Source organism: Megascapheus bottae, chromosome 10, assembly GCF_031878675.1.
Source record: "Megascapheus bottae isolate mThoBot1 chromosome 10, mThoBot2.hap1, whole genome shotgun sequence".
Taxonomy (NCBI): Eukaryota; Metazoa; Chordata; class Mammalia; order Rodentia; family Geomyidae; genus Megascapheus; species Megascapheus bottae.
The window spans coordinates 56905174-57046470 of NC_143518.1; the positions used below are offsets into that span (position 1 = coordinate 56905174).

Consider the following 141297-nt stretch of genomic DNA (forward strand, 5'->3'; position numbering starts at 1 on the left):
TGAAGGTCTAGGACCTTTCTTTGGGCTTTATCATGATCATAAGAGTTTCTCCTGACTTGGATGGTGTTTTCCTAGTGGAGATTGAACTTGTGACGTGTATTCAGCATGTGAGCTGCCATTTGTCTCACTGCTGGGTTCAGATCTCAGCCTGGACCAGTTACCGTCTATGCTCTGTGCCTCCTTCCTTGTCCATCAACTGGAAATGACAGTGTTAGCTACCAAAGAGGATTGCTTCTACATACCGAGGCCATAAGCAAAGCTCTAAGGACTCATTACTGTTATTAAAACAAAGGGCGTGGAGCAGGGTACCAACAGCTCACATCTGTCATCCTAGCTACCCAGGAGGCTAAGATCCAGGAGATCATGGGTTGACGCCAGTTGGAGCAGAAAAGTCCTTGAGACTCCATCTTCAGTTAATCAGCAGAATGATGGACTGGAGGTATGACTCAACGGGTGGTGGAGCATCAGTTGAACATATATGAGATCTTCTAGTCTATTTCTCCTCCAATTCCGGCAGTTTTGAATCAGGTCCAGTGAATATGTATATATAATATATTCCTTATTGTATTCACATATTCAGTGTATATGTGTATATACACAAAATATATAATGTGTGCCATGCAAACTACATTGCGTGTGTAGATTCCTTCTGGCTTCTAGACTCCAGTTCCATAAAGCAAATGCTCCATTTCTTTCTATGGATAATAAAGATGAGTAAGCATCTCCCCATTAGAGCCATTCTGGGAGTCTTGGAACCTTGTCTTCATTTTTTAAAATAAAATACTTGTTTATTTATTTTTCTAAGAAAAGGAAATGTCAATGTCAAAAACTGTTGCCTAAAATATTCCTGGCTCACTTTGCTCTGTCCCCCAGCATCATACAGATGGTAATTATCATTCAGCTTCTTGTGTTATCCGATCTCCACAATGATCTCACAGAATAAGCCCCCAGAGAAGTGAGGGGACCTGACCTCCCTCCTCCAGGCTTCTCTGCCCCAGAAAGCCACCCAGGGGCAGGAGGGGCCAGTCCACTTTCATCCCCAGGCTGATCCACTGAGGATGCAGCAGGTGGTTTCAAGGGGAAGAGCTTATAGCAGGTGAGTTGTACAGGGGGAGTCGGTGGTTTATTTGGGTCGTCACTGGGCAGGGAAAGGGCTGGTGAAGTCGCTTGGCTCATCCCCATTGGTTTGCAAACACTCCTTCTTAATCCTTGACCACTGAGAGTCAAGGAAGTGCATGATACCATTGTTAGAACAGACATTGGTTGAATCTGGTCATGTCCAGCTTGCAAACAAGAAAGTCTAGGTGCTTCTGGGTGGTGTGCTATGGCTTGGCAGTCCCAAGGGCAGTCTGAGACTGGCTGGGGGCGGGGTGTGGAGGTAAGTCACAACTCATCCAGCTACCTCCAGCTACCTGCCATGGAGGAGAAGAGGACAGAGGCAGACAGGCCCAGCTCTGGGACTCTTGGGGCTAAATAGGAAGAAGATTCCACTAGCAAGTGTGTCTGTCTAAGAAAACCGTGTCTGGAAAGCAGCTTACTCCCTTTGAGGAGGAGTGGAAATGAGGGGAGGAAGTAACCTTTAAGGAACTTTTTTTTTCTTTTCTTTTGGCCATCCTGGGATATGAATTCAGGGCTTTGTACTTTGCTAAACTAGCACTTTACACTTGAACCACATCCTTAGCTCTCTTTGCTTTCGTTTGTCTGTGTGTTTGCTTTTGGCCTGGCTGGCTTGGACAGAGATCCTCCTGTTTATACCTTCGCCAAGTAGCTAGGAAGGCAGTCAGTTCATGCCACCATCCCCAGCTTGTTGTTGGTTGAGGTAGGGATCTCTTTAACATTTTTTTTTTGGGGGGGGGCGCCTGATCTGACCTCAGATCTCAATTCTCTTCCCACCTAACCTCCCAAGAAGCTCTAAATACAGGCATGAGCCACTGCACCCAGCTTTGAAGCAAGTCTTTCTAACAGGCCACAGCCTGTGCTAGACAACTCAAATCTACTACTTCATTTCGTTTTTAGATCAACTTGTGGAATAGTTGGCTCTGTTTACAGACAACAGCCCTAAAGTTCTATGATAAGGCTAGGCTGAGACCCACACCCAACCCAGGACCTGTGGTCTTTCCACCCAACAGAGCATGGTGAGGGACACAAATAGCCAACTCTTTGATACCAGTAAGATCTGGACCCTGCTGGCGTTTCCCAAATCCTCCAGGCCCAACCTGGCCACCAGAAGAACCAATGCTTTGTGAGCAAGGCCCTCTCTGAGGAGTTGGTTTCCATTCGTTTGTAATGGCCCGGCAGCTGTGGACTTCCCCATCTCCCTGTGGATTGGTTCTGGAGTTTCTCCGCAAGGAAGCCTGGGCCCGTCAATGTTTAATAGCATCAAGGGTCTTATCTCAGTTGCCAAAGTAGTTTAGATTACTCCTGCGCCAGCCTGGGACCTGGGACCTGGGGATGGCAACGGCAGATGGCCGACCATCAGGATGGAAATGGAAAAGAAGAGAGGGTGGTGGGAGAGATGGGAAGTGGGCTTCATGCAACATGCTCCTCAGTCACCGCCAGCACGCAGCGTAGCACACGCTCCCTGAGCACACAGTGATGGTGGACTCCGAGGCCTCCTGGGAATTCAAACACCCAGGGCAGTTGAGTGCAAGACGTTCTGGAGGATGGAACACAGAAGAACTTTTGAAGAACCCATTCTGCTAGGCCTGGGTGCCGCCAAATCTGCTTATATTCCATAGAGGCACGCTGCTGTCTCTGCTTCATATGGACCATTGACAGAGGTTCCAGAAACTCAGGCCTGCTGCCCAGGCCACCCTTGCCATACTCAGATCTGAGCACTGGCTTCCTCCTCACTCACACACTGCATCCTGGCTCTACAGTAGCCCCAGGAGTTGGGCCATAATCTTGTTGTCCCCCGGGGCTGGGGAATGCCTGAAACCCACAGTCAAGTTCTATTTAGGGAAGAGATCATCATGGATCTAACTTGGCTGCAGGGCCCCTGGTATGTTATTTACAGGACGGATCTAATGACCAGCCTCCGTCCTGTGACGGGAGCAGCACATCAGCAGCCTTCTCCAATTTCTCTCTCCGATTTCTCTCGCTGTCTGACTTCCTCTTGCCCTGTCCCGGGCCTCTTCTTCCCTGTGCCAGCACTGCGCCGCCTCCTTGGGTTTGACGTCACTCACAGCTGGGACACTGAAGATTGTTTTTACGACGGAGGGAGGGATAGGAGCAAGACTGAGACCTACTGCCAGTACCAGGCCACCAGAGCTTCCCAGCAGGGGCCTGAAGGACTGAGAACAGGAGAGGGGCAGAAAGGCCAGAGCACTCTTTGGGATTGCCTTGAGGTCTCCCCACCCAGTGGGGCTCGCCAACTGGTGGGTAGTGAATGAGGAGCTGGGTGCCAGTGTCTCACACCTGCAATCATAGCTACTCAGGAAGCTGAGACTTGAGGATCATGGTTTGAAGTCAGTCTGGGCAGGAAAGTCCTTAAGACTCCTGTCTTCAATTAACCATCCAAAAGCAGGAAGTAGAGCTGTGTCTCAAATGGCAGAGTGCCAGCCTTGAGCATAAATGCTAAGGGACAGTGTGTGGGCCCTGAGCTCAAGCCCTAGTAGCAACATGAAACACACACACACACACACACACACACACACACACACACACACACACACACAATTAAAAATTAAAAGTAAAAGAGAGCCAATGGTTCCTGGGAAGGCTTTTGCAGGGATCTGGTCAGGTTGATGTCATTATTTCATTCCTGGCTCAAATGGGAAGAAGTTTGGATGGCTGGACCCCAAGCAGCTAGCACAGACAAATGTTCACAGCGCTGGGACGCTCCCTCTTCTGCTGCTAGCTTGGGGGGTTTTGAAGACTACATTTCTAGAGACTGCAATCCTAAAGGCTGTTTCTGAGACCTGGATTGCTGAATGCCAGAGGCATAGGGACAACAGACAGGCATGACCCAGTCTCTCTGCTCTGAGAAGAGCGCCATGGCCCCTGTGTCTCCAGGTTGTCATGACAACAAGTCCCTTTCCAGATCTCCCCTATAGCTCTCAATATTGATGCTTGGCGCTCACCACCTGCTTTATAACCTTCACCCCAATTGTAGCTACCTCAAAGAGCTGTGAGAATGGAGTGAGCTAACCCAGTGGAATGCTCCCATCAGTGCCGCAAACACTCAGCAAACCCTCCAAGCTCATAGCTATAATTAGAGCTGGCCATCTGAGGGAGGGGGGCTGCCCCCCTCCAACATCAAGGCTGGTCATTCAATGGCTCCTCCATCTCCCGGGGTGAAGGACTGAGATGGGCAGGACTGAGACCCTCATGGAAGTCAGTCAGGTAGGGGCTACACTGTTAGCAAATACTCAGGCTACCTGTGAGGAGCCCACGGCAAGCTCACTGGCCAGCACGTGGTCCAATCATGGCACTGACTGCAATGCCCTGGAGCCCAGAGACAGGGGGAACTCCTTGAGGGAAGCTCAGGATAGCCTCCAGGAACACATGGCTGGCTTCCAGCCCAGTCACAATGCATCCTTGCTCGGTTCAGTGTGATCTGACCCTGGAACCCCTTGGCAGAAGACATGGGGGAGATTCCAGCCTTCTCTGTGAAAAATGTCAGAGGGCACTTCACCATTCAGGTGGGATTCTTGGGTCTCACTCTGTCTGGAGGTCCCCGAGTGTCCCCAAGAAGCAGGGAGCAATATCATTGTAGGGGACTACTCCCCCTCTCCCCAAATAACATAATAAATAACATTATTATGAGCTCTTCTCCAGGAAGGCTCTGGGGCAGGGATGCACTCACTGTGTGCCAGGCATTTCTCTAGCCTCTGGGGATCCCCTGGTAAATGAAGGAAAGAAAAGCTTGGAGAAAGCCGGGCACACTGGCTCACACCTGTAATCCTAACTGCTCAAGAGGCTGAGATCTGAGGATCACGGTTCAAAGTCAGCCCGGGCACTAAATCTATGAGACTCTTTTTTTTTTTTTTGCCAGTCCTGGGCTTGAGCTCAGGGCCTGAGCACTGTCCTTGGACTCTTTCTCAAGGCTAGAGCTCTACCACTTGAGCCTCAGCACCACTTCTGGCTTTTTTCTATGTATGTGGTACCGAGGAATCGAACCCGGGTCTTCATGCATGCTAGGCAAGCACTTTAACCACTAGGCCAAACTCCCGGCCCCATCTATGAGACTCTTATCTCCAATTAACCACCGGAAGTGGCGCTGTGGCTCAAGGGGTAGGCAGTAGCCTTGAGCTGAAGAGCTCAGGGACAGTGCCCAGGCCCAGAGTTCTAGCCCCATGACTGTCAAAAAAAGAAAAGGAAAGAAACGCATGGAGGGTTTGAGTACAGAGAAAGATGCTCAGCCTGTGGTCCAGAGTGTCAGGGCTGCAGAGGAGACCTAAGCGAAGACACACCTCGGGAGGATGCTCTCTCCCTCTCCTTCCCTCCCTTCCTCCCTCCTTCCCTTCCTCCCTCCCTCCCTCCCTTCCTCTCTCCCCACTCTCCTGCTTCCTGGCTACCATGAGGTGAGCAACCTTCTCCACCACACTCTCCTTCCACCCAAACTTTTTGCCTCACTTCTGGTCCAGAGCAATGGAGCCTGGACCTCGGGCTGAAATCCCTCAAACCCTGAGCCCAAATCAACCTTTCCTCCTTTCATTTGATTTCTTTGGGTGTTTTGTTACAGTGACAGAAACCTGACTAACACACACGTCCTCTTCCTGGGTGGAGGCCCCAGGACACATGCTCCCAGAGCAATGGTCTCATCTGAGCTCCAGCCAAGCCTGCACTGGAAGAGGCATGGCTGGCTGGGACGTGGGAAGTCCAGACTGAGGCAGGAGCCAACAACCACCGTGGAAACACTGCCTTCTGAGTCAGTTCTAACTGCCCAGGGCCCATGAACCAAGGCCCAGCCCAGCCCAGCCCAGGGTTTTGGGTAGCTGCTGTGCCAGGATTTATGGGAATTTAAAATCTTTTCTTCATGGCAGAACCAAATGCTTCTGTAGAGGCCAAAATGGTAGCTAGCCAAACTGCCAGCACTGATCTGTTCATTCAACAAGGTGTTCACAAAACTCCTGCCCCCGCCCCCAGATGCTCCACAGAGGCTCGTGTGCAGCTTGGGTCACAGCTGAAAATCTCCACTCTCTCTGGGGTGTTGCGTGGTAAGAAAGAGAAATCCCCAAGACAGATAGTTCTCTTGGTAATAAAGAGTAAGGTGAGCCAGGCGCAGTGGCTCACGCCTGTAATCCCAGCTACTCAGGAGGCTGAGATCTGAGGATCAAGGTTCAAAGCCAGCTCGGGCACAAAAGGGCCTGGGACTCTTATTTCCAATTAACCTCTAGAAAATGTGAAGTGGGGATTGGCTCAAGGGTAGGGTGGTAGCCTTGAGCTGAAGAGCTCAGGGACAATACCCAGGCTGAGTTCAAGGCCCATGACCCACCCCCCCACACAAAAATAATATAATAATAATAAATAAAGGGTAAGGTGGAAGAATCACGCGAGGAAGAGGGACAGAGACAGAAGCAGCCAGCACATTGAGCAGGATTGGCCAGGAAGGGCCTCATGGAGGAAGAAGCAACTTATGTAGACTTAGAGAGAGAGGAAGGTATGAGGATTCTCCATGAGTAGAATTCCAGGTTGGAGAACAGTAGGTCACACTGGAGCAGGCCAGTGTGTAGCCGCAGCTAGGAAATCTACTGAGAAAGGTGAAGGCCGAGGAAGCAAGGGAGCCTTAATGAGGACGGGCACTTTTGCCAAGGAGCATGCTGCAGAAGGAGTCACACAGTAAGGGGCAATGTTTTGAAGGATCGCCTCTGGGAGCTGTGTGGAAAATGAATGAAGTGGGACAAGGATGGAGGCAGGCAGAGCTGGCAGGAGGCTGTTGAAATGCATCCGGGGCATACGTCAGTGTCAAGGCAGCTGGACAGTGCAAAGCAATGGGAAAAACGTTCAAGAAGGAACTTAACAGGATTTGCTGATGGACAAAATGTGGGTTGTGAGAAAAGGCAATACATGTATGTATGCTGGGGTCTACAAATCTCATAAGCATCACAGGAGTGCAGTTCAGTGGTTATCTCCTGTCTTACAGACTAGGCAAGAAACACCTGGAGAGACTGAGAGACTCGGAAAATCACAGAGCTGGCCAACCACAGATTTACAGAATTTGCAGTAAACCAAGCCCTTCACCAAAGCAGACCCTGAGCCCTTAGCTCCACTGTGGAGATCCGGCTGTGGGGCACACCACCTCTGCTTCCCCGCTGGACCACAAGTCAGGGATGCAAAGATGTACCGGGCATGGTTCTAGGCCTTGCAGAGAGCTGATGTTCCAGAGGAGATCGATATGGCTAGAAGTATTAGCAGAGAGATGAAGGGGCCCTCAGCCCACGGAGACTGTGGGTCACATACCCAGGGTGGAAAAGACATACAAGTAACCCTGGGGACACTCAGACACTGAGGTTTTCCCAGGAGAACAAGGGCAGGAGAAGAGCTGGACACAGGGGGGAGTGGAGGACAGAGGAGAGTGGGCTGAGAGTTCTGGAGGGAGACAGGCAGGGAAGGAACTATAAAGGTCCCCAAACATCTCCCCTTCTGGGGAAGGCGGATGCTCAGGCTTTCCCCGTCTCAGGACGACACTCCAGGGAAATCTGGTAGGACAGGGGAAACCCACAGCACTTCTGTGTGTCTATAAATACACCAGACACAACCCTGCCCCGAGGGTGTCTTGCTCTCACTCTCCAAACTGCCTCTGCTCTCCTCTCCCCAAGTTTCATCATCCAGAGGCAGCCCGAAGTAGGGACCAGGACTCTATAGCCTTTTCTTGTTCCTTGAGAATGTCCAAGAAGTGTTAGGCCAAAGCAACAAACACAGCACTGGTTAAAACAAAAAAACAAACAGCATGACCTGGAGGAGTGGCCAGGGGATGGGCTGAGGAAGTGGCCTGCAGAGTGGCTAGAAGGGTGGCCGAAGGGGTGGGAGGGACTCTGACTCTCTTCCTTCCCTGGAGGAAGTCGGCAGTTGAGGTGGAACCCAGGGCCTTGTACAGGCCCAATGAGCACTTTACCACTGAGCTCTGCCCCAGCCTGAGATGCGACACCTACTCTTCCAACTCTGATTTTGGGAGTCAGTCTTGGCAGAAAAACCAGAGAAATACCAGATTGAAAAATACTCATGCCCATTGCCAGTGGCTCCTGCCTAATAATGCTAGCTACTCAGGAAGCTGAGTTCTGAGAATGGAAGTTCCATGAAGCCTGCCTGGGCAGACAAATCCTCCAGGCTCTTATCTCCAATTAATCCCTCAGAGCTCCCTCGGTCATCTGACTGGACCTCTCTGGTTCCTGATAACCCGGGGTAGGCATCTTGTAGGCTCATTGCAGCCAGATCTTCCTGCAACTACCTCCAGTCAGAGACTTTCTTTAGAGCTTGTCTGTCACTCAGTGGTCTAGAATCCTCTGCTCTGTAAGTCATTTCTCTGTACCTCAAGTTGGAAAGGAAGCTCATTAAATGGGGAAGGAGAAGGGGGGGACATGGGGAACAAGAAGAATGGCTTCAGGAAGGGTCTTGCTCCCCTACATACACACACACACACACACACACACACACACACACACTCAAGTCTGAGTTCAGTTTCTCCACCCTGTGTGGCCACAGCCGAGGTGGGGACTCCCCTCTCCCACAGCCTCACCTTGCTGGTGGAGGAGCTCTGGACTAAGCCATCCTGCCGCCCTTCCCCCAGGACACTGACTCCACACACAGCTGGCCCAACAACTGACAGCCTTGGACGACTTGAGCAAGCACAGCATGCTGAGACAAGAGGTGACCTGCGCTCCCGCCCCCCTTTGCTTTTGTTGGTTTTGTTTCCTAAGGGTTGTTTTACAACCTCCTCCTCCTACCAGAGAGTGGGAGCTCTGGGGAGGGGACCACAGCCCTCTCACCAGGTCACTGGGTCCTTCCCAAGGCAGAGCACAGAGTCAGTTGTGTCTCTTGATCTTCAAGCTCAGAGACCAGCGTCCCCATCTTGCCCGGAGCCCAGGATTGGGCTGAACGCCCACCTATAGCCAGGAGGCAGAGAGCGCCATTCAGGCACTCCCAGCACGCTGAAGCCACACAGGGAACCGTGTACCCCTCCCACTCTACCAACCACTCCTCCCCTCCCCCCACCCCCACCTCCAGGAAGCCAGATGTGTGAGAAACTCTGACTAGCTTTTAAATAAACACTCTCAGCTCTTTCACACCTCTGGGGACTGGGAACTTTTATGGTCTGAGCCACACCTAGCCTGCAGCCTAATACCTGTTGCAACCAAGCGCAACCCAGCAGCTCCCAGCCAGGCCAGCTGAAGCTCCAAAACAGAGATCTGGCTCCTCCTGCTGGTCATTTTAGGAATAGCCACCGGGAGTTAGGAGGCTTCTCTGCCAAGGGCTGGATCCAGTCCGCCAGGATGTTGGGCCCAAATTTACCAGGGCCTAGTGACCTTGGGCTGAGCCTTCTGAGCCCAAATAAAATTTTCTTTCTTAAAGAAAGGCAGAAAGCTGGAGGAAAGACTTCCATCCAGGATTCAGTTCCCTGTCTGGTAGAATAAATGATGAGACTTAGAAATTTCAAGCAAATCTGAGATCACACAGCAGTTGAGGGCAGCCTGGGGACTGACCCCCTTCAGGGAAGAATCGGTGAGAAAGTACTCATTGATGTCCCTGGGCCTGCCTGGTCCCCACAGGGAGACCACCCGGGGACATCACCATCAGCCAGCACCTCCCTTCTCATGTTTTCCTTGGCTGATGGCTACTCTGGACCAATTCTCTCTTCTGAACCCTCCCATTGAGTGGCCTAAGAATTCGCCGTGCAGGGCCCAGAGGACAAGACTGATCTGGAGGGATATATCCATGTGCCTAGCTGGCCAGGGAACTTGTGGTCAGAATTTAAGTCTGGAAATGGGCTGCTGGAGATTACCAAGTCATCTCCTCCCACCTTCAAACAAAAAATCCTGGACTTCTAGATGGAGGGTGGGTGCCTCGGGGCCAAAGGCTTGAGGGGGAGAGTGGTAACCCAGGCAGAACCCGGGGTCTTTGTTCCTTATCAAGAGGTCTCTGGGCCTCGTCCCTCCAGGCTTAAAACTTCCAGGGTTAGGTGGGCCACTGGCTTTCCTTGCCAGGGGGCAGGTCTGCTTTCTCTTCTACAGAGGAAGAGGGGCTGTGTCTGAGGTGGGCTCAGCCCCTCAGTCTCCATTCTCTTGGACACTGTTGGTAAAGAGTACTTTTTTTCTTTTGCCAGTCCTAGGGCTTGAACTCTGGGCCTGTAGGTACTGTTCTTGAGGCTAGCGCTCTACCACTTGAGCCACTGCACCACTTCTGGCGCTCTCTCTCTCTCCCTTCCTCCGTGCCCCCCCCCCCATGTTAACAAGGAATCAAACCCAGGGCTTCTACCCACTCCAGGCTTGTAAAGAGTGCTTTGACATTTTCGGTGAACCCTGGAGACTTACTTCAGGTTTTACAAGAGCCTTGGCTTCTCAGAGCTGCAGGCCAGGGCCCGCAGGTGTCCCCACTCCTCCTCCCATCCTGGGTCTGTGCCATGAGGCTGGGGTGATACAAAGAGCATCCAGACCAGTCCTATGTTCTGAGTTGCATCACCTCTCCAGTGCCTGGCAGCTTCTCACACTGGTGTGTGGTAGGTGCTGGAGGCAGTGCCATGCGCCTCCTTGCCAGCTTTGTTCACAGCATCTTCTCTCTCACTCTCTGGTGGGGCGGAGAGCTCTTAGCCAAGTGCCATCACTAGGTAGTAGGTCAACAAGAAAACCCTTCTTCCTAGAACACTGGCTTCTAGGGCCAGGATTCATGGTCATAGATCAGGATCTGACTCCCAGTTCAATCAGTTTCTGTGTTACGTGGGGCAATTTGCTAAACTTCTGCATTTCTAAATCTGTCAGGATAACCATTCCATGTGACTCAAGATTGTCCCCAAATGCAGTGTGATCACACAGTGAATCCCAGGACCGTGAGGGCTGTACCAAGAATAAATGAAATTAAGGGACAAACATGGTGTAGTTTGCTTGGGGTATTAATTTTACTAGGAAAAAAATAGGGAAGTGTCTTTTGAGGTAATCTAGCAAAATGTTGAGATGGCAGTCTCATAAACATTTATTTGAAGAATCCTTCCAGTGTCAGCCTCCCGAGTAGCTGGGATTACAGATGTGACATCTGGTTATTGAGATGAAGTGTTAAAAAAATGTCGTGCCCAGGCTGGCCTTGACCCATGATCCTCCCAATCTCTGCCTCCCAAGTAACTAGAATTATAACCATGAGCCAGGGGACCAGATCCAAACATTCCTTCGAGTCATTTCTTCTTAAAAAATGCATGCTTTAAACTTGGAGACAGCGATTGTTTAACAAAGGGGTACACCTTCTGTGCCTCTGGGAGTCTTTTTTTTTTTTTTTTGGCCAGTGCTAGGCTTGAGCTCTGGGCCTGAGCACTGGCCTTGGGTTTTCTCTACCACTTGAGCCTCTCAGCACCACATCTGGCTTTTTCTAGGTAAATGGTACCGAGGAATAGAATCTGGGTCTTCATGCATGCTAGGCAAGCAGCCTATCACTAGGCTGAACTCCCGGCCTCTCTGGAGTCTTTTGGTTGAGGAGTCTGGAAGCCTGGAGCCCAGTGTGCAGCCCTCAGCTTTCTCCCAGGTGGGGCCCTGGCTGGGTTCCTTCTCATAATAAGTCCTTGTGCTCCCGTTCAGCCACCATCAGCAGGACCAGCCTCAGGTCTGGCTGCAGGGAGGACTGGGGCAGGGGTTATCTCCTGCAAACCTGCTTGCATGCTCAGGAAGATAAGGACGGGTAGTGTGTTCTCAAAGCTCCGAGGATGGGGTGGGAGCTTTCTTATTTTTCTACTCTAAGGCCATGCTCAGAAGCTCTAGCCAGTTACCAGCTGACTCTGGGAGTCTGGTGGATTCAGCCTTAGACTCTGGCTGCAGGAGCTGTAGCCTCATTTGAGATCATAAGAATTGCTGCCACCCATCTCAGAATATCTGGACGAGGACAAGTAGGTGGGCATGGCCTTGCTGGGCCGGGGAGTCTGTGTCTGTAAACACACGCTGTCTGCTAAAGCAGAATACTGTCTTATGTCCAGGCGCAGAGAGGCCAGGAGACTTGTCCAAGGTCACATATTCAAGTGTGGTAAAACTGGAAAACATGGCTGCCCAGACTGAAGACTACATTTCCCAGTAACATCAGCAGGTGATGGTGGTTATGTGTTATAGTTCTGCCAATGGGCAGTCAATAGACGTATCCCACGGCTGTTTCTGGGGAACTGCCTTAAGTCACACAGCATTGTCTGTCCTTAGCTGCTCATTTTTATTTTATTTGGTTGTTTGTTTTTGTCCTGTTTTGTTTTTGTAACTGGTCCTGGGGCTTAAACTCTGAACTTGCTCAGCTTTCCTTCTGGTATCTTCTCTCTCCGTCCACGCTCACATGGACTGAGATGATGGTGGGTTTTCATCTATCATCCAGAGTGTTTCCATCCACCTGTTTTATCTGATAGTTTGGATCCTCAACATCCTAAGAGATTCTGTGCCAAAGGCTTGATTGTAATCTGCTACTACTGGGAGGTGGTGGAACCTTGATGCGGCGGGATCTATAGCTGGAGGTAGTGGGGAAAAGGGCAGGAAAGGGACCTATTTCCCTTTCCTCTCTTGCTCTCTCTGCTTCCTGGCCACCATGAAGCAAGCAACTTTGCAAGGTCTTGACCTCCTCTTCACACTGCTCTGCATGGAAGCAAGGAGCCAAGCAAACATGAGCTGAAACAGGGAGCCAAAATCAACCTTTCTTTTTAACATTTTTTCCAAGTAGATTTTCTCAGGTGTTTTTGTTCACAGTAACAGAAAGCTGATGAACACATGTTGGCAATTTACTTTGCCTTCCAGATTTGCAAAGATGTCACAAGATAGTTATAATGAGGGCAACCGTAGAAAAGCTTTTCTTGTTTGTTTTTTTTTTTTACTTTGGTGTTGTGGGGAGAATGGGCAAAGAAGTAAAGGATTGTTACTCCAGTTAAAGTATGCAGGCAGGGCAAGAAATGGTATAGCCACCATAAAGATTAAGTTGCGTTTTGTTTTGTTGAGGTTCTGGTGTCTGAACTCAGAGTCACACACTAGCTAGGTACATGCTTTACTATTTGAGGTGTAGTAAAGCTTTTTTGCTTTAGTTATTTTAGAATTAGACTTCTTGTTTTGCCCAGAACTAGTCTCGGATCACAGCTCTCTTGCCTGTGTCTCCTGTGAAGCTGGGTTTACAGGCATGCCACCACAGGTCATTGGCTAAGATGGTGAGTGGGGGTGTGTGTCTCATTAACTTGACCCAGGCTGCCCTGTAAGTCTTGTTCTTCTCAATCTCTGCTTTTCTACTAGCTGGGATTATAGGCAGGAGTCAGCACGCCAAGCTGAGTTTAGTTTTTCAGTTTAAATATTATGGGGGATAAGTCCCGTGCCTGACAGGAAATTCATGCACAATGAATGATGTGGTGGGCTGGACAAGCAGGGTGCCGCCTGGCTTCCTTGGAGATCTCTGCCTCTGTGTGCTTTGGTTCTTTCCTACTTTAGATACCTTTCCTGAGCCAGCAGAGGGCAGAGTGTGTACACAATTGAGGGCTTCCTCCCTGCTGATCATGACCACACGGGCAGGAAGCTCAGGCACCCGCGTCGCATAGAGGAAGGCACCCTGGATGGGATAGGCAGAGCCTGGGGAAATCCTTGGAAGAGTTGGGGAGGTTTTGCTGGTCACTCAGGCAAGGTGAGGAGTGGTGAAGGGAGGTCATTTTCCCAAGGAAAACTGTTTTATTGAACCTCGACTCAATATCTAGGTGTATGTGAGGGGGAGGGGGGGTCCTCTAGGTCCTAAACTCAGGGACTGGGCACTCTGTCCCTTTTTCACTCAACTCTAGCACTCTACCACTTGAGCCACATTCTATTTTTTTTTTTTTGACCAGTCCTGGGCCTTGAACTCAGGGCTTGAGCACTGTCATTGGGCTTTTTTCCTCAAGGCTAGTGCTCTGCCACTTGAGCCACAGTACCACTTCCAGCTTATTATTATTATTATTTTTTAATGCATGTGGTAATGAGGAATCCAACCCGAGTCTTTGTGCATGCTAGGAAAGCACTCTACCATGAGGGCAAACTCCTGGCCCACTTTCAGCTTCTTCTTCCTCCTCCTCTTCTACTACTACTACTTCTTATTCCTCCTCCTCCTCCTCCTCCTCCTCCTCCTCCTCCTCCTCCTCCTCCTCCTCCTCCTCCTCTTCTTCTTCTTCTTCTTCTTCTTCTTCTTCTTCTTCTTCTTCTTCTTCTTCTTCTTCTTCTTCTTCTTCTTCTTCTTCTTCCTACAATGAAGTGGAGATGAGACTGAAGGACTTTTCTGCTTGGTTAACTTTGAGCCACAGTTCTAATATCTCAGTCTCCTGAGTAGCTAGGACAACAGGTGCGAATTACTAGTGACCAGCTTCAATGTCTACTTTTATCTCTTATTCATGTGTTCCAGTAATTTACATATTTTATCCTGTGAGTTGAAGAGATCTTACAAGTCCCCTTGGTATTTTCTTTCTTTTTGTTTCCCATTTCTCTGACTGTTTGGTCTAATTCCTTTCCTTTATCTTTGATCTTTGCTGTCCTTTTTAAAATTTCTTCTTTGCTATTATAATCCTTTTTTTTTTTAGACTTGGGAGTTTGGCCTAGTGGTAGAGTGCTTGCCTACCATGCAAGAAGACCTGGGTTCGATTCCTTGGTGTCACATACATAGAAAAAGGCTGGAAATGGTGCTGAGGCTCAAGTGGTAGAGCTCTAGCATGTGGAACTTGGCCCTTACAAATGAAGGACAGAAGCGTAGAAGAGTTCTGTTGTGGATGGTATCGGTGGGAGGGGATACGGATGTGTGTGAATGTGGTCCAAGTGTTGTATACGTATGCATGGAAATGGAGCCATGAAAGCTGCCGAGATCGTCCCAAGTGGTGAGGAGTGAGTGGTATTGATAGGAAGAATTTTCGTGGGGTAACTAGTGGACATGCATGGAAACATCCATGTGGAGATCTTTATGTGTAACTAATGTGTGTTAGCAGAAGTGGGGAGAAAGAATGCCTGTTGAGGGGGGGATGTCAGCTGAAGAAAATCTCTGAGGCTCTCTGGGCCTCCCTGAGGAATAGGCAGAAGCTGCCTGTCAGCATCAGGACAGGGGATGAGAGAGGCTGCCTCTAGGGCGGATGTACAGAGTCTGGAAGCAGGAGGAGAGACTAGTCAACTGCTCAGAGCATACCAGTCATCCCTGCGTATGTGTCTTCCACTGCTTGGGGCAGGGAATGGGGTGGGGAAAGAGGGAGGGAGGCAGGGAGGGAGGGAGGGAGGGAGGGAGGGAGGGAGGGAGGGAGGGAGGGAGAACTCCTGGACGCTGCAGGTTTGGATTGCAGAGCCAAGTTCTCTCCAGAGATCTGAAAGCTAGCAGCCATTTTTTAAAGCCAAGTAATATCCTCCCACGACTCTAGAAGTGAGCAGGAGCAGCTCAGGAGATTCTTGCAGTCTCTGGAAAGGGGGGGTTCTCATCCTGCCTTCAAATTAGTTGAAATCAGTGGAGCTAAATCAAACGAAAATAGCAATAATCCCAATCTCAGCTCAACAAGATCTGGAAAGAGGTGTGCTCTTTTCAAAGTATGTATTTCATTCACTGGGTCTCTACTCTTTCTTTACACATCACTGTGGATCAGATCTGGAGTGTTCTCTAAAAGCCTGTCTTCTCTAGGGAGGTGCCATGGGGAAGTGATAGAACCTTTGAGAGGCTGTGTCTTGGAGGAGGCCAGTAGGTCATTATGGAACCTCAGCTCCTTCCCCCTCCTTTTTTGTGTCTTGGTCATGAACTAGGCAGTTTGTTCTGTCCTATGCTCCCCATTATTGCTCCTCAGTGCTTCCACCAAAGCCCTAAAATTAATGGGTCGATGCAACCACAGACTGCACCCTCCAAACTGAGGCAAAGTGAGCCTGTTTCTCTCTCTCTCTCTCTCTCTCTCTCTCTCTCTCTCTCCCTCCCTCCCTCCCTCCCTCTGTCTCTCTCTCTCTGTCTGTCTCTGTCTGTCTGTCTGTCTCTCTCTCTGTCTCTGTCTGTCTGTCTGTCTGTCTGTCTGTCTGTCTGTCTCTCTCTCTCTCTCTCTCTCTCTCTCTCTCTCTCTCTCTCTCTCTCTCTCTCTCTCTCTGCCAGTCATGCGGCTTGAACTCAGGGCCTGGGCACTGTCCCTGAGCTCTTCAGCTCAAGGCTACTGCCCTATCCCTTGAGCTATAGCCCACTTCCCCTTTTCTAATGATTAATTGGAGATAAGCATCTCATGGTCTTTAATGCCTGGGCTGTCTCTGAACCTTGATCCTCAGATCTCAGGCTCCTAAGTAGCTAGGATTTACAGGTGTGAGCCACTGCGCCCAGCATCACTTCTGGCTTTTTCTTTGTATGTGGTACTGAGGAATTGAACTCAGGTCTTTGTTCATGCTAGGCAAACACTCTACCACTAGGCCATGCTCCCAGCCCTGAGCTTGTTCTCTTTATAAATTGATTCTCTCAGCATGCCTCATTAGTGATGGTCTGAAACTTGAAACCAATAGCAAGATAACTTAAAAAATTTAAAATATTAAAAAAGAGATAAAAATTAGATATTTTTAAAGGGAATAATAAAAACTAGAGAATATAATTACATCAGTTGTTAGAGGGCCTACTATTTAGACACACGATTTATACACATATATCTATATCTGTCGGTCTATCTATCTAGCTTGTTAGAGGTTAAGATACATGTGTATATACAGATTGTCACACTTAAAGGTGGAAGATTGGATGCTTCCTTCCCAGGACTATGAAGACATCAAGCACAGTCATGGTGACTCCTATTCAACACTGTATGCAATTTGCCAATGACACATACCCTATGATAAACTTGGGGGGCCCACGGAGAGGAAGTAGGGTCCTCAGAGTCAGTCAGCAGACAAGATGTGGGTGGTCGCCCCAGAAACAGAAGCTGACACACAGTCCCTGTGTGGGAGCTGAGGAAGTAGGAGATGAGGAGTGCCGGGCAAGAGAGGCCTTCACATGGCCTTCCTTAGGGCTCCTCATGTTATAGGGGAATTGATTTTTTTTTTTTGCTGGTCCTGGGCTTGAGCTCAGGGCCTGAGCACTGTCCTTGGACTTTCTCAAGGCTAGAGCTCTACCACTTGAGCCTCAGCACCACTTCCGGCTTTTTTCTATGTATGTGGTACCGAGGAATCGAACCCATGTCTTCGTGCATGCTCGGCAAGCACTCTACCACTAGGCCAAACTCCTGGGCCTGAGGGGAATTGATTTTTAAGATACAGAGAAGGCACTTTTTTTGGCGGGGGGGGGGGGGGTGGTGGTCAGCTGTGGCGCTTGAACTCTGGCTTGGGTGCTGTCCCTGAGCTTTTCAGCTCAAAGCTACTGCCCTACCCCTGGAGCCACAGTGCCACTTCCCATTTTCTAGGGATTAACTGGAGTGTCCAGGCTGGCTTTAAAGTACAATCCTCAGAGTACTAGGATTATAGGCGTAGCCACTGCCCAGCTTAGAAGGCACATTTTAAGAGATCAAATTGGGAGTCTTTATTTGAAAGCCATCAACTGCAGGCAGACACATGTCCCCCCCAAAAACCTGCAGCCTCAAAAACATTCAACACTGTTAGGAAACTGAGCCATGAGGGTAATAGAGTAAAGAACAGGAAAACAGTCTCAACAAACCAGACAACTGTAATGGAGAGTTGAAATGCAACGCCATAGTGACCCAAGGAGAGTCCGGGGACACAAGGCCTGGTGCAAAATGGTGACTGAACTGGTCAAGGACCTAAAAGGACTATGGTCAGGGACAGAGGCACAGAGAGCTCGCGAGTTCAGAGTCTCGCGAGTTCATGGTACTAGTCTGGCAGGTCCAATAACCTATTATCCAAGGCGTTCTTGCCTCTAGGAATTCCGGCACACCCATCACCTGGGGGCGGGACTTCACCTCCAAGAGTTTGGGGAATTTCCCTGTCATCTACCACATTGCCAAGATGGCACCAGTCACAACCCACTATCCTAATTTCACCCAGAGGCCACCCAGAACCCATCCCAGGGTCCTAGCAGGTCTTGACTCTAGGCCTTGAGCTCAAGTTGCTGCCCTCACATGTTTGAAGCCTGGAGCAAGCAGGAGCCTTAGCTTCCACAGGTCAGGGGAGGATGTGGAGAGCAGACTTGGGGGCCTGTGTTGGCCACTAGCACTTTTCCTCATCGCCTTCCTATCCATTCCACGCAGCTTTTATTCCAAAGGATTTCAAGAAAGTTATTTTAGAATATTTTTCTATTTAAATACATTTTCTATATAAAATATAGCGTGTGTGTCATTAACTGTTTTCCTTTCTCTTCCCGGAAAGAATGGACACGTAAAATGGTATTTTTATTCCATGTTCAAGTTTATTGCAGACATACATCTTGCAATATGTTTTTGTATTTTTCTATTGAAGTTACTAAATTTTCCTAAATGTTGTTGTTGTTTTTAAGTCTTGTTATAGCCAGGACCAGTACACCCAACATACTGCAATCACACTTTTTTTTTTTTTTTGTCAGTCATGGAGCTCGAACTCTGGGCCTGGACACTGTCTCTGAGCTTTCTGCTCAAGGCTACCGCCCTACTCTTTGAGCCACAGTGCCACTTCCAGTTTTCTGTTGGTTAATTGGAGATAGACTGACAGACTTTTTAGTGCAGGGACTGACTTTGGACTGTGACCTTCAGATCTCAGCCTCCTGAGTAGCTGGGATTGTAAGCGTGAGCCACTGCACCCAGCTATGTCACACATTTTCCTTATTTCTACTTGTAATTGGTTGTTGGTAACAGAGAAAAGGTATTCATTTTTGCACGCTTACCTTAAATCCAGCTGTCTTATCAAATACCAATATTATTTCTGGTCTGTTTTGCTAGAGTTTAGAAAACAGAAGGTTTTGTGTCATTCACAGGCGTGTGTGTGTGTGTGTGTGTGTGTGTGTATGTGTATGTGTGTATATGTGTGTGTGTGTGTGTGTGTGTGGTATGCATCTGTCTACGGATTTTATTTGGGTAACAGCTCAACAGTTCAATTATGAGCAATAATCGTATAGCTTCTAACTTGATTTTATTCTGTAGCATTTCAAAGTTTATAAGCCTTAATGTGAACTTTTTTTTTTGCCAGTCCTGGGCCTTGAGCTCAGGGCCTGGGCACTGTCCTTGGGCTTTCTCAAGGCTAGAGCTCCACCACTTGAGCCACAGCACCATTTCTGGCTTTTTTCTTTTCTTTTCTTTTTTGCCAGTCCTGGGCTTGAACTCAGGGCCTAAGGACTGTCCTTGGATTTTTCTCAAGGCTAGAACTCTACAACTTGAACCTCAGCACCACTTCTGGCTTTTTTCTATGTATGTGGTACTGAGGAATCGAACCCCAGCCTTCGTGCACCAGGCTAAACTCCCGGCCCCACATGTGAACTTTTAGAGAACAGCATGCCCGGGATTCTTACCTGGAGCCCAACACCTCACCTGGTGAAGACTCTGTGGGGCCGTTTGTGCATAGCTCATCCTATAGGCAGATTTTATTTACCTTTGCATCTCAGCTGCTCAATAAACATTGCAGTGAACCAAAAATGAAGAAAGAAATAATTTTTGCAACCTCATAACCTTCCAGATGGAGAAACTGAGTTCAAGAGTGGGCAGAGGGGAAGCAGGAGACCTGGAGTAGAACCCCACTTCCCTGGCTCATGAGTTAGTCATCTCTCCTCACTGAAGTTCCATGTGGTTTGAAACTGTTCACCCCAAGAAGACCAAAGTCAAGAGCCGTGTGAGGCTCACACTCAGCCAGCTGGAAGTTTATGAACACTTCCCACTTTTCTGTCTTGCCTCTTAGCAACATGAAGACTATTTTGCATCTTTGGGTTTTTTCCAGAGAAGCACGAATTGCTAAAGACCACGGTGTCAGGTTTGCTCAATTCTCGATAGCTTGCACCTTCCCTCTGTGCATGCCACTTCCAGCTCTCCTCTCCCTCCTTCCTCAGCCCCTGGATTTCAACATGACTGGCAGGGGTGGGACAGGGAAGACAAATAAAAACAGAGCAGGTTCTGGGTTGCACAGGGCTGACGTCTGCCACTGAGAGAGCATCATGGTTCGGTCAGTGGCCTGGGCAGGTAATGTGGGCTCTGATGGGAGAGTGGGCTGGGCTGTAGGACCATGGGCAGAAGAGGATGGACATTAGCCTGGGGCTTCTAGGAAGATGTGGGACAACTTCAGAAGGTTGTATCCTTGCCTCCTGGCTTGCTTTCCCATGATTACCTTGGCATAGGTCTCTTTCACTTCAAGAACCTCTGGGCAGTAAGTGAAGGCTTTCTCTCTCAGGCTGTCAGTCCTTCTGTCCTGGAACTCAAGTCATTGAGCCCTGCGGTGGGGGCTTTGCTGTTCCATGTTGAGTCCTCACTGTTGGCTCTAGCCAAGAAGTGCCTACTCTCACATGATTCCCCCCAGTCCTGTGTGGACTGTCCTGGAAGAGGGCAGCCTGGGCCTTTGAAATTCTCATAAAGGTTTCATTAAGTTAACAGGAAAAGCCCAGTCATCAGCAAGAGGGGAGAAACCTTTTTTTTTTTTTGCCAGTCGTGGGCTTGAGCTCAGGGCCTGAGCACTGTCCTTGGACTTTCTCAAGGTTAGAGCTCTACCACCTGAGCCTCGGCACCACTTCCAGCGTTCTTTTCCTATGCATGTGGTTCCAAGGAATTGAACCCCGGGTCTTCGTGCATGCTAGGCAAGCACTCTACGACTAGGCCAAACTCCCGCCCCACCTTTTTTTTTTTTTTTTTTTTCACTTGAATTCTGGGCCTGGACATTGTCCCTGAGCTCCTCAGCTCAAGGCTACTGCCCTATCCCTTGAGCCACAGTGCCATTTCTGGTTTTCTGATGATTAATTGGAGATGAGTCTCATGGACATTTTAGTGCCCCAGTAGACTTTGAACTGTGATCCTCAGATCTCAGCCTCCTGAGTATCTATCTATCTATCTATCTATCTATCTATCTATCTATCTATCTATCTGTACTAATGCTTGAATTCAGGGCCTGGATGCTGCCCCTTTGGTTGTCCATTCAAGGCTGATGCTCTCCTGCTTAACCCAGCTCCTCTTAGGCCATTTTGTTGGTAACTTGGAGACAAGAGTCTCAGGGACTTTCTTGCTTAGGCTGGTGTCAAAGCTCAGGTCTCAGCTTCTTCAGCAGCCAAGAGCACCATGTGTGTTGTTCAACATTCATGCAAGATTCTTGTTGTTGTTGTTGATTAAAGGTCACCAGGGAAAGGGGAGAAACCTCTTTGAAGTCTCCGAGGGTGCCAGGCCGTGGGAAGGAACGGGAAGTCGTGAGCTTCGGGGCGGGCAGAGGGTAGAGGTGATGCCTTCCTCCCTACCCAGCCCTGTGGGCTCTTTTCAGCAGTTCCCCCAGCCTTTTTTTGTTTTTGTTGTCAGTCTTAGGGCTTGAACTCGGCCTGGGCACTGTCCCTGAGCTCTTTAGCTCAAGGCTAGTGCCCTACCCCTTGAGCCACACACAGCACTACTTCCACTTTTTTGGTTATTTGGAGATAAGAGTCTCATGGACTTCAGTGTCCAGGCTGGCTTTGAACCGTGATCCTCAGATCTCAGTCTCCAGAGTAGCTAGGATTATAGGTGTGAGTTACCGCGCTCGGCTTCCCCAAATCTTTACAAATCCACACCATCTTACACTGAGACCTTTGAGCAAGGACATCCTCAGCCCATGGAACCTTCTATTAGCTTCCAGACAGAAAGGGCTGCTCTGTCACCAGGCTCAAGTGACAAGATAGACACTGGATCCATTCTAGGAAACCAGCCCTCACTGGCCACCTCCACTCCTGTGCTCCCATCAGCTCCTGGGGCCTGGGGTGGTAAGGATGACATCATGACCTTAACCTTGACCTGTGACCTTTGCTTTCTCTCTGGTGTTGCTTTAGGTGTGATGGCTCTACTGCTGGTCCGGTGGGGTAAGTGTCTGGATCTTCAGGCAAGCCCTTGCTTGGTCCCTTCACCCTGCCCTAGCTTTGCAATGCAACCCTCCTTTCACACATGCGCACATGAATGCATGCAGGTATGCGCACATGAATGCATGCAGGTATGCACACACATGTGTATACACACACTAAGAGCTTTTGTTAGCTTTCAAGGTGAGGAGCTACACACTACAGAGCTGGGATTTATACCCAGTGCTGACATTCTAGTGTCTCTGTTCACACTTCACCATTTCCACACTACACAATCCATCCGCATCCCTGGCTCTGGGTGGCAGAAGGAGACAGAACAAGAGCTCCTGGTCTCCTGCCTCTAGGTACATTCTCTCGGTTGAGCTCCTCCTAACTCCTTTTGTTGTGAGGTACTCCCTATCCTCCTGTAGCTCACTGCAGGCCACAGCCTCACCCTGCCAACCAATGCCACTCTGGGTGACCTCTGCCAGGGTCAGTAACCACACCAATTCTCTCTTCCTCCTCCTCTAGAGCCATCTGGATAGCCCAGGTTGGCCCTTAGCACTCCTGAGCTTCCTCTCCTGCACCTTCTCAATGACCACAGAGGGATTGGGAGTTCTAGAGGGACCCGACTGGGGAACAGGGAAGCACAGATACCCTCTAGTCCAAACTTACCACCCCACTCCACCCCTGCCATAAATTGTTGGCTCCTCCAAATCACCCCATCATAGAGCTTGGAGTGGGAAGAGACTGCAGGAAGCTCAATCATTTTAGGTCCATCAGGACCAAATAAGAGATGGAGCCAAGTTTGTTTTGTCAAATACACAAGTAAAGACAAGTGTTTTTTGCTTTCTGGTGTCCAGGTCCCTCCAGTATGGGGCTGACCTGCAAGGGGTCAGTCATCACTGCTAGCCCCCACCGGGAGCAGAAGCTTTCCTTCCACGTCTTCCCACATGTTCCAGGGGAAGTCAGAGGCAAGCTGCCTCTGCATAGATGAGAGAGGCTCTTCATTAGGATCTTAGTGGGTGAGGCTGATGAATGTAGATTGTACACAAGGGTGAACAAACAAGTGTAAACCACTTTAATGCAAGATTAAAGAAACATAATGCCAGGCCTGTCACTGGAACTTCCTCTCTGCTACGCCTTACATTTGCATTTTGATTAACACTGAAGTATTCCCAGTTGCAACTAGAGAAAATTCTGCCTGCCTTCCTTTGGCAGATGCATCAGCCATGTTTAAATTCCCCCCTGCTGCTGGGTGCAGCAGCTCACACCTGTAATCCTAGCTACTCCGGGGGCTGAGATCTGAAAATCAAGGTTCAAGCCAGCCCTGGCTCAAAAGGACATGAGACTTTTTATCTCTAATTCACCTCCAGAAAATGGGAAGTGTGGCCTGGCTCAAGGGTAGTGTGGCAGCCTTGAGCTGAAGAGCTCAGGGACAGTGCCAAGTTCAGGCACCATGACCTCCCCATCCCCACCCTCCCCCCCCAAAAAAAAAAAAAGAAAAAGAAAGAATCCCCCTGGGCTCTCATTGGTCTTGACTTCCACCAAGTTCCAGACCTGAAGGGGGATCTCACTGGGGCTGAGAGAAGCCTGCCTGCCAGACTGGTCCTGGACACCCAGGCTCTGAGCTTAACACCTTTCAAGAATGTCAGGGGCCAGGATATTTGAGTCTCACTTCCTCTCCTGCCCTCTGGACAGCCATGCTGACTACCCAAGCTCACGAGCCTCTGCTTTGGTAAGAAAGGTGGTTCTGCACTCAGAGGCATCCTGACGACCACCAAGCTGGTCTCTGAAAGCCATTGCTAAATGTTCAGTATATGCATCCCATTTCTGGTGTAAATCAGGCTCCTAACTTACTGTAAATGTGTCAGATAGACAACCCAAAGTCACTGTCTGTCTCTGGTGCAGAACTCATCGGTTCTCATAAAGCCTTCTGATAACCACTTATTTTCTCCTTTGCCCTCATGGTGTAGGCTCTGCTACAAAACTGGTGTGCTACTTCACCAACTGGTCCCAGTTCCGGGAAGGAGCAGCTCAGTTTGTGCCCAAGGATGTGGCCCCGGATCTGTGCACCCACCTGATCTATGCCTTTGCCGGCATAAGCAACCACCAGCTCAGCTTTGCAGAATGGAATGACCAATTTCTCTACCAGGAGTTCAACAGCCTGAAGAAGACGTAAGCCATGGAAGAGAGAGGAGGCGGTGGGTGTGTGGGGACACATGCCCCATGGCTGCCATCTGGCCACACACCTGCTGTGTAGCTTTGGGCAAGTCACCTCACCATTCTGGGTTCTGGGGACCTCTGTGAAAGAGATAGGACGGAAGAGGGAATCCTCAAGGCCTCTTCCAGATGAGGTCCAGGTGGGACTGGAATTCAGAACGTCTCCCTCGCTGGGGAAGTCCCTTCCTCTTGGAAATGTCCTAACATCTACTCATCCCCTGGCTTATGTGTTAAGATCACCATTACAAAGCTCTCTGTGGACCCTCGTCCGTTACTTTCTAATGCCTTGGGTATGGTACACGAGTGGTGTCTCCTGGGTTAGACCAGGAGGTATCTAAGCCATCAATACTTCTTTCCTCTCCCAACTGCCAGTGACCAGTGTGCTCAGCACAGGCTTTGTGGTGGGGACAGGTGAACTTCCCACTCCCTGTCCCCTCTGCTCCCCACTCCCTGCCCCCCCCATCAGGGCCTGGTTGAGCAGGTGGGGTCTGTCCTCAAACATGTCTTGTCTTTCCAGAAATTCCAGGCTCAAGACTTTGTTAGCAGTCGGAGGCTGGAGTTTTGGTACCCAGAAGTGAGTGGACATGGGTATCTGGATGGCAGAGTCCCCTGGGTGGGGACTTGATGCAAGGGTCAGAGGGGAGCCTTGGTGAAGGGGTGAGGTAGGAAATCTGGGTCAGGAGGAGGCAGGGTCAGGGGAAGGTGAGACAACCACCTGGGCTTCTCTCCTCTCAGGAGGGCAGCAGGCGGGCGTGACATGGTCCCAGGCTGTTAGGGGTCTGAGTCCTGTCTAAAGAACAGTATGTACAAGAGCACAGAGAGCTCCGCTATCTCCAGGCCGCAGCCCCCTCCCCTATGACAGGGGAGATGGGATGGGTACCACCTGATCCCAGACACGTCCGGTGCCCGAGACCTCTAAAGTGGGCTATCTTGTCTGAGGAAGAATTATTTTCTTCATTCCACTTTTGGGTATGAAAAGCAGTTGGTAAGACTGAATTCAGATGCCAAATAATTAGCATTCCTGGAATATTTTTGATTTGCGGAATGGACAGAACTAGATTTTTCCTAATCAATCAGCAAGTCGGTCCAGAATGTGGAGTTCCCAAAGCTCCATACTGACAAAAACTTTTAAAACGCATTTGAGGACACATCTCCCCCAAATAATCCTTATGTTCAGACACTCCATTGACAAGTAGGGGATTTCAGCCTGACTATGAACTCCACTAGAGAACCACCGCTATGAATTACATAAAATTAGAAATGAACACGAGCAAATTAGGGTCAGTCTACAAGGAACTTAAGACCTCTGAGAAATGCAGGGACGAGTCTTAGGGCCGCAGGGTGATATGGAGAGATAACTTTGGACTTACAATGGTTAGAACTGTGCACGTACATTAGAGGAAAGGTAACTTGGCTAACTTCCAGGAACCTGAGCGGGGCAGCTCTTCTCCTTCCCTGCATGGTGGGAACTGACCCCTTATCTTTCCTTAACTTCCACTCAGATAGGGTTAGAGGCAGTTAATTCAGAGTGGGACAATTCAGGAAAGTGGTGGGAAGCTTCTGGAAGGAGTCTTGGCAGCAGGACTCTTAGTCACTCTGCCCTGGTTGTGTCATTGCTTGGGGGTAGCTAGAGAATTCCTTTTCCCTAACCAGGCCCCCTCCCCAATATCCCAGCATTCCCCAAGACAGCCCTGTCAGAGCTCCTTCCAGGTCAGATACGCGAGCCCCAGTGTTCCCCCCACACCCCGCAGTGTTCTCCCGTAACACCGCCACCCCACGACTCCAGGTTCACTGACATGGTGGCCACAGCGCAGAACCGGAAGACCTTTGTTGACTCAGCCATCAGATTTCTGCGCACAAATGGCTTTGATGGTCTTGACCTTGACTGGGAATACCCAGGAAGCCGCGGGAGCCCGGCTGTGGACAAGGAGCGATTCACAACCCTGGTGCAGGTTTGGCTGGGTGGGGCAGGGCTCCCCAAGGGACCCAGAGCATGGGGGTGCTCTCTGCTTCCTAGGTCAGCTGCTTCTCATATTTGTGATGCTCCGCTCAGACCTGTGGACAGTCTTCAGACTCCTGAGAGTGGGTGGCTGCAAGGCTCCCTGGCGGTCTGTGGAGTGGCCTGGGCTCATGCCTCTGTCCCCGCAGGACTTGGCTAAGGCCTTCCAGCAGGAAGCCCAGAACTCTGGGAGGGAACGACTGCTTCTTAGTGCTGCTGTCCCTGCCTGGCGAAGCCACGTGGAGGCTGGCTACGAGGTGGACAGAATTGCTCAGTGAGTCTCAGACAGGCAACTTGGACCCATGTCCATGGCTGAGATGGGAGGCGGAGCGTGGCCTGAGCGTCTTTCATCAAGCAGGCCTTCACCTACAGTGGGTGGTGTGGAGATTTTACACTGTAAAACCTTGTTTCATATTTTCCACCCCAGACTCCAGATCCTTCTTTTCAGATCTTTTCCTTCTTCTCAGGAGCTCTTTGTGAAAGTAAAAGTGCCCTGGGGCAAATGAGGGGGGACTGAAACCACCCTTAATAACCACTTAATATCCACAAGGGTGGGTGGGGGAACTCTCAGTTGAGTGCTGGTGGCTCATGCCTAGAATCCCAACTACTCAGGATGCTAAGACCTGAGGACTGAGTTTTGAAGCTAACAGTGCAGAGACAGTCCAATACACTTGTATCTGCAATTAACCAGCAAAAAGCTGAAGTGGGGGTGTGGCTCAAGTGGTAGAATGCCAGCCTTGAGTGAAAGAGCCAACTGAAAAAGCAAGGTACAAGGCCCAAAGTTCAAACCCAAGTTCTGGCACAAAAGGCAGACAGACAGACAGACAGAATGAATGAATAAAAGGAAAAGGAAGGGAGGAAGGGAAGAAAGGAAAGAACGGAAAGGGAAGGGAAGAAACAATCTCTCAGCTAGGCACAGTAGTTCAATCTCATAATCCTTGGGAGACAGAAGTGGGAAATTGCAGTTTAAAGACAACCAGGCATAAAAGTTGGAGAGACATCATGTCAACCAACCATTGTCTGGGCACTGTGGCCCATGACTGTCATTCCATGATGCTTGGGCACAGTTGCTGTCACCTCCAGCAACACAGGGAAAGTAGGAGGATGACAGCTTAGGCCAGCACCAGGCAAGACACTAACATGGAAAATAACCCATCCCAAAAGGGGCTGGAAGTGTGACTCAAGTCTTAGAGTATGTGCCTAGCACACACAGGCCCTAAGTTTAAACACCAGTTACCACCTCTCTCAGATCTGCCTCAAGCTGATTGGGGAAGAACTTGCATTTTATTGAGATTTCCAATGGCTTGTGTGCACTAAAGTTTGAGGAATATTGAGCGGAAATCCTCTCCAAAACAGTGAATTAGCACCAGCTGTCCTAATCGCCCAGCGTGCGGAGGGTGCTGGAGAGCTGAGCTGCCAACCTCAAGTTGGGATGTGGGTGGAGAGCCAGGGATGAGCCTTGTACCCCCACATCTGGCTACAGGGACCCTCCCTAGATGCTGCAAAAGAAAAAGGGAAGAAGAGAGGGCCCCAGTCTGAACGAACAGTAGCTATCAACCCTTCCCTCTCATCCTTGCAGGAGTTTGGATTTCATCAATCTTATGACCTATGACCTGCATGGCTCCTGGGAGAAGGTCACAGGACATCACAGCCCCCTCTACAAGAGGCAGGGAGGTAGAGGTGCAAACGCTGACCTGAATGTGGTAAGTTCCAGGGAGACTCCTCCACCCTGCAGACCCTGACTAGAGGTCTTCAGACCTCAAAGCTCTAATGGAAAGAAATCCAGGAAACCCAATCAGACAGAGCCCTAAGAAACTCTGTGTGTGTGTGTGTGTGTGTGTGTGTGTGTGTGTGTGTGTGTGTGTATGTTGTACTGGGGCTTGAAGTAAGAGCCTCTTGCTACTACTTGGCTTTTTTGCTCATGGCTGGTGCTCTACGACTTGAGCCACTGCTCCAACTTCTGATGTGGTTAATTTGGAGGTAAGAGTCTCACGGGCTTTCCTGCCTGGACTGGCTTTGAACTGCCATCCTCAGATCTCAGCCTCCTGAGTAGGTAGGATTACATGTGTGAGCCTCTGGAGCCACTGGTTGGCCCTGGCATCATTGCTGGGCTCTTGTGGAGGAGGAAGCCCAGCTTTCATGCAGCCTCTCCACTGCTTGCACTCAGTGGTGTCGACACCACGCACACAGGAGACGGACGGGATAGGAGGCTTCCTGGCCTTTGAGTCTCCAGCCAATGTGGATCCTGGCTGCTTCACAGCTTCACTTCATTTCCTTCCAGACAACGGCAGGGGCCTTTGGTTCTTGGCTACTTGCAGACCTTGCAGAAGGTGCTTGTCAAGTTGGTAGCATCTCGGGGGGAAGTCACTCAGAAAATTCTCCTCCGCAGAAAAGGGCTGGAGTGGTTTTTAGATTGCAGATGGTGGGCTAGATACTTTTAATAAACCCACTCTCTATCTTCAAGATCAAGAATAACCACATTTGCTTTTTCTTAAAACAACAACCATTAAAAGCCCTAAATTAGCATACTGTTTGCTTTTGGGAGAGTAAAATTCTGTGGGACTTCATTTTTTTCCACACTGGAGATTGAACCCAAGCCTTGCCCTCTACCGCTTGAGCTTTGCTCCCAGCCCATGAAATGAGGCCCTTTTCCTCCCTCTCACCCCACTGTATATCTAAGGATGGCTTCTAAATTTGTCTCCAAGTGTCATGTCAAGTGAACAGACAGCCCTGACTTCTGTACACTCAGGTCTCACCAAAGGTCTGACTAGACTAATAAAAATAACTCTGCGGAATGAAAACTGATGTTTAATGGCCGGGCGTGGTCATATACACCTGTGGGCCTAGCTGTTTGGGAGGTCCGAGGTCAGCTCCCAGGCTAAAAAGGGCAAGACTCTATCCGAGAAATAATAGAAAAAAAAGGGGCTAAAGATATGGCCCAAGTAGTAGAGCGCCTACTCAGCAATCTCAAAAACCTGTGTTTAAATCTTAATACAATAAAACAAACACAGAAACCAAAAAACCCTTTCCCTGTGTTAAGAAAGCCTAGAGGAAGTCAGCCTGGATTCTCTAGAGATGCTTCTTAGCTGTAATTGAAGGGAAAATCCTTGGCATTCACTTTCACTATGTAGGAGCCTCCTCCACCACAGGCCTGGGAGACTTAGATCACTCAGGGTGTGATCGTGGGCAGACCTAGTGTATAGGCAGACACATCTTGTCCAGGGTGTTTGATGTCTGACCTTTGATCTTTTGGAGTGTTGAAGTGCCAAGCATTGCAGTAGGTGCTGGTGATACAGATGGAAGCCCTCGTTGTTACACTCAGGCAAAACTTACAGCCACACAGGGTGGTGAGAGAGATCTCCAGCTGAGGGCCCTGTTCTTCTAGCCCTCTTTCTGGAGCCCCCCCCCCCCCACCAACTCCATTCTTGGGCAATCAGGGCCAGTCTGAAGACAGAGGTTCACTGGCCCCCCACTTTTCCACCACTAGGACGCTGCTGTACAATTGTGGCTGCAGAAGGGGACCCCTGCCTCCAAGCTGATCCTTGGCATGCCTACCTATGGGCGATCCTTCACTTTGGCCTCGTCGGACACCAGCGTGGGGGCCCCAGCCAAAGGGCCCGGAGTCCCTGGCCCCTTCACTAAGGAAGAAGGGATACTAGCTTACTATGAGGTAGGAAAAATCTGGAGTGTGGGGGGACGGGACACCCTAGGAGGCCAGGGGATCCAGCAAGTTCCACACTGTCCCTGCCAGGTACTTAAAGTTTGAATACATCGTCCTGGCTCATTCCATTTAGAACCTCCTACATTCTCCAGGTGTCCTCACACAGGACATTTGGAGTCTCCAGTCTACTCCTGGTGGGGAGAGATGGGTTTCTGCTGGACTGTCTGGCCTCCTCCCAGCACATCCCTCTTTTTCCGCAGGTCTGCTCCTGGAAGATGAGACAGAGAATTGAGGAGCAGAAGGTTCCCTATGTTTCCCAGGACAACCAGTGGGTGGGCTTTGATGATGTACAGAGCTTCAAGGCCAAGGTAAGGCTGGGTGCTGCTAGGATGGGAGACCAGAGGCCTGACAATCATTTCAAATGTCAACACTCAAAATGTCTTCAAGGATGAGTCTCATAGATGTTCCCACAAGACACGGGTCTCTGTGTTGACACAGAGCACTGCACTGCTTGTACATTGAGCAATCCTTTTGTAAAACTTGTATGTGCGTGGGGGTGTGGATTATCTTACTGGACCCATTGGCAATAATTTGGAACACATTCAACTCATGATTTCCTTCTGGAGCCTGAATATAAGTTCATTTGTTTTCTGGCCTCTCTCCACCACGAGCTTTACTTGTTTACCTGTGCACCCCACAGCAGTGGCAGGTTCTTCTAGAAGGGCAGGCCAAGTCCTCTGGGAGAATCTGGGGTGGAATGAAATGTGATGTTTGGGATGATAGGAGAAGGGGTGCTTGAAATAAACCCAAAAGCGAGTAAGAGAGTGGAGGCCTCTGGGAGCCTGGAGGAGGAGAGGGGGTGGGGAGGGGGGGCAGCGCCGTGATGATGGGGAACAAATCATGATTGGGATCTTTGGGAAGCTGTAGACTGTGCCTCAAGCAGCAGCTTGACCAAGATGTTAGAGCAAAACCATCCACTGCCACTGTTCCTCAGCCTCTGGCCTGCCCCTGCCCCTGTCATGCCGCTCTCCTTCAGGGTCAGGGCTCAGCCATCCAGGCTGGTTCCACCAACTCCAAATACTCGTGGGCCTGAGGAAGAGCCTGGGCTGTGGGGCTGGCCTGGTAAGTGTCCCCAGTCCCCAGCATCTCCCCTCCTATAGGTCAACTATCTGAAGCAGAAGGGCCTGGGCGGGGCCATGATCTGGAGCTTGGACTTGGATGACTTCTCCGGCTCCTTCTGCAACCAGGGCCGCTACCCACTCATCCAGACACTGAGGCAGGAGCTGCGTAAGTGAGCCAAGCACCGGGGATGGAGTTTGGAGTGGGGTGAACCCCTTCTCAAACCACATTTAGTGGCTTTTCTAAGGAAAGAACTCTGCCCCAATATGTGGTTTCCCTGATTTCATGCACCTAGGATCTGAGGAAAGATCTGAGGCAACACAACACAATTTCCCTTCATGCTTTTCTTTGTCTTCCTTGTGTGGTAATGCTGGCCAGGGCTTCGTAACTGGGGCTTCCTTCCACAGGCACAGGCTTGGCAAGGAGAAAGCCGGTGCCCAGACTGCAGTGTAGACCCTCCAGTGCCCCTCACCAGTATATGCTTGGGCTGTGTGTGTGTGTGTGTGTGTGTGTGTGTGTGTGTGTGTGTGTGTGTGTGTTGCTGGGGTTTGGGTGAACTTGTCCCTTCACTTTTTCACTTAAGGCTGGTGCTCTACCACTAGAGTTGCAGTTCTACTTCTGGCTTTTTGCTGGTTAATTGGAGATGAGTCTCTCAGACTTTCCTGCCTGAGCTGGCTTCAAATTTACAACCCTCAGATCTCAGCTTCCTGAGTAGCTAGGATTACAGGTGTGTACCACCAGCACCTGGCCCGGTTGGGCTTTGCTGATGGCTTGAAGCCACTGACTGCCTGCTACGTGGATAGCGCAGGTGTCGCCTGTCAGATGTCCTAGCATAGGTGTGGTGTGCTCTGCATGGGCAGTGTGGGGTGCTGGGCTGCTGTCTCCTCGGCTGCTGCTTTGTGAGTGACCTTGGCATTGGGATCTCATGGACCAGTCTGGTGGAACTGAATTTGTCTTCCCAGGTCTTCCATCCGTGCCTCCAAGTCCTGAAAAGCCACAAATGCCTGCTCCTGGGCCACCCTCAGAACCAGAGCGGGGTCCCAGCCCTGGGCATGACACCTTCTGCCAGAGCAAAGCTGATGGTCTCTACCTCAACCCCCGGGATCCGTCCACCTTCTACAGCTGTACAGGGGGCCAGCAGTTCCTGCAGAGCTGCCCATCAGGCCTCGTGTTCAGCACCTCGTGCACGTGCTGCACCTGGGCGTGAGTCCCCACAGCCTCTCGCTTCTGGTCTGGGCCAGAATCTGGTGTGCCTGCCACTGGTTTTCCCTAGGGGCTGTGGCCTGGCCCCTGCAAGCCTCTGTATGGCCTTTCCATAGCCAGGCTTTCTGCTCTCCATCCTGGCTTCCATTTTTCCCTCTTAAACCACAAAATAAACTTTTAGTGTACACCCTCCTCCCCAAAGTGTGGTAACTTAAAGAGGTTCTCTAAGCAACTGTTGAATCAGAACCTGTCCTGGTGAACTACAAAAGGGAGGGTAGCACAGGTAGGGCAGAGCCAGGAGAGGTTGTTTAGTGCAGGTGTGCCAACACTGTGCCAGGTCTGACCTGGGGCATCTTCCTCCACATAGGTGACAGCATCCAGAGCATAGCCACTTACCTTGGACATGCATGTTAGTCCCAAGTTGTGCACTAGATGGCAGAGAAGAGCTTGCTCCATCTTCAGTCTTCTGCTCTCAGCCACTGGGAATTTCGTTTGAAAATTCAGACCTGGGTACTTAAATTAAAGCCATGGGTAAGAGAGGCTTTCCATGCCTTACCCCACCACCACTGTTCCCATCAGGTGACACAGGGACAATTATCATCCTGAAGACTGAGTCTAATCAGTTCTGAGTATAAAACCAAAGTCTAAAGTGTGTCACGCTGTGTTTGGTGGCACATGCACTCAGGAGGCTGAGGCAGGGAGATGCTAAGTTGGAGGCTAGGTTTTTTTTTTTTAAGTTTTTATTGTTATTATAAAGATGATGCACAGAGGGGTTACAGATACATAAGTCAGGTAAAGAATACATTTCTTTTTGGATGTCACCCCCTCCCTTGCTCTCTTCCCAGCCTGTTTTTGTTTTTTGTTTTTTAATAGTGAGACCCTGTCACAAAATCCCCAAAAGAAGTTGGGTGTCACTGCCTCATGTTTGTAATACTAGCTACTCAGGATGCTGAGATCTGAGGATCACAGGCAGACAAAGCTGAAAGACTGTTTCCAATGAAACGGAAAAAAGGGTAGAAGTGATGCTGTGGCTCAGTTGGTAGAGCACCACCAGCCTTGAGCAAAAAAAAAAAAAAGAAGCTAAAGAGCAGCGCTCAGGCCCTGAGTTCAAGCCTTAGCACCAGCACACACTAAAACGTGTCAGCTCTCAGGTGACCTCTCGCAGGACACACCGACACATGCTGTGGCCATCAGTGATGGCTTCCTTGTGACTCTGCAGCCCTGGGCCACTTCATTCACAGATGCCAGTTTCCTTATCTCGGGGTGTCAGACACTGCCCCCAGAGTCCAAGCTGCTGAAGGCTAGAAATGTGTCTTATTGGCCCTCTTCTTCCAGGGCAAGGTTTTTTTTTTTTTTTTTTTTTTTTTGCCAGTCCTGGGCTTGCGCTCAGGGCCTGAGCATTGTCCTTGGACTTTCTTCAAGGCTAGTGTTCTACCTTGAGCCACTGCACCACTTCTGGCTTTTTCTATGTATGTGGTACCAAGGAATCGAACCCGGGTCTTCGTGCTTGTTAAGCTAGGCCAAACTCCTGGTCCATCCAGGGCAAGTTTTTTGAGACTTACTAAATATTGGACTGTTTCCCTGTTGCTTCTCTCTGGGGCAGCAACACGGGAACGGGGAGGGACACACAGGGCCTGCCTGTAGTCCCCCGGGAGCTGAGCGAGATGGTAAGTATCGATGACCCAGCCCTCCCCCAATTACCGGGGAAGAAAAAAACCACGCTGAGTCAGAAGCAGTGTTAACCATGAAAGCATCAGATCTCTCTGCTGATCTCTGCTGATCTGATCTGATCTCTCTCTCTTTATTGCGTAAGACAATTAGTTATATACTGTTGGGGTAGGAGAAGGTGGGAACTGGGAAGCTAGCCAATAGGAAGAGGGCCTCTGCTACCACTAAGGGTCTGGGTGGGGCTTTCAGGTACTGGGCAGGACAGGTGCAGAAAAGCGAGCGAGACCTGAGCTGCTGCAAGACCCCCGAAGCTGCGGGGGGTTCAATCGAGTCACGTACACAGAGCTGTCTTAAGAGAGGTATGCAAAGGACCGAATGCCTGGTCAAAGCCCTTTAATTGCCGCTGAGCCAGAATCAGACCTCAGAGATGGAGGCCAGGCCCCAACATTTCCCCACCCCCTTTTATCCTCAAGTGCAGAAATTGGTTCTGCCCTCCCCCCCCAGTAGGAGCACCTCTGTGATGTGGTAATGACAAGAGCACGGCTCTCCCAAGCCCCCTCCCATCCCAGATCTTTAGTCTTTTCAACGTCAGTGCTCAACCAGCAGAGAATGAACATTTTTTTTTTGCCTGACCAGAAGCCACACTAGATACAAGGCAAATATTTACTGAGTGAAGAGTAATCAAAGGATCCTGTGTTTCTGCAAAAGATAGTGTGCTCATTGTCCTCCAGGTGCAGGAGCGATGTGGTCCCAGGCCAGCCAGCAGAAGAGGACAGGCTCACCCTGATCCCCTCCTGGTCCCCACAACTGTCTAATGTATCACAAGCTACAATGTTCTTGTGTTTTTCTTTTGTTTTACTGATAAAATGGCACTCCTGCTTCCTACCCAGGTAAGGCTACATCAACTCCTAAGTACCAGGATTATAGGCTTGTATCACCAGGCCCAGCTCGCCTGTTCAGTGTGATAATTATTCTGAAGATGTGATCCAGTGCTCTATATAGAAAATCATGTCATCTGCCTGAGTGAGTTTATTTCTTACATCCAAACCTGACACTTGGCATTCCCTCCTTCCTTCCTTCCCTCTTGCATATTCTTTCTTTCTTCTTTTTGTTCTGGTACTGGGGGCACAGGTACCGGGCCCTTTCCCTTAGCTTTTTCACTCAAGGCTGGCACTTCATCTCATAGGCCACGGCACCAATTCTTATGTGTGTGTGTGTGTGTGTGTGTGTGTGACTACAGCACCAATTCTTGTGTGTGTGTGTGTGTGTGAGTGTGTGTGACCACAGCACCAATTCTTGTGTGTGTGTGTGTGTGTGTGTGACCACAGCACCAATTCTTGTGTGTGTGTGTGTGTGTGTGTGTGGCCACAGCACCAATTCTTGTGTGTGTGTGTGTGTGTGTGTGTGTGTGTGTGTGTGTATGTGTGCATAATTTATTATAGAGAAGAGCCTCGTGGACTTTTCTGTCTAAGCTGGTTTCAAATTATGACCTCAGATCTCAGCCTCTTGAGTAGCCAGGATTACTGACTTGAGCCACCAGTCCTTGGCTCATTTCTTTTCCTTAATGGTTACACTAAAGCCTTGAGGACAGTAGTAAACATCAGCAATGTAGGTATCTCCGTCTTATTCTGGCCTAAAAAAGAATATTTTCACTATTTCAGCATTAAGTAAGGTATTGATTGTGGGTTTTATAAGGCTAAAGCAATTTTCCATTCCTGGTTTGTTATGAGTTACGGTAATCATGGATGTGCACTTTGTCAAATGGTTTTTATGTATAGATTTTGTTGTACTTTTGTTCTATTAATAAATAAATCATTATTAATCCATTTCCCTATTAACTTCATCTTAGATTTCTAGGATTATACCCACATGGTCATGATATACAGTATTATCATTTTTGTAGCTTGCCAGAGGGAGTTTATATTTTCTTTTGCATTTCTATATTCCTGAGTAAAATGAGAGTTTATGATTTCTTCCTTATACTTGGGGGAGGGAGGTGATGCCTCCTTAGCTGCCAATAAGAATTGTCCCAGCCAATAAGAAACTGATCTGGGGTCTCACGGTGCTGCCAGCCTCCTATGATGAGCTGAAGAGTTGCCTCTCTGCATTTCCTGAGAGTTAGGATAAAGGGATTGATCTGCTCATTGGTCATATGGTAGTAGTCACCAGTGAAGCCATCTTAACATGCTCTCCAAGCAGGGCTGACAGGAGGTAGGATCACAAGTCATGTTTTACTCAGAACTCAGTCCCTCTGTTTCCCCAAAGAGTCCTTATCTGAGAAAAAGTCAGAAACACTGCTAGTTATCCCTCCTCCCATTCTCACTCCCTTAGGGCCCTAAAGAGAGTCGAGTCAGGTTCTCTTGACCTTCTCTCTTCCCAGAAGTCTCTGGGGCCGAGCCAGACAAGTGAAGGTCCCACAGCCTGCCAAGAGCCCCCTGGGAAAGTGCTTCCTCTAGTGGCAGTGTTATCACCCCCCATTCACAAAGGATTTCTGAGGGGTTCAAGCTCAGTTGGTAAACTAGTTCCCGGTTTTCCTCCCTCCTTCCTAGCCCTACCTGACCTCACCTCTATCCCCACATTACTGCTCAGACTGTCACATTCTTCCCTGCAATGCCCTCAAGTGGGAGAGATATGCATGTTCCTTGACCACAGAGCCTGTTGTCATTGAGTTTGGGGACACAGAACGGTCCCATGTGAGAGATCTGTGCGACCAAAAAGTGAAATTGAGCTGCACACTGGTGACTCATGTCTGTAATCCTAGCTACTCGGGAGGCTGGATCTGAAAAATCATGATTCAAAAACAACCTGTGCAGATGAATCCAAGAAACTCTTATCTCCAGTTAACCAGCAAAAAAGCTGGAAAGTGGAGGTGGAGGTGTGGTTCAAGTGATAGAGCACCAGCAAAAACACCACACAAGACTGCAAGGATCTGAGTTTAACACACACACACACACACACACACACACACACACACACACACACACACACACAATGACATGAAATTGAAATTGTGGCAAAGTATTTTAGATAGAGCTGCCCCTGACAGGTTTTGTGGAGCAAGCAGTGGGATAAGGTTCGTCTCCCCAGAGACCCCTCTTCCATCTTGTGCTTATCCTGAGCATCTTTTGTGGGAGCCACGCTTGGTCCAGGGGTTACCCCTAGTAGGTGCTCTTCCTGTGCCTTTGGTTACTCCTTGCTTTGAGTGAGGCCCATTCCACCTATGTCCAGAACATACAGCGCTGAGAGAGCAGCTGGAGGTCTTAATTAAGGCAGCCATTCAGGCAGCAGATATTTTCCCAATACATCTGAAGGAGATAAATATTCTTTCAGGGACCCGCTGTCAAATTTCCTTCAGGCTCATCCCATCTGCCCAGGGTGGGGCCCGGAAGGGGCTCACATAGACATTCCCAGCATTCCTCCGCCTTTCTCGGCCCCAGCAGATGGCTTGGGAGATCTTGGGAGCTTAGGATGGCCCCACCCCACCCCACTCCTTTCTCCAGGGTGTCCTTGCCATTCCCAGCTGTCCCCAAGGCCAATAATAACCTATTGAGGCCAGGTGGCCCAGAAGCCCCAGCTTAGTCGAGGACGCTCTCCTCACCCTCCCCTCCCTCTGCCCCTGCGTTCCTTGGAGATCACACTTCCCAAAGGGACACTAAAGGGGCCACCCGGGGAGGGGAAGCAATGGGTGCAATGCCCATCACTCCTACCCTGCCCCCTTCACCTGACTTTCATCTGAAGCAGAACAGCTGGTTCACCAAGATGCCAGCCCACCCTCGCCACCCTAGACCTACCAGCCAGTGGTCTTGTCTTCTCTGAGCCCCTTTTCTGGCATCTCATCTGACATCATCATGCTGTAGATATAGTTCAAATTGATCGTACGGGGTGAACATTCCACGGGGTGGAACCTTGTCTGTGTTTGAAGGTGGCTCCCAGAGAGCTGCGCATGCCTGTGTGTCTGTGGGTCAGGCCAGCACCGCCTTCAATGCACAGCTCTGGCCTCCACCCCAGCTGCCCCGAGAAGGAGGGATTGGGCTCCATGACACGAGACAAGGCAGGGCAGCTCTGTCCTCCCTTCTCAGGAGACAAAGAAAGCAAGGAAGGCTTGATCTTTAACTTGGTGACAGTACCCCTTCCAGCCAGAGACCTTTCAGGATAAGCTTTGGGCCAGGTACCAGTGGCTCATATTTTTAATCCTAACTACTCAAGGACAATCACTTTTAAAATTTTTTTTCTGTGTTGAAAGCTTTATTTAGAATTTTTGTTTTTTAGCTGGATTATTCCATGCCATTTTGTGACATAAAATAAATCAGCAACTACTCCACTTTCATTTTAAGATCAAGCTTCTTTGTCACTGAAGAAATAAAGGAAGAAATCAGAAAGTTCCTACAACCCAGTGAAAATGAAAATACATCATACCAGAATCTTTGGGATATGTTAAAAGTTACGTGGGGAGGAAAGTTCATAGCTCTATGCATTTCAAATGAATAACTTTATGGTGTAACTAAAGATTCTAGAAAAACAAGAACAGACCAAACCCAAAAATAGTAGATGGAGAGAGATAGTAAACATTCTGGCAGAAATAAATGAATTAGAGCCTAACAGTCTATATATAGAACCAACTAAGCAAAAAGCTGGTTCTCTGAAGAAGTTAATAATATTGACAGACTCCCTAGCTAAGTGATGAAAAAAGGAGAAAAAAGATTTAAATCAACAAAATTAGAAGTGACAAAGGAAACTTCACAACAAGCATCCAAGAAATCCAGATTATGAGACTATTTCCAAAACCTATATTCACATAAGATGGAAAATCTAGCAGAAACGGATAAATGCCTAGAGACATATGAGCTGCCCAAGGCGAACAAAGAAGCTATAAACCACTTAAACCCACCCATAGCAAGCAATGAGACTGGGGAAACCATAAATGGTCTTCCAATAAAGTAAAGTCCAGGTCCTGATGAACTCACAACTGATTTCTGAGACCATTAAAGATGAACTTCGAACACCAGATTCACAGTTGCATCCTCAGTGGTCAGTGATTCCATTGACCTGCTGATGTGGACGTTATTGCTCACGTGCTATGTATACAGATGGCCATGTTTGTCACGTGGACTGGAAATGCCAATGGATTCTAGGTGACTGACAATTTTTGAGGTCACATCCCTGCCTAGCTTCCTCTAGGCTGTATCTAGTAGGCTCCACTCTCTTGGGGTACAGTTCAGTTATGTCCTCAATGGCCAGTGATTCTCTGCTGAAAGTCCTGCCTTTTGGCTAGTCAGGAACAAGTGCTAATTTGGTTTTAGGTCCCACAATCACCACAACACTAAGTCAATTACAATCATTAGTATGATTAATGAGTCAGTGATTTCCCATGAGGCCACCAACTGGGAATTTATCATTCCTGCAGCTTGCTGCTATCTTCCTCTGGGTTTTTTGTCACTCACAGGCCATCCAAGCAGGAAACTGTGTGGCTGTGGGTGTGGGTTCTCAAAGCCAGTTCGAGAATTTCCACCTCCTATAGTGTCCCTCTGTTGTCACCATAAACTGACAGGATGCAGGTGAAGGTTTGTGGAGTTTCTCTTTAAAAGCAGGGACTCTTCACGTAGTGTCCTTGACTTTGATGGCAGAAGAAGACGTTCTAGAAAAATCACAATGTAAGAAAAGTTAGCAGAGCTTTGCTGAGTAGGTAAATGAGAAAGTAAATAGGCAACTTAAGCAGCACATAAACAGACCAGCAGAAGGACAGGGAAACTCTAACAGGGTGTGAGTACTCAAAAGGAGAGGCACTAAGGATCCCTTTTGAAGCTAGTCTGAGCAGGAAAATCCATGAGACTCTTATCTCCAATTAACCATCAAAAAGCCAGAAATGGAGCTGTGGTTCAAGTGGTAGAGGGCCCACCTCAAGTGAAAAAGCTAAGAGACTATGCAGGTTTTGAGTTCAAGCCCCAGTACAAGAAAGGAAGGAAGGAAGAAAGAAAGGGAGGGAGGGAGGGAGGAAGGAAGGCAGGGAGGGAAGGGAAGGGAAGGACAGGACGTTGTTGGATATGAAGGGGTTATCATCTTGACTCTCCCCTGTTCCAGATGACCATGTGGCCACACATAGAGGAATGTTGCCTCTTTTGGACAAGCACAAGGCCCACAACAATGGAGGGCTAGCCATCTTCCAGTGCCCTTTTTATCCACTTCTCTTTCTCCAGATTATCCAGAGTCCTGTTGTCTACCAGCTGAGCCCAGCAGTCCCTCCTGGCTCACCTGTCCTCCTCTGAAGAGGCCTCTGCAGAGGCCACAAAGCCACACTGCAGGGGAGAATGACACCCAAGGTCCATCCAGAGCATCCTTGCAGTGACTCAGAGGCTCCTGGCCTTTGGAGGATTCCAGTCTGCCCCTCCTCAAATGCCTGGTGGAGAGCTCCTTGCCAGCATGGCAGGCCCCAATCCCTTGAGACTTTAATCCAGTGGTGGGAGCCATTTTCTATTAACAGGCCGTGACTTCAGTGGAAAAGTATAATCATCAAGGGCCATATCGCTGTATAAAATTACTTAACTTCAGTGCAGATGCCATAGTTGTTTATTTTTAATTTCAAAGGATATTAAAAAACATGAGAAATGCCACTTTTTAAGCAAAAGGGAAAACTGTATAAAATAAACATGAGTGACAGTATTTTAAAACATGGTTTCTATATTTGGGGCCGTTGAGTGGACATGACATGAAAGAATGTGAATGAAAAAGAGTAGAGAATTATGGAGGGGAAAGAGGAAGATAAAAGAGAAAGGTGAAGGGGGCAGGCACCGAGGCTCATGCCTGTGATGCTAGCTACTCAAGAGGATGAAATTTGAGGAGTGAGGTTCAAAGCCAGCCTGAGGAGGAAAGTCTACCAGCCTTTCCAATTCTCCAATGAATCCTCCATTTCTCCCATTAAGCAGCAAAAAACTGGAAGTAGAGATGTGACCCAAGTGATAGAGTACCAGACGAGCAAAAAGCCAAAGATGAAAGGGAGAAAAAGGGGAGAGTGGAAGAAGAAGGAAGGAAGAGGGTTCTGAGAACAGGAGCACAAACACGTTTAGTCATCTGCTAACTCAGGACGGTCCTGGCTCCAGGCACCTCCCAACAAGCACAGCTAGTTTTCAGACTGTGACCAGCTACAAATGATAATGCCAGCAGAGTTAGGTGCTTACTTGTACTCTGCCACTTAATCTTAACAAGAGCTCTAAAGGTTAGCTCCTTTACAGATGAGGAAAGTGAGACCTAGAAAAGTCGCTGCAGTTCACACCCCATCGATAATGAGAGTCTGGATTCAAGTGTTTGTGTGAGTTTGGAGCTTTTATACCATTTCTAGTTGCCCTCCCTGCCATGTAGAACTGTCTGCCATGATTCTCTTCCCATGGACACTGGCTCATCTATGGCTCTCCTCCAAAGACCCCCACCCCACCCCATGGCTGTGGATTCCATGCTAATTGTTCTTTGCTGTGCTAGAAGAAAATCTCCATATAAGCAGAACTTCACCAGTCTTGTTTACGACCACAGCTCCAGCATCTAACACTGTTTGGCAGATAGTGGATGCTGAAGAGTGTTGGCTGATGAAGGATGAGTGTACAGACTTTTCTTCCTTTGCTGTCAAAGGGACATTCTCCAAGAGGACCAGTAAATCATACCCCGGGTTAATACTTCCCAATGAGCTCTGCTGGGAATGTACCCCTTCCACAGGCCTGCCCAGGGCTCTTGACTCAAGTTGTAGATGGAGATAAATGAGGCTTGATCTTCTGGAATTTACAGAATCTAGACGGGAGAAGGAGGAGGGAGGACACAAAGTACCACACTTCAAAATGAGCCATAAGAAATGAAGAGAGATCAAGCCAAACACGTTCAAAGGAAGGAGAAAAGCCGTCTGTCTGGGTGATCAACGGAGCCTTACTATGTCAAGGCATCAACACTGAGTCTGAGTCCTGGACAAGATGCAGGCCCACAGCAGCCTTGGAGAGGAAGCCCTGAGACAGAGTTGGGAACTCAGGCTGAGAGTCAGGACCCGCGGGCTGTGTGCAGACTGCGTGGGTGGAGGGTGGGGATGGGAGCAGCCAAGGGGGGGAATCAACTCTGGAAAAGGATGGATGGAGCTTGGACAGATTTGCGCCTGCCACACGGGGACCCTGACCAAGGCAGCAGCAGCAGGAGCAGCCAGGAGGGATGGCAGTGGGCAGTGCGCCTGGGGCAGCCGGCAGGAGCGGGTTAACCTGCTTCTCCCCAAGAGGCTCAGGGCTTGCCGATTTCTCTGTTTTCTTCCAGTGGTGTGAAATGTAAGCAGGTCAACAGGCCTGATTTCTCAATAGCAGGAAATGAAGCAACTGCTTTTGAGAAAGCAGCCCGCCTGGCTGAAGGGCAAGGCTCCAGGCTGTAGCACTTTCCTGTCACATTAATCCTAGTTTGTAGAAAACAGTTTTGTCTGGGAAGGGGTGGGGATCTGGGGTGTCAGGGACAGGAATGGAATGGAAATGAAGAAGGGAGGAGGGGCAGGGAAGGAGGATGAAGAGGAGGAGGAGGAGGAGGAGGAGGAGGAGGAGGAGGAGGAGGAGGAAGACGACTGCCTGCAGGCACACTGGTGGAGTAAGACCAGGCTATATAAGAAACTTAGAGGCTGACCACCTGCACAGGAGGAGGACACAGCTTGGGGAAGGAAAGAGCAAAACAACTTAGGGGGTCTCAAGGGGAGGAGGCTAGATCAGACATTGTCCATAAACCCAGTCCTTCTAGAGACCCCAGCTTCCTTCTGGTTTGTTTGTTTGGGCACTATCCCTTAGCTTCTTTTGCTAAAGGCAAGCACTCTACCTTCAGCCACAGTGCCACTTCCAAGCTTTCTGTTTATGTGATACTGAGGAATGGAACCAGGGCTTCATGCATGCTAGGTAAGCACTCTACCACTAAGCCACAGTCCCCTTCTGCTTTTCTAAGACCTGACCGAGCTTCCAGAACCAAGAACCACAGACAGTTCTAGTTCCTTCTCCTGGGTCCATCTATCTAAATACTTTACCATGCTGTATTGTACTTCTGGGCTCCTGCAATTGCTCCATGTGTAGACACTGAGCTCCTTGAAGACAAGATGATTCATGGATTCTTATATCCAGCCAGAGAAGAATTCAGGCAAGACATGAAACATAGTGAAAGTAATAGTTAAGATTAAAGGAAAAAAGCTGGGCTCCAGCAGCTCAAGAGGCTGAGATCTGAGGATTGTGGTTTAAAGCCATCCTAGACAAATAGAACTCCAAGACTTTTATCTCCAATTAATCAGCAAAGAGCCAGAAGTGGAAGAGTTGTAGAGTCCTAGCCTTCAGTGAAAATGCTAAGGAAGAGCTTGAGGCTCTGAGTTCAAGCCTCAGTACTGAGAGAAGAAGAAGAGAAGAGAAGAGAAGAAGAAGAAGAAGAAGAAGAAGAAGAAGAAGAAGAAGAAGAAGAAGAGGAGGAGGAGGAGGAGGAGGAGGAGAGGAGGAGGAGGAGGAGGAGGAGGAGGAGGAGGAGGAGGAGGAGGAAGAGGAAGAGGAAGAGGAAGGAGGAGGAGGAGGAGGAGGAGGAGAAGAAGAAGAGAGGAGGAGGAGGAGCAGGAGAAGGAGGAGAAGAAGAAGAGGAGGAGGAGGAGGAGCAGGAGAAGGAGGAGGAGGAGGAGGAGGACGAGGAGAAGAAGAGGAGGAGGAGGAGGAGGAGGAGGAGGAGGAGGAGGAGAAGAAGAAGAAGAGGAGGAGGAGGAGGAGGAGGAGGAGGAGAAGAAGAAGAAGAAGAGGAGGAGGAGGAGGAGGAGGAGAAGAAGAAGAAGAGGAGAGGAGGAGGAGGAGGAGGGAGGAGGAGAAGAAGAAGAAGAAGAAGAGGAGGAGGAGGAGGAGGAGGAGCTATGCATTCTTTGGTCTCTTCCATTTGCTTCTTCTATGTCTGTTTTCTACAGGGAAGTAAGAATGGCATTCTAAAACATCCCTCCTCTCCTTTGCCACTATTTCAGGATTCAGGAGTGTCTGATTACATGTAGGTTAAGGCCTCTCCTTGTTAATAGGGCCCAGACCCTGACTCTCTCATCCCACCTCTTGCTTCTCCCCTGTAGGCCAATCTACTGTAGCTATACTGGTCTGCTGACTTCCTTTCCTTTTCTTCTCCTTAAGCCATTTTCTCCCTTCTTTGCATGCCTGGCTCCCTGGCACCCTCAGATTTACTGGGCCCCTACAAGGGGCCAAGTAATTCCCTGGGAGAAGGGATATGGGCTGGGGTTGGCACCAGTGACTCTGGTGAGCTTCCTTTCCTTTTTTTATAAACCACAAGGATTTAGTTATCTCCTCCTTTAAAAAAGAAAAAAAAAAGTCCAAAGCTGCCCACACCACCACCAACACTACAGTGTGGCTTTTTTCTTCGTCTTCTCCAAAACTAGTCTCAGAATGAGACAAAGCTACCTGCTTCCTAGCTGCCCCTTTCAGTTTCAGGGTTTAAACGCTAGACACTGCAGAGAAAGAGAGGACAATGGAAAATAACCACAGAGAAAGCTGCAGTCCTGAGACTGCGAGTTCCTCCAGCCGGGTCCTCAGTCTATAGTTAGCCTCTGACTTCCTCTCCTGGCAAGAACCACACCAGTTATCTAGGACAGTCCTGGTTTCAACACTTCATTGTCCGCTTGGGCCTCGTGATTTTCCCCAGCGTTCTCTCCTTCCTTCTCTTCTTTCTGGTCCCCAGGAGGGCTCTGTCCTTTCTCCATCCACCTCCCCCCTCAGCGGGAAAGAGCTAAGTCTGCCTCTTATCTTGTTCTACCACATAAAATCTGCCAGACTTTGTGCCAATTACCACCTTCTCCAAGCTTGTTTTTCCCCATCTGTAAGAGAGAAAAGAAGTCCGCAATTTGGCAGGGGTGCTAGCATTGTCCGTCATTTGTTAACCATTTCTCCACTCTTTCTTCTCAGGGTAGATAAGGAACGTGCTACTGTTTTCTAGCGCCCCCGCCCCCTCAAAGCCCAACAACCTCCAGGACTGCTGTGAATGATAAAACGCCTTAACCAAACATGAGCACGTGGGTATGGATGCCAGGCTCCGTTCTCCCGGCTCTGCTGTGTCCTGGAGGAAAGCCAGGTCAAAGCTGTAGGCGGGAGCACGGCGTCCATGAGGAGGAGGAGGTCCTCTTGGAAAGCAGTCTTCATGGGTCCCCCCTTCGACTGCAGCGGGGACACGCCCCAGGTATAGAATTTCCTCAGTGTGCAGTGGGGCAGAGGGCAGCTTGGAGGCTGGCTCCCCAGGATTTATTTCCCTCTCATCTCCTCGACACTCCCCTCACATCCTATTGGAATGTTCTCGTCTACTATGTTCCGCGTTGCCAAGCTAGGAACGGACTGAGTCTGACTCTCACCCAAGGGCCCAGCAGTGACCCAAGGCCACATTGGTAACAGCTCTTATGGGAGCATATCCAGGCCACCAAGTCTGTCCTGCCCTCCAGGTGGAACTTACAGTCAAGTGCCAACCTGGAGTTCATTTCCACTAAGGCCATTTCACCTCCTCCAGGCACTGGTTGGCAGGAGGAAGGTCACTTTCAGGACCAGAGCCTGCATTCTCTTGGGCTGTTGGGACAAACAAAGTCTGGCAACTAGGCTTGAGGGCCTAGTTGTTTCTGCTCTGGTCCTTATTGTCAGCGGAGGAATCAGTCTCTCTGTATGAGTTTCCTGTGGCTGCTGTAACAAGTTGTCACAAATTTTGGGAGGCTTCAAGCAATACCGAGTTGGTACATTACACTTCCAGGGATCAGAAGTCTGAGAAGAGGCTAACATGAAGTTGTCAGTAGGTCTGTGTTCCTTCAATAGGCTACAGAATATAATCTCTTACCTGGGCATTTTTACCTGCTAGAAGCCATCTGTGTACAGGCTGGAGATGTGATTCCGTGGAAGAGGGCTTTGAGGCTCTTGGTTTAATCCCAGCACTGTAGCAGATGTTAGAAGAGGGAAAAGAAGAGGAAGAAAAGGTGAGACAAAGAGGAGGTCCCTATGTCATGTGTTTATACCCTTCCTTCGTCTTCAAAGCACCTCACTCAAGAAAAACAACAAAAGCACCTCATTCTGAGGTCTGTTTCCATCAGTAACCCCCTTTTCTGTGTTCAACATGGAAACTTTTTGTGGTTACATTTGGTTCCCCATAATTTAAACTAACTTCCTTATTTGAGGTTCTTAGACATATTGCCCGAGTAAGGAAACATTCACCAACATTGGGAACTAAGATGAGGGAACCAAAGTTATCTCTGCCACAATCTCTTCACACTTATTTTCTGGGCTCTGGGGTGGGGATATTCTACTATTCTGTTCCACCTCACCCACCACAATCTACCCTAACCCAACCTTCCCATCCCTTCCTTCTCTTTTCCATCCCATTCCACCCCATCCCACCGCATCCCATCCCATCCCATCCCACCGCATCCCATCCCACCCCACACCACCCCATCCCACCCCATCCCATCCCATCCCATCCATCCCATCTCATCCCATCCCATCCCCATCCCATCCCATCCCACCCCATCCCATCCCACACCATCCCATCCCATCCCATCCCATCCCCATCCCATCCCATCCCATCCCCATCGCATCCCATCCCCATCGCATCCCATCCCATCCCACCCCATCCCATCCCACACCACCCCATCCCACCCCATCCCATCCAATCCCATCCCATTCCCATCCCATCCCACCCCACCCCAACCCATCCCCATCCCATCCCCATCCCATCCCATCCCATCCCACACCACCCCATCCCACCCCATCCCATCCAATCCCATCCCATCCCACCCCATCCCATCCCATCCCATCCCATCCCATCCCATCCCCATCCCATCCCATCCCATCCCCATCCCATCCATCCCATCCCATCCCACACCACCCCATCCCACCCCATCCCATCCAATCCCATCCCATCCCCATCCCATCCCACCCCATCCCCATCCCATCCCATCCCCATCCCATCCCATCCCATCCCATCCCATTCCCATCCCATCCCATCCCATTCCCATCCCATCCCATCCCCATCCCATCCCATCCCATCCCATCCCATTCCCATCCCATCCCATCCCCATCCCATCCCATCCCATCCCCATCCCATCCCATCCCATCCCACACCACCCCATCCCACCCCATCCCATCCAATCCCATCCCATTCCCATCCAATCCCATCCCATTCCCATCCCATCCCATCCCATCCCATTCCCATCCCATCCCATCCCCATCCCATCCCATCCCATCCCCATCCCATCCCATCCCATCCCACACCACCCCATCCCACCCCATCCCATCCAATCCCATCCCATTCCCATCCCATCCCATCCCACACCACCCCATCCCACCCCATCCCATCCAATCCCATCCCATTCCCATCCCATCCCATCCCATCCCATCCCATTCCCATCCCATCCCCATCCCATCCCATCCCATCCCCATCCCATCCCATCCCATCCCACACCACCCCATCCCACCCCATCCCATCCAATCCCATCCCATTCCCATCCCATCCCACCCCACCCCAACCCATCCCCATCCCATCCCCATCCCATCCCATCCCACACCACCCCATCCCATCCCATCCCATCCCACCCCATCCCATCCCATCCCATCCCATCCCATCCCATCCCATCACACCCCATCCCATCCCATCCCATCCCATCCCACCCCATCCCATCCCCATCCCATCCCCATCCCATCCCCATCCCATCCCATCCCATCCCATCCCCATCCCATCCCATCCCATCCCATCCCCATCCCATCCCATCCCATCCCATCCCACCCCATCCCCATCCCATCCCATCCCATCCCATCCCATCCCACCCCATCCCATCCCATCCCATCCCATCCCACCCCACCCCATCCCACCCCATCCCCATCCCATCCCATCCCATCCCATCCCACCCCATCCCACCCCATCCCATCCCATCCCATCCCATCCCATCCCACCCCATCCCCATCCCATCCCATCCCATCCCATCCCCATCCCATCCCATCCCCATCCCATCCCACCCCATCCCACCCCATCCCCATCCCATCCCATCCCATCCCACCCCATCCCACCCCATCCCCATCCCATCCCATCCCATCCCATCCCCATCCCATCCCATCCCATCCCATCCCACCCCATCCCACCCCATCCCCATCCCATCCCATCCCATCCCATCCCATTCCCATCCCATCCCATCCCCATCCCATCCCATCCCACCCCATCCCACCCCATCCCCATCCCATCCCATCCCATCCCATCCCATCCCATCCCCATCCCATCCCATCCCCATCCCCATCCCATCCCATCCCCATCCCATCCCATCCCATCCCATCCCACCCCATCCCACCCCATCCCCATCCCATCCCATCCCATCCCATCCCATTCCCATCCCATCCCACCCCATCCCACCCCATCCCCATCCCATCCCATCCCCATCCCATCCCATCCCATCCCCATCCCATCCCCATCCCATCCCACCCCACCCCATCCCATCCCATCCCATCCCCATCCCATCCCATCCCATCCCATCCCATCCCACCCCATCCCCATCCCATCCCATCCCATCCCCATCCCATCCCATCCCACCCCACCCCATCCCATCCCATCCCATCCCCATCCCATCCCATCCCATCCCATCCCATCCCACCCCATCCCACCCCATCCTCATCCCATCCCATCCCATCCCCATCCCATCCCATCCCATCCCATCCCATCCCACCCCATCCCACCCCATCCCCATCCCATCCCATCCCCATCCCATCCCATCCCATCCCATCCCCATCCCATCCCATCCCATCCCATCCCACCCCACCCCATTCCACCCCATCCCATCCCATCTCATTCCTTCCCTTTCCTTCCCATCCCATCCCACCCCACCCCACCTTATCCTGTCATGTCCCCTCCCTTCTCCTCCTCTCTTCCCTTCCCCTCCCTTTTTACATCCCCCCCTTTCCTTCCTTCCCCTCGGCTCCTTTCCTCTCAGTTTTAAAAATATCTAAGGATGACAGAGAGGTCTCAAGAGTTCTTGGTGTTACCTGATTCACCTCTAGCCTCCTCCTTATGTGCTCCTAACTTCAGTGCTTATCTGAGAAGTCACAAATCATCTGGACTGTAGAAGTAGTTGCACCACAGAGCCTTGAGTCAGGGGTGCTGCAGGAAAGCAAAGACACTGCAGTGTGTCTCAGTAAAAAGTGCCTGCATAGCAAGTACAAGGCCCCGTGTTCAAACACCAAGAGCTCTAGCAAACATGGTCACCACCGAGGACACTTTACCATGGCTAAACCTTCCCATAGCACCCTAGGCACGCAGGAAAACAGAACAAACCGACAGTCGTCCCAAACAACAGTCCCCAAATAGTCAGCCTGGACTGTGTCCTAGATCCTTGGACTCCAGAACAAAAGCAGTATGATGCCTGAGGTTTGCATTCCCAGAGTCTGAGGACATGTGTCAATACAAGAAGCACCTGGGAACAGCGCTGTTTTCCATCCGGAATACATACTTGCCTTGCGTTTCTTTCTTTTGTGGTAAGTACTGGAACTTGAACTCAGGACCTGTGTACGGTCTCTTCTCTTTTTCACTCAAGGCTGACACTCTACCACTTGAACCACAGCCATACTTCTGCCTCCCCCCTACCCCCGGTTCATTGAACAAGATATGAGAAAAATTACCTCTCCTACAAATATGAAAAAAAATGTCCTGCAGACAAATTGACATAATCTTTCCATTTCTGGAGGGAATCAGGTTTGTGGAAGATGAGAAGGGACGCCTATCCCTTGGGAAGAGATTGAGTCTGTTACATAAACAGGAAGAATTCTAACTACAATCTGTGTGCAGTAATGCATGCAGTGCTAATGTAAATCCAATATCAAGCCAACTTTATTAAAACAATTTAACATGCAACATTGCTTCTTTGAAACTCATTATTTGTAAGTATTTTAAACCCTAGAAAATAAACTTTAGTTCCCTTTGGGCCATCTGAGCTTATTGTCTTTTATTGTTTTTCTTTATATTCTGGCTTACCAAGAACATTTTTGGTCTAAGACAAAGTCATCCTGTTTTTCCCCTTTATAGAAAATAAAATCAATTATTTTTTAGACATAGTCTCCCTATTGTTACAGTTTTGGTTTTTTTCTTTTTTTTTTGCCAGTCCTGGGCTTGAGCTCAGGGCCTGAGCACTGTCCTTGGAATTTCTCAAGGCTAGAGCTCTACCACTTGAGCCTCAGCACCACTTCTGGCTTTTTCTAAGTATGTGGTACCAAGGAATTGAACCCGGGTCTTCGTGCATGCTAGGCAAGCACTTTAACCACTAGGCCAAACTCCAGCCCTATTGTTACAGTTTTAAAAAAAATCTTTTTCAAAAAAAAAAAAAAAAACCAACAACAGAGAAGTCCATGAAACTCTTTGTTGTCTTCAAAACTAACCAGCAATATGCTGGAAGTAGAGGTGTGACTCAGGTGGTAGAGTGCCAGTCTTGAAAAGGCTAAGCAGGAGTGTAAGGCCCTGAGTTCAAGCCCCAGTACTGGCATACAAAAAAGTATGTATATGAACATAAACTCTTGTCTCCAAAACTAACCAGTCTAACCTAAGTAAATTAATGCTAGTTATTTTTCTACCAGCAAAAATAATGGAAGATGTTGAGTGCCAGTGGCTTATTCCTGTAATCCTAGCTACTCAGGAGGCTGAGATCTGGAGATCCCGGTTCAAAGCCAGCCCAGGCAGGAAAGCCCATGAGACTCTTATCTCCAATTAACCACCAGAAAAAACAGAAATGGAGCTGTGGCTTAAAGTGGTAGAGTGCTGGCTTTGAGCAAAAACCTTCAGGGATAACACCCAGGCCCTGAGTTCAAGCTCCACGACCAATAGAAAGGAAGGAAGGAAGAGAAATCATAGCAATTCAAAATAACTGAGCTTTTAGGGCACAAGGGGGATTCAAGTGATGGAACATCTGCACAGCAAGCACACGGCCCCGAGTTCAAACCCCAGTACCACCAAAAACAAACAGTTGGGATGTATATGAGGAAACAAACTAGGATGTAGGGCTTGTTTTCACAGTGATGCTAGAACCAGGAAAAAAAGCATAAAGCTGATTTTAAGCCAAAATTATTTTTTAAAACAGCTTAATTTTTTCAGAAGGGAGGGAGAAAAGGAAGGAAGGAAGGAAGGAAGGAAGGAAGGAAGGAAGGAAGGAAGGAAGGAAGGAAGGGAGGGAGGGAGGGAGGGAGGGAGGGAGGGAGGGAGGGAAGGAAACACTTCACTGATGGCCATCAACCATGAGTTCTCTAGAAAATACTGCTCATGCTTTATGACTTACAGATTTCTGGCCTTACAGGTTACAAATAATGCCATTTCCTGGCAAGCCAGGAATATTAGCAAATATGGAAATCTAAGAGATAATAGCACCAATAAGAATTACATAAAATTACCTGGCACCCACAAGTGCCAATGCTAAGGTGCTCTTGACAAAGTCCCCAGACAGAAGCTTCCTGGGGGCTTCATTTCACCTGGCTCTAGTTCTGAACCAGCAGTGTGCCAATCCACAGCTCTCTTGTCAAACAGAAGTAAATGCTGGTCAAATAAAACAAAACTGCTTAATGATGCCATACAAGAGAATTGTCAAGCCATTGACAGGCTTCAAAGTAAGATTTTCTCATGAGAAAGGAACCCATTGAACTAAGCACTATTTCTCTTAGCTTTGCTTTATGACTATGGACCACCCGACCACTGCAAGGTATGCATGGGGAGAGTGGGCATGGGCAAGGACCCTGGGAAACCCCCAAATGAGCAGGTTAGCCTGACGGATTCTAGACTCTGCAATGACAAGCTTTGACTTCCTCCCATGAATTTGCAGTCCTGACAAAACTGGTTTGGTACCTGGTTTTTGCCAGGCTGCCAACTGAAGATGTGTGGTCACTGTGGAGAACTTACTAGAACACAGCTAGTTTACATGATCCTGGCAGCCTTGCTCATTTTTTCCCCTCTTAGTATTTGCTTTGCCTTTGGCAAGCCGTTCTTTCTGAACTCTGACTGCTTTTCGCGTGTCACAGTTTGTATTCTTTACTATTGCATATTTGCCTGTGCAGGGGCTTGAACTCAGTGCTTTGAGCTCTCACTTAGGCTTTTTCTACTCAAGCCTGGTACTCTATAAATTGAGCCACATCTCCATTTCCAGTTTTCTGCCAGTTAAATGTAGATAAGACTTTCACAGACTGCCCAGGCTGTCTTCAATCACCATCCTCAGATCTCAGCCTCCCGAGTAGCTAGGGTTACAGGTGTGAGCTGTTAGTCCCTTGTCTAAATGTTTCTGCCTCTTCTTGAATGTCTCCTTCTCCTTCTCCTTCTTCCTCTTCCCTTCCTCTCCTCTCTTCCTCCTCCTCCTCCTCCTCCTCACTCCTCCTCCTCCTGTTCCTCCTCCTCCTCCTCCTCCTCTTCCTCCTCCTCCTCCTCCTCCTCTTCCTCCTCCTCCTCCTCCTTCTTCTTCTTTCTTTCTTTCCAGTCATAGGGCTTGAATTCAGGGCCTGAGTGCTGTCCTTGGGCTTTCCTTAAAGCTAGTGCTTTTCCAAGTGAGCCATAGCACCACTTTTGGCTTTTTCTGTATATGTGGTACTGAGGGATCAAACTCAGGGCTTCATATATGCTAGGCAAGCACTCTACCACTAGGCCATGCTCCTAACCACTCCCTCCACCCTTTTGAATGTTTTCATAAGTATCTATTACACAACACAAAATGGCATGGGCAGAAGCCAGTCCTGACCTTACTGACTGCACAGTGGCTAATGAGGCAGATGTTAATAGACCCTCACGTCCATACATACTTGTGCTGGGCTATAATGGCCCTCTCAAGGGGCTGTTTTTACTTGAAATGAGGCACTTGCAAGCTTCTATCAGGAGTACTTCAGACCAGCTGTGTCAAGCTGTCTCTGAGGGAAGAGGGTAGGAGATGGAGAACACACACACACACACACACACACACACACACACACACACACACACACACACACACGCCATCAAGAAAGCTATGATCAAGTGGGATGTTAACACCCAGAAATCTGAGAGACTGAAGTGGCCCAGGTTCTGGCTCAGCATATTTATTTACTTATACAAAGTCGGGTTTTTTTTGTTTTTGTTTTTATTTTTATAAGGAAGGGAAGAGATAGATCAAGATATTTATAATAAGTTGGATGCACTGGGTGAAGGAAACTTTGGCAATACAGGAAACAGAAGGCCTGTGGTTAGAGACAGCTGAGCTCAAGGCCTAGCTTAAAGGTGAAGATGAGAAAAACATCTTTTTTCTATGCCTTGTGGCTGTCAGCTATTGCCACTTGAGGCTGCGGGCAGGAGTCACAAGGCTCGAGACTCTTGCCCCAAGAACTCAGTCTCTCGCTCCCATCACAGAAAGATGGGGACAAACCCCCCAAAGATGGAGCTGAGGGCCTGGAGTTTGGCCTAGTGGTAGAGTGCTTGCCTAGCATGCACAAAGACCCGGGTTCAATTCCTCAGCACCACACACATAGGAAAAAAAAAAGCTAGAAGTGGTGTTGAGGCTCAAAGGTAGAGCTCTAGCCTTGAGAGAAGTCCAAGGACAGTGCTTAGGCCCTGAGTTCAAGCCCCACAACCGGCACACACATAAAAATTGTTTCCCTCCAGGGTAGGCAAAACCTTTGCTAAAAAAGGGCTGAGCTCCTTAACCTAGAGCAGCTCCGAAAGCACACCTTAGGGCCTGGGCTTCTAGAGAACCTGCTCCAAACATAATGTACATGTTACTTAATGTGCATGAACAAAGGACAAAAAATCCCTAGTCTCTGACCTGGGATCTGACAGCATTCGTGGAATTGCAGCTGCTCATCTCAAAGACTTTCAAAAGGCATAAACCTCAGGCCCTTCCTAGCTGCTTGAGTGGAGTAGAGGGTGGGGAAGGATGTGAGATGAGAAGGAAGGAAATGACCCATGGGTCCCTTGTTTGGGACAGAACCTGGAGCAAACAATCCTGGCCATTTGTTGTGACAATGCCACTATCCTATAGAATGTGGAGTTAATAAACTGAGCTTAAGGGCTCACTGGACCAGAAGCCAAGGCTTCCCAAGCCTATGGGATAATTTTAATGACGATAGAGATGAAAATAGGAAGTGTTTTCTTCACATCTTGCATCCTGTTGGGAGAATTTTACTTCTATCAGAGATAGAAGGAAGTCCTTCTTGCAGTGCTCCCCAAGTAAACAGGGAAAAATTCTCATTGGCTGTTATTGCTTTCAATCATCACAGGTACAAAAGAGGCCAGTGACCTTAAAGAAAGAAGTAAGGAACTCCTCACAGAATCTGACTCTGTATTAGCTGTGTGTAGACTTACAGGGGCTGTTGGGGCTTTAGAAGAAAAGAAAGGGAGAGATGGAGAGAGAAGTGGAGCCAGGGACAGCCTTCCAAAGAGGCTATCTGGTCATTTCCTAACACTGTTGTAAAAAACAAAGGGACTTGATTGAGAAGCCCTTTTGGCTTCTGGCTGTTGGAGTTCTAAACTCTTCCCTCACTGTGAATTAATTTATAGTATACAAAGAATGGAGTTATCCTGCATCTTTGGTCAAAACAATCAAAAAGGAGGAGGCAAAGGGGGAGAGGGTGAGGTGGGGCGGGGGGGAAGAGAACAAGGAAAAAGAGGAGAGAAGGATCCAGAAACAGGAGCCAAACCACACAGAGCTCCTTTAAGCCAAGTTTGTGTGGCTGATGGGGGTTGTGGTTGTGGTTCAGGGGATGGACGCCAGGGCCTCTGACAAAGCTGAGTGGCTCTTGCTCTTGCCATGGGCTTAGGGAAGGGCTGCTTCCTGCTCCTCCCTGATGGGGGCGCTCTGGCTTGCCCCTGGTCCTAAGTGACTCCTGTGTTTAGTCCATGCTCCTTCACCATGGTCCCGGCTTGTCACCATCCTCTCACTCATCTTAGTCGGCGTTTTAGAAGGGTGGAGCAAGTATCAGGCCTCAAAACATTCTCAGAAATTTCTCTGGCTTCTTTCCCATTTGGTTAATCAGCGCAAATACTGCTAAAAGGATGAGAGGTGGTACATGCGCACTCAGCCCTTAGGTTCTCCGGCCCTTGTCTGGACCATGTCAGGGAACAGCCACAAGACAGACTTTGCGAGGGGAGGGCCAGCCAAGAGGCACTATAATAACAGCCTTGTTTGAGGCCTGTGGCTGACGTCATTCCGTTCTGCCAGCGTCAATCTGGCAACAGGCCTGGGCAGAGGGGCTGGAGGAGCACAGGTAGTAACTGCCAGAGAAGCTGGGAAGCTATTGGAAATCACAAGTGGCCAGGAAAGAGGGAGCAGGAGGAAGGTCTTGGAAATGTGGCCAAGTCATATATGGGAACCCCTTTGTCATGCACCCTAAGTTGGATGGCCATGCTGCTGGCAAGTGCATTAGGAAGGCCTGGTGTAAAGTTTTCAAAATTCCAGGCTTTCTCAATCCACTCATAGACCACAGGACGCCTCCGCCTCCTCTTGCTAGCCTAGGGATTGACAAACAGCTCAGTTCCTATAAAGGACCTGTGTGGGACTGTAGTTGTGGGGTGGGGGTGGGGAGTGGGGTGCAGCAGGATGGTATAAGAAGGAAGTGTGGGGCCCAGGGAAGAGGCCCTAGGCAGTGAGGTCCCAGGAGCCAGCAGGCACTAGGGGAATGCCAGGCATACGCTGCTCAGCTGCAGCCAGGATGGGCCCCAGGATGGCTTCTGCAGGTCTCTGGGCTGGCCAAGGCCAGTTGGATGAGGGTGGGGTAGAGGCTGTGAAGAGTCCAGGCTGAGGGCTATGGGGAGGGGGGAGGGAGAGGAAGGGGGAAGGAAGAGGCTAGTGTCTTCCTTTCCTGGGGAGAGGGTGGGAAGGATGGATGCACCTTCCTGGAGTCTGACCCTGGATTTCCCTTCAGGCTTTGTGGTCCTGTTGCTGCTCCAGTTCTGTGAGTACCCCACCCCCATCCACCCCGCAGCTCCACAGTCTGACTCCTGGAGTGGGGTGCAGGCTCAGGCCATGGAGAAAGAGCTCTTGGCATAGGGGAACACTCTTCCGATTCCTTCTATCACCCAAATGCTGAGAAATACTCATGCTTGTTAAAGCAAGAGGATGAGAACCTGGGAATCTATCTCATCACTCTTTACTCTTTATATTTGGATTTCTTTTTCAAAAACTAACAAACTTGAAAAGGCTCTGCTTCCGTGAAGGCCTTGGGCAGCAGCCCAGGGGATCCAGTTCCAGGAGATGTCCAGACAAGTGATGTCCACTGCCCGTCCCTGTTACCTAGGACTTCATTGGCAGTAGGAAGAATCTGAATGAGAGACGAGGAGGGATTTCCAGTTCCCTCATAACAAACAGTGTGCCCCCAGACTGGGGACTCCATCCTGGAAGAGAGCCCAGCTAGGGACTCTTCCACATGGAGACAGAAGAGACAGACAGCAGCTATCTTGAGTCATAGACCCCACTGCATGGCCAAGCTTGAAGGCCAACGGCCTTGTGACTTTGGAGGTCTTGAGCCAAATCCCTGCCTTCCCCCAAGCCTCTGCCTCCAGGAAGTCCTCAGTGCTGGCACTTAGTCCCATTTCCCATTTACTCATCACCCCCTCCCCCGGCTTACCCTAGCATGCAATGCTGCCTGCAAGTCTACAGTGTGTCCATCCACTGCCTGAGAGCTTTTCCAAGCATTTGCAGAATAGCCCTTGTTTCCATCTGACAGGGGGTGCCCCAGAGGCAGGGAACTTGAGACAGCAGCCCTCACTCAAGAAATCTCATTTTGGAGATTGGAGTGGGGACTTAGCTGATAGAGCACTAGCCCATGAACAAAAGCGTCAGGTGCTGAGTTCTCATTTTGCTCACAGCTCTGCCCATCACTGCCCCTTCCCACCCCACCCCACTGGTGCTCTGCCAGGTCTCCATTGGAATCCTGGCTCTGGCTTTACCCTGATTTCTCCCTCAGGCTCTGCCTACAAACTGGTTTGCTATTACACCAACTGGTCCCAGTACCGGGAAGGAGAGGGGCGCTGCTTCCCGGATGCCATCAACCACCGCCTCTGCACCCACATCATCTATAGCTTCGCCAACATAAGCAACAACGAGATTGAAATCTGGGAGTGGAATGATGTAACCCTCTATGGCATGCTCAATGCACTCAAAACCAGGTCTGATCATGGGCTGGCCGAGACAGGAGCGGGAGCTGGGCAGCTCTGCTCACTCGGACCTGGGAGGACCACAGGACCCTCCTCTGGGTGGACAATGGGAGGAGGTGGTGAAAGGTGGGAGCTGAGTAGGGCTGGGGTGATAAGAGAATAGCTTGCAGGAGGTGCCACAGAGCTTCCTGGCCAGGGGCCATCTTCCGGGAGATGGAAGATACTCATCTTGTTTTGCTCCTCCCCACGAGGGGAGCCAGAACAGGCAGCTGAACTCAGAGGACCCGCCACCGAGTCTGTGCCCTCCCAAAACATTGAATCTGGAATCGGAGGACACCAGAGCCATTCCCAGCCTCTCACCCCAAGCTGGAACTCTCATGGCCTCCCTGACACACGCACTTCCTTCCCTTCTGACCCTCTTCCTCACCCCACAGGAACTCCAACCTGAAGACCCTTCTATCTGTCGGAGGATGGACCTTTGGCTCACAAAGGTAGGACCCATTCTTGAAGCAGAATGGAGAAATAAGGAGAACAATGACTCCAGACTGGCCCGGCACAGAGGCCTAAATATACTTTATATATTTGAGAAACCAATGCCGAGAGGGAGAAGGCCTTTCCGAGAGTCACCCTTCTTCCTGTTGCCTGCCCATGCTCTTGCATCTCAAACCTAAACACTAGGAACTTCCAGAGCTGATGTGATAGAGCAGAAGGAGTAGGGGGAAACATGGGATTCGGGAGGACGCCTTGAGGTAGCGAGAGTTGGAGCAAGCTCTTAGAAGGAGGGAGGCTGTGCCGTCGTAGGTTGCTAATTACCCAGGTAATCCAATGCTCTATGCAGTCTGACATGACCCTGCTTAGGGACAACACTGACTGAATTTAGGACCGGTGTGAAGTAGGAGTGAAAATGGGGATCATGTGGATCCAGGCTTCTTGTGCCTGGCGTTTGGAGCTGTCCCAGCTAGGCCCGCCAGAGCTGGAGGCCTCAGATCCCCTTTTGTCCCGGGCATGGAGACCCCTCTGCGAGGCCAGGGCATCTGCATCTCGATGTTGAACATTCTCTGGGTGATTTCTGTCCTAGATTTTCCAGGATTGCCTCCAACATCCAGAGACGCAAGAAATTCATCCAGTCCGTGCCCAAGTTTCTGAGGGCACATGGCTTTGATGGGCTGGATATTGCCTGGCTGTACCCTAGACGGAGAGACAAGCGGCATTTTACCACCCTGATCAAGGTGCTCAGAAGCTCAAGAGGAGGCAGGGAAGAGGATGGGCAGGTGTCAGGATATGGGGGGGGGGAGAGAGAGAGAAACAGAGAGAGAGAGAGAGAGAGAGAGAGAGAGAGAGAGAGAGCAGTGGGACTTGAACTCAGGGCCTAGGTTAGGTTCTGTCCCTAAGTGTTTTTTGCTCTACCACTTGAGCCACAACTCCACTTCTGGCCTTTTGTTGGTTAGTTAGAGATATGAGTCTCTCAGATTTCTCTGCCCAGGCTATCAGGATGAGGTCAGAGCAAACAGGGAAGGTCAGAGGCTTTGGTGTCTCTCTGCAAATCTCTTCCATGTCGCTGGGACCTCTTCTACTCACCTGACTTTCTCCCACTCAGGAATTGAAAGCCGAGTTCACAAAGGAAGTCCAGCCGGGTTCAGAGCAGCTCTTGCTCAGCGCTGCATTGTCTGCAGGCAAAGTCACCATCGACAATAGCTATGACATTAGGCAAATAGCTCGGTGAGTCCCCTGCCTGGGCTCCCTCCCCTCCCAGCCTCTGAACACACCCCTCCCGGGCCTAGCTTCCAAAAAAGATTCAGGAGACTAGACTTCTGGACTCTTCTTCCAAAGTCTCGCTGTGTGAACTCTTCCTCCCCCCCCCCCCCAACCACCAATACTTGGCCTCAGTTTCATCATCTGCCAAGAGGAGAAGCCCTGTCCTTCCTCCCCCCGCCACCCACTTGGGGAGCTGTTGACCAGTTAAGAAAATTTCTATGAATATATTTTGGCAAAGGAAGAAGGTATACACTCACCAGCTAGTCCCATAGATTTTCTCCATAACAGGCTCTGTGCTAGGCCCAGGAGAGGGACCACAGCACAAGAATCCCTTTCAGGTCTAGAATGCTGGGAAGTCCTCAAAGACCCCTACCCCACAGGCAGGCCCCTGCTCCTTATGTGTGTGAGTTTTGTTGCCAGTAGCCACAAGGAGTATCTCCCACGCACTCAGGCAGACAGAGAGAAATCCAATGACATTTAGCATGTGTTGAGGATATTCCTTAGAGACTCAGGAGGGCAGGGAGGTAGTTCGGACATTTACCCCCGATGTCTGAAGTTCACTGGATGCCATCCACCTCCCGATCCTCTCCAGCCTTTGATCCTGATGCCTGCCCTGCTAGTGTGACTGTCCAAGTTTGCTTTCACCAAGCCCAGCCTGTAGAGAGTGGAGGGTTGAGGAGAGGTGGAGCCCAGTCCCACATCTGAGCTCGGCTCTCCCATAGCAGCCTGTATTGATACAAGGGTGCTCCTGGAACCCAGGACCCCATTCCAGTGTAGCTCAAGAACGGCAAGCACTGGACAACTGGCTTTCAGACTCATGGTCTGTCTGTCAGCTGTCTATGCCCTGATCACATCCTGCTGAGGGCCTTGGATGTGAGGCCAAGAGCTTTTCTCATTTCCCGTCTTGCCTCCCTCCCCGTCCCCCCAGACACCTGGATTTCATGAACATCCTGGCCTACGATTTCCACGGAGCCTGGCATCAGACCACAGGGCATCACAGCCCATTGTTCCGGGGCCAGCTGGATGCCAGTCCTGACAGATTCAGCAATGTTGTGGGTACCTGGAAGATGGGAATAGGGAGGGGACCACAAAACCCTGCCCCTGTGTCAGGCATTGGTGGATCACACTTGTAATCCCAGCTACTCAGGAGGCTAAGATCTGAGGTTCACAGTTCAAAGCCAGTCCAGGCAGCAAAGGCCATAAGACTCTTATCCAGTTAACCATCGTTTCAAAACAATGAAAGAAAAAGGAAGGAAGGAAGGAAGGAAGGAAGGAAGGAAGGAAGGAAGGAATTATAAGTGGAGCTGTGATTCAAGTAGCAGTGTGTTAACCTTGAGCCTTAAAGCTCAAGAACAGTGCCCAGGCCCTGGGTTCAAGCCCCAGGAGAGTCCTGCAGGGCAGTGGCCAGGACTCCCATTTCACAGATGAGAAAACTCCGGGAATGTAGCCTATGGGGAGAACCCAGGGGAGGCAGCAGGAGCAGAATGGAGAGAGACAGGTGAGGGGGTGGGGGGAGGAATGGGGGACGCAGGCTCAGAGGACATCTAGCCAGCCTTAACCTACCACTTGTTTGCTGTGCATCCTGTGCCAGTCACTGAATTTCTGCATCTGTCACTCAAGAACCCCTTCCTGTGCCTGAAAGGGGCTTTTCTGGAATGAAACTTAAACATCCCTTATAAGCTGATATCTGGTTCCCAGAAGAGCCTGGGATCCCAGGTGCATGGCGTAACTGCACACACCTGGCTGGCAGCGAGGTTCACAGCAGGAGATCGCCTCGTGACTCAAGCACCACCTATTTTACTAACTGAGCCTCTTGTTCCTTGTGCTCCCAGGACTTTGCTGTGGGGTACATGCTGAGTCTGGGGGCCCCTGCCAACAAGCTGGTGATGGGCATCCCCACCTTTGGGAAGAGCTTCACGCTGGCTTCTTCTGAGACGGGCGTCAGGGCCCCAGTCTCAGGGCAGGGAATACCAGGCCGCTTCACCAAGGAGGCGGGGACCCTCGCTTACTATGAGGTAATGGACAGGAGGAGATGCTAAGATTTCCCCAACACCATCAAGAGCCCCAGGGAAAGGGGGCCTCATGTCCCACCTCCACCTTTTCTCCTTGGGAAACAAAAACATGCTCTGTTGGCTTAGAATTTCCAAGAAAGAAGAAAGGGAGGGGCATGACTTCTGCTATTAAAAATCTCCAGCAGGCACAATCACCATTAAAGTTCCAGAATATTCCTCTAGACACCGAGCTGGGATCTCCCTTTCATGAGTAACGTCCAAGAGGCAAAGCCTGTGTTTCAGGCAGCCCCTGATACTCTGTGAGGCCTGGATGCACCCTCACCATTTCTCATAACCTTGTTTAGGAGGCAGGCAGAGCTCAGTGGCTCATGCCTGTAATCCTAGCTACTTGGGAAGCTGAGACCAGAAGGATTGGAATCTGCCAGCTCAGGCAAAAAAAAGTTCAACCCTCAGTTCAACCAATAAAAAGCTTAGCTCAGTGTACACTCCTGCCGTCTCTTATGGAAAGTGTAAATAGGAGGACTATGGTCTAGGCTAGCTCAGCTACACAGGAAGAACCTATTCAAAAAATAAAGTATGAGGAAGGAATAATGAAAACTAACAATATACCTGGCCTAACTTGTGGGATGCCTGCCTAGAAAGCACAAGGTCCTGAGTTCCAAACTGGAACTACCAGAAAGAAACTTAGTTTTGAAGAAGGTAACCAGACTCCTTAAATCCTTCTGTCTACAATAGCTGAACTTAGGGGCATTTGCATCTGCTTTTCATATTTGTGTGAGGCCTGTAGACCTGAGCAGAGTGCTGCAGACTGAAGCGAGTGTAGGGGATTGGGGTGGCCTGCCAAATCCCCCCACAACCCCTGCTGTGTTCTCTGCTCAGATCTGTGACTTCCTCCATGGAGCAACTGTTCACAGAATCCTCGGTCAGCAGGTCCCCTATGCCACCAAAGGCAACCAGTGGGTGGGGTATGATGACGTGGAGAGCGTCAAAAGCAAGGTAGGCTTCCCCAGGCCACGCCCAGCAATAAGATGGGGAGGAGGCCCTGCTGCCGACGGCCAGACTCCGTCCTCTGCTCCAGGGCTAGGTTGGGTGCTGGGTCTCCGGTGTGAGCCGGGCACCATTGCATAGTCCCTTACACACACCCTGCCCCAGAGAACTCAGTCGCGCCCCTGACTGTCCCCACCAGGTGCAGTACCTGAAAAACAGGCAGCTGGCGGGCGCCATGGTGTGGTCCCTGGACTTGGATGATTTCCGGGGCACCTTCTGTGGCCAGAATCTTCGCTTCCCACTCACCAACGCCATCAAGGATGCACTCGAGGCCGCCTAGCTGCTTCTTCTGCTACATAGCAGAGGCCATGGAGGCTCTGACTCCAGCTGGCCAGGATCCAGATCAACTGTCCTGCTATGTCCCCCAACTGAGCCTCAGTTTACCTCCCTTGGAAGCCATGCAGAGGGCCACAGACATCACTGAGCTTGGAGCTCAGCCCTGGTAGTCAGGGAGGGTCTGTGGGGTCAGAGAGGGCCTTGCACGCCAGCACAGTGTTAAGACACAGGGTTGGGAGGTGGATGAGAGGGAATGCTCACACTCGAGCCCCAGTGCTCCCATCAAAGGGCACCATCTGGCAGGCCGTGTCACCATGTAGGCCAGCATCCCAGGAGAGGCGATGGCCATACTAATTATACCCCCTGCAAAGCCCAGCTTGAAACCTCCACTTAGGAATATAATCGCATCTCCCTTCCCGCTTCCCTTTCCTAATTCCACAGCTGCTCAATAAAGAACCCCAGTGCAACAGCAGGTGCCACATGGTTCTATTTCGGTGGGTACACTGGACCTCTGGGCTCATCGCCCCCATCTTCTGACTTTTCTATATTCTTTTCATTTCTCTTTCCTTCCTTTTCTGTGTGCAGTTTGGGAGGTAGAACTAAGGGCTTTGTTCTTTCTAGGCAAAAACTGGTCCTGGGGCTTGAGCTCAGGGCTGGGTGTTGCCCTTAGCTTTTTTGCTGAAGCCTATTATTCTACCACTTGAGCCACAGCTCCAATTCTAGCTCTCTCCTGGTTAACTGGTGATAAGAGTCTCACTGCCTGAGCTGGCTTTGAACTGGATCCTCAGATTTCAGCCTCCCGAGTAGCTAGGATTACAGGCATAAACCATTAGTCTCCAGCTTCAAGGCAAGGTCTTGAGCCACATTTTTTGCTTTTAGTTTTTCAAATAGGGTCTCTACTAACTTTGTCTGGGCTGGGCTCAGACAGAAATCTTCCTACCTCCCCATCCCCAGAGGCTGGGACCAAGATGCAGTAACATGCACAACTCCCCGCCTTTTCTAGATTCTCCTCTCTGAGGCTTGGGAGCCCTGAACTTGTAGAGTCACGGCCACCATGTGCTCTGCTGGCCCCCCAGGGAGCCAAAACAGGAGCAACAGCTGCAGATCCACCTGCCTTGAGCTTGAGCTTCACCTAAGCCTGACAGTGGCCTCATACACACTGAAGTCACAGCATCTAGATTTCCACACTAAGCTCCTTCTTGAAAGAAACTGCTTCTATTGCTTGAACGCCAGCAACTCCAGGAAAAAAAAAGTCCTCCATCTCAGCATGTCATGTCTTCCAGAAGGTGGTGAGAGCTCCTCGCAGGGCTGGATTAGAGAACATGGAACCCCAGGACCCCCAGTGCTGAAGGGAAAGATGGACCTCCTCTCAGATGGTCTCTAGACTGTTCCAGGGACCCCCAGGCACAACCCATTTCATGGCTGGGCTGGAGCTGTAGGCTGCCCCAGTGCTGTCCTTGTCCCCAGGCCTCTGCTTGTGCAGAGATCAAAGCAGCCCTGCTCCAGCATTGGGGGAAGTGGGAAGATGGATGGGAGAGGATCAGCTGGGCAGCCGAAGAGGTGGAGATGTACCCCCTCCACCCCAGACTGCCAGGCTCCAGACATGACTTTCTCCAAACCAGCCCAGATATTAAGGAGAACTAACTTCTGAATTCTCCCAGGGGTTGGGTTGAACTATGATTTGGGGATGGGAAAGCAAATGCCAACATGCTGCCCTGAAATCTGAACCCACTGGATCTGGGCAGATGCAGTGAATGCCAAGGTCATGGCTCCTTGCTGAAGGTAAGGAACCTGGCCAGAGCCTTCAGGGGGACCTAGCACGTCACTGGGTCCACTGGGTCTGGTGCCCCTCAGCCTTGCCATGGCCTGCCCCCGCACACAGGGGCTTTGAAAGCCAGAACTGTAAGCCCCCGCAGGCAGCCGGCCTCACCCCACAGCCCCCCCTTCACCCTAGCTTGGGACAGACTCTCCAGGCTGACTCAGGGTCCTGCCCAGTTTAGTCACATTTGCTTATAGCTGCAGAGTCAGAAGCCAAGGATCGTGTCTCTAGAGCCTGATCAGCAGGACATGGAGCCACCTGGCAGAGGACATGGGCACCCAGGCAGGACGGGATTCAGAGGCTCCCAGGCTCTCATCTGTCACTCCCTACAGCAGGATTCAGAGGCCACCCCTGCTCCTGGAAGGGGTAGATTCTGCATGCTGTTGGGAAGCATTAATAAGTTACGTCTGCTTTTTTTTTTTTCTTATTTGTTGGTATGTGTGCTTCTAGGATTTGAACTTAGGACCTCAAACTTGCGAGGCAGGTAATCTTACCATTCAAGCCACAGCCCTCACTTTCTTGCTGTAATTATTTCTATGGTAGGGTCCCAAGTTTTCACCTAGCCAGGCTTGGATTGTGATATTTCTATTTACGATTTCCAGGTCGCTGAGGTGATGGGTATAAGACGCCATGCCTGATTTACTGATTGAGATGGAGTCTTGCTAACTTTTTACCAGGGCTGCCTTCAAACAGCTATTCTCCCAATCTCTTCTTCCCGAGTAGCAAGGATTATTGCTGCGAGTCACAGAGCCTGGTAATATTTGTGTATTTTGAAATCACAGGACACAGTACATGCTAAAGAGCCCACAACACGTGTTTGTTATTTTGGGTGAAGGGCAGAAAACCAAGCCCGTCACTCTGTGGCCCTTTGAGTTGACCGCGGCCTTGCTCTTCTTTGGGGGATACCAGCTGGGAATGCCCCGTGGGGTGGCCTGGCTTTGGGTTTGGTGTGTTTCTAGGAGCCTTGCTGCTTCTGCTCACCCACGCTGAACACAGCTGACATTTGTCATTTGTGCTTTACGTTGGGCCCTAAAGTAGCATAGACACACCATGGGTATTTATCTCTTTCTCCCGCTCACATAGCAGCACCTTTCGAACGTTGTCTTCCGTCTCAGGGAGTCACCAAGAGCATTTCCAGGAATGGCCCCGAGGGGCCATGGTCAGGCTTGCTAAGCGTCATCTCCTGCCCTCCAGAGTCATCACTCCAATCCACACGTGCAACGAAAAGCTTTATCATGTCCCCTCCTCACTGCTTTTAAATTATTACCAATCTAAACATTTTCTCCATTTGTTTTTGGCAGTATTTGTATTTGAACTCAGGGCTTCCTGCTTGCTAGGCAGGTAAGAGCCAGGCCTCTAGTACTTCTTTCCTCTGGTTATTTATTTATTATTTTATTGTAAAGATGATATGCAGAGGACTTACAATTACATAGTCAGGTAATGGATACATTTCCTTTTGCACAATATCACCTCCCATTCTCTCCCAGTTGTTTTTTCTCTCCAGATACCCTTCCACCAACAAATTGAATAGTTCATTTTCAACATAGTGTCTAGTGAGTATCATTTATTATTTTGGTGCTTTATTGGGACCTTGCCCTCTGGCTTGCCTTTTCACTCAAGGCTGGCACTCTTCCAATTGAACCGCACTTCCATTCTGGCTCTGGTTGTTTTTCAGATAGGGTCTTGCTTTTTGCCTGGACTGTGTTCTCCTATTTCTGATTCCTATGTAGCTGGGATGGCTGATGCACATTGCCATGTACTACTATTACTCCACACAGGATCTAGAAAACTTTTCTTTGCCAAGGCTAGCCTCCAACTGCAATCCTCCGAATCTCAGCCACTCAAGTAGTTAGAATTACATTCATAAGCCACTGGAGCCCAGCACAGTCACAGTTCCATTGATTCATTCTTGAGTGAATGAATCAATAACCAGGAATTTGGCCACACTCGCTTCATTCTCCACACTGGGACAATCTGAGCCCATGTCTGTGGCAGGCCATCAGGAAGCTGGATGGTTTCAGAATGCTGTTTTCCAGGCTTTAAAGAGGTAGTTAGGGGCCAGGAGCATAGCCTAGTGGTAGAGTACTCACCTAGCATGCACGAAGCCCTGGGTTTGATTCCTCGGTACCACATACACAGCAAAAGCCAGAAGTGGCACCGGGGCTCAGGTGGCAGAGTACAAGCCTTGAGCAAAAAGTGTCCAAGGACAGTGCCCAGGCCCTGAGTTCAAAACCCAGGACTGGCCTAAATAAATAAATAAATAAATAAATAAATAAATAAATAAATAAATAAAAGAGATGGCTAGGCCAAGAGGCACTCCTCTCATGAATGGGCTAGTGCCTTTAGGATCAGGGTGGGTTCTTGTCTCCACAGGGGGTTCTTGGTCTTGCTGGGCCATGTTAGGACACAGCACAGAGCTCCTTCCTGGATATGGGTGCCATGTTCATTGACTTTCCAGTCTCTAGAACCATCAGTAAATCAACCTTTATTGTTTCTAATTCACCTAGGCTATGGTGCCCTGTCCCCACCTGAGGCACCCCAGTTCCTCTCCAGGGCCTCCAGACCTTAGTGGCCTCATGAAGGCCAGCCTCCTAGAGCTGACCCGTGTCCTCTCCGAGTAGCAGCTGTCTCTATGGCCCCAACCCTTGGCACAAGTCCTGGTCATGTCCCAGTCACCCATCTGTGCCCTCCCCCACCCGGGCACCAGCACCCTGGCTCTGAGGACCGATCGGGGTGCTGGCGAGTAGCGAGCTCTTCAAGGGGCCTTTGCAGTTCCTCCCCCAGAGCTATTCCTGGCCTGGGCACCTCCCCACCCTGTCCCCCCTGCCTGACCTGACCCCACAGCTGGGAATGGTGTGCTGGGGGTGGGGCTACTCTGACTATATAAGCTTGGACCTAGGTGTCTCAGGCACCCTGGAGGCCCAGACCCTCCACAGCTGACCCCCCCTACGCTCTGGCCTGACCCCCAGCCAGCCCAGCAATGACAGGAAAAGCTGCCTCCGAGGCCCCCGTCTCCGCTTCACAGGAGACGGCGCCCGAGCCTGCCAAGATGCCTGCCACAGAGTCTCCAGGAGAAACAGCGGCCCCTGGGGAGGAGAAGCATCCCGAGCCTGAGGCATCTGCCACCCCCACGGCCACGGAGCCTGCACCTCCAAGCGAAGGTGACCAGAAGCAGGGCCCGTAAAGGAAGGAGGGAGGCAGGTACTTGGGGTGTGACTTTTGGTTGTGATTGTCTTTACCTCACTCTGGCTTCTCCCCAGATGTCCCCAGCGCCCCACTGCAGCTGACCGTGGAGGATGTGAGCCACAACTCTGTGACTGTGAGCTGGGAGCCCCCCGAAAAACTGGGGCGGCTGGGGATCCAGGGCTATGTACTGGAGTTCTGCAGAGTGGGAGGTGAGAAACTGGCTCAGCCCTGCACACGCCCAGCCAAGATGGGCTACCAGGGGAGCCGGGGAGGGGCCCGGCCCCCACAGATTTGGCACCCCAGAGATGCAGAGGGAGCTGTGCAGGTAGCCATCCCCTCATGGCCACCTCTTCATGTCCAGTGACCTCCAATACCACCCTTACTAGTCCACCAGCTCCTGAGAGCCTCTGGGTATCGGAAAGGTGGGGGACCCTGGGCACTGCTCTGGGGAGAAGGGAAGGAAGGAGGTGCCAGGTATTCAGGGACTCTGACTGGGTAGGGCAATGCAAAAAGTGGGGAACAGCAGGACTATGGGGGATAATAGGAAGCAGTTAGGAGAAATAGAGAAGGGGAGGGGCCTGGCCCCATCCCTGCTGCTACTGTCTTCCTCCATGACACTCACGTGAAACCTGTCCCTGCCTCATTTTCTACCTTGCTGTGTGACTTCACAGATGTGTCCAGTCCTCTCTGGGCTTCAGCATTCCCTTCTCTGGTCACCATTCCAGCACTCAAACATCAGGTTATCCTTGATGACATTTGTCACTAAGAAGTCAGGGAAGAAGAAGGGCCAGGGGTATCAAGGCCCGAGAGCCCTGTGGACTTCTGAAGATCAACACTGAGGAGTGGGGCCCCTGGCCACCATGCCCGTGTCTCAGGCTCTCTCCACTCCTCTCAGCCTCCGAGTGGGTGCCTGTGACTGCCCGGCCCGTGATGGTGATCCAGCAGACGGTGCGGAACCTGTCTCTCGGGGACAAGTTCTTCCTGCGCGTGACAGCAGTGAGCTCCGCAGGAGCCGGACCACCCGCCACGCTGGCGCAGCCCGTCCACATCCAAGAAATTATCGGTAAATCCCACCTCACTCCCACGTGCTGGGGAAGCCCTGGAGGTAGAGTCGCCCCCACCCTTGCTCAGGTACACCAGCCACGTGCCACACTCCTTGCCTTCAGAAGCTTTCACATTCCTTGACACCTCGGAGGCTCTGGAGATCAGAGACACCTTTCCCAAAGGGCCCAGCTCCCAAGAACCACGCAAAGCTAACTGCAGCCAGAGACAGGAGCTCCACTTCCCTGCTCACCTGGCCCTCGGTCCCACCCACTGCTAAGAGGCCATCTGTTCTTCCTCTCCGTATCTAGTCTTAATCCCGCCAGCTGCCATGGGAGTTCACCTCTGCCCATTTGCTGGGGCCTGAGTTCCACTACTCCCAAAGTTCTGAAAAGAGAGAAGGCCAGCCTGCCACCTCGGTGCCTTCACCCCACTGGGAAGAAGAGGGCCTATAAAGGGGCCAAGAAGGCTTCTCCATCTCCAAGGCTAGCACCTTACAGGAGACCTGGGTGCCAACTGCTGATTGCTAATATTTCTATTTGCAGGGTGCATTAGCCTCTGTCCTACCCTCACACCCCTCCCAGAGCCGGTCAGATTTCAGTCTGTTAATGGCTGTGAGTCACTGGGGCTGATCTCAGGTCTCTGGGGATAGCATAGGGGCTCAGGGTGAAGAGAGACACAGGCTAGCAGGTGGCCTGAGGCCTTCTCCATCTTCTCCTTTGTTCCACATTAGGGAATCAAGCAGTAGAAGGTGAAGTTCTGAACAAGTTCTGAACAAGGCACCCAGAAGGAGAGGGTATCATGGTCCCCAGAGGGGTCAAGTTTAAGTCAAGGAGATGCTCACCCTGAGAGTAATGAGGCTTTAGAACCTCATGTCTTGGCAGTGATGAGTACATCTCCAAGGGCCCAGGGACATCCCTGAGGTCACTTCAGCTTTCAGTGATGGTCGCAGACTCTGTTGTCCCTGCAGGACTCTTCCTGCTGCCTAGACTGCGGAATGTGGGATGGGCTCTGGGGGTTGGCAAACCCCGCAGTACAATATAAAACGACAGTCTGGCAGTGTTGAATCTGGCTGCTTGGGAGAAGCCCAGCCCATCTCCCCAGGGCCCCAAGAAGCCCAGTGTTGGAAAAGCCAGCCATAGTGAGCATCCACTTCTCCATTAAAATTCCTCTGGCAGGAGAGAAGGGGATTTCCTGGAGAGAAAAGGGATGTGTGTGTGTGGGGGGGGCACATGAATAAGTGGGAGAACAGCCAGACTCTTGGACAGGGCAGGGCAGGGGCCCTATCCAGAATCCTCAGCTGTCCCTCCTGGGCCACCTGGAGCTGCCAGGCATTCCTGGCCCCCTGCAGCGGCCTCTGGAGCATTCCATGCCTGATGCTCCCACTGCCAAGTGCCTGCTCAGCTAATCCTTGGAGACACAGTGTTCCTTCTCACTGTCTTCTCCTCCTCCACCCGGGGTGCCATTAACCAACTGCTCCCACCTGTTCGTGACTGAGGAGCCCAGCAGCCCCTCCCCCAGGGGGACAGTGGCGACTGCAGTTTTTGTTGGACTGTCCAGTGACGCCTGATTAGTTAATGGTCAGGAGGATGGTTCCCAGCACCCGGGGTGGCTGATGTGGGACTTCAAGAAGGACTTGGCATCTGTGAAACTGACAGAGGAATAGGGGCACATCTACTCTGGCCTCGATTGATTAGGCAGGCTGAGGCATGGGCCAGCAGGTTTCAGAGATTGTCTGAAAGTCCTGTGTGGGGAGCGTTGGGGGGAAGGGAGGGGGAAGGAGGGCTGGGTTAGCTGGAAACCACGCGGCTCCCTCCCCTTTTACTGGCTGACAGGTGCAGCACCTGCCTCCCTCCAGGGGGCGCCAGAGAGCCAGCAGGCCCACATGGAGCTTGAGAATGCCTGGGTTGCAGGGCCAAACCCAGCCTGGCAGGGTTGAGGTGCCAAGGGAGTGCCGAGATGCCTACCACTTCACACCATGGAGGTCCTGACCTCCCCAGAACCTCTGGCCTCTCGGCTCCCCAGGGGCCTTAAGGGATTTGGGGCGCTCAATCATAGCACTGAGAGCCTCAGCCTGACAACATGTAAGCTGGGGCCCTCCTGCCTCAGAAGCCCTCGCCCCGCTGTCCCACTGCTGTGCTAAGCCTTGGCTCTTGCTTTCTTTCATGCAGAACACCCCAAGATCCGTGTCCCCCGCCACCTCCGTCAGACCTACATCCGCCACGTGGGAGAGGCAGTTAATCTGCAAATCCCCTTCCAGGTGGGCTTGCCAGTCTGAGGGGTGTCCAGAGAAGCCCTAAAATGCCATGGGAATCCTGACTGGTACCCCTTAGTGGGCTTCCCACCCCCTCCCTTAGTCACACTTACGACAGGCAGGTGGCCCCTGAAGGACGTGGAGCTGGGCAGCACAGAGAGCTCCAGCCCGCCCAGCTGACGGCCCTGGCTGTCAGCAGGCCATGGGGTGCAGGCAGCTGTGGTTGTACTCACCCCAATAATCCCTCCCTCAGGGGAGACCCAAGCCTCAGGCCTCCTGGACCCACAATGGCAATGCTCTGGACAGCCAGCGGGTGAATGTGCGCAGTGGAGACCAGGACTCCATCCTCTTCATCCGCTCCGCCCAGCGCTCTGACTCTGGCCGCTATGAGCTCACCGTGCGGCTGGAAGGCTTGGAGGCCAAGGCCGCCATTGACATCCTGGTGATAGGTACGGGGCCCAGGGATGGTGAGGCTGCCTCACCAGGAACTCCTAGCTGACGGGATTGGGATGGGGGCAGCTCAGTGTGGGGACTGGCATGCTTCCCTTTCTACTCTGGTCCTGCAGAGAAGCCCGGGCCCCCCAGTAGTATCAAGCTCTTGGATGTCTGGGGCTGCAACGCTAATCTGGAATGGACGCCTCCCCAGGACACGGGCAACACAGAGCTTCTGGGATACACAGTGCAGAAGGCAGACAAGAAGTCAGGGGTGAGGCCACCTGGGGTCTGGGGTCTCACAGGAAGGATTGGGAGAGGCTAGGAAGATCTGTCCCTCCACAAAGCTGAGCACTGTGTGGACCTGTGCAGGATTCTTTACTGTTTGTGCCTCAGTTTCCTTCTGAAGTCAGCAAAGAGGCCTTTTGAACTCTGGAGCTGTTTCTGGAATGTGTGTTTCTTTTTTGGCTAGTACTGGGGTTTTAAACTCAGGTCCTCATGCTTATTCTGCTTACCTGCTCATTTGGTGCTCTTACCACTCTTACCACCAAAGCCATGCTTCCTGTCCAGAATTTTACTAGTTAATCGGAGATAAGAGTCTCATAGACTTTTCTGCCCAGGCTGGCTTGGAACTATGATCCTCAGATCTCAGCCTTGTGAGTAGCTGGGATTACAGGTGTGAGCTGGCTTGTTTCTGAGATAGATAATAGATAGATAGATATGATATGATATGATAAACGCAGGTTCTGATTCAGGGGCCAAGCACCTGCATTCCACGGAGCATCTGGGTGGTGCCAAGGGCACACATCTGGGTGGCACTGAGAAATACACCTTCCGGCTGCACTTGGAACTTGAGGGTCTCAGATCCCAAGGACCAAAGAGCTCACCTGAGTGCCCCTGGAGCTCCTCCTCCCACTTCCAAGCCCCTTGGGCCCAATGCTGGGTAGCTCCCTCCTATCTGTATGGGCCCCATACAGGGGACGCAGGGAGGGTGCAGTCAGAGTGAGAGCAGAGGGTGACAGGGGCTGGGATCCCCACAGCAATGGTTCACCGTGCTCGAGCGCTACCACCCCACCAGCTGCACCATCTCTGACCTCATCATCGGCAACTCGTACTCCTTCCGGGTCTTCTCAGAAAACCTGTGTGGCCTCAGCGACTCGGCCACCACCACCAAGGAGCTGGCCCACATCCAGAAGGCAGGTGAGTTGGGGTTCCACTGGGAAAGCAGGCCAGGATGGGGTACTGGCTGTGAGTCTCGCCTTGTCTCCACACCTTCATCACTGTCCCCACCACCCTTCCTCTAAGCTTTGCCTGGAGCTTTTGTTGTGTGCCTCCCATGCCACGGGAGCGTGCCCACATAAACTCACGTGGTGTAAAGCAATGCACATGACCTATGGAGTTTAACAAACACATGCAAATGAGTGGCAGCCTCTGGAAGGCTTATTCTAAAGATGCACATGGATGCTACATCACCACCAGCCTTGGGGCTCAGGTGCAGTGTCCCCAGAGACCCAGCTTGAGGGGCAATGTGTTGGAGATAGGTAGACGGGCTAGCGGGCAAAAGCACAAACCTCCCGGCGCAGAAGACAAGACCACATACAGATGGGAGGAGAGATTTGGTATTTACTGCCTCCAACACATGCTTGGGCCTTTCGGATCAATGTTAAGTTCCAAGTCTTCTCTCTGCTATCCTAGAATATATCTGGGGCCTTCCCTTCCCAGGGTCTCTGAGGGTGCAGGAAGCTGCCACTCTTTCACACCACAGAATTAGGAAGACATTTTTGTTTTAAAAAAATAATAAAAGGAAGCCTGTCAAATAAATGAAACAAATGTCACAGATGATGTTCTGATTTCCATCTGCCCCCCGCCACTGGCTTTCCTTGGCTTCTTTGACATTCTTAGTAACCACAGTTTGACGATGCCTGTCTTCCTCTACCCCTATAACCTCACATTTCTCCCTGAACCTAGATATTACTGCCAAACCTCAAGGGTTTGTTGAGCGAGACTTCTCAGAAGCCCCCTCCTTCACCCAGCCACTGGCTGACCATACCTCCACCCCTGGCTACAGCACTCAGCTCTTCTGTAGTGTCCGGGCATCGCCCAAGGTAAGGGGCCCTGGGCTGTGGGGAAGCTGGGGCTGCAGCTCCATGTAGACCTGGGAGGACCGATGAGGCCAGGTCCCCTCACGGCACCCCTTCTGACTGTACTTCCAGCCCAAGATCATCTGGATGAAAAACAAGATGGACATCCAGGGTGACCCCAAATACCGTGCCCTCTCTGACCAAGGCATCTGTACCCTGGAGATCCGGAGGCCCAGCCCTTTTGATTCCGGGGTCTATACTTGCAAGGCCATCAATGTGTTGGGGGAAGCATCTGTGGATTGCCGGCTGGAGGTCAAAGGTAAGAGAAGGGTCACTCTCCAGGTACACCTCCTCCTAGTAACCTCACCTTTACCTTCCTAGGAGCTGGACAAGGGATAGCAGAATGTTAAAAATGTAAAGCCGCTGGGTGCTGTTTGGCTCACACCTGAAACCCCAGCTACTCAGGAGGCTGAGATCTGAGGATCTCAGTTCAAAGCCAGCCTACGAATGAAAGTCCATAAGACTCTTATCTCCAGTCAGCCACCAGAAAACCAGAAGTGGCGCTGTGGCTCAAAGTAGTAGAGTGCTAGCCTTGAGCAAAAGAGCTCAGGGACAGTGCCCAGGCCCTGAGTTCATGCCCCACTACCACCACCACAGGAAGGAAGAGGTGGTAAGGACCACGGTCAGTGAGTGAATAACTTTCCAAGTGAGAGAATGGTCTGTGGGGGCAGGGAGGGGGTGGACTGTGACCTTGACCCTTGAACCTCCCTGTTTCCTCTTATCATCCTCAAGCTCTAACCTGTAGGATCTTTTCTAGCCTCAGCCACACACTGAAGAGCCAGGAACAAAAGGAGGCTAGGATGAGGAGATGGTAAGTGGCTCCATCCTCTGCTACCGCTAGGGGCAGCATGGGAGAGACTGGGAGCAGGGGTGGAGTGGAAGGGGAAGGCTGCAAGCAATGGGTACACATCTGCCCTCACAGACAACTAGCATGCATTCCAGAGTCTCCACGGACGGGTGCAGAGCTGGGTGATGCGGGTGAGGTCTGGAAGGGGGTGGTGCAGCTGACAGTCATAGAATAGGTTTTAGCCTTCTCCAACTGAGAAGGACACAGCTCACCCCTCGACACTGCACCTGAGGGAGGGTGACCTCAGCAGGGAAGAGAGACCCCTGCCTTGTGTCATGTGTCTGAGGTCATGCATGTACTCTCCGTGTCCTGCAGGCCTAAAGGTTGATTCCCCTGGCTTAAAATCAAGCCCTACACAGGCCAAGATCTTCATAGCAACAGCTGACTCTAGCAGGCTCCTGGTACCTGTTAACCTCCTTCCACCAGAGGCTGGAGTCCAGAATCCCAGGACTGTGCCTGGCAGGCCCCAGGCCAAGCCTCGTGGGTACAAGGGGGTCCCGAAAGTACAGGGATTGGAACACTCTGCTGATTTGTGTGCTGGGTGAGAAGCACTGGAATAAAGGTGTGTGGTGTTACAGCGTGCGGCCTTGGTGGCAGTGTCATCGTGAAGGGGGAGGCGCTGTCTCTGTGAGGGGTGTTTGAATGTGCTACCATGAAGAAGGGAGAGGGCTCAAGATGTCCTGGGGCAATTCTTGGACATGTGAATGGCCTGAATCTTGCTCCCAGATTCAGAGTTTGCTGCCCCAAGTGGGTAACTATGACAATAGATGTGCCGTCTCTGGAAGCCTTCTTGCTCTGACCACCTCCAATCCCATCCCACCCCCAGCTTCTCCCGGCTCCCTCCATTGTAGCCGTCTGCCAGCAATGGGGATAGATGCCAATAGTCTGCTGGCCATGAGGGTTCACAGTCTTTTATTAGTCACATGGGGCTCCCTTGAGAGCCAGGGACACCCCACTCTGACAGAGGGTAGGGCCTGGAATCCAGGCCTAGAGTTATTATTCACTCAGGACCTGTCAACGTAACAGTCCCCTCCTGTTCCTGCCTGCCTTCCACACGGGGGTCTCCAGGCTTGCCAGACCCCTGAAGGCCTAAACATTAGTCTATGAGAGAGCTTCCAGAGCCCTTGAAAACTGAGCTAAATACCAGGGGTATTTAGAATATTTAACATTAGGACAGCAAGAGTCTCCCCCACACTGCCAGGAGTGATCTCCTCTGGCCTGGTCCCACCCGCCACCTCCAGCCCAGGAGTGGCCAGTCAGCCCCTCCCCAGGCCTGAGAGTGCTCCCAAGGGTTGGGGTGTCTAGCAGCAGCAGAAACCATATCACCTAGGAGCATCCAGGCCTGTCACTAAGGGCTGGTGGAAGCTAGGTGACCCAGGTGACAAGAAGTTAACACTGGAAACCACTTGAAAGGCCAAGGAGGACTCGGTGCCTCGGTGCTGCCCCCTGGTGACTGAGATCAGCACTTGGATCACCCCCCACTTATTCCCCAGGGTTCAGAAGCAGCTGAGAGTCCAAGGGCAGAGGTGAGAAAGGATCTAGGGACCTCTCTTGCTGCCTCTCCCATGCATAACATCTGGGATGTTCCAAGCAAGATGCACACCTGCATGGCCAGAGATAGATACAGAATCCTAGCTGGTGGGGACTGAGGCTCCTTGCTTCCTGACCCTTTGCTGCCCCAGGAGAGAAAGCAAGGCCAGGGCATCCCCAGTCTCCTTCACTCCTTCATCTCAGAAGCAATCCTCACGTTTGATCCCTGGGTTACCAACATCTACCAAGAGTGACTTTCCTGGGGAAATTCACTCCTCCTCTCCATTCCCCTCTCCTCCACAGACAGGCCCCGGGACCTGCTCACCGGAGCGGCTGGGCTGCTCTTGAGAAGGTTCAGGCAGAGGGCAGGGGAATCAGCACATTTTCTCTCTCTCTCCTCAGATGCCTTCCTCATGGCCTGCCCTCCCGTCCTCCCCCGTGCCCCACCCCGAGGTACAGGGCAGCGCGCTCCTGTGGAGGGGCACATCTCTCAGCATCCTTCCCAGAGCCCACTGCCCACAGCTCAGCTGGGAAAGGCTCAGGAAGGCCAGAGGGCCTGTGGGGCCTGGCGGGCCGGGCTGAGCTGCTGGAAGCAGAGGGCAGTCTAGTCATCAGCTTTCTCTTGAGGGAGGTCGTCGTCGTCGATGGGGGGCTGGGGCTGGCAGCGGAAATGGTCGTTCCAGATCTTCAGGAAGGTGACCCGGAACTTGTGGATGCGGAAGGCGTAGACAACGGGGTTCATGGCGGAGTTGCCATGCGTGAGGAAGATGGCGATGTAGATGAGGATACTGGGCTTCTGGCAGGTGGGGCAGAAGAGGGTGATGCAGTTCAAGATGTGCAGCGGCAGCCAGCTGAGGGCAAAGAGGAAGAGGATGAGGGCCAGCGACTTGGCGATCTTCAGCTCCTTGCCGTAGTACTTCTGGGGGTCCCCCGAGGAGGCGGACACCTTCTTGTTGAGCTGCTTGCGGATCAGGTAGAAGACCTCCAGGTAGATGAGGACCATGAGGAGCAGCGGCGGCAGCACCCACACAAAGAAGTTGAAGTAGACCATGTACTCCATGCTGATGACCTTCTCGAACTCACACCTGATCACCGGCTCCCCCACGCTGCCGTTGGCCGCCCAGTCCCGTTCCACCTCACTCAGGTTGTTCCAGCCAAACATAGGTGTCAGGCCCACCAGGAGGGAGACGATCCAGCAGCCCGCGATGGCTACAGCGGCCCTTCGCGGGGTCACCACGGTCTTATACCTGCAGGAAAAGAACAGAAGGGTGTCCGGAGCTGCCCCTCATTGCCTGGAAGCCGGCCCGTACCCCGGGGGAAGGGCTTCAAAAGGAGGCTGCCTCCCCATCCAAGGCCCAGAGAGCAGGTGTGGGAGGACAGAGTCTCAGGACCTAAGATTACACGAGGCAGAGCTTGTCATGCCCTGCTGCATCTTTCCCCAGGAAGAACAGGATCTGGATTAATAAGAATAATAATAGGAGATAATAAAGGGCCTCCTTTAGAACTTTTAAGACAATAACCAGGGCTGGGATTTGTGGCTCCAGTGTTAGAGCCTTTGCTTAGCAACTCCAAGGTTTTGAGTTCAAATCACACAGTACTAAGAAAGAGAGAAAAAGAAAGAGAGAGAGAGAGAAAGAAAGCGAGTGAGCAGGAGCAGGGGTTATGGTAGCCTGTAGTCCCAGCTACTTGGGAGGCAGAAGCAGGAGGATTTCAATCTGAGAGGAGTCCTGACAAAAGTACAAAACCCTGTCTGATAAAACTGAAAAGCAAAAGGGCTAGGGAGCATGAAAATGGTAGAGGGCTTACCTAGCAAGATAAGATCCAGAGTTCAATTCCAGGTGTTGTCAAAAAAGAAAGGAAAGAAGGAAGGAAGGAGATAACCAAGTACAGATGCTTAGAACATGCTACCGGTTGTCTCACTGCTCCATGGCAGGCACTGGTGGGGTGGGCAGACACTGGCAGGAGAAGAGCTGCACAGCTGACAGATGAAGAGACAGCTGGACATGATCTGGAGATCTGCCCAAGGCCACTCGAGCTGGCAGCAATATCCTGACTTCCCTGACAGCCAGGTGATTAACAATGGAGTGTAACCCTCCCATTGGACTGCTGACGGCGTGGCCATCAGCAACCTTCCCTCCTGCCCCTTCTCCTGAGTCTGTCCCGTACTTCCTGCAAGCATGCCATATCTCACCTTCCTCCGTCCCCATTCTCCCTCCGGTCCCTACACAGCGCCTCTCTCCTAAGGAGATGGTCTCAGCAACCCCGGACTACCCACAGGAATGAGGCTCCAGAAACTACACTGCTGTTCATAAGCGTCTACTTAGTGCTTCTACTCATGTGTGCACAGGTGAACTATCAGCAAATATGTATTCAGTGCTTTCTCTGCGTGTGTGTGTGTGTGTGTGTGTGTGTGTGTGTTAGGACTTGAACTCTGGGCCTGTACCTATACCATTTTAGCTCAAGGCTGGCATGCTACCACTTGGGCAGCTCCACTTTCGGCCATTTGCTGGTTATGCGGAGATGAGAATCTCAGGGAACTCTTCTGTCCAGGCTAGCTTTGAGCCTCAAGCCTCAGATCTCAGCCTCCTGAGTGGCTAGAATGACAGGCGTGAGCCTGCAGTGCCTGGCATGAGCAGTGCGTTCTGTGCCTGGCATTGCTGTCTGGGCTGAAAATGAGATAGAAAATCTCTCTGTAGCCCCTACTGATCTCATTGAAGAGATCAGTAACAGAAACACAAGAAACTAAGACAACCATGCACAGAGCTGGGACTTTCGAAGGGAACAAGCAGGCTAATGTCAAGAATAAATCTCTCAAATGTATTTTTTTTTCCTTTGTCCAGTACTGGGGCCTGAACTACCACTTGAGCTGCATCTTCAGCTCCCTCTTTGAACTAATTATTTTTGTAGGTAGAAGCTTGCTTTCTATCCAGGCAATCCTGGTCTGCGATCCTCCTATTTGTGCTTCCCTAGGTCAGGGGGGGGGGGCTGGCAAGCACGCACTGCCACACGCAGCCATCACACTCCCCCCCTGCAGCGGAGACCACAGGCACACACCACTGGGCCCACTTACTGGTGGAGATGGAGTCTTGCAAAGTTTTATGCTTAGGCTAGCCTCGAACTGTGAACCCCTGTTCCACCTCCCACATCCTTTGGATTACAGACTTGAGCCACTGCGCCTGGTTCTTCCAACTTTTTGTTTTTGTTTTTTAAATATCTGGCATCCACAGAACACATAAAACATATATATGGCTGACCCAGAACACAAGGCTGTCCTGGGCCCTCCCTCTCTCTGAGTTGAGGGTTTTAATATTGCAGAGACTTCCCACTTCCCATTAAACCCACCCAGCCGGCCGCCAGCTGTAATGCCCTGAGCCCACACATTGGCCTTGACGCATGTGCCCAGGGCTCCGTCCTGCCCAGCCTGTGCTGAGAGCTGGCAGAGCAGCTGGAGCTTGCCCAGTTGTTATTTTCCAATGCAGCTTCTGAGAGAGATGGAGTGCTCTCCTGAGCAGTAAACAGCTCCGGGGCCCAGGGTGTGCAGGGTGGAGGAGGAGGGGGGTGGGTGCCTGAAAATCTGCAGCTTTCTCCCCCGTGATGACATTGAGGGGCCTTCTCACCCTGGGCAGCGACTCTTCCAGGCCCCTTTACTGACCATCAAAACCTTTACAGGCAACTTACAAGGCTCCTTATAGGCAACGGGAATAGAAAGAGGGGAAATCTGGTTGGTAGAAGCCAGACACCCTCTCCCTGCCCCAACTAGAAGATAAGAACTAAAGGCCGGGGGCGTGGCTCACTGGCAGAGCACCAGCCTAGAAGATAAGCCCTGAAATAGAACTTTGGGAACCTAGACACAATCTCTTCACCACTTTCATGGAGAAACTGAGGTCTCGACACCTTCAGAAAACTGCCTCTTTCTAGCCATGGGGGACAGTCCCTCACTGCCTGCCCCCTGAGGAGCACCCAGGCTGCTGCATCTGCTGAAAGCCCGAAGACCCAAAGGTAGGGCCCAGGTCTGCAGTATGCTAAGCTGGTTCCTCCTCTGTTAATGCTCTGCCTCAGAGGGTGAGGATGGAGTGAGAGATGAAGGTGCAATGGCTCTGTGGCCACCCACCTGTCTTCCATAGCCTTCGCTCTCACTCCTTGGGCTCCTACACAACAGCATGTGCGATAATCCAGTAACCCTAGGGGCTCAGCAAACAGCCTGCACACTGGGGAAACACATCCCTCACTGGGGGCTGGCTCCTGACAACCTCAGAGCTTTCTCCTCCTGTCCTCCTGGAGATCAGGGAAGTTCTACACATACGTCCAAGGAGAAGACCAAGGGAATCATTCTGCCAGATACTGTCATGACTGTCCCCTGGAGAATTGTGGGGACATGTCCCTACCTTTGGCCTCCACAGGACCAAAGGGGGTTGAGGCTACAGCAGGATTGGCTGGGCGGGGCCAGGTGCTTTGTCCCTATCACTGTCCAGAACAACTTTTGTTTGTATCCCATTGATGGTTTGCAAAGCCCTTCCACCATCTTGTCTCTGGTGACCCCCTCTCCCCGACCCTTGCCCTGCAAGGAAGCACAGCAGATAAGATTCCCTTGGCACTGTTAGCAACTCCACTTGCCCATATCTCCTGACTCCAAGCCCTGATCTCCCAGAATACCCCCTTTGCCTGAAAGCTTTCAAATGGGAACCTGAGACCTGGCACCAGTGGCTCACACCTGTAATTCCAGTGACTTAGGAGGCTGAGATCTAAGGCTCATGATTCAAAGCCAGCCAGGGCAGGAAACTCTGTGAACCTCTCATCTCCAATAAAACAGCAAAAAGCCAGAAGTGAAGCTGTGGTTCAAGTTGTAGAATACTAGTCTTGAGGATAAAAATGAAAGGATTGTGCCCAGGTCCTGAGCTGAAGCTCCAGTGAGGGACAAAATAAAAATAAATAAAAAATAAAACAGGAGCCATTGCCCTCTGCTCAAGGACATTACCACCCAGAGACTGAGGGAGACAAGGTGACTGCTACTGCAGCTGCTATCCAGCCTGGAATCGGTAGTCTAGCCCAGATAGGCCTGAATCAGGCTAGTGATCGCCTGTAGCTGGAGGAGGTAGACACGGAAAGTGTCTTGGGTGGGAGGGAGGGAGAGAGGGAGGGAGGGAGGGAGCCACCGGTAGCTGGAAGGGTGCCTCTTTCCTCCCTCCACCCTCACCCCTCCCAGCCACCCAAAGCCCCCGGGGTTAAAGCTTTCCTGGGGCTCCTCCAGGACCGGGTCTCAAGGCTGACCTGTAGCGCAGGGTATCAGTCTTCATCTGTTTTTCTTGCTATTTTCTCCTTGGTGGGAAAGGTTGGGCACAGGACCATGGCTGAGGTGGGACAAGCTCTCAGAGGAGCGCTGCCTTTTGGGGCCCCGGGGAGGTATGCACCTTTCCTTCAGCGTGGGAAAGGAACAGCCATAGGACAGAGGCCCAGAAAGTACATTCATCGCCTGGAGAGGTCCCCCCCCAAGTTGGGGCCTAAGCGCTCACTATCCCCAGAAGCTGTGCTGGGAAATAAGCCAGAGAAATGTGCAGGCTTGGACAGTGGAGACATGAGCACCACCTAGACATCCACAGACAAGCAGGAAAGGTAGCCCTGTGAGAAAGATACCCCAGAAGGTTTTGCACCAGATATGGAAGTGCACACCTGTAATCAATCACAGGGGAGACTGAGGTGGGATGGAGGCCGGGGTGGATTATACAGAAAATCCCTGTCTTATAAAAGCCAAAATGCTGGGCTGGGGGTTTGGCCTAGTGGTAGAGTACTTGCCTAGCATGCACGAAGACCCAGGTTCGATTCCTTGGTACCACATAATAGAAAAAAGCCGTAAGCAGTGCTGAGGCTCAAGTGGTAGAGCTCTAGCCTTGAGAAAGTCCAAGGACAGTGCTCAGGCCCTGAGCTCAAGCCCAGGACTGGCACCAAAAAATAAATAAATAAATAAATAAATAAATAAATAAATAAATAAATAAATGCCAAAAGGAAGGAACCAGGGTAATCTCCAGGACGCCTCCATGGAGGAGAGAATCCACCACCGAGACATTCTTTTGGATTGAGTTGTTTTCTCCATGTAGTATTCTCAAAAGCCAAGAGATAAACACTAAGTCCACAGTACAAGTCAGTGGACATCTTTTTACCGATTATGCCACCTTGGAAAGACTTGGTACCTCAAGCCGCAGCATGGCAGAGACGGGATTTTTAAGACTGAGCGGAGTTCACCTCCGAAGCCCACACTGGACCTGGCTGGCTCTGCCACTGGGTGGTGAAGAAGGGCCACGTACAAGGAAGGTGGCGGCAGCAAGCAGAGGATGGAGCTACGTTTAGGGTGAAGAAGGCTGGGGTTCTGTCTGGGAGCCGTCATACCCTTCTGTGCAGTGTGCTCGTGGAGAGGAGTTAACAGCTGCCCGAAGTTCAAGGTAAAGTGCTTGCCCATCATGCAATGAGGCCCTGAGTGCCATACTCAGAACCACAAAAACACACAAATAAATGTAAAAGCTTTCGCCGATGGTCGCCTGTTCCCACTGGGAGCCAGCGGCTGAGGCGCCTTCCTTTCCATGCGTTAAGTAGACGCGCATGGAGTGCGTATCTGGCCTGAGGACTGATAACACCAACCAGAACATGAAAGATCTGCTCTGAGGCAGGCAGCAGATTCACAAACAAACCGGCCAGAACCTTCCAGAATGAACAGAGCCATGTCTGGAGTATTCTGGAGCCAGTGATGGCCAGGGCGTGCTGGGCACATGCACGGGGACACCAGAGTTGGCAGCTAAGTGATCGCTAGCCAGCCTGCCAGGCAAAGGTCTAGGGCAGTGCCTGGCAGGCCTTACCCAGAAGGTATGGAGCACGCTGGGCCTGGCAGACCTGTGGAACAGAGCAAGACCTCCATGGAGGAGCTGCAGGGGGCAGGAGACGCTGGCTGAGCCAAAGGCCTGCACAGGGTGGGTCACCAGGGAAGGCAGGACCACGGTAACGGCTCTGGGATTTATTCTACCCAGAGGACTCCATTTTTAGCAAAGGACTAAAACGATTCCATTTCTGTTTTCAAAAGACAATGCAAAGAGCTGTGTGGAGACCAGGTGATGGCAGGAAATGAGGAGGAGGAGAAAGAAGGTTGATTGGGGCCTATTTCAGCCATGGAGACCCATGCTTCACCCACGGGTTTGGGGAGAGAGGGATAGGAGAGACAGAACTGCTTCTGGACGTGGGGTCTGCGCTAGGGAAAGAATTAAAAGGATGGCCAGGTTTGGAACCTGATCAGGGTTGGGGAGGGAATCATCATCCCTCAAGTCTCTCCCCGCTTACATGGAACCTGATCTGCTCACCTGGGAACTCCACACCACCCGCAGATACCCCATTACATGCCTACCTGGGGCACCTCAGGACCTTTGCACTTCCTACTTATCTCCTAAGAGGTCTGGGAGGCTCATTCTCCACCCGTCTCCCATTCAGATCTCAGCTCAGGTGCCTCACCTCCTCAGAGAAGATTCCAGATCACGTTGTGAAAATGGTCTCTGTTAACTTATAAGTTGTGATCGCATTGCATCTGTGCCTGTCTCTCCCCAATCGAATGTAAAACTTACTTAAAGCAGAGCCTCTAATCTGTAAGCTCACCACCGCACCAACACTTAAAAGAATGCTCAATGCCAAGCTGTTAAATGAATGAATAAACACATGTGGAAATGGATTAATGAATCTGTGCATCTACTTATGCAGCAATGACTGACGAAGGAACCGCTGAGTGCAACCAGGGAGCCAGAGACAAAGACTAAATGGTAAGTGTTGTGTTAGAGACAGTCAGTTAGGAGGAGATTACAGGGCAGGGTGAGGGGCGTCCTTGCCTGAGAGCAGCAGGGAATCTGCTGTTGAGTCGAAGCTATTGGCTGAGGTTCAGTGGTAGAAGGGCACAGTGCTGGGGCCCCAGGGTATGAGCTACAAGCCAGGACCACCAGGCCACAAGCCAGCCACCACATTCCCAGCAGCTCCAAGCCTATATAACAGGTACTTAGATGCAGCAAAGGCAATGCAGGTTGTTTTGTTGGTGGTGGTGGTGCCGGGGCTTGAACTCAGGACCTGGGCACAGTCCCTGAGCTCTTTTGCTCAAGGCTAGCTAGTACTCTACCACTTTGAGCCACAGTGCCACTTCTGGTTTTCTGGTGGTTAACTGGATTTGAGATTCTCATGGACTTTGTTGCCTAGCTGGCTTCGAGTCATGCTCCTTAGATCCCAGCCTCCTGAGTAGCTAGGATTATAGGTGTGAACCACAGGCACCTTCACCTTCACCTTGCTACCACCTTGTAATTGGTAATAACTGATGGATAACATCTTCACAAGGAGGGGTAGAGGCCACTTCCAAGGAAAGGGTCTCAGCTGAGCCGGGAAGGACAGACCCCAGACAACAATGGTTTCCTTACTGTGGCTAGATTGTTCCCCTCAAGTGATGACAGTGACAAGAAACTTTCCAACTTTGTTTTGAAATGAGCAATCTGGGAGCATAAGATTCCCCCAACCCTTGTGGCCTGAACCGATGATTATGCACACACTGTACCCACCGCCCCAGTCTTGACTTAACCTAGAGCTCACATCCATGCCCTGAAGATGGGCTGGCGTCGTTACAGCCTTGTTAAAGGATCTCCTTGTAGGGGTGGACAGCCTGTGTTGCAGCTCCTTGGGAGGTGATGAGCAAGGTTCAAGGTTAGCAAGGGGGAAACGTTAGCAAGAACCCATCTGAACACTCTGAGTCAGAATGTTCAGCATCTGTATAGCAAGGCACAAGGTCTGGAGTTCAAATTCCAACACTGTAATATACACACACACACACCAATCATGTTGGCTCATGTCTGTAATCCCAACTACTAAGGAATCACAAGTAGAAGGATCACAGTCCAAGGCCATCTGAAAAAAGTTAACCAAAGCACCAAGGGCTGGGTATGTGGCTCAAGTGACAGAGGGCCTGCCTAACAACAACCACGTCCCCTTTCTCTGCCCAAACCACTACTCGTCTCCTTACTTGGTGTCTTAGGACAATTAGGCAACTGCAACGTGGGGAACCCTAGAGTTGGGTCCCTGGCCTAGAATTCCAGGTACAGACTCAGCATTACTCTCTTAGCGTGGGGTACCAGAGTCCCCCAGCCTTCTGGACTGCAACCCAGATCCTGCCACATTTCAGCAGCAGAGCACCCAGCTCTTGGTGACAGCTCCCTTTGGGGATGATGTCACATCCAATGAGAGGCCCACTGGGCATGGAGGTGACCCTCCCTGAGCTCCTGGGCCACTGGGGATCCATCCTGAGGCGACTCCGGAGAGCACGGACTTTTCCTCAGAGCAGGCAAAGCTCTGGGTGCCATCAGATGACAAACACAGAGTAGATGCACCTCAAGACCTAGGCAGGCAAAGAAAAGAGAAAAGGTGGAGGGGGAATGGGTGGGGCTTGGCCCTAAAGAGTTCTCATCACTGCGCTCAGAAGTGACCACCAGAGGAAAACGAGAGGAAGCGTCCTGTCATTGCAAGAGGACTTGAGCACACATGTCCTAAAGCTGCCTGTCATTGGCTTTCCCTGGCTCTGCCTTGCCCTCCATCACTGAGGGGCTGAGCCCTGCAGGCCACATTTCTTAACTCCCTGTGCCAACTGTGCTTGTAAAGCACTCGTGTGCTAGAAGGCCACCCCTCCCTCTGCCCCAGACTGTCTCAGATAGTAGTTTCAACTCTTCCTTGGCTCTATCTCTCCCACCCAATTTCTAAGAGCTACCAGCCTCCAAGACACCTCTCTTTCTCTTTGTCTATTGGCCTAGGGGTTGGTGTGCATTCTTGCTCATCTCTGGATAACCTCACCTTTCCACTGGGGTCTCTACTGCTGCATCACTTGTACAATATAAGTCCCTGGTGGCAACAGTCCACCAACTAAAATGAGTTCAGCATTCCTGGAAGTTCAGGATTCAAGCTGTGGCAGGAAGATTTGAACCCAGCCATCCCAGGAACTGACTGCCAGGGGGGTGGGCAAGCTGTGGGAGTGCCAGCCAGCCTTTCACTGGCTCAGAGGAATGAGAGACTGCATGGGGGAGGGGGAGAAAGGGTGAATGCGGAATGTCTGAGCGCCCTGTCAATTGGTGAGACAAGAGCAGGGTCCTTCGATCTGCCCACTTGCTGCTCCTCATCCAGGTGTCAGACACGGGGACATGGAGGGAAAAGCTGGATGGAGCCCAAATGGAGCTTTTCTGCAACCCTGCAGACTGGATCCACAGCTTCCTGTCCTTGCCTTGGCTTACAGGGAGCAGCACTACTTCATTTCAGAGTTCTGGTCCCCTCCCTCCTGTCTCCCTTCTTATCAAGGTTCTATTTCAGCCACTTGTAACTGGAAACTTGGATCTCAAGGCCGGGGGAAGTAAGGCTTTCAGACTATTAAAACTACTTCCTGCAGAGAAAGTCTTCCTCCCAGAGGAGAACAGGAAACCAGATACAATCAAAGGCGCTCAGCACACTTCAGGGACCAAATATTTAATAGTAAGATTGCCCAGGGGAGTCTGGATCCGGGGGACCATAGGGAATAGGGAAGGGACCGGATATCTGGGTCCTAAAAGTGCTGCTCACTTGGGCCCTGTGACGTCACCCACCATCTCAAACATCAGTGTCCACTGATTCCTGAAAGAACAGTCAGGTTGACAGGCTTACAGAGAAAAATGGGTGCTCTGAGCTCCCTGAAAGAAAAAAAAAAGCTGAATAAACTGATTAGGTCATTAGTGTAATGGGCCTTGGAAATAGCTCCTGGTCACTTGCTGAGGACAAATAACTCCACAGCCTGGTGGGAAAAACAATTAAGTTCACGCACGAGCGGCACCTCCCCCTCCATCAGGGATTCAGGGGGTGAAAGAAGGAACTCAGCCTGAAAGGAGACAGCAATGTAAGCTAAGATGGCAAGGCTCAGGTCCCCAGTAGCTCTTGAACCCTCAGACTCAAAGGCTGAACAAATCACTGATGTTTGAGTTCTGCTACCACCCTGCAGGCTCCAGGGTAAGACACTGTTTCTCTCTGAGTATGTTACAGCATACCCCAAAACTTGAGTTTCCTCAATGACTCTGATCCACAAGAAACTGAGGATTGGAGGACTGTGGAGGGGAACTCAGGTTTGGGGGAGGCATGTTTTCAAAGTAGTTAGCTTTTTATCTCCTTCCTTTCCCCATTCAGGACATAGGAAAAAGTCACTATACAGACCAAACCACCCCAGCTAGAGCACTGGTGGTTCTGGCCCATAATTCTAGCTACTCAGGAGGCTGAGAATCGAGGATCAAGGTTCAAAGTTAGTCTGGGTAGAAAAACTCAGGTGATTTTTTTTTTTGAGTGCTTACTAAGGTTTACTGATATCACATCATTTATTTCCTACATAATTTATCTCTTCTATTCTTTCAATTCTATTTTTTTGGTTGTGGGGGTTGAACTCAGGGCCTGAGAGCTGTCCCTTAGCTCTTCAGCTTGAGGTGAGAGCTCTACAGGTGATTATCTCCCATAAACCTGTAAAAAGCTACAAGTAGAGATGTGGCTCAAGTGGTAGCGCACCGGCCTTGAGCAAAAAAGATAAGCAAGAGTGTAAGAGTTCAAGCCTCAGTACAGCCCACATGCGTGTGCACATGCCCACACAATACGTGAGTGTGAGCACACACAACCACTTGTATGTACATGAGCTCAGTGACCTGTGAATAGCTGGTGCAGTAGGGCCTTGCTATGTGACAATATTTCTTTTCTAGCATGGTGGACAGCCCAGATGTGGGGCAAGGAGCTGATTGGATAGTCTGTTTTCCCATCAGTCGCTCTGGGGTCTGCAGTCTGCAGCCACTTGTGAGAGGCTCAAGAGAGGCCTAGGGCCTGACAGGCACATGGAGGAGGTGGGGCAGGAGGGAGCTAGAAAGACCACGCAGAGTTCCCCAAGCCTGGAAAACAGAGAGGCCCTCACTGCTGATACCAGGATCCCTAGGGAACACAGTCCTTCTGGTGGACACCTCACTGTGACAAGAGTCTAGAGACCCCAGTTTGGTTCCCAGCTCTGCCAGGAGTGAAACGGCCTTGGGTGAGTGAGATCTGGTGTGGATTTCAGCATCCTTGTGCTCACAGAGCATGAGAGGCTGGACAGAGACATGCTCTAACAGGCTATGTTTCCCTCTTCCAGAATGACCAGCTCCCCCCCCCCCACCTTCCCCGGCCCCCGCCCCCACCCCCACCCCCGGGGCAGAGCTGAGCTCAGGCAGGTGGGAGGAGGTGCACTGAGACTGAGACACCCAGCTCACCCACTGGCAGTTTCTGCCTGCTTCCCAAAAGGCTGATCCTCCTCTAAGAATCTGTAAGTATCTGTCCCACAGAGAGAAAGACAGGGGGACCCATGGAAGGGAAAGAGAAATGAGTGTCTGTTCAGTGTACAAAGTGAGGGATGCGTGAAAGAGGGAGGGGTGCAGTGGAGTAAGATCCAAGTCCAAACTGTGGCTCCCCCAGAAGCAACTAGTGGCCTTGAGCAAGTACACAGCTCTGCAGGCCTGGGTCGTCCCCAGCACAGTGGGAATAGAAAAGGAGGTGAGGGCATTGTTAGCTTATCTCGGCATTCAGCAAACAGCACAGCGTGGCCATGCTATCACCCCCTGAATGTTGGACTATTGCCCCCGATTGCAGGGGAGGAGATACAAAACTGGGTGTAGGGACACAGATGAACAAAGTCACTTGTGTTCTACTTTGGGAGGCCAGGCACGGGGCTTTGTTTCTGTATTACTGCCAAGTCTGCCCAACTCAACCTTGCTTATTACACAATCAGCTCACATCCCTGATCTGTCTAACTGAGGTGCCTGAATTAGTGGCAAAGGGGGTGGGGCTGAAGGACTTGCTTGGCCCGACACTTGATCTCCATAGCATCCTAGAGAGGCCAGAGCCTCCAGGCCATGGCAGGAGAGCTCTTGGGGACAGTGGCCAGCATGGAGGCCGGAGGCAGGGACACAGACTTGGGAAAGACACACTCTGAGCATCTCTCAGCCTTTCTGGGTCCTAGGAGTGCTGGGTACCAGCTGAAAACCTGTTTCTACCATGTGTGGATCATCTGCTCCCCATCCCCAAGAGAAACTGTACAGGCTGCAGGTGGGCCTGAAGACGGCACGAACATGGTGCCTCGGGAGCGGGGTGGAGGCATGACGAGGGCCCCTCAGACTTCCCTGGCCTGGGAGGTAGGACTGACACTCGGCTCTGAGGAACAACGGCTCTCACAGTTCTTTCTCTCTTCTCACTGCCTTGAGGTGTCAGGGCTCACTACAGCTCACAGCACCCTGGAAAAGATTTGACATATGGCAGGATGGGGGAGGAGGACAGAGAGGACAGGGAGAGCTCTCCACCTTGGAAATCAATCCAGAGGAAGAATGCACACCCATCCCAGAGTCCACATCCAATCCCTCCCTTTCACTGTGTCAGAACCCAATGAGACACAGCTCTGGAACCTGGAGGACCTGCAGTCTCTCAGGCTCTGACCTTTCTCTTCACCTTGCATCCAAGTTAGTGGGGTTTAGAGATCCAATAACAACAGTAAATACTCCAGGACTCAGCAATCCCCATTCTCCAGGAATGGGGCCCTACTGGTATTTTTTGGGCCTTGAATCCCACCACATGCAGCCCGGGTGCCTGTGCAGCCAGCCCCAAGGAGGGAAAGGTCATTTTTACATGCATCTCAGAAGCCAGAAGCCAGCCTTGCCCAGCCAATAGACAGAACAGCAGCTGTGGCACTGCTCCCATAGCCCAAGAGCCAAGGTGCACAGGTACAGTAGACAGTGAGAGACACCCAGGCATGCCCTGGAGACTGCAGGTAGGCTATCGTGCTCCCTTCCTAGCGCAGTCTGCAACAGAAGGTGGATGGCAGCTCGCGGAGATAAAGGATCATCTGAACTTTTTTTTTTCCTTCCCTCAGCTCACAACTGCTACTCCCCAAGGACAGGGACAAAGGCTAATTCAGTGGCATTCCTGGCTCTACCACAGGACCTGGCATATAGCACATACCTGATAATTTATGGGGGAGGACATGGGTTCATTTAGAAAATGCTCACTCTACACCAGAGTGGGGGGAAAAGGGAGGAGGAGAAAAGAAATAAGGACAAAGGCAAAAGTGAAAAACCAGTTCCAAGTCAGGTGGCCCATGGTTTATGCCTGTAATCCGAGCTACTCAGGAGGCTGAGACCTGAAGGTCAAGTTCCAAGCCACCCTAGGCAGAAAGGTCTATTAGACTTTCATCTCCTATTAACCAGGGAGAAAATAAGCTAGAAATGGAGCTGTGGCTCAAGTGGTAGAGCACTAAACATAGAAAGCTCAGGGACAGTGTCCAGGCCCAGAATTTAAGGCTCAGTATAAGCACAACAACAACACTTATACACATAGTAGATATTAAACTAAACTTCTTGCTCATCTCAACACCATCCTCACTGATAAGAGACTTCATAAGGAAGGATTTCTTTTTTTCTTTTTTTTTTTTTTTTGCCAGTCCTGGGCTTGAGCTCAGGGCCTGAGCACTGTCCTTGGACTTTCTCAAGGCTAGAGCTCTACCACTTGAGCCTCAGCACCACTTCCGGCTTTTTTCTATGTATGTGGTACCGAGGGAATCGAACCCGGGTCTTCATGCATGCTAGGCAAGCACTTTAACCACTAGGCCCAACTCCCGGCCCATAAGGAAAGATTTCTATAGCTTTCTCAGGATTCCCATTCAAATGCCTGCCTCAATCACCTCTGCCTCATTATTTCCAGCTAGTTTGGTTCCACCAGAGTCTAATAACATGACACATTCTCCTGCTTGTAGATCAGACCCTCTCATCACCTCCAGGCCTGGAGGGAAGGGGGGAGTGGCTGCTTTCCTGCTCTGTAGGGCACCTTGTCCGTTACACCCAGAAAATGGAGCAGGGCCCCTCTCTGAGAGTTGATCACTCAATTCATTTCAGCCACTTCTTTCATTCTGCAACAAAAGTCTATGGATCACATACATGTGCCCCAACCCTGGCCGGGGAAATCTCACGTTCGGCAGAGGCAGGGGAGAGGAGAAAGCTTATTAAATCAAAGTCTTTTTCCCCCCATCTGCCATTCATGAAAACTTCAAAGTGCCATGCTCAGAGATGGAAAAAGAAAAGGCAGAAAGCTTGCAGTAATGGGCCTTGGGGAACTCACCAGGCAAGGCTCTGGAGGGGGCAGACAGAGAGCAGCTCCGGAGCGCAGCAGCAGAGGGCATTTGGGGTGACTTGCTTCCCCAGCTGGTCTAAAAACCAGCGATCTGGACCTCTTGGGGAGGTCCCACAAAGGCCTGAGCACCTGGATTCACCTCTCTCTCCCCTCCCCACTGTGTAGTGGTACCTGCGTCTCCACTGATAGGAAGAAGGAGCGCGTGCATGTTGAGAAGCTGCTCTGGGAGACTTCTTTGCTCGCATATCTGATTCTTATTTACGCTGGCAAAGCCACCCTTTCACAGATAATGCAATAGAGAACCGGAGGCACAGGCTGACTTGGAAGTCATTGCCCAGCTAGTAAATAGCAAAACTGAGATTTGAACTGGAGTCGGCCGGATAACAAGAGAGTACTATTTGTGATATGCACTGTCCTCTAGACTGCGGGAAACCCAGCCCCCTTCCTTAGGGCCTGGAGGGAGACACAATACTAGATATTGCAGATAACCAGAGAGGTCAATGCCATTAGGCTAGAAGTCTGACCTTTCTGAGGTGGAGACTGTTGCAGGGCTTGGGTGTGACTTGGCCTGCTGCCTGGTTTCCTTCACGCTCTGCCTTCTTCCTCTCCAACCCAGGCTCTGCGTGTGCTCATTCACACAGCTACCTGGATCACGAGGGCAGGGGAGCTAAATCAGGAGGTGTTGCAGATGCAATCCTACGAGGGCCACGTGGCTGGAAGGGGGTGGGCAGCCCAGCAGGGCCCAGCTGTCTGTTGGTATAGAGTGCTGAGGGTCAGCACTCTCTCTCCAGGACAGGACTTCCTGCCAAGAGAATGGACCTACAGAAAGGTGATTGGGCTCTATCTCAGCTCAAATACTGCACCTCTCTGACTTCAGCTCTTCTACCAGTAAAGGCAGCAACAGAACCTGTGCTTTTCCTTGCAAGCTGGGGGCATCTGGCACCCTTGTGGCTTGGCACTGTCCGGCGATGCTGTACTAGGCACTGTGGAGTCATGGAAGGGCAGCTTCTTGCCACTCTTCCTTCTGCTACCCTAGCTCTCCCAGCTTCTCCCACCCCATGCAGGGAGGTATTTTTCCATTGAGAGAAACAGGCCACGGGGCTGTGATGGGTTCTATTTGCTGCATGATCTGAGACAATGACTTTCTTTTTCTGGGCTTCCTCCATCACCTTCCTCCTCAAGCCAGGTTGTGCCAGATATTGGGCTCAGTGCCATCAGGCCTTGCTTGTGTGAGTGTGGCTGGGGACCAGAAGCCTTGGCATTATCCCAGGAGCACACTGGAAAAGCAGCCTCCCAGCCCCACCCTAGACTTGCTGACTCATAATCTACATTTTAAGTAAGACCCCAGGTGATTCATCTCCACTTCACTGCTCGGCTGGCAGGGATACTGGGGAACCTAAGACCACAGGCCTGCCCTTGGATTCCTCTCAGCCTCCTGGGAGCAATGCAGGAAACACAACACTGGCTGTCAAAGCCACTCTTGCAAGTTTGAAAGCTAAGACTCATCCATTGCAGAATGCATACATTATGGAAGCATCAATTTGTGTCCTATCACATATATAATTATTATTTGTCAATAAAATAATGTATGCCGGGCACTAGTGATTCACACCTTCAATCAATCCTAGCTACTCAGGAGGCTGAGATATGAAGATCACAATTCAAAGCCAGCCTGTGCACACAAATCCAAGAGACTGATCTCTAACCAGCAAAAAGCCAGAAGTAGAGATGTGGCTCAAGTGGTAGAATGTCAGCCTTGAGCAGAAAAGCCAAGTGAGAGCATGAAGCCCTGAGTTCAAGACCCAGTACTGGTATGACAAATAACTAAACGAGTGGATGAATAAAGAATAAATTAATTTAATTAATGAGGAAAAAGACTGCCATGAAACTAAGCAACAGCTGCTTTGAGGTAGCTGATGTGAACCGCAGTTCCGATTCCGGCCACTAGGTGCATGAATGTGGGCAGGTGGCCTAGGCATTGAAGCAGGCACCTTCCTAAAGCCAGCAGAGGGAAGGACAAGCGGTAAACACAAAGTCAGAGGGAAGTCATCCTAGCAGGTAGCAACTCTATTTTTTGTGTGTGTTTGTGGGGGTCATGGGGCTTGAACTTTGGGCCTGGGCGCTATCCCTGAACTCTTCAGCACAAGGCTACTATCCCACCCTTGAGCCAAGCCCCACTTTCCATTTTCTAAAGGTTAATTGGAGATAAGAGTCTCAGGTTTTTTGTGCTCAGGCTGGCTTTGACCTTGATTCTCAGATCTCAGCCTCCTGAGTAGCTAGGATTATAGGAGTGAGCCACCACGCCCAGCTCAACTCTAGTTTATAGATGAGGAAATTGAGGCTCTGAGAGGTGATGAGACTTCACACCTAAGCCTGTCAATGGCCTGTAGTTTGTTACCTGAGCTTTGCTTCTTTGGACAGCCACCTCTAGGTGTCTGATACCAGGCAGGAGTGGCTCAGGGCAGCAGACTGTTTGAAAAGAGGGTGGCACCCCTCTGATATTTCAGAGGCAGCTGCCCCATTATCATGGCCAGAACACTAACACACCATGTGCAGGACACACCTCCAAGGCCTTGGCATGTTGTGAAGGAATTCCTCTGATTGCTCTGTCCATTCTAACCATACAACTGACATTCATTCATCCATCCATCATCCATCTTCCTCCCTACCACCAAACAGCAGGCGGGAAAGGGAGGAAGAAGGAGGAAGAGGGAGGAAAGAGGCCTGTGATGGGGCGGGGGGAGACGTTGGGTTATGCATCTGTTTTCATGTACATTTCTCTAGTAGTAAAGACTACACTCTCATTTGACAGATGTGAAAACTGAGGCTCTAAGAGAATGGTCACGAGTACCAGGGCCAGGGCCAGGAGATCTGCTCAGCCGGCCTGACTCCAAAGGCCATGCATGCTGTATCCTATCACATGTCAGCTGCACGCTGGACTCTAGGTCTGTGAGCGTCCCTTCCTTTCTATCAGACCCTGCACATGCCATGCACTGGATGCTTGCAGGCGCAGCCCTGAGAAGTTCATGGGACCATGAGTCCATCTGCAATGAGGGTGCAGGGGCAGAGCAAGGAAGGGGCCCATCCCAGCAGACACATCACCCTGCAGAACCCAGGCTTCCTGACTCACAAGCCCCATCCTGCCTCCTCCATCTATGCCAGGCAGGCTGCGGACTCTCATCTCCCCCAGCCTCGCCCCAGTGTGGGAGGAAGTTTCCCGTCCTTGATTCCCCTCACAGAACGCTGTTCCTTTGGACTCTGAGGTAAGCTGAGATCAGACCTGGGCTGAGTTGTGGCAGGAAGACTACAGCAGGGCATGTGGGAGGAGCCAGGGTTTCACACTCACCCCGTGCAGAGCTCTGGAACAACCTGGGCCCTGAAAGGTTAAAGCCCAGCACCACTGGCAGGGGGAACCCCTGTGGGTTCTCTCTCTGCCCCTGGCACACCTCCCATGACTTGTGGTTTGGTTTTGGTCGATCCTTGGCTTGGTAAAGTCAGACCTCCCTTTGGGTGGTGATGGGGCAAACCACTCATCTCCCCACAGCTGGGAACTGTCCACAACGGCAGCAGGTGGCAGACAGCATGGCACGGAACACCCAGAGGGAAGAGGCATTCTCTAAACAGTGGCTCCAGGGCCAAGTGTGTTGCACCACCCTCTTCCGGAACTTCCTAACTTCCCAGCACAGGGCCTTTGTCTCACTCCTCCCAACACCCAGGTCCAGCCAGGCAGCCAATATCAGCTTCCCTGCTTCTCAGTGCCAGGCCACTGGGCCAGCCCTTGAATAGTGCTTGAGCTGCAGGCCAGGATCAGATTGAAGGGACTGCCCCCCCCCCCATACACACCAGAGCCAACTCTGTGCCCCACAATGAGGCCATTCTTTCCAGTTCCGAGAGTGCTGTCACATGTTGTCCGATTTGGGCCCATTCTGTAATCCTGGACACTGAGCCCCAAATAGGAACATAATCTACCCAAAAATCACCCACCAGGAAATGTGGAAGTCAAGGTTCCAATGCAGATCTTTTCATCCATCTATTCACTTACCTATTCAAAAATTCTGGTCAGATCTAGCAGCCCTGTGAATGTTTAGCGAGTCATTTAATCCCTCTGAGCTCAGCCTCTGGGAGTGGAGATGGGGGTTGATCACACTATTGGTAGAAAACACTAATACTGGTGTCTCTTCCTAAATGTATACAAGCATTTAAACAAGTCAGCACAGTGCCTAGCAAATCCAGGTCTTTACCCTCACCGTGACTGCTCATTCAGTGATTCACTGGATACCAAAGATGGCCTGACATGAAACGCCATACTGTGGATGCAGAGATAGACAGGACTCCACTCTCCAACGGCTCACAAGGCCAGTGTGATTTGGCTCACAGGCCAGTGTGATTTGAGAGGCACTACGTTAAAAGGAGTCCAGGGAGCTTGGAAACAGGAAGACAAAACAAGGAGAACTGCCTGCAGGAGCTGAATATCAGGCATTCAAGAATGAGGAGGAATTAGAGAAGATGAGGGGGAAAGCTTTTTTCTAGCCCCCCAATTGTGTATGAAGAGGTGGGGTGTGGGTGTGAGGAAGCCAGGGCCTTGAAGTAAAATCCCTTTCTTTCATCATTTTCCTCAACTCCAAGGTCTAAAAAGGCTAAGAAATAACTATTGTGAAAAGGAAAAGTGAGCCTGGATGGTGGATTAGGCCGGGTGGGGCTGGGAGTGACCTTGGTCCATGTGACCACACAGCTCAGGCTTCCTGCCAATGTGGCACTGGGACACGTGTCTGTCTCCCTACTACACCATGAGTCTGTGTCCTTGAGGCTAGGACTGGTGTGGTCAGAAGCCAGCAGGTGGCTGGATCACTCACACCATTGTCTCTGCCACAGGGAGGTCAGAAGGAGCAGATGAAAAGGGGCCCGAGACTCTTGCCTGCATCCTGCAGAATCAAGGATTGCACAGACGTGAGCAGGCAGAGTTGAACGAAAGGTCTCTGACTTATAAAGAGCCACCACCCCCTCACAGGCGCACGCACGCGCGCGTGCGCACGCAGGCACACACACACACACACACACACACACACACACACACACACACACAGCACTGTGTATGCCCTGTGAACGTGCAGCCTACAATGAGAGGTGGCGTGCGGGTGAGGCTTCATGCCTTTACACCCCTCCATCCCTGGCTGTCATGGGTCCCTGGGGCTGATGCGGGCGCTCTGCATGCTGTCTGCATAATGCCATCCATGAGCTTCATCCCAGCCTATAATGTACAGGTGTGACGAGGCACTGTGGCAGGTGTGAGTGCTAGGCTCCAAGCACACTGAACAGCTTCCTGCCCAGAGACAACTCGGGCCACCAGCCCCCAGGGAACTCTTGTTTAGCCCCTCTAGAGGCCAGGGCCCCACAGGAGCTGCCAGGAACAAGGCCCTGGGGAAGACAGGAGCACTGAAAAGGTTATTTACACCCTGGAAGCTGAGGATGTCAAAACTTTTCACCTCCTATCAACAGGCAGCTTAGGAAGGAGTCTGAGCTGGAAGCTAGGAACCTAGAATCCTTGCTCTCTACCCATGGGTGGGCCTGCAAGAGCCCTGTCACCTCTTTATGCCCCATCCTCTAGTCTTGGAGGGTGATTTTCTTAAATAATTCTCCTTCTCTGCCATGTGCCTTTGTCCTACGTGAGGTAATCTCGACCTGCTAGCATCTTCCCTCCCTGGCCACACTCTCCTGTCACAAAGCATTGGCTCCTCCCTGAACTCCACACACATGCACAGCCTGCTAAGTGCCACCATGGGCAGGGTGCTGGATGGCTTAGGCCCAGTAGTGCATCCAACTCCTGCCCTACAATGCCCCAGGCATCCTGCACCCCAGGGCAGTCATGGAAGTGGCACAGCATTGAGAAGTCAATGAAAACCAAGCTGAGCACCGACTAGACATTAGCCCCTTAACACAGGCTACAGCTAAGCCAGGCCTCCGGAAGTCTATTTACAGAAGGAGGAATGGAAGGTGGATAGTTCACATGACTTATTCAAAACCACACAGCTCTCAGTACCTGAGGAAGGATTTTACACAGGTCCCCTTGGCCTGGGGAGACTGCTCTTAGCCATTACATTACCTAATGCACCTCAGGAAAACCAGTGAAGCGGGGAGGGAGGGAAGAGGAAACACTGTTCTAGAAGGCAAGTCATTAAAAACATTTATAGTAAAGGAACTTTCATAAATAGATCTTCGCCACTCCTGTCCCCAGGAGAATCACTGGTGACTTATGGTTCCTACCAGCATGCTGTCAGCCATGGGTATGCATCAGAGCCTTTGGCTCCATGTGGGGGAAAGGTTGAGAAGCAGCTCTCCCTATGAGGCCTGCTCTGTCCTGCTCCCCCAGAAGTGGGGTGCTGAGGATGGAAAAACAGAGGGTGGTCAGCCCCCAAACCAATGCAGACAACTGCGTTGCAAAGCACATTCTGCTCCACAAGGCAAAAGACTTTGCTGCTGTGTGGAAGGAAGGACTTCTGTAATGACGTAGGCCCAGGTGGTGGGGACACAGAGCGCCTCCCATGCCAGCCTGGGACTCCCCCAGCCAGTCTGCTCTGCCATCAGGGCAGGGCTAAAGCTGGCACTTGAACTGCCTACTTATTGACTGGCCAGCCTCTCTGTTATATGAGCTGCAGCTGGGCCATTCAGTGCCCTGCAGCAGAAGGATCCTGGCTAGTGGAAGGAGGGAGGACATAAGCCATAGTGCAGACCACTGAGCATGTTCCCGAAATGGGGGGAAGGAATGCCTGAAGGGCATCCTGGAGTCCTCAGAGATTTCTGAGGATGGGCAGGTTTGGAGCCTGGTAGGGATCTAACTGCAGAAGTCATTCTGAATGGATCCTGCTAGAGAGCAAATCTCCAACCGTACTGCTTTCTGGAGGAAGGCAATGGCCTGAGAACTGGGATGGGAAGAGAACAGATGGAGCAGCTGCAGGTACCGGAGAATGCTTGCTAGGAGTGAGACCCTGATGGGTCTGCCATTGCGTTACTTCTGCTTCATGCCTCCTCAGAGGTATGAATCTTTTGCCAATTTAGTCTTCTTTCTCCACTTCTAGCAATTGCACCTCTCTTCCCTCCCCGGCTCCCCCACCCCAGTCCAGGGACTCAGCCATAAACCACAGAATAGCATTTGATTCTCAGGCCTACTCTTCAGCCAATTCATTCTTGGTTGGTTCTCACAGGCCAGCAATCTTTCTAGTTCCTCTCCATCTCCACTCCCTGCCAGTCCCCAGCTCTTCATTAACTGGTCTCTCTGTCCCCTCCCCCCATGCACTTGTCCCCTACATGGCAGACAGACTGACCTTCCCTTGTGAATGCTAGGAATTACTAGTTGAGGTCTTTCAGATGCTAAATGTCCCTTATTTCTGAGGTGTAAACCATCTGGGTGGTAGTATATCATCTTTATATCTCAAGATTTGATTTGCTAATATTTTGTTCAGGACTTTTGCCCTTTTAAAATGCAAATTGAATTGTGTCATTCTCTGCACACGCTACTCAGGCTTCTTAAAGCACTTGGAATTAAATTTGAACTATTGGTGATGAACTACAAAGGCCTTATCTAGCTCCTCGGGCCTTTGCAGATCTCTCTGGATGTCAACACAGGGTTTTGAAGAATCCCAGCCAGGGCCAGTTACAAAGAATATCAGGATGGCATCCTTCCTCACATTCTTCTCAAATCACAATTTTAAGCTGGGCACTGGTGGCTCACACCTGTAATCCCAGCTGCTCAGGAGTCTGAGAGCTGAGAATCCTCATTTGGAGCTAAACTGGGCAGGAAAGTCCATGAGCCTCCTAGCTCTAATGAACCAACAAATGCTGGAAGTACATCCAACCTTGAGCAGACAATTCAAGCCAGAGCATGAGACCCTGAGTTCAAGCCTCAGTCTCAGCACCAAAACAAAACAAGAACATACTGAAATCATACACAAGTACCCCTACCTGATTACAGGTCTACTGCCTTTCTTTCAACCAGCCTCTAAGTTCCATGAAGGCAGGGATCAGAGCCAAGCTCTGGCCACAAGGCATCCTTATCTTATCGCAAATCTGGTAAATCAGAGTTAACAAAAGAATTAACTTAGTATAGTTATACCATGCAAGTGACTTTTTAAAAGAACATTTTAAGCCTACCCCTTGGGCATTTGGAAGGAGGGGGGGTATCCTCAATTATACTAGGCCCCAATTATACTAGACCTCCTGAGTCTAATCACTCTTCTACTCCCTAGAGAATTAATGTTTCACACTTGCACACCTCCACACCTCCCTCTGCAACCCAGCTCTTGGCTGCTGTCCCTAGCTCTCCACTTTCCAGACAGAACTAAAGCAATCAGAAGAGGATCTCACCTGCTGGCTTCTGCGTGCAGACCTGGCTTGATCCACAGGAAAACCTCCAGTGTCCTGTCCAAAGCCAGACCCTCCCTCCTCACTACATCCAACCCCACTCGCCAACACACAAAATTCTCTCTTCTACTCCTCACCGCCAGATCATTTTCGTCAGCACACACATCTGCTGACTGCCCTCCTACCTTCACAGTCAACACCAAGCCCAGAACTTCGCTCCCACCTCTCCTGACCACAACTGCCCATTACCAGGCTCTCTTTACAACAGAATTCCTCAAAAGAGTAACCTGTACCAACTGCCTCAACTCCATCTATTCCCTTTTCTCTCCCCAGCCTTCTCTCATTAGGCTTTCTGCCCCACCACTCCACAAATACTGCCTTGGTCCAGGTCTCCATGGATTAGCTACATCCAGTATCAGTTCTCAGTCTAGTCCCTCACATCCTCCACTGGCGGTATTTAAAGTAGCCCAATTTTTTGCGCCTTCCTTCACACCACGCTTCCAGGACACCACATGTTGGGTTCTAGGTTTCTGTCCCACATGTGGACTCTCCTTTACAGGTGTTTCCTCTGATCTCAACACCTAAGGGCTCTCCTAGGTCATCTTCCTTCTCCTCTGGTGGACTCTCATCTGGCCCCTCAGATTTTAAACTCATCTATATGCCAGTGGCTCCCGCATGTAGATGTAGCTGGTATATCTAAGTGCCAGCTCAACACTCTGCTGAGGGATCTGCCAGACACTCCACACTCACTGTGTCTAAATCCACACTTCTAGCACTTCCCCAACCCACACCACCTGCTCAGCCTTGCCCAGCTTGGCCGATGCCAACCCAGCCTCCAAGTTGTTTAGGACTAGAAGTGGTGACTCTTCTTTCTCACATTCAATCGACAGCTAAATTCTCCCATCCAATCCACAAGCAACTCCTTTGACTCTTTGAACAGATCATACCGCATTCACTCAGTGAAATTCTCACAAGAGCAAGGTGGGGGAAAAACCACTGCTTCACACAGACCCATGGATGAATCATAGCTATAACTTTCTAGGGCTTCAGAAGCCAGACACAAAAGGTTACATCCTGTTTGATTCCATCTATAAAAGCTTAAGAACAAGCAAAACCAATGTAGGAGGATAAAAATCAGACACAGGGGACCTTTTTGGAATGTTCCAAACATTGATTTAGGTGGTGGTTATTTAGGCATACATTATATATCATAAAAATATTTATCAAACTATTCTTGTGCTAATGACTTGTGTGGGACCCTAGCTACTCAGGAGGCTGAGATCACCATTTGAAGCCAGTGCAAGCAGACAAATCCGAGAGACCCTTATCTCCAATTAACCAGCAAAAAGCCAGAAATAGAGATGTGGCTCAGGTGTTAGAACACTGCCTTGTGTAACAATCCTAAGGGACAGTGCACAGGCCCTATGAAACTATCTGCCCAAGATATCACCTGGATGTGTGAAAATTCTGTCTCAAGAAAAATAAAACAAAACAAAAACAAAAAGGTACATTTTATTTCAACACTTAGGAGACTGAGGCAGGAGGCTCAAGTGTGAGGGTAGCCTGGGTTTCACAGTGAGACTCTGTCTCAAATGCTAACAACATAAAGGTAAAATTTAGGAATGCACATCCCAGAATAAATCACATGTCTCCTTTTCAATAGGCTGCCAGACAGGCTCAGCCCTCCTTGAGTACTCTCCCTACCCTAAAACGTATCATCAGCAAGACAGCCTCTATGACCCTTGGAAACTTAAGTCAGACAATGCCCCTTCTCTGCTGAAAGACCTGCACTGGCTTCCCCCATTTCTCTCAGAATAAAACCCATGTCCTTTCCAAGGACTCCAAAGCCATATGTGGGACCCTAGCTCAAGATCTCCAAGGATCATCTAGCCCGCCACGCCAGCCTTCCGCCTAACTCTTCAAGTACATTCCTGCCCTCAGGCCTTTGTTCTGTGATTTCTCCTGCACAGTGTCCTCTTTATATTGTGTGGCTGTTCCCTCACCTGCTCACGCTCAGGAGTTTCTGCTCATGCTCATGCGGCGCTGCCCTCTCTATGAAGCTGTCTGTTCACCCTATTAAAGATTGCAGCTTTGGGCAGGGAGTTTGGCCTAGGGATAGAGTGCTTGCCTAGCATACACAAAGACCCAGGTTCGATTCCTTGATACCACATACATAGAAAAAGCTGGAAGTGGTGCTGTGGCTCAAGTGGCTAGCCTTTTCCTTGAGGAAAGCCAAAGGACAGTGTTCAGGCCCTGAGTTCAAGCCCCAGGACTGACCAAAAAAAAAGACTGGAGCTTTCTTTCCAACGCCAACCTAGCATTCCCAATGTCATTGTCCCTGCTTGTTGCAATTGCACCTGTACCCTCCAACATTCTATATAATTGAAACAGTGTGTTTATTATTTGGCATCTGTCCTCCTACCCATTAGAGTCCAGGCTCTGCGAGGATCTGTCTTGTTAATGAACATATCCTAACTATCTGCAAAGTTACTCATGGATTGCCATGAAAAGAAATAAATGAGCAAATAGACTTGTCTACATGAGGGTGCCAAGTGGAGTCAAGCAGAGTGACCAGATGACCATCTTTCCCAGAGGGCAGATATGTTCTGGGAGCAGGTGTCAGGAAGACAACCTGGGGGCCTCTTCTGCATATCCTGGGGTACAGAGAACAAAAGGAGAGTAGGGTCCAGCTGCACAGCCCAGTGTTGCCTAAAACCTGTCAGGCACCAGTCTCTTACTGTCCCTACTCCCAGCAGCTTAGGAATCTCTCCTTGGCAACCTTGGTTTGTGAAATCTATACTCTCAAGAGCAGCTAAGAGCTCTAGAGAGAGGAAGCGGCTGGAGCGGGATGTGCATCTGTCCCCTGGCATATAGCAGGTGTTCAAAGCATGCTTATAGAATTATTAAGTGGAGCTCATTCACCCCTGATCCCACACCTCTCTTTGATGTGGCTAAGGGAACAACACCAGTAGGGTTAGGGTGCAGGCAAGAGAAGGTACCCTCTGGTCTTCTTCCTTGGGATCAGGGAAGCCCCTGTTACTGCTCCCATCTTCTTTCCCATTCTCAAGTCCATATTCTTTTTGCCAGTCCTGGGAATTGAATTCAGGGCCTGAATATTCTCCTTGGGCTTTCCTCAAGGCTAGAGCTCTACCACTTGAGCCACAGCACTACTTCCAGCTTTTTCTATGTATGTGGTAGCGGGGAATCAAACCCAGGGCTTCATGCATGCTAGGCAAGCACTCTACCACTAGGCAAACTCCTAGCCCCTTAAGTCCATATTTTTAAGAGGACATGAAGCTGAGTGCTGGTGGCTTCCACCTGTAATCCTAGCTATTCAAGAGGCTGAGGTCTAAGGATCTAGGTTTGAAGCCATCCCAGGCAAATTTAGGAGACTGTTATCTTCAATTAAGTAGAAAAAGAAGCCAATAGTAAAGACATAGCTCAAGTGGGGTAGAGTATCAGCTGTGAGAAAGAGAAACAAGCTGAGTGATAGTAAAAGTCCCTGAGTTCAAGGCACAAATATAAAAAAAAAAAAGGGAGGTGACAAGAATGCCGAGTTTTCCCAACTATCACCCTTCCTTCTCTATTGCCACATGCCAGTCTGCAACTTGAACTCTCTATTGGTCTCAAATAAAGAAGGCTGAAGTTGAAGGAATGATTGACACAATCAAGGACAGTGTGTGTCGGCCTCCTTCCTTCTGCCCTGTGCGTCTGTGCCTGCCTGCCAAGTGAGACTCCAAGCTCTGCCCTATCCGCCTAGCTTATCACACCTGAGGCTAGGAAATGGGAGGGTTAGGTCTTGGGGAATGGACATAGATGTTATGAACTGGCCTCCAGGCCTAGACAGTCCCTTAGGCCCTAGCCAGGAGGATAAATGGGCTAGGGAATGCCTTATGCCTCATTGGAGAGTCACAGGGTGGGTGAGATGGGAAAGGGGTAGAGGTGGAGAAGAATGGAAGAGTTGGAAAATATTTAGCCACATAAAAAGTCTTAAAACTGGAAGCCCAACCCTGAGTTCTTGATCTTGGCTCTGACCTTAGGAACAATGTGAACTATTGATTTTTGTGTGTGTGGGTTTATTTTTTAATCACAAAAGATTGGATTGGCATGATAGCACACACTGTAATGCCAGTTCCTACGGAAGCAGATAGGAGGACTGAAGCTTGAGGCTAGCAAAAGCTCAAGACCCTATCTGAAAAACAAAGCAAAAGAACTTGAAGGCATGATTCACAGGAGGCCTTGAGTTCAATTCCTCGAACTAATGAAAAAGGAAATAAGAAAGCTTACCAACAATCTATGCAGTCACCGGTGAATAAATATGATATTCAAATGTTCATTTACTCCAAAAGTGTTTATAGACTGTATACTTGTGCCAGACCTGGGGGATGCTTGGGAATGTAAGCAAACGTGATCTTGGTTCTGTAGAGCTTACCAAACCCAGAAAGAGAAACATGAATAGAAAACCCTGTGGGCCATGAATAACAGAGCAGAAGGCTTAACTCCACTCTGACCAACTAATAAAAAAAGAAGAAGAAGAAGCTGGCCTGGGGAGAATCAGGGAGGGAGGGTTCTCTGAGGAAAGGATATTTTAGCTGAGCCCTGAAAGATGAGTAATAATACAACCCAATATTATATCACCATAAAAGTCCTTACAAAATAATTTTGGGTGACACATGGAATTGTCTAGAATATTTTAAGTGGATTAAAATGGGACATAAAACCAGATATAGATGCTCTCCATATGCAAAAGAAATGTATCTATATATACACACATGTGTGGAAACTGTTTCTGGAGCACCGAAATGTTCCCAGGAGATGTCTGTAGGTTGAGGAAGAGCTGGTGGCTTCAGCATTCTTCTTTGTACCGTTCTCACAATTGACCTGCATTGCTTTTCTGCTCAGAAATAAACACCACATATTAAGATGTAGCAGCATCCCGGGGCCCTAAGATTGAAAGAGGTTCTGCACTAGGTCTCAAGTCTGTCATCCTCTGCTTCCACATAGCTCACCTTGGGCCAGGTTGTCCCTCGGGCATGAGGCTTCCTTGAAACCATCCCAACATCAGGGGGTACAGCTCTCACTTCTGAAATGAACTCACACACCTCGGCTCCCAAAGCCCACACATCCAGGCTCAGCCTGTTCCTAGGTCCAATCCCCATAGATAATGCTCCAACTCACATGGAAACGATACTTTTTCATTCCAGCATTCCCTCCATCCCAGCCTTTCCAAGTCCACCTATTTGCTGACTGAACCACCTGAGATGGAATTTTCTTTTCTGAGCCTTCAGCAATTGGGAGTGGCTCTTCCTGCGTCAGCCTTTGGCTTTAAAGGTAAAGGTAAGTAAGAGTCTGCATTGAGAGAAGCAAAGAGCTCCTAGCCACATGACCTTCCTTTGAGCAACCTCCTAGCCTCCTGAGCCTCAGTTTCCTCAGCAGTTTTCAAGAAGGAGAAGTTGGGAGCCAGGAGTGTATGTAGCCTAATGGTAGAGTGCTCACCTAGCATATATGAAGCCTGGGTTCCATTCTTCAGTATCACATACACAGAAAAAGCTGGAAGTGGTGCTGTGGCTCAAGTGACAGAGCTCTAGCCTTGAGCAAAAAGTGTCCAAGGATAATGCCCAGGCCCTGAACTCAAGCTCCAGGACTGGAAAAAAAATAAAAGGAGAGGCTGGCTCAGGGCTTCTTTCTGCTGCTCTTCTGCCTTAACCTATGACTAATGCATCCTTAGACAACCACCTCTCCTGGAAGCAGAGCAACTGTTCCTGGACCCAGCAACCACATATACATACATAAAACGCTTTGATCGTCAAGACAAGCCCAGCAGGGAGTGGGGTAGAGTGACCTAAAATCAAACATCAGCCAAGCTCCAGGGGCTCACATCTGGAATCCTAGCTCCTCAGGAGCTTGAGACCTACGAATGGTAGTTCAAAGCCAGCCTGGGCAAGAAAGTCTGTGAGACCTTATCTCCAATTAATCAGTGAAAAGCTAGAAATGGAGCTATAAATCAAGTGCCAGGCTTAAGAAAAAAAAACCCTAAGGGACAGTGCCCAGGCCCTGAGTGTGTGCCCCAGTACTGGCCCAATAAATAAATAAATAAGCAAGCAAGCAAGCAAGCACCCTATTCTGCCAGATTTATATTCCTGACCTCGCTCAGCACAGCACCTCATACTATGCCTTCCTAGGTCAGCAGCCTGGTTGCGCAGGGCTCCAGCTGTGGGCAGAGGCAGGGCTTGCCAGGGGCTGGACTGCCCACTGGAGTGAAGGTGGGGGGAGGTGCTAATGTGGGCTGAGCAGATGGCAGAGGCCACTGACAGCTTTAGGGAAACTCTTGCAGAAATCCTACAGCTGCTGAGCTGATGCAAGACTCACCAGGGTACATAAGTTTAAAGTGTCTAGTTGCAAGTCCTGGGTTCAAACCTTACTACTCTGGACAAATGGCTTGACTGAGGACATTAGTAAACTTCTGAGCCTCAGGTGTGAGTTTATCTAAAGAACTACCTATGGAGTGGGAATAATAAGCTCTACTACAAAGAGGTATACAATCCATGAGATAAAACAGCCAGGCAGGTGGATCATACCTGAAATACAAGCTACTTGGGAGGTTGAAATCTGAGGATCACAGTTCAAAGTAAGCCTCAGAAAGAAAGTCTATATCTAACCAGCAAAAAGTCAGAAATAGAGCTGTGGCTCAAGTAGTAGTGTGCCAGCCAGCCTTGAGAGAAAAGGTAAGGGACAGCATCCTACGCCCTAAGGTCAAGCCCACCAGTACCCTCCAACACCACCCCACACACAAAAGACAAAATACATATATTTTGTGCATCAAGCACATGATCACTAAGCTGAAAAACACTAAAACCCTGACAGGATCCTGGGAATCAAGAAAGTGCTGGAAGGAATCAAGAAAGTGCTACAAAGCATTGAGAGCCAAAAAGGAATCTGTATGATTTATACTCCAACCCTTTCACATACGGCCGCGGGGAAAGGTTCAGGACCTTTGAATAATTGTCCAAGTTTGCGCAGCCAGCAAATCACAGGGCAAGTTCCAAACTCAGATCTGACTAATTCCCAAATACCCACCACATCTTCACTTCACTCCATGAGCAGCCCTTCTGGGATTTCTTTTCCACAGAGAAGACTTTGTATAAAAATCTCCTAGAGCCGGGAACAGTGGCTCATGCCTGTAATCCTAGCTACTCAAGAGGCTGAGATCTGAGGATCAAGGTTCAAAGCCAGCCCAGGCACTAAAATTCACGAGACTCTTATCTCCAATTAACCACCAGAAGACGAAGTGGCACCGTGGCTAGAGAGCAGCCTTGAACTGAAGCCCTCAGGGACAATGCCCAAGCCCAGGGTTCAAGTCCCATGACCAGGAAAAGAAAATCATAATGAAAAGCTCCCTACCCCAGTGCGGTGGCTCACACCTATAATCCTAGCTACTCAGGAGGCTGAGATCTGAGGATTGAGGTTGAAAGCCAGCCTCGGCACAAAAGGACCTGAGACTCTTATCTCCAATTAACCTCTAGAAAAATGTGAAGTGGGGCTTGGCTCAAGGGGAAGGTGGTAGCCTTGAGCTGAAGAGCTCAGGGACAATACCCAGGCCCAGGGATAGGATAGTAGCCTTGAGCTGAAGAGCTCAGGGACAATGCCCAGGCTGAGTTCAAGCCCTATGACCCACAAAAAAAAGAAAGAAACAAAGAAACAAAGAAAGAAAGAAAGGAAGGAAGGAAGGAAGGAAGGAAGGAAGGAAGGAAGGAAGGAAGGAAGGAAGATAGGAAGGAAGGAAGGAAGGAAGGAAGGAAGGAAGGAAGGAAAGAAGGAAAGGAAGCAAGGAAGCAAGGAAGCAGAAGAAAAGCTCCCTAGAGTGGACACCAAATTACCAAAGACTGCCACCAATGAAGCTCTGGTGAGGAGAAGAAAAAGAGAGAAAGAAAGAAAGAGAGGAAGGAGGAGGAGGAAGAGGAGGAGGAGGAGGAGGAAGAAGAGGGAGATGAGGAGGAGGAGGACGACGACGACGACAATGGGGAGGAGGAGAAGGAGGAGGAGGAGAAGGAGGAGGAGGAGGAGAAGGAGGAGAAGGAGGAGGAGGAGAAGGAGGAGGAGGAGGAGTTGTCCATAGAACTAGAAGTGAAGGGAATAAGGTTACAATTACCAAACATGGGGAGGCGCTATGAAAATGAATGCAAACCACATGTAAATGTCACTCCTTGCTGAATCAACCATTTGAACCATTTTTTAAAAGTTTATAAGTGGATTACCCTTGCACGATATGAATCTCTTTTCTTTCCTGGCTTCCTGCCAGGTAGAAGGAAATAAAATCTGTGGTTGACTGACCAACCCATACCTCCATACCTGGTTTGGAAAGGACCTAGGTGACCCCTGTGTCCAGACGCTCAGACACGTTTCACCAATGCCTAGTGGTTATTCCCTGAGCCCAGGACACACTAATCCTTGAGTGGTATATTAGGGCAGGGAGCCAGGAGCCTGTGGGTCACAGACCTAGCCTACTACTGGCTCCATATGCCTGGGGGAGAAGGAGGAGGTAGAGCTCGCTATTCGTCCTACAGGGTCCCTGGACAATGACAGGCCAGGGCCTTGAGTGGTCAGGATTCCTGCTTGAGGAGGTAGGCCCCTAAATAAGGAGCAAAGCTCCTTTCCACAGGGTGAGGCCCTGGCAGGCACACCAGTGAAAGAGCCACACTACACTGCAGGGATATCTGTGGACAGGGGCCTGAGGAAAAATGAAAGACAGGTCTAGTCAACAGCAAGAAGGCTAGAGGCTAGACACCTGACTCACCTAAGGACTTTAAAATAACTATTACAATCAATATTTACTAAGTGGCAGGGTTAGATTGACACTGAGCTGGACATACTTGTAGAAGTAGCCAAGATGTGGCCGTCACCTGAGTCAATGCCCTGAGGCACCAATAGTCTACTAGGGGAAAAGAAACACATACAGGTAGAATTTCCCAGGGCTCTAACACCTCCTTGTAATGTGCTGTGTGCCTGTGTGTATGAGTGCATGTGCATGCATTCATGTGTGCATGTGTATGCCCATGTGTGCAAAATGTCCATAGAAGAGCATGAATGTTTGGGACAGGGGGAGACAGGGCTTGTCTGTTCAGTCTTACTATGAGCCATATAACAACAATAATAATAATAATAATAATAATACCTATTATTATTATTAAAAATGACTAACATAAACCCACTCTTAGGGCCTCCATAAAATATATCAGGTATAATACTAAGTGCCTTGTATATATGAGTTCCTTATATTTTTCCAGTAACCCCAGGCAGTTGTATTATTATTAATGCCCTCTTTTTATAGATAAGGAAATTAAACTTTAAAGAGATTGAATACACGACTTTTCCAAGACCACACAGCCAGAAATTGGTAGGAAGGAGTCCAGTCAAGACTCCACTTGAGCCCTTCCTTGGCCCCCAAATATATCCCGCTCACCCCCAGATCCTCAAATTGCCTCCTGGAGGAGGGATCCTGCAGTTCTTCCCAATCCAGCCATTTCTTTTCCCATCCCCCAGGGCACTGAGTGTGCATTCTGCATCTGTGACCTCTGTCACATCTAGACAGGGCCTCTGGTTCTCTTTGGCACTCACTCAGCAAACGGAATTTCTCGAGAAACATTCCTTCATCTGCCCATCCTCCTATGTGTGACTGAGCTCCAGTCCATCTAATGGATGGAGACCACGTCAACTGTGGGGCCAAGCAAGGCCTGGAAGGGAAAAGAGGTACAAAGAGAGGCTGGGAAAAGTTACGTATGCACACATGTGATCAAAGGAAGGATGAGAGTACCTAGGCCTACGGGGGGTAAGCTGCCAAGTGAGCCCAGAGGCACCACGTCCCAGATACCACAGCTAGGACACTGTGCTGGGGTGAGCTGGCAGGTGCTGGGGATGGCCAGAGCTCCCCATCAGAAAAAGAATCTACTGGTGACAAGAATGTGAGGAGAAGGCAAGCAATCTCACGGGAGTGTCGCACAGCAGGGCCAGTTCCTGGCAGTGTGCCCAGGCACTTGCTGGCACTTTAGCGGCCCAGGCACTACCTGGTGATGAGATTATGGCCTGCCAGGCCCAGGCAGGGAGCCCCAGAAAAGAGGGACACCCACGCTGAGGAGTGCTACTATCAGGCCTCCCACCCTGTAACTGCCTAGAGGGACACAAGTTCCTCTGCTGTGGCCAGCAGACACAGGTTTACAACAGAGCCGACAGTGAGGCACAGGCACCAGCATTTTCCATCCTGCTGGTAATGCAGATTACCTAAGGGGAAGCTGGGCCGCAGGAATCAGCATTCTGGGCTCTGCAGGGCAGGCTCGGAAGGTGGAGCTGGCTGCCACGGAGACACGGAGACACCTGGAGAGCGCTCGAGCTAAAGAGTGTCTGCCTGGTCTGAGTGAAAAAGCAGCAACCCCCTGTCTCTGGTCTGGCATCCTCACCCCTCCCCAGAGATCACAGCCTCTGATCTTGTCCCTGGGACTGATAGATACAGCACAACCTGATCTCACCCCGCACTCACTACCACCCCATCTTGCTGGCTCCTTCACCCCTCCACCTTCACTCAGAGCCCCAACAGGCAGCTCTGGTATCCTGACTGCAGCAGCTTCAGTGCTGGGGGCCTGGACACTGTCAGGGCACAGATTTCAGGCCACCCAGCCCCCTTCTACTTCTCCAGCAACAGCTCAGACTGGCACCAGGGCACAGAGCCCAGAAAGGCCGCGCGAGGCCAGGGCATGGTGACCACAGGACACCTGGTTACCTCAGTTCTGCTGTGGTACCACCGATCCTCTCTCTAGCCGGCCCTCCAGCCAGCCACTGTGGTCACGGCCAAGACCTCAGGCTGCTGTCGACTCACCTGAGTGGGATCTTGACTCGGAGGTAGCGGTCCACGGCAATGGCCAGTAAAGCCAGGATGGAGCTCTGAGTGAGGATGAGGACCGGGCAGGCCACCATGAGGCAGGTGTAGAAGTCTGTCTGTGGCCCGATGTTGATGAGGATGGCCAGAGGGATGACCAGCGCGCCCACCGCCACGTCGGCCACCGCCAGTGACACAATGAAGCAGAAGGTGGCATCCCGCAGAGCCTGGTTCACTTTGACAGCCCAGATCACCAGCACATTGCCAGGCACCGAGACCAGAGCGATGAGCACCTCGATGCCAATATAGGCAGCCTGGAAGGCCGAGATGGTGGGTGGCATGGTGGGTGTAGGCTGGGCACATCAGCAGACGGGAGCCCCGGGGCACACGGCCAGCACCTGTGAGGAGGAAGCCCGAGGTGGGGAGGGCGGCCGGGAGGCAGAGAGGTATTCCACTCGGGACCCCCACTGCCCTGCCCAGGCCGGCCAGGACGCGCGGCCCCACCTCGTCCCGCTCCCCTCCACATCCCCGGAGGGCTCCGTTCTGCAGCCCTCGCCCCAGCGGTGCTGCTGCACCAGGTGTGCGGCCGCTCGGGGCGCACGCCCACACGGGGCTCCCCCACGCCCCCCTGCCCCGGGACCGCACGCCGGGAGCTCACCAGCCACGCAGTCCCGGAGGCCGAGCCCCAAGTTCCCGGTGCGGGGTGGCGCCCGGAGTTCCGGGGCCGCGCCGCCGCCGCCGCCGCCGCCGGGCAGGGCCGGGCTCCGGGCATCGTCCTGCAGCTCCCGCCGCCGCCGCAGCCTCCCAGCCCGGCCTCAGAGCAATCACATGGTGCGGCGGAGCTCGGCCCCGGCCTCTTTTAAAGAGGCAGCGCCCCCGATCCGCACCTGGGACTGGGGCGTAGGTGTGGGGACTCCGCCCAGCACCCGGCCGGGCGGCGGGGATCCGTTCCCCGGCTGCAGCGCGCGCCGCCTCCCGGCCCCGCTCCAGCTCGGCGGGGGCCCCCTGCCCACCGCCTGCCGCCCCGCGGGGGGACCCCAATCGCCCCAGACCCCGGGAGCCCCGGGGACGGCGGAGGCACAGACTCACCCAAGATCACACCGCCGCCGGCGACGCTCCCGCTGCGTCCACGCGCCCCCTCCGCCCCTCGACGCCCTCGGCGGGGAAGCCAGGAGGGTCCAGGGCGGGGAGCGGGAGGGATGGAAAGCCGGCGGGGTCCCCGCCCGGGCGCCCGCGCCTCCGTCGCCCCCGGCGCGGGAGCTGAGTGACACTCGGGCTCCGCGCGCCGGGAGGGGCGGGGGCGGCGGCGGCTCCCGCGGGCCCCTCCCTCCCTCCTCGCCCTCCGTCTCCTCCCTCCCCACCCCTCCTCCAAACAAAGGAAGTGACTCCGGGCGAGGAAAGCTGGGGAGCCCTGAGCTCCGGGGAGGGTCTGCCGGGTGCGTCCGATCTCGGGGTGCGCCGCGGCGCGGCCCCCCGGCGTCGCCAGCCCCCCTTCCCGCGGCGGCGCGCGCGCCCAGGTCGGGTCCCCGGCGCCGCATCCCACCTGCCGGACCCCGGAGCGTCCCCGCCGGACTCCCACAGCCACCGGCGCACAGGGGCCTCCTCCCCACCCGAACACCTGCCCCCCTGGAAAACCAGTCCCCGCGGCCTCCCGGCCGACGTTGTTCCGCAGGCTGTATTCTGAGTCATTAGATTCCTTTCTCATCCATCTTTTAGCACAGGCTTTCAGTCTATTAGCCATTTCCATTTTGCAGATGAGGACACCGAGGCTTGGGGAGTGTTTCCGCTTCCCAAGATCCTCCTCTGGGTCTCACCCCCAGGTGCCCTGTTAACACTCTTCTCCTTTTTCTCCTCCTCCTCTTCCTCCTCCTCACAGCACCTAAACCTGAAGGTATCTAGTCCCATCCCGCACTGTATTCCAGAAACAGACAGTCTCTAGAATAGAAGGGTCTTGGACAATATCACTCCAGCTCTAAGCACTACGGCATGAGAACCCAGCCCCACAGCAAGCTCTTCCACTCTGCTCCTAGCCTGGCCATGGTGACTTCCTGCCTGGTTTAGCCCATTGGCACTATTGCCCACTGCAGGCCAAACCCTCGAGATCCCCGCAGAGCTGCAACCTGAGAACTCTCTAGGCATGCAAGAATAGCAGCCCCCTCCATAATGTAGGGGGCGAGGCTGGTGGGCTCCCATGCCAGATCTCAGGAGACCTAGAAGTCATTCTACTCAGACAAGGGAGATACACTGCACCCCCTCATGTTTTCTGGGATCTGAATATCCTGGCAAGAGAAAGTGAGAGGAAAGACAGCTCCCACTTCTGGCTTCAGGGGGAACATGGATTCTGCACCTCCAACAACAAAATTGCAAAGCTGCCTTAGGACAGACTAGAAAGGGCTGACTCCTTCCTTCCTCTCCGCTTCTCTGGCAGATTTACTTCCTCTCCAGTCAGTCCCTTAGGCACACTGAGTGTCATTCTGCCAGCTCTCCACATCCCACACCCTGCAAGCAAGCACCCGGCCTTTGCATCCCTCTGCCTCTCAGCCCTCTCCTTGGCAGAAGTCCTATGTGACTCAAGACTCCTCTCTCCTCATTTCTACTTGATTTCCTAGTAGTGAGGCAGGCCCAGCTGGGGGCAGGGAGCAGGTGATTGGGGTCGTCCATCCTCAGCTGTAAAGGGTACCTGAGGCCCATCTATCTCTCCCTCCACCTCCCTCTGTCACATGCACAAACTCCCATCCTAATATCTTCTTACCAAGGATTGTTGAAGTGTAGCTGATTCATTTGTATATTATCTGCCAGGTAATTTGTGTGTTCTACAGATTTAAGCAAAATAAGCTGAAACTCTTTTCTCTACCCCCTTCCTCCTTCCATCCTTGTCAGTTCCCCAGTGAGGGGGTGCGGGGTGGGGGGCAATGGGGGAGGGAGTGGGGGGGTTAAACCAGCCTGTTAGAAAGCACAGCTGTTAAGACAGGGTCTTTTCCAGAGGACAACTCTGGGAAAATGGATCATTTTGTTTGGGGGTTGGGGGGCAGAGCTCCCTCAGGGCCAAGACCACAGGGTGAGGCAGAAAACACACTTAGCAGAGCTGAAGAGCTAAACATTGGTTCTAGACCCTGCTCTGCTATTCATTCACCAACTGTGAAGTCTCCAGAGAGTCACTGTTCCTAACCTGGCCTCAATTTACCCATCAGTCAAGCAGCATCTATCATCTGTTCCAAAAGGAGACAGCTGAGCTGAGATAGAGACTGAGGAGCTGAGTCTTTCCCTGTGGGAATCTTTGGAGGGTGGCTACCCAGTGGTTGGAGGTGGTGATCAGTATAGGCCTACCATGTGGAGAGGATGAGAAATGGCAGATGGGGAGGTGGGGTGTGCAGGGGGAGAGGGAGAGGCAAGTACCAGTGTGCACCAGTGACTCACACCTGTAATTCTACCTACTCTGGAGGCTAAAACCTGAGGGTCAAAGTTCAAAGCCAACCCAGACATAAAACTCTTATTGTTACATGGGAATTCAACCTTGAGAAGCCACATTTTGAGTCTTTATTGGAGAGCCAGCAACTGCAGGTGGATTCTGGTCCAGACACCTGCAGCCCAGAATGAAGTTTGCCCAAAGCTTTTAAAGACAACAACCACATGCTTGTGATAGAGACCCAAACCCAACAAAAGCAGACCATCTAGAGAAATACTCAGGTATGAGCAAAACTTTCCTAGGGCTCAACAGCATGACATCTGCAATTCAATGAATGGCCTATCTCACCTTCAGGCCTCTTGGAGCTGGGTGGAAAGCCCCTACTACCCAGCATAGCACCAGGATGGCTGTGAGGACTGTGAGGCTGTATGTTCCTTAGAACCAGTATCCTTAGTTGACAATCTCCAACTCCTCACAGAAAAAGCCAGAAGTGGAAATATGGCTCAAATGGTAGAATGCTTGCCTTGAGCAAAAGAAGTCCAGGCCTTGAGTTCAAGCCCTAAACCAGGAGAAAAAACAAAAAAGGTAAGTATAGACCAAGGAGGATTACAGTCCAAACCCAGATCAGGCAGACAAACCTGAGAGACTCTTATCTCCAAGTAATCTGCAAAAAGCTGGAAGTGAAGGTCTTAATCAAGTGTCAGAGCATTAGCCTTGAGCAAAAATGCCAAGCAAGAACTTGAGGCCCTGAGTTGAAGTCTTAGTACCACCCTTATCCCCCCACCTACACATGTGAGGTACAAGGAAGAGGTGAGCAAAATGTTCAAATGCTCTGCACAGCCAGTGGTACCAATGTTGAACCAAATCCCACAAGTGCCAGTTTAAGTGCAAATAAAGGTCCCAAGGGAAACATTTTCTACTGACTATGTCACTCCAGGGGCAAAATGCCACAGTAATTATGAAAGTCCCAGGGCCCATTGTTTACCCTAGTGGGTGTTATTTACCCTAATCACACACACACACACACACACACACACACACACACACACACACACACACACTGGGGGTGAGGGATCTGAAGTGGAGCGACCCTGTACCTTCCCTTTCCTGGAGCCCTTCACATGAAACTAGACCTCTAGGTAAGGAAGGGAGGCCCAAGAGGGCTGGAATCATCCTGCATCCTCCAGAAACCAGCAAGGAGTGGTTCAGTGACTGGGGCGAGGCGGGAGGGAGAAGGGACTGAGGAATACAAGAGACTTTTAAGAGCTTTCTGTGGGATCGGGGTTGTAGCTAGCTCAGGGGCAGACCACGGGTCTAGATTTTGAGAGGTCCTGGGTTCCATTCCCAACACCAACCCACAAATTCTCAAAAAAGGTATTTTTGTTCTTTTGTGTGTTTTGCTTCAACCTTTTTCCTAGCAGGTAGGAAAATATTCTGATCCCTTTCATTCATTTACCTGTGTATTTATTTAGTCCCCAACATAGTTCTGGGCAGAGGTGTGCACAGGAGCAATTATTGGGTAAGAACCAGCAGCTGGAACCAAACACTTTGGGACAGCAGGGAAGCCCCTGGCCTTCCACCAGCCCTGCTGTGATTCCCTTGAGTTCCACCTCCACCCCCCACATCTGCACTCTACCCCTCTTTTCTCTTCCTACTGCCCAGCTGTCATTTCCCAGGTCCATGAGCCTGCAGGAGAAAGAACCAGAACATCAACACAACCTGAGTGTTCCCGAGATTTTTGTTTGTGAGGGGGAGGAGATAAATGGGCCAGTGAGTTGTAGTCCTTCCTGACAGCACGAACCAGTCCAAAATCCTGAAGCAAGAATGTTGCTCTTTTCTTTCTTAACTTCCCCATCTCATCCTTATTCACTACTCACCTACTCTTTCATTCATTTATTCATTCAATCCAGCAAACATTTCCTAAATTCCATGCATGGATCAGAATGGGCTGAGCACTGCAGACAAGAGATTTAAAAAAAAAAAAAAAAGCCATAGTCTCCTTGAATCTCCAGGAGTAGTTGACAGTCAGGTAGGGGACTTAAGCATAAATGAACCCTAAATGCCTCTTGTGAGGATCAAGACATAGCCTCAGTCTCCCCTACCTCCTCCAGTTTGTCTCCTCCCACTGAACTTGGGGTACAACCCTTTCCCTTGAAGAATAGGTAAACCAATTAAGTCCAAGGGCTTTGAAGGTCTTGAGGACTTACAGCCCCCCCCCTTTTCCACTTTACACTCTACTTTGATTTATTTAGCATATGGATAGGTCCTGATATAAGACTTTGTTTGAACATGGATTTTATTATCCTAGGTGGCTTTAAAAAACTAACCTTGAAAATCTGAGCTTTAACACAACCTGTCTGTGTATGGACCAAAGGAATGCAATGGAGAGGGGGAATAAACTTGCCAACCCACCCACTCAGTTTGGGGGCTGAGCTGAGGCCAGGGGGAGACTGGAAGGGGAGTTGCATTTGTACTCTGGCCCTTACCTGTCCAGTATTTTGGGGACTCCCTCCAGCCTCAACCCTTTAAACTGAAACGTTGTTAAGAGAGGGTTCTTGGTTCCTATATGTCTCCATATCATGGAGGAAGGAGCAGTGGAGGTGGAGGTGTGCAGATATAACACGAAAAACCCTCCCAGATGCCAGCAATGTAGGCCTTATAAAGACATTCCCAGACAGTGTTTCTTTGAATCTTCATTCATTGCATACCTTGGTGGCAGCTAGAGCAGGCAGAAATCACATAGCTCAAGAAGCTGAGGGTGGAAGAGGCTGAAGGGGAGTCCTGTACCAGGGCGGAGGTTGGGTCATAGAGGCCTGCTACCCATATGGCCTGAGTGTGCCAGGATCTGGAAGAGGCTGGATCTTGAAGCCAATTGGTTGGAAGATTCCTCCCAGAGAAGGAGAATGCCAGGTAGCCACCACTCACGCCTTCATCCACTGATCAGACAGCCACCAGGAACAGCACATCGAGAGTTCAAAACTTGAAGTAGCCAGAGCTTGAAGCCATGTGTCATGGGTACTTCAGGGTTTCTGAAGAAAGCTGCCCTGAGCCTGGGCCTTGCAGAGGACCAGAATCCTATCTTTGTGAAGAGGAGCAGGTGGCATGAGGATAACTTTTGTGGGCAGCCAGGAAGAACAAAGGAGTCAGGAAACTGCCTGCTAAAGTGTGGGTGAGATTGAGGGCTTGGCTGAGGGCAGGGCCTGAGTCTGGGCAGCACGGGCACATGGAGAGGCCACGATGGTGAGTCCTCCAGGGGATGTAAGGAGAACCACAGTGGATGAAGCACCCAGTGGGAGGTTGAAGGCCTCAGCCTGTCCTGGGTCCCCACTGCAGCACTGGGCACGCCTGCCAGCTCACCCTATTCTCCTGAGTCTAGTTCGCTAATCTATGAAAAAGAAACTATTTATTTGCAATGGTTTTCTGGAGTGTAAATTACTAGATCAGGGCCATGTTCTCCTCTATTGGTATTTGGAAGGCTTTGGGGCCTGAAAGGTCTGAGGATGTTCACGTTGAAAGACCAGAGGAGAGGAGGTAGAGACCAGAGTCTGGTCAGGAACAACAGTGGTTTGGTCAAAACTTGTGGTAAGCAGCACAAAAGAGGAAGCAATGGAACAGAGGATACACAGGAGAAATGATGTGCAGAGAGGACTCGGGCTCAGGAACCAGCCTAGCCCAGCAGCCATGGCAGAATAAGGGCCAAAGAAGAGGCTGGAGGGAATGTCGGTGGCCAGTATCGATGAAACTGGCTCTGGGGACAGTGTATGAGCTGAGTGAGCTCCTGGACAGGTCCCGGGGGCAGGGGGGAGGAGGGCGGCTCAGTGGGCTTCTGCAAATGGAGAAGGCAGGACAAGATCTGGAGCGGTGAGAGCCGTGTGGTAGCAAAGGCCTGGGAGAAACAAGACCACTTGGGGTTGGGGGAGGCCTCGGAGTTGTGTCCCTGAACATCCAGAGGGGAGCAGGAGGTCTTTCAGGAAGAGAGTCGCTGGGTGGTCTGGGAGGGGGTGCTGGGAATTGGTGACAAGAAGGAGTGGAGGGACCGGGAGTTTGGCCTAGTGGTTAAAGTGCTTGCCTAGCATGCATGAAGACCCGGGTTCGATTCCTCGGCACCACATACATAGAAAAAAGCTGGAAGTGGTGCTGAGGCTCAAGTGGTACAGCTCTAGCCTTGAGAAAGTCCAAGGACAGTGCTCAGGCCCTGAGCTCAAGCCCAGGACTGGCAAAGAAAAAAAAAAAAAAAGAAGGAGTGGAGACCTTGAAGACAGGGTTAGGTTATTGCCTGCCAGGGGGCATCGCCTTTGCCGGCATTTAAGGAGGCTGAAGGGAAAAGAACAAAGGATAGATGGTTAGTTGGGGGCAGAGGGGACAGCAAAAGAGGTTAGTTCTAGGCAGGGATGTCTAAGCATGTTCACAGCCCAAGGGAGAGAAGCAAAGGTAAGAAATGAGTCAGAGAGAAAGAGAAGAGGCTGAGAACACCCTCTCCCCCTCTGTCAAGGAGCTTAGCAGTTACTGACAGCTGGCTGGTTACAGCAGGAAGCTGGTGGACCTACAGTCTCTGCCCCCTCCTTAAACTCCCACCCCCACCGAGTCCAGCACAGAGGCTTCCAGACCTCTGCTGAGCCTTTCATGTTACACGTCCATTCAAGTTGCAGCCTTCCTCAAGCACAATCCCTGTGCATGGAGGACATGGGCCAGCCCCCACCCCCACCATGGCTGGGTAGCCCCCAGGGCACCAGCCATGGATCTTGGCTTCCCTGTCCCATCTCTAGTGAAAAAGGTGCCTCTGGACAGTCTGTATGCCATCCTCCCCTGTCTCCACCACGTGACTACCACACCACATTGCTTACCCCCACACACCTTCCCCCATAGCCCAGGCCACCCTGGCCCACACCACCACATCACTGAGGGCCACGGAGGATGGAAGAGGAAATCGAGGCAGGGGAGGTTATGTGACTACTGTTGGGGATGAGGCAGGCTGGCTTCCAGCCTCTCTTTCTGTCCCCCTAAGTCCTTCTCACCTACCAGGCAATGCCCTTACCCCTTGAGAAAGAGACATCCCCAACCTTCTGCTGGCTCACAGAAGAGGGGGAAAGAAAGAAGGAAAGGAGGACGATAGGACGGAAGTTCACAGCAGCGTTATTCACAATAGCCTAAAAGTAGAAACGACCCAAATGTTCATCAAGTAGAGTTGCCAGATTAAATTCAGGACACCCAGTTAAAACATTTTAACAGCTTTATCGAGATATAATTTACATATCTTAAAGTTCACATTTAAAGTGTACAGTCTCAATGGTTTTGAGTACTATATTTACAGAATTGTGCAGCTATCACCAGAACTTCATTTTAGAACATTTTTAACACCTCCCTCCCCCTAAAACCTTGAACCCATTAACACTCACTCCCCAAACCCTCCCCTACTCAGAGCAAGGCAGCCACCCAATTACTTTCTATCTCCAGGGACACTCATCATACTGATGGAATTACAGGATTTATGGCCCTGCAGCTGTCTTGTTGCACCTAGAATAATGTTTTCAAGATTTATCTGAGTTAGAGCATATGTGTACCTCATTCTTATTTCTTCTTTTTGTTTTAAACTGTCAGGTAAGACTCCACCCTATGGACACATTTTATATATCCTTTCTTCAAGGGAAGAAAAGGTTGTTTTAACTTGTAGACTGCTGATGAGCACAGTCATAGAATTCTTGTATGGGCATATATTTTCATTATTAGGGGACCGAGGGACAAGTGGACACAGGCCTGGCCCTTTCTCTTAGTCACACTGCATGTTTGAAATCCTGATCTACTTGAACAGATTGCAAGGTGAGGTTCAGCGGGAGGACCGTGGCATGCTGAGCTTAGAAGAGCGCTCAGGCCTTGCCACTGCTGGTCCAGATGAAGCTTAGGGGGAGGCCAGGCCTGGGTCGCACTGTCTCCCTCTCTGTCTCTGTCTGTCTGTCTGTCTGTCTGTCTGTCTGTCTGTCTGTCTGTCTCTCTCTCTCTCTCTCTCTCTCTCTCTCTCTCTCTCTCACACACACACACACACACACACACACACACACACACACACACACACACACACACACACACGAGTTCACCCCGGGGGCACTGGCTTGGCCACCCAGTGGCCCACCCCAGCAGAACTCCTCTGCCCGGCCCCGTTCCCTTGCCCTGACCTCAGGAGGACGTCTACACGTCGCCCGCCGCCGGCCGGCCCGCGCCCAGCTTTCCCGGAGCGCGCTCCCCGGGCGCCACGGCGCACCCCGCACCCCCCGCTCGGGCGCTGGAGCGCGGAGGACGCGGCTCAGAGCCGGCCCCGCAGACCCTCCGGGAGACTCATCTCCCATCCAGGCTGCGGCCTGGAGCGCCAACCTCGGACGGAAAAGGCTAAGCCGGGCAGCAGGCCGGTCCCGGCTTCACGCCGCAGCACCGGCCCGGCCCTCCGTCCCCGCCTGCCCTCTCCGCGGTCCGGGTGGAGCGGGCCGGGCGCTCGGCCCTTCCGACGTCGGCCACCCCTGGAGGCAGCTCCCCGAAAGTGCCTCCCTCCGCACCGTCCTCGGCCGGCTGGCAGACGCGGGGGACCCCGTCCCCCACCCGAGTCCGGGCAGGCGGCGGCTCCGGGCTCCCCGGGCGGGCGGGCGCGCGGAGGCGCCGGGTCCGGAGCCGCCCCTGCCCGGCCCCGCGTCATGCCCGGAGCTCGGGGTCCCCCTGCCGGCCGCGGAGCGCGCAGCCCGGCGCCCGGGCCTCCTGCCGTTGCTCGGGGTCTGATGAGGTGGCTGGCTGGCGGGGACCCCAGCTCGTCCTCCCCAAGGGCTATGGGCTGGGGTCCCAGGAACAAGCAAATGTGGCAATCCGCCCCTCCCCATCCCTCCCTAGTGTGTGACATTGAGGACCTTATGCAACCTCTGCCGAACATGCAAATAATAGTTTCCTAATGGGCTGCTGAGAACCCCGGGGGTGATATAAAATGACAGCACTCGAGGATTTCTCCACGTTAATCGTAATTATTACTGGCCAGGTTCTGGGGACTCACACCTGTGACCCTAGCTACTCAGGAAACTGAGATCTGAGGATGGTGGTTTGAAGCCAGCTTGGGCAGGAAAGTCCACGACACTCTAATTAACCACCGAAAAGCCAGAAGTGAAGCTGTGGCTTCAGTGGGAGAACACCATCCTTAAGTTGAAAAGGCTTAGGGACAAAGCCGGGGCCCTGAGTTCAAGTCCCAGTATGGGCACAATAATAAATAATAATAATAAAACAATAACAAATAATTGAAATTACTGCCATTTTCATCATTCTTTGGCTTTTCCCACCCCAACACATCATAACGGAGTAGGCAAGTGAGTGGACAGGCATTCTGGAGGGAAACTGTGGCATGTCCCTGCCATGTGCTTCAGATCTTCCCAACCTGGGCACCTGCTTGGGCTCCTACAAGGAGGAGGGGTGGCAGCTGCCCCTCCACTGCCCATGGCCTGACCCAGCCAAAGGCCTGCAGCACAGCTGCTGGAGGGACCCAAATGCCTGGGATTTAGGTAGGCAGAAGACAGCTGGCCTGGAGGGGAGGGGGGCGGTGTTGGGCATCTTCTCCCTTCATACACCCAGTTACCCTGAAGACTCTTAAGCCTTTCTGGGCAGCCCGGGACGTCTGTCCTGTTCTGCCCGCAGCTGCAAGAAGGGAGGAATTACCCCTCTTCCCTCTGCCCTCCAGGGCCTCTGTGCCCTCATGACTGGACTGCCCCCCTCCCTGCTCCCCCCGCCGCCCACATGCCGCCCAGCTGTCTCTGCCCCTGTGCTGGGCACCGGGCCGCCTGCAGCACTCATGAATCGACAGTATTCACACTGCCCCCAGAGGCTCCACCTGTTCCCCTCGGTCTGAGCAGCAGAGCCGTGTGGCCTCGTCTGTGGTCCTCCAGCCAGGACTAAAGGCGACCCACACGCTTCAAAGCCCCCACTTCCACCTGCCGGGAGAGGGTGGGGAGAGCTAGCTTACTGGCAGGGTGTGACTGGGGGGTCCTTATCTCCTTTCTCCCTGATTCAGGCCCACTAGCCCATATGGCAGCCTGAGCTAGCAAAAAGCCCACTCTTTTCTTTCCAAAGAACCTTTGAGAGAATTCCCAGGGCTTCGTGGCGTCCACCACGGTCAGACCCCATTCAGCCATGTCAGGCTCTGAGTCCGCTGCTCAGAGTGTAGTAACTAAAAGGCAGCAGTGGGAGAGTTGTTTTTTTAATATACATTATTCCTATTTTGGAAGTGATATACAGCAGGGTTACGTTTATATACATCAGGTTATGAATACATCTCCTGTCATACCGTGTCATCTGTTCCCTCATTCTCATTCCCTCCCCCCATTTCCACCCACGAATTCCATAGCTCACTTTCATCCATGTCCAGTGGGCACCCTGCTGAGCTTTCCCACCCCCACCCTTCTTCCTCAGATTTTGTGCCCTCCCTCCACCCCCAACAGTAGGCAAGTTTTATATGTGAGTATACTTTGTGTGTGTGTGTGTGTGTGTGTGTGTGTGTGTGTGTGTGCACATGTGTGCAGGTAGGTACCAGAACTTGAACTCGGAGCCTCACTTTTTACGTGCTCATACTGTAGCCTAAACTCAGGACCTTGCTTGCTTGTTTGACTCTTTAGCTCAAGGCTAGAGCGCTACCAGTTGAGTCACACCTCCAGCTTGGTTTCTCTGCTGGCTAATTGGAGGTGAGTATCACAGACATTCCTGCCCAGAGTGGCATTGAACCCTTATCCTCATAGCTCAGCTTCCAGAAAAGCTAGGATTACAGGCATGAACCCCCAGCACCCAGTGACAATTGTTCTGGTTTTTTTGGGGGGGTTTTTTTTTGCCAGTCCTGGGCTTGAGCTCAGGGCCTGAGCACTGTCCTTGGACTTTCTCAAGGTTAGAGCTGTACCACTTGAGCCTCAGCACCACTTCTGGCTTTTTTGTATGTATGTGGTACCAAGGAATAGAACCCGGGTCTTTGTGCATGCTAGGCAAGCACTTTAACCACTAGGCCAAACTCCCGGCCCAATTGTTCTGTTTTGTTTTGTGCCAGGACTAGGTCTTGAACTCAAGGCCTACTACCAGGTGTGGGATGGGTTTTTTGTTTTGTTTTTTGTTTTTGACAACAGCAACTAAAAAAAAAAGACCATAGGTCAGGCTCAAATTCCCTTTGATACCTCCCCAAAGCCTAAATCTTTTCTCCTAAATACAGAGGTAACCACTGATACCAGCTTGCTATTGAAATTTAATATAATATATACACATATTTACATAATCCACACACACGAAATTTATATGTCATATATTTGATCTATATAGTACTATTACGATTATGCAGATCTAGGTTTTATATTATGTGAATTGTAAGCTACAAATATTCCAAAGCTAGACTCACTAAATAAATAAATCCTATCCAAGTCAGGACACAGAGCTGTGCAATCTCTGAAATGCTACATTTCATTCCTGTCACGGACATCTGGTTTATTCAGCCATGTCCCCATTTGTGTCATTCCTCCCATTACAAATACTGTATCTCTGTCTCCAGTCAGGCCTATGTGGTTCCAGCCAGTCCTGAGCTCTTAGTGCCTTGTAAACACGCGTGATCATTTACACTGTTTTAACACTACAAAAATAGCACACACAAAAATGTCCTGTGGAGCATTTAAAAATATACTTTAGTCATTTTTTTTTCAAAAATCTTAGGACCCAATAACCTGACCGCTGTATGATAGCAAATTGCTGCTCCAGGGAAGAGAACCATAGTTAATGAGGTAGAAGTAAATTGGGAGGGAAAAAAAGGGCCACAAAAGGAAGAAGGGGAAGACAGTCAAGAGGATAAACAAGAACGAAAAGGAAGGAAAAAAAATAAAACCACAGCACTCTCAACTCTCAACAACAGAGGAAGACAGGAACTCTGAAAGGAAATGGTTAAGTCCAATTTCCTGTAGCCTTTCAGTGGAATATTACACAACCATTAAAACTATAATTATAAAAGTAGGATATGCTTAGGGGAAGAACCCAAAGGCATAGTGTCGATATGCCTCTGATCATATAAAATAATATTGATTGGAGTGAACTCCAGGAAATGGAAAAAAACAACAATAATTATGAAGACAGTGTAGGAGCATGGAAAATGCTTCAAATATTAAGTTAAAAAGTAGACTACAAAATTAAGATGACATTATGATTCCAGCTATGCAAAGCCTGGAAGGAGTGCAGATAAATGAATGCAATCAGATTTGCTGTTGTGGCAAAATGGTGGGTGCCCTATTAGCGTGTCTGATCACCATTAAGAGTGCTCTAATGTTGTTTGTGAAACACGTGATTGAGGAGAAGTCGCAACGGGAAGAAGGAAAGGAAAGTGAGTAAAAGAGAAGGGGAAAGAAGGAAGAAAGAGTGTATAGAGAGAAATGAAAAGGTAGAGGGAAGAGAAATGAGAAAAGTCAGATTGGGGTAAAAGCCATGTTCTAAAGGCTATTTTCATAGCTGTAATAGCAAGCATCACTCCAGCTCCTCCTCCAGATGCACAGAAGGTGGCATCTATCTTCCACCTCTCCCTTTAGTGGTGTGTGTGTGTGTGTGTGTGTGTGTGTGTGTGTGTGTGTGTGTGTGTGTTGGGACTTGAACTCAAGACCTCCAGCTCTTGGTCAGCTTTTTCACTCAAGGATGGCATTTCAGCCATTCTTTCGACTCCAGTTTTTGGTTTTTTACTGGTGATTGGTGATAAGAATCTCTCAGACTTGTCTCCCTGGGCTGATTTCCAGCTGTGATCTTCAGAACTCAGTCTCCTTCACTGCTAGAATTACAGGTGTGAGCCACCGGGGCCTGGCCATTTCTGCACTATTTAAAGCCCACAAGGGGTCCAGGGATAGATACCAAGGGCAGAACTGCGCTCTTAAAGAACACAGAGGCTGGTAGGATGGGGGAAGTAGGAGGCAGAAATATGTGATCAAAATATAACAGCAACCAGGTGGGCACTGGTAGCTCATGCCTATAATCCTTGTTACTCAAGGAGGCTGAGATCTGAGGACCCTGGTTCACAGCCATCTCAAGCAGGAAAGTCCATGAGACTCTTATCTCCAATTAGCTGCCAGAAAGCCAGAAGTGGCACTGTGGCTCCAAGTGGTAGAAGGTTAGACTTAAGCAAAAAGAGCTCAGGGAAAGTGCCCAGCCCCCAAATTCAAGCATCACAACTGACAAAAATAAATGAAAAAATAAATTTATAGCTGGGTGCGGTGGCTCACACCTGTAATTCTAGCTACTCAGGAGGATCAAGGTTCAAAGCCAGCCTGGGCACAAAATGATCTGAGACTCTTATCTCCAATTAACCTCTAGAAAACGGGAAGTAGGGCTTGGCTCAAGGGTAGGAAGGTAGCATTGAGCTGAAGAGCTCAGGGATAGCACCCAGGCCCAGGGGTAGGGTGGTAGCCTTTTGCTGAAGAGCTCAGGGACAGTGCCCAGAAAGACCTATGACCCACAAAAATAAATAAATAAATAAATTTATATATATATACATATACATATACACACACACACACACACACACACACACACATATATATATCTGCAATGAAGCACTCAAATCAAGATCAAACCTTCTGGAAGCAGAAGCTGTAGGGCTCCAGGAGCTCCTCAGACCAGGGACATTTGAGCTGGGACTCAAAGGCTGGGGCACAAGATGGATAGGCAGAGAAGGGAGTGTAACATCCAAGGTGTAGGGCACACACACAAAGGCACGTGCCAAACACACACCAATACCACATTTAGTACCATGGACTATAGCTAGACTCAGAGTTCAGGAGGGACAAAGTAAGAGAAGAGGCCTTGAGTTAGTCACAGGACAATGAGGAGCACGGAAGGGATTTTTCTCAGAGCGAGGGCACACTGATTTTCCTTCAGAGTGCGCCCTTGAGACAATGAGAATCACGGGAGGGGTAGAGGTAAGGAATATGTGCTTGGAAGTGAGTATTCTGCTAAGAAACAGCCCTGTTGTAAGCTGTAGCATCATCAGTGCATCAAGTCTGACGATTCATTTAAAAGCACTTGTGTAGAAATGACACGACAGGAGGTCAGAGGCATGGCTCAATTGGTAGAGTACTAGCCAATGAGCAAAAGTATCAGGTTTTGGTCTCAGATCAAAAACAACAACAACGACGACGACAGCACAGTATCCTTTTATTTGGTGAACATTTTTTGGAAGGTTTGCTATGGTTGCACCTGTCCAAAGATCAAAGACGGTCAAAGCAGGGTGATCAGTAGTTCCAGGTCAATGTCAAAAGTGCTACAGTAGACAAAAGCCAATGTGGTTACCACAGGCCAGAAGGTGATGGGCTGTGGGAAAGGAGGGAGTCAGGTCATGACCCCCAGGTCTCAGTCACGCTCTGAGGGGAGAGAGGAGCTGTCACTCCAGACTGGCAGCCCAGGGCAAAGGACATCTACAGGCAGATGATTATTTCCACTCAGATCCCCCCTCTCTTCCTTTGGCTCAACCCCATTCACTAGGCAAGGTGAGGCTTAAGGCGTCTGTTGTCCTCTTAGAGAATGAATTCCACGGAAAATACCAAAAACTTCAGCCGGGCACTGGTGGCTCATGCCTGTAATCCTAGCTACTCAGGAGGCTGAGAGGTGAGGATTGAGGTTTGAAAGAACCTCAAGTTCCTTCAGGAAAGTCCATGAGCTTTTTCTCCAGTACCCCCCCCACACACACACACAAAAGGCAAAAGTGGAGCTGTGGCTGCAGGCCCGGAGTTCAAGCCCCAAGATTGGCATTAAGGAAAACAAACAAAACACAAGGTACCTATTACTCTGGACTAAATTCTGAGCAGTATACTATGTTTAATTACACACTGAAAGAGGAGGTGTGGCTCAAGTGGCAGAATGCCAGCCTTGAACACACTTAAAGCTCAGAGAGAGCACCCAGGCCCTGAGTTCAAGCCCCAGGACTGAGTCTCACACACACACACACACACACACACACACACACACACACACACACACACACAATGTAACACCTAGTACATGGTGCGTAACAAATATTATCTTTAAAGACCAAAGCAGGGTGTGGTGGTGCACAACTACACAACCATAATGCCAGCTCCTTGGTACACTGAGATGAGAGGATCCTTGTCAGAAGCTGTGCCCAGGCAAAAGCATAACACCCTAACTGAAAGGCAAGCTAAAAAGTATAGGACTGATGGTTTAGCCTAAGTCCTGGGATGCTTGCCTAGCATTTGCAAGACCCTGAATTCAATCCCCAATACTGCGAACATGAATGAATGAATGAATGAATGAATGAATGAACAAGTAAGAGAATGTACAAAAATTTAAAGCCAAGTTTGTACTCATCAGGATTCTTCTATCTTTCCCTGCATGAGATCAGGGAAATGTGGTACCAGGGCACTGAGAGGCATCTAAATAATGATTTGACAAAGCTAGAACTCCACATGTCTGGAAGAGGTTCTTTTTAAAAATTAAAGTAGTGTGGCTATAAATATGTAAACACAGAGCTCTCTGCAGATGGAAAAAGAAAGGGAGAAATGGGAGCAGAGAGTTCAGCCATTTATTCTGGTGGAAAGGAGTTTCCATGCCTTGCATTATTTGTTTGAAGACAGTATACATGAGGCAAGCCAGGTTGCAGGAAGCCGCCAGGAAATCACTGGCTTTGTCCTTTGTGTTTTTATTCCAGTGCTTCAACAACCATGAGCTGAAGCCAAGCATGGAGACTGGTTTGGTTTCAGTGATGCTGTCAGTGGTGAAGTCATGGAATGGTCCTGGGAAGACTGAAATCCTGAGAAGCTGCTTCCCCTGATGAAGGTGATGCTAAGGCTTTGAGGAACGCAGCCTGCAGGCCCTGCTGCTAAAGGGGACTTGTTATCACTCTGATCTCGCCTGACACAAAGCCCATGCCCTGGGGACTTGATGCCCTGGGAACTTTCCCTGAGGACCAACAGCTGGAGCAGCTCATTTCTTCTCTCGAGACCATCCCCAACTCTATGAAAGTGAGGAAGGTGCCCTGTCACAAAGCAGGGCATTAGGAACAGGTTCAGGTCTCCGGGGGCGTGAATTTGCTTTAGGCTTCTGTGCTTTTGATCTGTATGAAGTTAACCCCTAAGAGTGCTCTGGGCACAGACCCATGTGGGTCACACCTGTGCAGGTGATTTCTCATATTATTCCCATTTCACATGTGGAAAACAAAACAAAACAAAAGAAAACAAGGCACAGAAAAGTTCAGAGTCAGCGATTTTAAGTGGGGGCAGCCTGAACCCCAGCTCCAGGGTTCCTGATTGCCAGGTGTGTAAACCTGACCATCGGGCCTCCACCCTCAGCAGGCTTCACTTCCAGGGAACTTACTTACCAAGATGGTTTGGCTAACCTGGAACCTGAGGAAGCACTGGCCAAGCTCCAGAACCTGCCAGTCACTGGGTTCTTTTTTCTCTTTCTTTCTTTCTTTTTCAAAGAATGACTGAGACCCACTGCCATGAGGGCCACTGGAACCGGTACTGACACATGAGTCGCACACTCCAGCTCCATTCATCTCCTACCTGCCTGGCGGGCTCCAGCTGATGCTCCCGGATGACCCATGTATAGCATAGAGCTGGAGGACACCCCGCTGCACCCACGGTTAATCCAGATGCCTTTGTGCTGCTGTTAAAAATCCACGCGTTTGTTCAGCTAGCTCCTCCACTGTTATTAATTTTTTAAAGCAATGGACTTCCCTTTTGAGGTGTAGCAGAGTAGTTTATTGATTGAGCTTCATAGAGGCCACAGCAAATGCTGGAGGAAATAGTTGAAATCTCTTTTTAAATGCATCAATGCACTGGAAAAGAATGGTAGCCAAACTCAGAAGCCTAAAGTCCCATGGAAGCAGGCCTCCAGAGAGGGAAGCCTTCCATCAATGTCATTTGTCCTGAGCTTCAATTGTCACAAACCTGCAAGGCACTGACAGCTTAGTAATGGAAGGATATGTAATAGGAGACCCTACCCACATCACAAACCAGTAAACCCAGAACCCCAAGGCTACAATTCAATGCACAGATGAATTCATGCCAGGTTCTGGTGGCTCACTCCTGTAATCCTAGCTACTCAGGAAACTCAAATCTGAGGATTGCGGTTCAAAATCAGCCCAGGCAAAAGAAAAAAAAGTCCAAAGTCTGTGAGACTCTTATCTCTATGAACCAAAGCTGAATGCGGAGCTGTAGTTTAAATGGTAGAGCACCAGCCATGAATGAAACAGCTAAGGGACAGAATCCAAGCCCTAAATTCAAGCCCCAGGACTGTCTGAGGAAACAAAGTCAGTCAGGATTTGCAGGGTTAAGATCCAAAACAAAAGGAAATGCAGAATAGATCCAAACCTCCTAAAGACAGTGTCTCATCCCAGCATTTACCTAATGGTGCATATTTAAGGCACTATTGCAAGAAAACAAAGTTTTACTTACGGGGCTCAGGGCTCCAGGCTTCCAGTATAAGACACAGAACTGTATCTTAGAAGTTGCGGGTGTCATGGGAACAGACAAGTTTCAATTGGATCAAGTTAATGCGATCATAACGTATCTGCCTAGCAGATGAAAATGAATTTCGTATCTGGAAGAAATTATCAACACATAGAGCTTCTAAACTACATTAGGAATAATAACCTGAAATTAATCAAAAAATGACACAGACCCAAAATGAAAAGATGAAGGACTGATGTGGCTTATCGGTAAAGCTCTTGCTTAGCACATGCAAGTCCCTGAGTTCAATCCCCTTGCACTGAAAAGAAATGATTGAAAGGCAAAAGAGAATGATGAAGTTTGTTGAGACTGATTTGAGAAGGGGAGAGGAGGATGAAGGAGGGAAGCAGAGGGAGTGAGTCTGGTCAAGATACATTGCATGCTTACACAGATATGTCAAAATGCAACTATTTCATACTAACAAAAGATGTGAGGAAAAGAGTTAAAATGGGTTTTTTTGGTCAGTCATGGGGCCTGGGCACTGTGCCTAAGTACTTTTGCTCAAAGCTAGTGCTTTCCCACTGTGAGCCATAATTCCACTTCCAGTTTGTTGGTGGTTAATGGGATAGGAGTCTCATGGACTTTCCTGCCTGGGATGGCTTTAAATCTCGATCTTCAGATCTCAGCCTCCTCAGTAGCTAGGATTATAGGCGTGAGCCACCAAACCCCCTAGCTTTGTAATGATCAGTCTCGACTGTCAACTTGATTGGGTCAGGAAACACCTAGGAGATTAGTCAAGCGCCCTCTGGGCATGGTTGTGCATATTCAGAGAAGATTCGACTAGGAGTTCTCTGACCTAATGAACAGTTTCATCCATTGATGGATTCAAAAGCTGAATAGAGTGAAAGATGGCAATGTGAAAGGTGTAGCCTTGGGAAATGTGTCTTGTCCTGGCCCCTTCCTGTCACACCTCTGCCCTGCTTCCTGTCTGTCGTGATGTGAGCTGCTCTGCCATACACTCCCCACACTGATGGACTGAAACCTCTGCATCTGTAAACTTGAAAAAACCTTTCTCCTTTAAGTTGTTTCTCTCAGGTTTCTGGTTAGAGCAAGTAGAAAATCTGGTTAGCTCATGAATCTTGTTGAATTGTTATTTTGCACATTATCATCTATAAATATTCTCTCCTATCTAGCTAAATTTGGTACAATTAAAACTTCCCATACATATTGGTTTCTGGCTGTGTGGCTCATGATGGAATTGGAAGGCTTCCATAACAGATAGTAAGTTTCTCACAGTTCTGTAGACTGGAGTCTGAGCTCAGTGTGCCTGCATGCCAGGGTCTTGCTAGGGCTCTCTTCCTGGCTTTGCGTGGGTTGTGGTGAAGGTTCTCTTCCCAGCTTGCAGATGGCAGCCTGCTTGCTGTAAAGGCTTATGTGGCCTTTCCAAGATGTGCACTGGCAGAGAGAAGCAAGCTCTCTGGAGTCTCCATCTATAAAGGCTCTAATCCTGTCCCAAGGGCCCCACTTCCATGACCTCATGTAACCCTAACTACCTCTCAAAGGCCTCATCTCAAATGCTGGCACACTGATGACTAAGCCTTCAACATACAGAATTTGGAGGGTGCATAAATGTTCACCCAAGAGCATACAGACACCTAGATTAGTTAACTATCACTTTGGCAGGTTGAAAGGGCATGACACACACAGGACTCATGAAGAACAAGACTCACTAGAAGTGAGGAATGAGAATGGGAAAAGAGCCCAGGGATTCTTAACTCCTCACCCAACAAAGGTGAGTTTGGGCTTGGCTTTGGAGACTGAGAAAGCCTCTGCTCTGGAGCTGTGAGTGATGTCTACGTCTCAGCCCACCGCACAGTGCAGCGACCGGTTCTGCTCAGCCACAGGCCTAGGCCTGTGCAATTGCCCTTCTGTGCAATTTCTCTAAATGGGTACTTTTAAGGAAGTGATCTCCGGAGATTTCCTCAACATCTGCATGATGGAGAGTCCACACACAGGCATCAGATTGGGGAAGGCAGTAAAGAAGAAAAAAAATCTACATCCTAAAGTAGAGAGAATAAAAATCCTGCCAGGAGCTGAGGGAGATGGGGAAGGATGGAAGCAGGGAGCTAGGAGGCTTCTGCTTTGGGTATCACTATTGGGGGTTCAAAAAAACACATGGCCAGGTATTATTTAGAACTCCCAGCAAGCAGAATTGAGATCTGTGAAATGCAAGAGGCTTGGCTGACAATGATTTGGGCCAGGGTAGGGCCTGAGATCTTCACAAGGACTCCTGGAATGCAGGGTTTGGTTTTGTGTGAGTTGCATGGACAAGGATGGATGCCATCATGGAAAGGTTTCAGAGCCCACCTTCAATTGTCCAAATGGGATAGGAAATCTTCCAGAGAACCATCGATTTCTGGAATAATTATAGTTACCACAAACAAGTAATAGCTAACATTTTCTTTACACGCTGGGTGCTAGATATAAGCTAGGCATAAGTTCTTTTGCTAGGCATAAGTGTTCTATTGTAAGTGCTCTATTATCACTATTTCTAAAATGCGAAAATGGAGGCTTGGTGAGGCCACCTCAGGCCTCATAGCTCAAAGTGGTGAGTGAGTCTCTTCTTACTCAGTGAGGAAGGAAGTGCCTAACAGATCTCCCACCACGTCTAGTGAGCACTGCACACCCTCATAGAGGACAGATCTCCAGGAATCTGACAGGACAAAGGGCTTTGATGGTGGTGGGATTAGAAAAGGAATCCGGAAGGATCTAGGGCTTGGCTCTGCAGGCTCAACAGTGTGTGTGTGTGTGTGTGTGTGTGTGTGTGTGTGTGTGTGTGTGTGTGTGCACTTGGACAATAGTCCAGGTAAAGGCAATGTGATTACACGTGGAAAACATGAAAATGTGCATACTATGACTTCTTCTGGGCTCTTGATGACAAGAAAGGCAGGCTGCTGAAGTCCAATATGGCTTACTCCACTCTGCCATCTGTCGCCTTAGGCAATCACTCCCTCCTTCCTCGCTAGTTCTTACTTTCTCCTCGTTAAAATGAGACAGTTGGTCTAAGATGTTTCCCAGCTCTGATCATCTAAGCATCTATGATTTCAGGGTGGTTAACAAGTCAAGGGGAAGGCCAGGGGTTGGCTAACAACCCCAAGACCAAGAGCCAGGCCTGGCAAGGATAGCCCAAAAAAGCAAAGCAAAATGAAAGCAAGTCCGGAGACTCCGTCTTGCTCACAACCTGTGGGCATGTGGCAGGGGCTGGAACTCCACAAGTGCAGCCGACTGTGCCAATACCTATTCCTGGACTCCTCCAACAGTGGATGTGGTGTTGAGAATTTCATAACTCTGGGAGCAAGGCTGGGGTTCTGTCTCAGAGCAAAGTCTTGGGCAACTGGGTGCCTCACCTACATTTTAGACTATAACAACTTTTTTTTTCTTGTACTGGTCTTGAATTCAGGGATTAGTTACCATCTCTGAGCTTTATTCACCCAAGGCTGGTGCTCTACCACTTGAGCCACAGTTCTATTTCAGCTTTTTGGTAGTTATTTGGACATAAGAAAAGTCCTCATGGACTCTTCTGCCCATCCTGGGCAGGATCCTCAGCTCTCAGCCTTCTGAGTAGGAAGGTGTACAGGGGTGAGCCACCAGCTCCCCCAGCTCTGTAACAACTCTTTTAAAGGCTCAAGGTTTCTGGTCCCTGTGTTCATCTACAATCTGTGTCCCTCTGAATAGCAGCCTAATTTTTTTTTCCTCTTGTGGGAATCACTGAGATCCAAAAGATGAAGAATGTTCAGGTCATCACTTAGAAGGAGAAATGATCCTGAAATCTCACTCTGATGTAGAAGGACATCAGGTCTCATTTGGCTCAGCTAATCACTAAGTGTTCAGTGAACATGTGTACTTACAAAGTGCCTACTGTAGATGCACTGTGAAGAGGAGCTGGCATCCAAGGTTGTCTAAGGTCTGAGGTGGGAGCCCTTACTGGAGAAAGTATCTACTGGCTGGGTTAGCCTACTTCTGCCTCCACCTCCTTTAGCCAAGCTCTTAACCCCAACTTTGAGTACACAAGTATCTAGCTCATAAAATCTCATAGGAAGCCAGGCACAGTGGCTCATACCTGTAATCCTAGCTACTCAGGAGGCTGAGATCTGAGGATCAAGGTTCAAAGCCAGCCCGGCACAAAGGGACCTGAGACTCTCATCCCCAATTAACCTCTAGAAAATGGGAAGTAGGGCTTGGCTCAAGGGTAGGGTGGTAGCTTTAGGCTGAAGAGCTGAGGGACAACGCCCAGGCCCAGAGGTAGAGTGATGTTAGCCTTGAGTAGAAGAGATAGGCCGAGTTCAAGTCCCATGACCCACAAAAAAAAAAAATCTCATAGAATCATTGTAGGATTAAATAGTTAATATGTCTAGAGCATTTATCCCAGTGCCCAGTAAACAGGAAAGTCCTGAGTGATGACATCACGGTAGAGGAAGAAGACATGGTAAGATGGTCACATTGTCTCCTAGGCAATCCTACACCAGGCCAGGGTTCTTTCCCTAACCATCAGCTTTTGTTAGGTAACACTAGATGGAGATACCACTGCCTCTGAGTTTGAGAGGCCATGAAAAGATTGTTTCCAGTCCCTGGGCTAGGAAGTGTGAATGCCAACAAAGAAACCATTTTGAGGGGCTGGGAGTTTGGCCTAGTGGTAGAGTACTTGCCTAGCATGCATGAAGACTGGGGTTCGATTCCTCGGTACCACATACATACAAAAAAGTGCCGGAAGTGGTGCTGAGGCTCAAGTGGTAGAGCTCTAACCTTGAGAAAGTCCAAGGACAGTGCTCAGGCCCTGAGCTTAAGCCCAGGACTGGCAAAAAAAAAAAAAAAAGAAAGCATTGATTTTGGAAATTGGTTTACAGTCAAGAAAGGTAAGAGGACCAGGTAACAGAGACTTGGAAAGCCAGAATCTCTGCTGTACAAGCAGCCTACTGAAAGACCAGCAAGTTGTTGACTTCAAGGCTGAGTATTGATGGTTCACACCTATAATCCTAGCTACTCAGGAGGCTAAGATCTGAGTATTATGGTTCAAAACCAGCCCAGGGAGGAAAATTCATGAGACTCTCATGTCCACCTAACCATCAGAAAACTGGAAGTGGATCTGTGGCTAAAAGTGGTAGACTGCTAATCTTGAGCCAAAGAGCTCAAGAACAGCACCCAGGCCCAGAGTTCAAGTCCCACAACTGCCGAAAAGAAAAAGAAACCTGACTTCAGAGCCAGTGCTGTATCTTCACTGTAGGGGAGTCAAGACAGGGTGAGGGAGCAGATGGCAGCTGTCAGTGAACGTCGAGTAGGGTGCAAGAAGGAGCCCCCTGGCTGGGGAAACAAGCACAGACATCCCCACTCCTACCTCCAGGAGGCCTTCCGCTTTGAGAGGCTAAGAAACCTGGGGCCCTGCCTTGGGCCCCCTTTGGAAGAGAGGACTGAGAACAAGACTCAGGAGAATACTCTGGCACCGGGGTCGGGCGGGGATGAGGGGGGGGGGAGGGCATGGAACGCAGCATTCCCACTGCCAGCTATGCAGGGAACGCAGCAGATGGAACTGCCCGGCTCCAGGGAAACATTTGCTTACTGTCTCACACAGTTCCATTGGAGAAGATGATGAGAAGGGCCTGAGAGAGACAGAGAGAAGGTCGGGGAAGGGCAGAGAAGCTAAGCCAGGAAGCTGAGCAAAAATTCCCTGAGATCTTTCCAGAAGCCTTGAGCAGGTGGTAACAACATGCCAGCATTTGTAGGAGACCTGAATCCAAGTCTTGTATTTTACAGATCAGGAGAGAATGGTCTCTAGGAGGTTGGAGTGTGAAAACAGGGCACTGTGCACTTGGTACTCAGTGGCTATGTGATTTGGTGCCGTTATCTTAACCTCTCCATGCCTCACGTTTTGTAAGATAGGAACCTTGCTGTACTGCACAGATAGGCTGAGAGGAGGGAGAGAGGAAATACACGTAAAACACTTAACACCAGAACCAATACATCACAAGTTTCAGTAAACCTTGATTTCCCACACTTCCAAGGTCATGTTGAGGTTAACCGCAGAGCTAGAACTGAAATCCAAGCATCCAGACTCTCCACCCCATGAGATATGCTGCATTCCCCATTCCAGCGACAGAAGAGTCAAAGGAGAGTCACGCTTGGGATGTGCGGTTGGGAGTGGGGAGGGCGGGGACGTGATGTTAGAAGGGATTTTCTCATGACCAGAGCTCAGGAATGCATTACTGAGGTTCCATTTTGGGAGCTTATTTAAGTGTGTGCCTGGGGTGGATTAAAGGCTGAGGATGAACTAAATGTCATCTCCATGACCTGTTCCACCCACGGAAGCTAGAATTTACCAGAGGTGGGGCTGGCTATACCACTCCCAGACTCTCCCAAAGAAAGGAAAGAATCTGCATTCTTCCCCACCACCAACACACAGCCCATGTATGTGCCCAGAGAAATAGTTTGTCTCATTCATGAAAGAAAGGTGCTAAGAAATTGAACAAGGAAGAGACTACACGGCTAGCAAGGGCAGGACCAGGATTTCATGGCGTCTCCGTTTGCCCTGTGCTCCATGGCATGGAGAGGCGGAAGGATCTTGACAGACTCAATGTGCCCCTTTACAGGGGTAGACAAAGGCAGGCCCTGGAGGTTGCCTCCAGACTTGTTCCAGAAGCTGCTCAGGTCTCTGGGCGCTGCCTGCCATGGGCAGGAGTCTGTCTAGGAACCCCCCAAAGCCAGACTTTCTCACAGGCCAGAGGATCCAGGAGACCTCCCATAACATCATTGTCCAAGAGGTCCTCTGTCCCTCACAATCTTCCAGTTGTGTCCCAAGCAGACAGGCAGGCAAACAGGGTAAGGGCAGGCACAGCCCCTGTCTGGTGGCAGAGACACAGTCTCTGGGTCAGGAGTTCCTGTTCTTTTTTTTTTTTTTAATATATTTTTATTGTAATTAGTAGGAGGGTTACATGATATTTGCCAGATAAATGGTGCATTAATTCCCACACATTGATACCCTTTCACATGTCATGGTCCCCATTTCCCTTCCCCCCTCCCCCACAGGAGTTCCTGTTCTTTAGGGGATATGCAGCCCCACTCCCTAAGATCTCCCAGGACAATGGAGTGACAAAGGAAATACTACTTCTGCTCTCAAGAAGCTCTGCTGGGGAGACGTAGACAGAAGTCCTCCTCCAGAAGAAGAAGGGCTTGTGAAGCATTTGGATTGAGCACCGAAGCAAAGCCAGTGAAGTGCTAAGGAGAAAGCTCACTGAGTCAGACAGCTTCAGACCCAAGCAAGAGGGCAGTGAAGATACAAGAGACATTTAACAGGCAACTGCCATGGGAGGGTCTTCAGCACCAAACCTAGGCGTGAGATGGCCAATGGGAGATAGAGAAGAAGCAACCCCCCCCCACACACACACATACACTAGGCTCTCTCAGGACACTGAGCATGGATCTCCAGGGCATGCTCGAATGTTCTAGATGACAGTGGAATGATATGTGAATGCCCTCTAGGCTTTGGCAGGGGAAAAATCTGTTTTTCTGCTCCTGACTTTCCAACTTCCTAGCTGCCTCATCGCTCCCCCCTCTCACCTCTCACATCTCTTGCTTACAAAATGGTAATAATGGTTATCACTTTATAAACCGATTGTAAAGAATACAGGAGGTATAATGTAACGCAGGGTCTAATTTTGACCCTAATTTGCTTATTAAGAAATGACCTCTGGCCTATACAAAATTCAGTTACCAAATATTTGGAAATATTTCCCTTTGTGATCAAAGCTCAGGCTCTTGATTGTCAGTATTTTTACATTTATAACAATTTGGCTGTGGCCCAGCATGTGATCTTGGTGAATGTCCATGTGTACTTGAAAACCACAAGTATCATTGCAGAGTGGACTATGCTACACATATGAACTGGTAAAATGGAGCTACAAAGATAAGTCTTCTAGATTGGCTTCATCGATGTGTTCAATGAATTACGAAAGAATATTAAAATCTCTAAAATTTTGGATTTCACTCTTTTGGTTTGTCAGATTGTCAGTTTTGGTTTCATGGGTTTTAACGGTTAGTTTGATATAGGATTGATACATTTTGTATGTGTGTATGTGCCAGGCCTTAGGCCTGAACTCAATGCCTGGGTGCTGTCCCTGACCTTAGTTTTTTCCAAGCCATAGCTCTACTTCCAGCTTTTTGGTGGTTAATTGGAGATACGAGTCCTATGGACTTTCCTTCCCAGGATAGCTTCAGACATGATCCTCAGATCTCAGCCCCTGATTAGTTAGGATCACAGGCGTGAATACCAGCAAAGATGGACAAGTTGATCCCTTGATCACAATGCAATGTCCTCTTTGTCCAGCAATGTCCTTGTTCTGATACTAAGACAACTATTTCGCTTTTCTTATGACTACTCCATAGATAAGTAGATGGATGTGTATATATACAAATATACATATATGTGTGTGTATGCATATATACATATATATATACATATATAGGCATGTACGTATTTTTGCTTAACTCTTTTGTCCTTACGGGGTAAATTGGTTTCTTGTAGACAGCCTATGGTTGGAACTTACTTTTTAAAAGTCAGTCTATTTCTATTTAATACTGTTATACAAATGTGGCTAATTTGAAATCTACCATCTTTCAAATTATTTTCAATTTGCCCCATCTCTTTGTGGGTTTTTTTAAACTTCTTTTTAAATTCTAGAGCAGTCATTTTTCAGTATTCCAATTTATCTCCACTATGGGATTGTTAGCTGTATTTCAGACTTCTTTTCTGCTGCCAGACTTGAACACAGGTCCTCAGGCCCCTCATGCGTTCTTGCTTGACAGGTGCTCTTTGACTTCATCCAAGCTGCCAGCCCAACTTTAATTGCCAGTTATTTTGGAGATGAAGTATCACAGACTTTTCTGCCTGGGCTGTAATCCTCCATATCTCAGCTACCTAAGTCACTAGAATTACAGATGTGAGCCATCAGCTTGATTTATTTTTTAGTAGTTGCTCTAGTGTTAACAATATGCATCTACAATTTTTCAGAGTCTATACTTAAATATAGCGGTATATAAAGCACTGTAAATCTGCCAGATGCCATGGTCAAGCCTCTACTTTTAGGAAAGCAGAAATCAGGAGATGAAGGCTGGCCTGGATATAAGTTTGTAAGACTCCATCTCAACCAGTGGCTGAGCAGCGAGCCATGCCTATGATCCCAGTGACACAAGGAAGATCACAGTCAGGCTGGCCTAGACATAGAGTGAGACCCTACCTTATACATCACCAATGCTAAAAGGGACTGAAGACAACTTCTGCCTAGCAGCTGTGAAGCCCTGAGTTTAATCCCTAGTACTTTCAAATAAAGAGATAAAAATGACATGCATACAGTAGTTAATTCCTATTTCCTACTTCCTATTCTAGGCACCACTATTGTCATATATATTGTTTCTATTATGTTACAAAATCAGTAACATGTCGTTACTTTTGCCTTAAACAGGCAACTATCTTTTAAAGAAAATTTAAAGTGAGGAAGGGAGTCTTTTTTATATTGAGCCATATGCTTACCTGTCTGGTGTTCTTCATTCCTTTAGGAGAGTAACTTCAGGTACATTTTAGAAGTTTCCATCTTGTATAATTTCTCTTCTTCCTAGAAAAGTTCTCATAACTTCTCCTATGCAGTTCTGCTGGTGATTAATCCTTCTAGTTTCTCTTGTCTGAAAAAAATCTTTGGAAGCCGTTTTCATTACATAGAAAATCCCTGGCTGTTAGGTTTCTTTCCATTCGGCATTTTAAAGATGTACGATTGTCACTTGGCCTTGATTGTAGTTGATGAGAAATAAGCAGTTCTTTGTTGACCATCACACAATGTGTTCTTTCCTCTAGTTGCTTTAACATCTTCTTTTCAGAAATCATTTTCAGAAATTTGATTGTGAAATGTCTTGATGTGTTTATTTTTTTGTTTGTTTTGTTTTATTTTTTTGCCAGTCCTGGGCTTGAGCTCAGGGCCTGAGCACTGTCCTTGGCCTTTCTCAAGGCTAGAACTCTACCACTTGAGCCTCAGCACCACTTCCAGCTTTTTTTATATGTATGTGGTACCAAGGAATCGAACCTGGGTCTTCGCTCATGCTAGGCAAGCACTTTAACCACTAGGCCAAACTCCCAGCCCGTCTTGATGTGTTTATATTTATTATTTTAAGGATTTATTTAATGATTTAGATATGGGAATTTATCATTTTAAGCAAACTGTAGCTATTTTTTTCTAATATTTTCTTCTCTTTTCCTAGGACATCAGTCTCATGTTATATTAATTCAACTGGTAGGGTTTTACCCTTAGGATATTGAAGCTCTTTTTTTGTTGTTGTCTTGCCAGTCCTGGGGCTTGAACTCAGGGCCTGAGCACTGTCCTTGGGCTTTCTCAAGGGTAGAGCTCTACCATTTGAGCCACAGCACCACTTCTGGCTTTTTTTCTATGTATGTGGTACCAAGAAATTGAACCTGGGTCTTCGTGCATGCTAAGCAAACACTCTACCACTAGGCCAAACTCCTGGCCCTTGAAGATCTTTTGTTTTGTGTTGTCTTTTTAATATTTTTCCTCACTGTGTCTCATTTTGAATAATCAATCAACTTTTCCCTGCAGGGTCTAATCTGCTACAAATCCGATATGGACTATTTATGTCTCCTTTAAAACTCATATGTTCATTTTGCTAATTCCTAGTGTAATGGTACTTTTAGAGGTAACCAGGTCATGAATATGCTTTCCTGGTCCAATGAGATTACTACTCCAGAGGAAAACATAGCATACCTGATCTTCTCCCTACCCCGCTTCTCTCTCTTCTCCCTCCCCTTCTCTTCTGTCCACACCAATGAACAGGAAGGCAGTCATATGAAAGGCAGGAAGAGGGTTTGGAATCTGACCATGTGGATAATCAAGCTTGCAGCCTCCTACACTTTGAGAAAAGAAATGTCCGTTATTTGAAATGCTCAGGTCAATGGTGTTTTATTATGGCTACCTGTGTAGACTAATGCATACCTTTGTCCAATGAAATGTTTATTCTTTTTGCTATCTTTCATTTTTCTCCTCATGTTCACATTTGTCTTCAAATCTTTATGAACATAGTTTTAAGTATTTTAATAGATTGATTAATTTTATCATCCATGTCAGTTTTTTTATAACTATATTTTCTTTTATTATTAAGTAGCTGTAGAAAGGAACTGCAATTCCATATATCAGGTTGTAAGCCTATTAGTTTCGTTTCATTTTTATTTTTCTTTTTTTCATCAAGCACTGAACTTGAACTCAGGGCCTAGGCTTTTCTATCCTTGGATTTTCTGTTCAAGGCCAGTGTTGAACCACAGCTCCACTTCGGGTTTTCTGGTGGTAAATTGGAGATAAGAGTCTCATGGACTTTCCTGTCCTGGCTGGCTGTGAACCATGATCCTCAGATCCCAGCTTCCTGAGTAACTAGGATTATAATCATGAACCACAAGAGCTTTGCATAATTATCAGATTATTTTTCTTCTGATTATGAGTCACATTTTTTCCTTCTTTGTTGTCTACTAATTTTTGAGAGGATGATTATCATTGTGAATTTTAGATTCACTGTTAGATTTTTATTATAATATGTTAGAGTTTTAGACTTAGTTTTGGGAGCCTTTGGCTTTAACTTTTATTTCTATTTTTTTCCAGTGCTAGGAATCAAATATAGGACCATGTACATGCTAGGCAAGTGCTCAACTACTGGGTTAACCACCAACCCTGATTTGTAACATTTTTTAATGTATATGCCAGTAGTGGGTCTTGAACTGGGGACCTCGAAGTCTCACTGATTATCAACTTTTGAAGGCACATCTGGAGTAGCATCTACTCTACCACTAAGATATGACTGTGATCTTAGTTAAATGCTGTGTCTTCAGTGAGGCTTCTCAGTTGTGACTGGTGGGGACTGACCCTATGTGAGTTCAGAATTGTTGAGATGGGGTAGGGAACTTGTTGAGGATGGATAAGATATGGATGGGTAAGAGATGAAGAGGAATTGGTGGAAGATGACCTCAATCAGCAACAAAGGGGACACTGGAATGGAGGAGAGTACATGGATCCCATAACAGATATATTGAGTTTAGGAGTCCATAAGGTATCTATGTAGAGCCGGGCACTGGTGGCTCATGCCTGTAATCCTAACTACTCAGGAGGCTGATATCTGAGGATCACGGTTCAAAGCCAGCCTGGACACAAAAGTCTGTGCTAGTCTTATCTCCAATTAACCACCAGAAAACCAGAAGTGGTGCTGTGGCTCAAGTGGTAGAGCACTAGCCTTGAGTTGAAGAGCTCAGGGACAATACCCAGGGCAAGAGTTCAAGCCCCATGACTGACAAAAGAAAAACAAAGGTATCTATGTAGAGATACCTACCAAAACCTTGAATATGTGATCTTCAATTCAAGGCAAGACATGGAATATGAAGTAATCAATGTACAATAGTAAGAGCAGCTGACAGTCATCAGGCATTTGTGTACAGTAAGAGAGTGAGTTTGCCAAGGAAGATCATAGAAAAGATTGCTAGGAATAGGAGAAGCCTCTTCAGCAGTGGAGCTCACGGAGACAAAGAAAAGATACTTGAGAAAAGACAATGAGAGCCAAGAGAGCAGAGATACAAAGAAGCTATAGTCTCATTCACCAGATAATACAGACCAATCAAAAAAGGTATGACT

The 141297-nt window shown here is 50.1% G+C and overlaps 4 protein-coding genes across 5 annotated transcripts; 3 read left to right on the forward strand and 1 right to left on the reverse strand.

The window, feature by feature from the left end:
* Positions 1 to 20163: 20163 nt before the first annotated feature.
* On the forward strand, positions 20164 to 32217 carry Chit1 (chitinase 1). The gene is made up of 11 exons (XM_090339944.1): positions 20164 to 20188; positions 22003 to 22032; positions 23985 to 24186; positions 24749 to 24805; positions 26018 to 26183; positions 26380 to 26504; positions 27810 to 27933; positions 29718 to 29900; positions 30152 to 30259; positions 31052 to 31178; positions 31973 to 32217. Exons 1-11 carry the CDS (start codon positions 20164 to 20166, stop codon positions 32215 to 32217), a joined length of 1392 nt encoding a protein of 463 aa, XP_090196070.1.
* A 23234-nt stretch (positions 32218 to 55451) lies between these two features.
* Chi3l1 (chitinase 3 like 1) lies at positions 55452 to 62547 on the forward strand. Its single transcript, XM_090341390.1, has 10 exons — positions 55452 to 55571; positions 55760 to 55789; positions 56801 to 57002; positions 57425 to 57481; positions 58069 to 58219; positions 58588 to 58709; positions 59674 to 59797; positions 60578 to 60760; positions 61637 to 61753; positions 61944 to 62547. Exons 1-10 carry the CDS (start codon positions 55514 to 55516, stop codon positions 62082 to 62084), a joined length of 1185 nt encoding a protein of 394 aa, XP_090197516.1. The 5' UTR covers positions 55452 to 55513; the 3' UTR covers positions 62085 to 62547.
* A 4332-nt stretch (positions 62548 to 66879) lies between these two features.
* On the forward strand, positions 66880 to 74456 carry Mybph (myosin binding protein H). The gene is made up of 11 exons (XM_090341391.1): positions 66880 to 67060; positions 67160 to 67294; positions 67981 to 68148; positions 70298 to 70386; positions 70634 to 70829; positions 70947 to 71086; positions 71853 to 72012; positions 72781 to 72917; positions 73026 to 73212; positions 73711 to 73764; positions 74116 to 74456. Exons 1-10 carry the CDS (start codon positions 66880 to 66882, stop codon positions 73725 to 73727), a joined length of 1410 nt encoding a protein of 469 aa, XP_090197517.1. The 3' UTR covers positions 73728 to 73764; positions 74116 to 74456.
* Positions 74457 to 75327: 871 nt separating this feature from the next.
* On the reverse strand, positions 75328 to 111014 carry Adora1 (adenosine A1 receptor). 2 transcript variants are annotated; one of them, XM_090341392.1, is made up of 3 exons: positions 110834 to 111014; positions 109745 to 110142; positions 75328 to 76577 (listed from the first exon to the last, which is right to left on the reverse strand). In XM_090341392.1, exons 2-3 carry the CDS (start codon positions 110083 to 110085, stop codon positions 75935 to 75937), a joined length of 984 nt encoding a protein of 327 aa, XP_090197518.1. In that variant the 5' UTR covers positions 110086 to 110142; positions 110834 to 111014; the 3' UTR covers positions 75328 to 75934. The 2 variants fall into 2 exon arrangements, with proteins under 2 accessions (XP_090197518.1, XP_090197520.1); XM_090341394.1 differs by lacking the exon at positions 110834 to 111014 and adding an exon at positions 110403 to 110530.
* Between the last annotated feature and the right edge of the window lie 30283 nt (positions 111015 to 141297).

Excerpts from the sequence above, each read along its gene's own strand:
- Chit1 (XM_090339944.1), top strand. The coding sequence starts at position 20,164 with ATGGTTCGGTCAGTGGCCTGGGCAG. Across the intron at positions 20,189-22,002 it reads TCGGTCAGTGGCCTGGGCAG|GTGTGATGGCTCTACTGCTG; the intron begins GTAATGTGGGCT and ends GTGTTGCTTTAG. Across the intron at positions 31,179-31,972 it reads GACACTGAGGCAGGAGCTGC|GTCTTCCATCCGTGCCTCCA; the intron begins GTAAGTGAGCCA and ends TTGTCTTCCCAG.
- Chi3l1 (XM_090341390.1), top strand. The coding sequence starts at position 55,514 with ATGCCAGGCATACGCTGCTCAGCTGCAGCCAGGATGGGCCCCAGGATG. Across the intron at positions 55,572-55,759 it reads CCCCAGGATGGCTTCTGCAG|GCTTTGTGGTCCTGTTGCTG; the intron begins GTCTCTGGGCTG and ends ATTTCCCTTCAG. Across the intron at positions 60,761-61,636 it reads GGACCCTCGCTTACTATGAG|ATCTGTGACTTCCTCCATGG; the intron begins GTAATGGACAGG and ends TTCTCTGCTCAG.
- Mybph (XM_090341391.1), top strand. The coding sequence starts at position 66,880 with ATGACAGGAAAAGCTGCCTCCGAGGCCCCCGTCTCCGCTTCACAGGAG. Across the intron at positions 68,149-70,297 it reads CCACATCCAAGAAATTATCG|AACACCCCAAGATCCGTGTC; the intron begins GTAAATCCCACC and ends TCTTTCATGCAG. Across the intron at positions 70,830-70,946 it reads CATTGACATCCTGGTGATAG|AGAAGCCCGGGCCCCCCAGT; the intron begins GTACGGGGCCCA and ends CTGGTCCTGCAG.
- Adora1 (XM_090341392.1), bottom strand. The coding sequence starts at position 110,085 with ATGCCACCCACCATCTCGGCCTTCCAGGCTGCCTATATTGGCATCGAG. Across the intron at positions 76,578-109,744 it reads CGAGTCAAGATCCCACTCAG|GTATAAGACCGTGGTGACCC; the intron begins GTGAGTCGACAG and ends CTTTTCCTGCAG.